This window comes from Lepus europaeus, chromosome 4 (assembly GCF_033115175.1).
Source record: "Lepus europaeus isolate LE1 chromosome 4, mLepTim1.pri, whole genome shotgun sequence".
NCBI classification, from domain to species: domain Eukaryota; kingdom Metazoa; phylum Chordata; class Mammalia; order Lagomorpha; family Leporidae; genus Lepus; species Lepus europaeus.
The window spans coordinates 149,503,878-149,648,056 of NC_084830.1; the positions used below are offsets into that span (position 1 = coordinate 149,503,878).

The window sequence follows — 144,179 nt, forward strand, 5'->3', positions numbered from 1 at the left end:
TTGGCAATACAAAAATAGAACTGCATTTTTGTTTGCTAAGCTCGGGTAGTCTAACAGGAATTTATTCATTAAGTTATTGCTTTCTTGGCATACACTGTTATGTATTAGCCTCAATATTCTTAGCTTGTTTGCACGAGAACATAATTTCTGATCTGAATACTGCAGCTTTTACTATATTGAGAATTTGCTTTCAATTATGTCTATTATAATTTTTAAAACCTGTGTCTATAGAACACGGCACTTTTGAGCTCAGATGTCTACTTACAAGGAATAATCCATTTAAGAAACAGCATAAACAAGTCACAGAGAAAAGAATATCAGATGAATTATCTCATCAGTCCCCTTCCCAACCTGGCAGCCCTGTGTCAGCATAACTCCACTGTATGACCCCCCAACTCACGGGTCTCGATCTCCACCTTGCATACAGAGGCCAGGATAATCTCTGGGTTGCTTTTTGTATTCCAGCACAAATGCACAAACAGAAAGAGACAAATATCAATGAATCCCAAGAGACCCACCTTGTGCATCCTACTAGAAGATTCCAAGCAGCACAATCCATGGGCCATTCCCCGGAAATCTTTCTGTAGAGTTGCATCTTTTGATTATTCTTGCATGCTAAGAATTTAAAGTCATCCTGTGGGGGATTTAAATTTCCTTTCTAACTGCAATTCATCTAATTTCCATCTGAAAGGCAGGGCAGCAGCATTTCAGATCATTTTGGCCTCTCCTGCCACTTTGGTGGACATTAGGTAGATGCCCTTCAGAGTGTGCTAGAGACACTGCGAGAACAGCAGGCTGTTGGAGTCCCTGCTGTGTAACTGTCTGGGAAACAGTCGCTGTTTGATCTGGTTTCCATCATGAATCCCTGTGGTTCATCACATAAACGCCCTTCATTTCCAGACACCTTTCTTCTTGAAGTCCAATTGCCTTCACACTAATATTCTGCCCGAACTGGTTTCATGCATTTGTCTGAAGCAGTCCCATTTCACGTACCGCTCTCCCCAAGGACAAGGAGCTTCTTCTCTAAGAGAATATTCTGCTGAGAACTTTAGTTTCTTGTTGTCTTTATCTGATGTCAGGAAGTGACCTTCTCCCTTGCTGTTCACCGTGGTGTATTGTATCTCGGAAGGAATTCCATGTCTCATAGTCTCATATCCCCTCACCCTCATGGCTCCTCTTCCCCACATCTACATTAAAGGAGCCTTTGAGGAAGACAATCAGCATTTCTTCCCCTTGCTGATCCCTCCCCCCAAGAGTTGCCTGCAACCCCGTTTTGACTGCAGAAGAACCAGAACCGAGTCCCCACAGGAAGCACCCAGCAAGACTTGAGCAATTATGTACAGTGCTAATTTCCCATTCCCCCATTCTGGCCATTCACCACACAAAAGGGAGCTGGGAACACTCAAAGCTTTCTGAGGTTGTTGGATGGAATGTCCTGGAGACCTATGGTAAATCATGGTCCACCACAGGGAACAGGAGTGAATAAGAATCTGGAGCCAAAGCAAGTATTTGCCCAAGTGCATTTCACAGTGGCTCAGCTGAGTTCACAGAAAGGCTCTGTGTCCTTTCTCCAATTCTAGAATGTAGGATAGAAATGGATATATGAAGCAAGTGGCAGGACCTACATGTTATTTTCTCAGCCTATAACATAATGCCACAAAGAGTAAGAAAATAGAAATGGGCCAGCGCCATGGCTCACTAGGCTAATCCTCCGCCTTGCGGCGCCGGCACACTGAGTTCTAGTCCCGGTCGGGGCACCGATCCTGTCCCGGTTACCCCTCTTCCAGGCCAGCTCTCTGCTGTGGCCCGGGAGTGCAGTGGAGGATGGCCCAAGTGCTTGGGCCCTGCACCCGCATGGGAGACCAGGAGAAGCACCTGGCTCCTGCCATCGGATCAGCACGGTGTGCCAGCCGCAGCGCGCCTACCGCGGCAGCCATTGGAGGGTGAACCAACGGCAAAAGGAAGACCTTTCTCTCTGTCTCTCTCTCACTGTCCACTCTGCCTGTCAAAAATAAAAAAAAAAAAAAGAAAGAAATGGAAGCTCTGGAATTCTGCTCACTCAGATTAAGCTAATCAGCAAAGTGAAAAAAAACAAAAACAAAAACAAAAACAATACATCCCCAGAGACATGGTAGAAGTTTGCCCATCCTCAAAACCTTCCAGGTTACAGGGGTAGTGCTCTCCATCAAAGGTCCAAGAAATTCACCAGTTCAGCCTTCGTATATACCACAGGTATCATTGTGGATGACAACGACTCACTGGAAACTTAGGTGAATTCATCAGGATGAGCACAAAAATGGCAAATGCAAGGGGTCTTCAAAAAGTTTATAGAAAATGAAAATTATATAAGTCGCTCTGTGGATTACAGAATTTTTAATACAAAAATAAACTTATTTCTTAATTATATCTTTCAATGAACTATTTAAAGTACTTTCATGGCCGGCGCCGTGGCTCACTAGGCTAATCCTCCGCCTGCGGCGCCGGCACACCGGGTTCTAGTCCCGGTCGGGGCGCCGGATTCTGTCCCAGTTGCTCCTCTTCCAGTCCAGCTCTCTGCTGTGGCCTGGAAGTGCAATGGAGGATGGCCCAAGTGCTTGGGCCCTGCACCTGCATGGGAGACCAGGAGGAAGCACCCGGCTCCTGGCTTCGGATCGGCACAGCGCGCCGGCTGCAATGCACTGGCCATAGCGGCCACTTGGGGGGTGAACCAACGGAAAAAGGACTTTTCTCTCTGTCTCTCTCTCTCTCTCTCTCACTGTCTAACTCTGCCTGTCAAAAAAAATTTTTTTAAATAAATAAATAAAGTACTTTCACATGTTAGAAGCCTTACTGGGGCTGGAGCTGTCACATAGCAGGTTAAAGCCCCAGCCTGCAGTGCTGGCATCCCATGTGGGTGCTGGTTTGAGTCCTGGCTGATCCACTTCTGATCTAGCGCCCCACTAATGTACCTGGGACAGCTGTGGAGGATGGCCCAGGTCCTTGGGCCCCTGCACCCACACGGGATACTCAAAGAAGCTCCTGGCCCCGGCTTTGGATCGGCATAGCTCTGACTGCTGTGGCCATTTGAGGGGTGAACTAGCAGATGGAAGACCTCTCCTTTTCTCTCTGTAACCATGTCTTTCAAATAAACAAAATAAATCTTAAAAAAAAGCTTTGCTACCATATGTCACACACTTTCACAGGTAGAAGATAAACTCTAGAAAGGTACAATGACCTGACATATCAATGAAGTTTTTAGAGGTACACTGGTGTACTTTTAACAAATAGCCACTTGGGATACCCTTTCCAAAGGCCAAGTTCCTGTCTCTTGCGACTCTTGACACTAAAAAGAAGCAAAATCTTCTTAGGATTTCAGAGCAACACACTTACGTATACCATGAATATTGCTGTGGCTGGTTTATAAGGTGATGCAAAAGGCTTCTGCTTTTCAAAGGGCCTACGGAAAAAAGAATTTGGAAGTATGAGCATCCATGATACTGGCACCACGTCTGACATAGTTTATAGTCCAAGCCATGTATTTAGTACCTAGAATTTTCCATTTAACAATACATATGTGAGGCCTTTCCAAATTGATATGCCTGATTTTTAGAGTAATTTTGGATGCATCATCATCATTCATTGAAGCAGCTTCCTACTAATGGACTCTTGAATTGTTTCCAACATTGTGCTATTATAGACAATGCTCAAATTAATTACCTTGTAAATATTTCTTCCTGTATGAGTTCAGGTGCATCTGCTGAATAAACTCCCAGAAATAAGATAACTAGTTCAAAATACTTGGTTTGAGAATGTTGGCATGTATTGCTAAACTGGACTTCCATAGTTATATAATTTTATGTTCCCCTGAACAACATATAATTCCCCTGAGTTATATAATTTTATGCTTCCTCATTCCCTTGCCAATTGTTGTGAAATTCTGAATTTTTGCCAATCTGATAAGCAACGAGTAGAGCCTAAGTGTACTTTCAATATGTGTTTGTTTTATTTTGAACACAGTTGGTTATTTTTTACAAACTTGGATTCTTTCAACTGTCTATGTCCATGCCTTTTGCCCATTTTTTTCCAATGCTGTTTATCATTTTGTTAACATCTAAGAAGAAATCATCCCTTATCTGTGATAGGAAGTGCAGATATCTCCCACAATTTCTCACTTGACTTTGTAGATGACATATTTGAGTGTGTTACTCACCCAGTTCAGGAGTGACGGGGAAGATGGCAATTCTGAGTAGGGCCGGAGTAAAAAGCAGGTTCTGCATCAGATCACAGCAGCCGCGCAGTCTCCCTTTCTACCCAAGCGCTAAGATACAGCACATGCAGCGGTGACCGAAGTATCGGTGGAGGTAGGGGTGCCAGGCCACCACGGGCGAGTCACAGCCAGGCTCACAGATAACTGCTCTCCTTTGGAGAGACAGCTCTTGGCTGCTATCGCCTTAGCACTTGACCACAGGCTACCAAGCCAGTACGCCGCCTGCACTGCCTATCAGGAACTGGGCTGCACCAAGCCATAACACTGGGCAGGCACAGCAGAGGAAGGGCAAATCTCCCTCCTTGAGCTGAGACATCTGTCCTCTCCTGCCCTTGAACAGAGGCATTTCTTATTCTTGGGTCTTCAAAACACTTGCAGGCAAGATTTATTTGAATATGCTTTCTATCTCTGTCTCCCTCTTCATCTAGAACTTCCATCACATCTAGTGGTTGACTTGATGGTGTCTGTATAAATCTCTAAAGCGACTTTTGCTCTCTTTAAGTCTTCTGGCTACTCTGGGTGGTTGTCAGTGACTTGTCTTTGCGGGGACTGATGGATCTGTCCTGATTAACCTTGTCTGCCTGGGACCTCCCACAGTACTGTATTCTTCAGCCCTAAGGGTTTGGTTTGGCACCTCTGAATTTTTCCCTTTATTGAAATCTCATCTTATTCAGGCATTGCTTTCCTGACCCTGCCAAGCACCTTTATGCCCATTCTCAAACACAAGGGAATAGGGGATTGGAAAAGCACAACAAATTCACAGTGCGGAAAAAAATGACATGGTTGGATTGAGATTGGTGTAGACTGGTGACATAAACCAAGGAGAGAAGAAACCTGTGAGCCCTTTGATAAATCTTCAGAAGAGTGAGATGACACATCAGAAGGTGAAGATGTTAAGGAAAAAAAAAAAAAAAAAACAGGGCAGGGGCCTCACAGGAGCAGGAAGCACAAAAGTCTAGAAGGAACCCTGAAGCACATAGAAGACACCAGCCCTTGGTAATAACATATGAGGTATAAGAGAACAAAAGCCTCCACTTCCATGAACCAAAATGAAAATGGTACCCTTCACAAAGAATGAGCTTTACAATAAAGCAACTAGTTGCAAGGATGGGTTGAAAAAGACACTGAGGATTTATAGGGAATTTGGTATGGGCTTCCAAGAGGGCTGAGAGCAAAGTCTGGCATACAGAACAGTTAGAGGATCAGAATAAAGAATTGGATATAATAGCCAGAGTTCAGAATCTGGAGGGTATTGTTAAAAGAAAAAATCTACGTTCTTAAGGTTACACACATAGTTTTCGATTTCATAGGTCTGGGTGACACCCAGGAATCTGCACTATAAAATGTGTACAATGATTGTTATGAACAGTAGCATTGAGAAGCATTTGTCTTTTGTTGGGAGCTGGGGACTAAGGTAATAAAGACTTCAGGCAGTGATGGGATAGGTAAGGAGAAGCCATCACGGTTCACAGGGTCAGATGTGTTGACTGAGAAACTCACTGACACTTCGCACCACTCCTCTGAGTTACAGAAATGAGACATGGTGCACAGATGGTAATGGCAAAGCCGGGCTCCTGTCTTGGGAGAGGTTAGAGTCAGAACGATTACACAGATCAAACGTCAGCTGCTTGGAAACAAGAAACCTGTATTCTGAACAAGGAAAAACTGCCAGACGCTCATAAAATAAACCCCATAGACAATTTTACTGCTGCATTTGAACTTTGACTTCTAGTCTCCTAAAGATTACCAGAATCTCTTTGTAGCAAAGCTGTAACTCCAGTACTAACCCCCCTCACCAGTGGTGGTGGTGATGGTGATGGTGATGGTGATGGTGGAGGAGGAGGTACAAATGTTTAAGGTGCCCTAAAATAAGATCATCTTGAGTGTGGTTCAAACGTGGCTTGTATTACACACATTAAAAGTTGTGCTTGCAGGCTGGGTGTTTAACACGGTGGTTAAGAGGCTCACATTCCACATGGGAAATGATTCAAGTCCTGGCTGTGGCTAATGCAGACCCTGTGAGGCAGTGGTCATGGCTCAAGCATCAGGTTCCCGTGGCCCACACGGAAACAAGGACTCTGTTCCAATCTGCTGGCTTCAGCCCAGCCTGGGTCCTTACAGACATCTGGGCACGTGAGCTGGCAGATGAAAGCTCTCTCTCACTGTCTCTTTCTTTCTGCCTTTTGAATAAATATAGAATAAATAAATATTCTCAATGTGCTTATAAATTTCCTGAAATTTGGAGAGAACATACAGCATGTTAAAACTTACATATAAGATTATAAAAAACTGAAATATTTCACTATTTTCTAGAGTGGACCTAAAACAATTCATCTAAAATAGATCAAGAAGTGGCATCTATAAGGAAGTGAATTATATTGGGAGAGAGAGAATGATAACCTACAAAAACTAAAAAACATTTGAGTATCTTAAATTTCCTCCTATAATGTCACTTACTCAATTTTTGTCCTTGTCTTGAGCTTTTCTTAAAAAAGGCAATGCACCAAACTCTTCTAATTATCTTAAGAGCATACATAATCAGGATAAAGCAATTTTAAAGTCCAAATAATGTAAAAGGTATACAGCAAAAAAAAAAAAAAAAAAAAAAAAACACCAAAAACCAAAAACCAAAAAAACAAAAACCAGCTGGCACTCATCCAACTACATACTTCTTAATTTAACTAATTAAAATTGCATAAAACTGTCCCTCCAAATATATCTACTTCTCAGTGTGTTTTTAACAAGTAGAGGATCAGTGCCACGGGTATTATTCCATGTCAGGACGTACTGTTTGTAATCATTGCAGAGTGTAACAAACCATGTATTCTACCAATGGTTAGCCAGTTTTCCTATTTTAGATTGTCTCCAATAATTCAATATTATTAATAATACTGAACTGAATACACCTTGACATATATTCTAGCTCATTATCAATAGTAATTTTTTTACTCCTAGAAATAGAATAGCTGAATCAAAGTCATATGCATTTTGTTTTCCAATAGATGCTATCCTGATAGTAACTCCCATCAACACTGCCTACGTCTTATTTTTTTTCATATATTGCCAGCTGTCGATAGATATTTCTTCCTTATTTAAAGTTTCAGTTTGCTGATTAGTAAGGAGTTTTAAGTTTTTTTCCCCAATGCTTAATAAGTATTTTCCACTGGAATTCTGATTCCTCATGCCACAGCTGTCTTCGTTATTTCATCCACATTGAGTATAAATCTACAAGACAGCACTCTAAGTTTTACTGTAAACAGACATATGCACATTTTAAATTCAGAGAAATAAAATAATTTTTATATTTGCTCAAATATATACCATTTTCAATAATCTTCATTTTTTCACTGAAGATAGATGTTTCAACTGGTATTATTTTCCTTTGTTCTTTAATGTCTCATTTAACATCTATTCTAGACCAGTCTCCTCAATATGAATTCTTTATATATTATAACTGTGGAAATTAATTTTTCCTAGTTTTTAGTTATTTTCTTTTGAGTTCCAAGTCTTTATAGACTTTGGTTCTTATTGTATTTTGGCTTAGAGGGTTTTTTTTTTTTTTCCCCACGTGATACTTCTTTGCATCCTTTTTTTCTATGCCATGAATTATTTTGCCTGCTGATGGGAGTTCTCTATAAGCATGGGAAAGGGAAGGAAACTCATGGCCTCAATTTTCTATAATTAAGTCCCCTAAAGGCTACAGAGAGGGGCCCATGTTGCTCTTTACTTGTGTTTGCTGTGTGGTTGGGGCTTCTCCCCTTTGAAGTCATTTCCAGCTGCATAAATTTGATGCCTTACTTCCCCCTCTTCCTCCACTGTTTCTTTGATAATCTGATTCCATCTGTTTTCTATTTTCACTAATTTCTCACAATGTTTCATCTACTTAGGATACACTGTCTCCCTTCCTCCATTATTTAAATGCATTGTTCTCTTGGTAACATTCAACCTAGGGGCCGGCCCTATGGTGTAGTGGGTATAGCTGCCATCTGCAGTGCCGGCATCCCATATGGGTACCAGTTTGAGTCCCAACTGTTTCACTTCCGAAATAGTGCTCTGCTATGGCCTGGGAAAGCGGTGGAAAATGGCTCAAGTCCTTGGGCCCCTGCACCTGCTTGGGAGATCCAGAGAAAGCTCCTAGCTCCTGGCTTCAGATCAGTGCAACTCTGGCCGTAGTGGGCATCTGGGAAGTGAACCATCAGATCGAAGACCTCTCTCTCTCTCTCCCTCTGCCTCTCCGTAACTCTGCCTTTCAAATAAAAACATTCAATCTTTCATTGTGATGCATTTGGCAGCAGTATTAATACATATGTATGTTATATCTACAATTTCTTTAGTTCACTATCATGATCCAAATTCCAAACTAAAAAAGCTAGAAATTAGCAGGAACAGATCCATTCTTTTATAGAACACAAAGCATATTACAAATGAAAGATATGCATACACATAAAAGCCAAACAATTTTTAAATGAGAAAGGCAAAGAAAAGTCAAATCACTACTATGAAAATTAAATGTCTATTCAGTTAATATTTTTTAAATATTTATTTATTTATTTATTTGAAAATAAGAGTTACACAGAGGGAGAAGGAGAGGCAGAAACAGAGAAAGATATCTTCCATCCACTGGTTCACTCCCCAAATGACTGCAACAACCAGAGGTGAGCTGATCCGAAGCCAGGAGCCAGGAGCTTCCTCTGGGTCTGTCCGCTAATGTACAGGGGCCCAAGGACTTGAGCCATCTTCTACTGCTTTCCCAGGCCATAGCAGAGAGCTGGATCAGAAGTGGAGCAGCCGGGACTTGAACCAATGCCCATATGGGATGCTGGCACTGCAGGTGGTAGCTTTACCCACTATGCCACAGCACCAGCCCCATCATTTAATACTTTACAAATAAAGGAAATTAATCCATTCTCATTTACATAGTAGGATATGGGTCTCCTTAGACTTACTTGCTATTTTACAAAGCTTGTTCTTTTAAGATTTCTGAGTTTTGTATGAGGTTATATTTCTCATTTTATATTCTAAAGTGTGACCTTTTATTTCTATGCTGTGTTGTTGGTATCCTTTATGTTTAAAATGTTTTAACTTTATAACATATATTTTCCTAACAACAAAAATCACCCACAACTTCAGTTCCAACCGGAACAAGCTCTTCAGCTTGTGGGAGACAACAGGCATTCTTGCTGGTTGTCCAGAGCGAGGTGTATGGTCACAGGGGCTTCCTGCAGGACACTGTTCTATTTCTTAGTCCAGTTCCACAATCCCTTGCTGCTAAGTTCATTTTCTTTTGCTTTAATAAAGTACTGAAAACTGCATACTTGTAAAGAAAAGAGGTTTACTAAACTCACAGTTTTGGAGGCTGACAGTCCGAGATCATGTGACGCCATCTGACTGGCCTCTGGCGAGGGCCCTCTTGATGCATCACACTTGCCAGGGCAGCAGGAAGTGCAGAAGACGCCATGCACGTGGTGGTGGCTTTATTCTGTAACAATCCACTCTCACAAGAACTAACGGGGACCCCAGGAGAACTACATTGATCCCTTCCAAGGTCAGTTCTTAGACTGACAACCTGCCATGAGGTCCCATCTCTTAAAGGTTCCACCACTTCAAATAGCCACTCTGGGGACTAAGATTCCAGCACATGGACACTTGGGGTGCACATGCAAACCATGTTCAAGCCACACCCCTCATCTCATTAAGAAAGTCACGTCTGTGGTTCTAGCTTAAAGGAAACACAGGGGGCTGGTACTTTCTGTCTGAGTTCAGTACAACAATGCTCATTACACTGTCTGTGTAATAAATTTCTCAGATACCTACTTACAAATTTGCTCAAACTTGCAGACCTTTCTGTCTATGACCTTGGTGATAATATGAGGGTTCTATTCTGGTGTATTCTGGCTCTGTCCTTGTATTACCAGTGGTTCCTATAGCTCTGTTTTTCATTAATTTGATCCATTTATGACTACCTTCCAAACTTGAATAAGTTCTCTGGGCTTACCCATTCTGCTTCTCTGCTGTTCATGATTCTTCCATCACCTTACTGTGAGTTTAAGATGAGGAAGATATAAGTGCATGGATTTAGTCATCTTCCTTTCACTGGAAATTTGCAATAAAAAACATCAGAACAAAAACTCAAAAGACATATTAATGAACATGGTTTTATTTATTTATACTACACAACCCATAAAAATAAAATATTTTAGTAAAATTTCACCAATTATTCAAAACTAGAAACTTTACATATTAGAAAGTACTTTTTAGATGATTATCTCAATTGTTAATCTCTTATTTATTATTTAAAATCTTTAATATTAAGACAAATATTATTAGATACTAAATTTCCCAAATAGACAAAAGAATAATCAACTAAAGTGTTGATTATTAAAGCAAATTAAATTCTTATAAAATTAAAGAAATTCTCTTGTATATTAAGGAAACATAACACATAATTAATGTTTAGTCCCTTTCCCAGTTTAATAGTAAAGAATCACATACATACCGTAATCACATACATACTTACGACAGTTGGACTTAATGATTTCAACTTTACTTTCAATAGAAACTCAGTAGAAATTTCATTGAATTTTCAGTGTGGGTCTTTTCCTGGGCCTTGGTAATGCCTTGTGATACTCTCTTTGGATGCTGGAAGACAGCAGGGCATCGCAGCACCCAGTCAGCCCAGCAACCACGAGGAGAACTGATTCGGCAGAAGTGAGCTGCGTTGCTCTGCAGTCATGTGTGGAAGGTTAGGTGTATTCAATGGAGTTTCAACTTACTACATTTGGTTTACAAGAATGCAACCCCATCAAAATTTGGGGAGCATCTGTGCTATCCTCTCACTCTGCCAACGAAAGCACATGATCTCAAATACACAAATTCTTAAAGTTTTATTTCTCCTAACATTACTTGATCATAAAGTTCTTTGGTCAATGGAACATAAGATTTTTTCAAGTTATCCATAAAGTAAAGTGGATCAGAAATTTTCAGTGGATTAAATCCTTCTTCCACCAGCTGAAACTTCTGTAGTTTGAATGTCCCTGTTGTTTCCATTTTTTCCTATAAAACAATTACAAGGATGAGTGGAATTGTCTAATACGTTCTATAAACAAAATATTTAATATCATGGTCTCTAAGACTTAATCCTAACAGTTTTATATCTAATGATCTTCTCCACTACTAACTTCACAGAAATAACAAAAGTATTATAGAATATTTAAACTTTTTTGATTTACCTGTAAACTTTCTTAAATATTAACTCCTCAGTATATAAAAATTATGAACATAATGAATAATCTGACTATAAGTATGTCTAAAACAGGTAAACCATCTCTTCAATTCGGTGTCAACAAAATATTATGTATAGAGAATACCATTAGATGCCAAAAAAACTCAAAGGTATAAAATAACGAAGTTTCTAATACAAGTACACAAGAATCTATGGCGCAGGCTGAATACTCTAAGAACCAGAGGGAGCACAAAAGGCTCTTAATCTGGGTTTCCAAACTTGGGGCTCCTAAGTAAAATTTCAGGATCTGCATAACATATCATAAGTTTTCCACAATAATACAATGACATGCATTGATCACCCTAAACTATTATGAGAGGAATTCAAAAGTTCAGGGAAATTGCATAGCATGAAAAAAATTATGCCAAATTTCAAAATTCTTCTCATCAAAATAAACTTCTCTTTTAATTTCATTTCCATGAAGTTTTTGAAGTATTCTTATAGCTTAATGCAGCTCATAGTCTTCACCAGTGGTTTGCGATACATCCAGTCAGTGATGGCATAACGTCACAAAACTGGGTTCCCAGAGTACATTCTCCTGCTAAGGAACTAGAGTCCTTTGAAAATGAAATATTTTTGTTTTGATTTATATGCATCATTTTTTCAAATGAATGCTAATTTCTTTATCTTAAATTCATATTAATTTATTTTTACTTAGCAAATGAATAAGTGAAAGTTTAGGTATTTGTTGTGACTCAAGAGCACCATGAAAAAAAGTTTGGACTGGGATGTTAAAGTTGCCACAAATCTAGAAACTTTCACAATCTTTGCCTCTGGGCCTGGTGCTGTGGCACAGTGGATAAAGTCATGGCCTGCAAGGCTGGCATCCCATATAGGTAGGTGCCAGTTGAAGTTCTGGCTGCTCCACTTCTGCTCCAGCTCCCTGCAAAAGCAGCAGAGAATGGTCCAAGCCTTTGGACCCCTGCAGCCACGTGATAGATCTGGAAGAAGCTCCTGGCTCCTGGCTTTGGCCTGACCCAGCCCTGGCTACTGCATCCATCCGGAGAGTGAACCACCCGATGGAAAATCTCTAATTCTCTCTCTCTCTCTCTCTCATTCTCTCATTCTCTCAATCTTTCTCTCTCTCTCTCTCTCTCTCTCTCTCTCTCTCTCTCTCTCTTTCTGCCTTTCAAATAAATAAAATAAATCATTTTTGATTTTTTAAAAAGAATCTTTGCTTCAAGGGTTTAAAGGAGATCAGGGGCGTCTCTCTTTTTGAAGTTGCAGCTGTGGAAACTCAACACATCAGCCCTTCCCGTCCTTGCTTCAGGGCTAATTCGGGATTCAGCTTCACCCTGATCCCATCCCGTGATCTCTCCTCTCTTCTCTCTCCACCGCCTCACAGAACTACAGACAAACGGGCAGTGTAGACACACACAGTGCTTCTTCTCTTTCACAAAATTAGAAGCCCGTTATATTTATAAGACTTAATGTTCTCCCTTTATAAAAATTAATATTATACAAAGTATATTTTCCTAAGTCAGGGAATTTTATTGAAAACACTTTTAAAAGTGGTTTTATAAGCCCTCATCTACTGTAGTTTAATTAACCTTGCCCCTTATTCTTAAACTTACAGAGAATTATAAAATGTTTAACACTATAACACTGAAAATATGTTCATATATACTATTTGTGCATCTCTGATTACTTCCCAAGGATAAATTTCTGGAACTGAAATTACTAATTCAAAATACATGCAAACTCCTAAGTCTTTTTTTTTTTTTTTTTTTTTTTGACAGGCAGAGCGGATAGTGAGAGAGAGAGAGACAGAGAGAAAGGTCTTCCTTTTTGCTGTTGGTTCACCCTCCAATGGCCGCTGTGGCCGGCGCATCGTGCTGATCCGAAGCCAGGAGCCAGGTGCTTCTCCTGGTCTCCCATGGGGTGCAGTGCCCAAGCACTTGGGTCATCCTCCACTGCCTTCCCGGGCCATAGCAGAGAGCTGGCCTGGAAGAGGGGCAACCGGGATAGAATCCAGCGCCCCAACCAGGACTGGAACCCGGTGTGCCGGCGCTGCAAGGCGGAGGATTAGCCTGTTAAGCCACGGCGCCGGCCACCTAAGTCTTACCCTGTTTCAACTCCCTGTTTTCTAGAGACCTAAAAACAATCTGCCCTCCCCCAAGAAGAACCAAAGGATCAGATTAATTTTATCCCAGTCATACGAGCATGAGCATATTTTAAAATTTTCTATAAAGCAATGGCAAAGGGGCCCTTTTTAATTACTTGTGCTAAATTGATTTTTTATAAGTAAGATATCTCAACTGTTTTATCTGAAAGAACTTTGACTTCTGCATGCTTTTATCAGATCACTTATTTTTATAATTTATTTGTTAAACAAATGCTTCCAGTGCTAAATGTCAGGGGTTGTGCTAATGACAGCAGACACTGTAGTAACCAAAACTAACAGTGATGACCCATCTCCTTTCTCGGGGTTTAATGAACCTAGGTCCTCAGTTTGTGCAAGGCCTACCTAGTATTCTAGGTGATGTTTTTTCATTTTAAGCTGCCTTGGGAGAAAAAAGTTTGAAACATTATGTGCTCTTTCAACTTTCTACCCCAGGAAAATATGTTACTTATGAGGTGGCCAGGAATAGGAGGAAGTTGTGTAGTGAGAGAAAGACAACATGAAGGTGACACGAAGTCACTCATGTCTGTACTGTGGTCATGTATGCATGAAGCTACAAGGACAATTAGGGCGTATAAACACATGCATATACATAAGCTTAAATAAAACAGGAGGCATTTTAATAAGATGAGTGGGTTATATCAATATCCTGATTGTGACAGATTTATAAAGTTTTAGGGGAAGCTAGATCAGCATAAACAGGATCTCTTAGCTATACAACAACTACATATGAATCTGCAACTATCTCAAAAACTCCATTAAGAAACTATTCTGTTTTATATTTACTTGATTTTAGTATTTCATAGGATTGTTATGAAAATCATCTGGAACAACATAAAAACTCCTAAAAATAAAAATGTGCAAATGAAATATGTATTTATTACAGTTCACATGACATGTCTCATTGGACAGGCAGTGACCTGGCTACAAGGATTGCCAGACACTTTATAAATGCATATGACTCCATGTACTGCTCTTTTAGAGATCTAATTATGATATAACAAATATATTCAGATAAAGTCTTTGTGATCAGATGGGATGAGATGAAAAATACAAACTTTGCAGAAAATATATTTGAGGCACAATATTAAACAATGTATTTGAGTGAAATTGACATTTTGAGATTCAATGATCCTTTACAAGATCACTGTTGAGGAATAGCGATTTTTCTTCATACTATTTGTGGAACTTTTACTTAGTGTAGGATTAATCTTATGAGTATAAAGTAAACTGAAAATAGATCTTTGTAAAAATTAAGAGTTGGGGGGCCAGCACTGTGGCATAGCGGGTAAAGCCGCCACCTGCAGTGCTGGCATACCCATATAGGAGCCAATTTGAGTCCCAGCTGCTCCACTTCCAATCCAGCTCTCTGCTATGACCTGGGAAAGCAACAGAAGATGACCTAAGTCCTTGGGCCCTTGCATCTGCATGGGAGTACAGGAAGAAGCTCCCAGCTCTTGGCTTTGGATCAGTGCAGCTCCAGCCACTGTGGCCAAATGGGGAGTGAATCAGCAGATGAAAGACCTCTCTCTCTCTCTGCCTTTCCTTCTCTCTCTTTCAAATAAATAAATACATCTTAAAAAAAAATTAAGAGTGGGAATAGGAGAGGTAGAAGGGGCGTAGGAGCGTGGGCAGGAGGGAGGGTAGGGTGGGAAATATCACTATGTTCCTAAATTTGTATATATGAAATACACGAAATGTGCATACCTTAAATAAAATGCTTAAAGAATCAATAGTTGAGTAAGTAAATAAGTAGTGATGAGGAAATTCTTTTTATTTTGACCGTATTTCATCCTAATTACCTTTCAAGATGGGTCCCTCATCCCAAAACAGATGAATCTTAGAATTCACCAAAGGCTGGCGCCGCGGCTCAATAGGCTAATCCTCCGCCTAGCAGCGCCGGCACACCAGGTTCTAGTCCCGGTCGGGGAACCGATCCTGTCCCGGTTGCCCCTCTTCCAGGCCAGCTCTCTGCTATGGCCCGGGAGTGTAGTGGAGGATGGCCCAAGTGCTTGGGCCCTGTACCCCATGGGAGACCAGGAGAAGCACCTGGCTCCTGCCATCGGATCAGCGCGGTGCGCCGGCCGCAACGCGCCTACCACGGCGGCCATTGGAGGGTGAACCAACGGCAAAAGGAAGACCTTTCTCTCTGTCTCTCTCTCACTGTCCACTCTGCCTGTCAAAAAAAAAAAAAAAGAATTCACCAAAATATATAGGCAAAGGGTTGGAGAGAACGGCAGTGACAAGCAAGAGCAGAATCTGAAAGCCAACTGCCTTTAGGCTCTGCACACACTCTACAGACACCTGGATGTCTGCTTGGGGTTAAGTCTAAGGACCTGGCTCCAGAGATCTCTACCAGATCCATGCAAGGTGAGGTTCTGGCTTGCACCATCATCGGGACCACCAGGATTGTCATATTTCTAAGAGGCCCTGACTACAGAGAAAGGAAGCCATTGTATCTCACACACACACACATACACACACACAATACGACCTAGCATTTCACCATGCGACCTTCCATACTTTTAGGCTTCAATTGTGAGAGTTAAACAGCATCAACTCAACATCATCAAGCTTTTCTCTAATCTTGGATTTTTCTAATATAATTAAAATATACATATGTGGATATAATATTATTTTGCAATAAAAGCCCATCTTGATTTCCAGGTCTTGAATTTTATAGTAAATTTGAACAGTAAAATTACCTGAATTCTTAAAAAGCGTGGGCACGCATAAGCTGGTAGAGATGTGACAACTTGCTCATAAACTTTTTCCAAGTCTAGAGACTTTTGTGGTTTTAAAATAATAGAAGCCATTCCTGCTTTTCCTTCATAGCCTGAAAAAAAAAAAGTGTGAAACAGAATCAGCTTTATAATTTCTTGATGAATTTTTAAAATGAATCTTGTTCCTAACTAATCATAGATCTAATGCAGTGACAACAATACAACAGTATCATAAAGGAGTCTGTGTCTTTGTCTAAATATGTGATTTACTGCCTCGAAATAATTCAAGAACAGGGAAAGACAGAGTCAATTCCTAATTGTCTACATTACAGAATGAAATAACTGCAATGTAAAACACCATAAATTACCCATAATTTGCATTCTACCACCTGTAACACAAATATTAAGAAAGAAAGGATGGGAGTGAGGGAGGATAGGGTAGGATATATAATCATACTGTTAAAACTGTATATATGAAATTTCCTTCCTTCTTATAAATAAAAAATTGAAAAAGAGAACACTTAAAGACAAACATATTTCAGCAGAGACATACATTTTGAATATTAATGCAAAAAATACATGGCTTTTTTTTTTCATTTAAGATGCTAGAAGCTGATTTTCATAAATAATTAGATCATTTACTGCATGTCGCACCAGCTACGGGTCTGGACAGGGATCAGAATGTCCTAGAGCATTTCACGAACACACAGATACTCTCACCCCCGGTACACCCTGTCCTACAAACATTAGCTGGACAACATCAGCATTTGTAAAAGCACTGAGCTGGGCGGGGATGGCTGTTGGGGACTTCCACTTGCTTGCTAATCTGTGCCATTTTCACCATCATGAGAGGATTTCTAAATGCTTCTCAATAAAGACAATGAGGCCACATAGATTTAAAAATAATTTCAAAAAGACCCACTATAAGGTCAAGTCAGTGTACTCGAACATTTAAATGAGAACATGGTCCTGTTTAGTTGTGTGAACAAATACTAATCATAAACAGAAAAATAATAGACTATTGAAATGCTCCAGCTATTTTCAAGCAGTGAGTCACCGACCAGAGTTTTTAAGAACTGCTTTGAAATTACAAATAGGCATTAAAATGCAGAAGTACTTCTGCCCTAATGCGACCAGGATGTTTGTTAGTTTGACCAAACGTAAGATAAGATATTAATTTTAACATGCAGAAATTAAAGTGTTGGACGGGTAAAACCACTGCAAGGCAAGAGAAAAGGGTGGTACATTCTATCCCGAAAATCTTCCCAAAATCTGAGATGCATTTATACCTGACACAGCCACACCATAGACGTTCGTTTCCTGGATGAAATCCAGCATTCCAATGACATCAGCGACCTCTGTGGTTGCAACGTTTTCTCCTTTCCATCTGCATAAGAGGGAAATTCCAGTTAGTGCGCCTCTATTTGAGAGTCCAGTGCTCAGTGTTAGTTTACTGCCTGGCATTTGCCTCTGTATAAGAACCCAGAGACCAAGAAACAGCCAGTTTTCATACAGAAGCCATTTCTAGGGAAGCACCTTATTGGTAATTCAACAAAGCTAGCATTTGATTTTTACTTAAAATTATCCATGTGTCAATAATGTCAATTGCTTACTTTAAAATTTTATATCATAAAATAATAAAATAATAAGGTATACAATCGCAAAATCCCTTAATCTGTAAAATAACCATTAAATGCCAAAAAATCCCCTCTCTGTGGCAATAGGAATAATTCAATGGAAAACTATGGTTGTCATTTAATGCACACGCCTGCTTCAATTTCTAGGTATTAACTGCTTTGGCCCCTTAATGTTTTTGAATGCACAAATTATTTAATGACAATAATTTTATATGAATGGGCTTATAACATGGCACATAAAAGGCAAGGAGGTGGGAAGTATAAGTTATTTCTTCATTCAAGAATTTGTTGAATGGTTACGCTCAGGGTTCTACTGTCATTGACTAGCAACACAAACTAATTTCATAGGCCTGAAATAATCTTAGGGAGTTAAAAAAGGAGATTAAGAAAGTGAAATTATACTGCTTCAATATTTTTATCATTAGCTCATGAATCAGACCAAAGCTGACCAAAGTGGTTTTATGGTATAACACCCTCATTTAGACCTGCCTTCTGTCTGACAGTTTTATATTCTACAAAAAGGAGCTTACCAATTTGGACTCAACTAATCGATTAAAATAATCATCAACTTTTGCACAAAAAAATTAACTTAGGGTTCAGCCTAGAAACAGATGGCCAATGGGTGTGGAGCTCAAAAGCATCCATCTGCCCTGAGGGCTAGAGGATACGGGTCCTGGCGTTTACACAGCAGCCTGGTTCTCATCAACCAGCTGTGTATCCCATGATGGTCCTTACCTGAAAGTGTCTCCAGTGCGGTCCCAAAAATACAGGAAATTCTCCTCGTCCTGGACCATTAAGTCCCCCGTGTTAAAGTAAACATCTCCTTTCTTAAAAACATCAAAAAGCAACTTGCTTTTTGTGTGCCTGTAAGACCCAGCGTAACCAAAGAAGGGATTCTTGGTGTTCACTCGTGAAATGAGAAGTCCAGGTTCTCCTAGGAGAGAGAAGGGCGTGATTGTAGCCACCTGATTAAAACTACCGTCACACACACCATGCATGTGTCCAAATTACGCTTCACACACACACACACACACACACAGACCTTACTGTCCCCTGAACTTGCTTCTATTCTATCTGACGTCACTTACTCTTGGTGCCTGCATCTGGCACATCCTTTCACAGGGTACCACAGACACGCATCCCTCCAGGAAAATCAACACCACGTGGAATGGGACGAAAAGGAAAGAAGTACTAAATGTCTTTTACTTCTTGAGTGAATAGACCACTGGCTATTTTTATTTTGAATTATGTAGACACACATACTGTTGATAGTTACATAACCACCCTAATAATAATTTTGATAAAATGACGATAGCAGTATTTACTGAGCACTTGCTATGGGCCTTTGCAACTGTCATCTTCCTTATTCTGCACAGAATTATTTGAAAGGCAGAGTTACAGAGAGGCAGAGGCAGAGAGAGAGGTCTTCTAGCCACTGGTTTACTTCCCAGGTGGCCACAACAGCCAGAGTTGCTCCAACGTGAAACCAGGAGCCAGGAGCTTCCTCTGGGTCTCTTCCACTCTTCCCAGGCCATAGCAGAGAGTTGGATAAGTAGAAGAGCAGCCAGGACATGAACTGGCACCCATATGAGATGCTGGCAGAGGCTTAGCCTACTACAACACAGCACCAGCCCCTAAACATAATTTCTTATTAAGATTTATTTTATTTATTTGAAAGACAGATTTACAGAGAGAGGGGTAGAGACAGAGAGAGAAAGGTCTTCCATCCTCTGGTTCACTACCCAGATGGCCACAACTGCCGGAGATGAGCTGATCCAAAGCCACGAGTCAGGAGCTTCCTCTGGGTCTCCCATGTGGGTACAGGAGCTCAAGGCCTTGGGCCATCTTCAATGCTCTCCCAGGCACATCAGCAGGGAGCTGGATTGGAAGTGGAGCAGACAGGACTCGAACTGGTGCCCATATGGGATGCCAGCACCACAGGCCAGGGCTTTAACCTGTTGCACCACAGCACCGGCCTCAAGGTGAGAGCTACTTGTAAGAGAAGATGAGAAGATAGAAGAGAGCAGTAGTCCCTGCTCTAGGAACCTTCAAGGCCGCTGTTTACTTGCCTTCCCTGCTGTGAAGAGACGTAGCGGCCATGTGGCTAATTAGATGGGTATAAAGCAATTCTGATCAGTTTAACATCCTCCATTCCTCCCACTCCTTTTGGGCATTCTGGCTACCAAGACACACATGGCCAAAACAAACCCACTGTGCCTGGAGAGGTCCATCTCACCCTCACACTCATTGCCATGGGTCATTATCACCACCAATGCCATCTTCCTCCTCCTCCTCCTCATCACTACTATGACATACACCTAGAGCTTCCTGGGTACCAACCCCTAGTCTGAGGGTTTGCATATGTGTCCCTTCTAAATATCATCAAAAACCTGTACAAAAGGTCCTGATAACACTTTCACTTTATTCATGAAGAAAATAAGGCAGAAAAAGTAATTTGCCCAATGTCACACAGTTGTCGGACACAGCAGCTGGCTTTTTACAATCAGGTCCACCTGACCCCAAAGCTTCACCGCCCCTCCCCCATCATACACTGGCAGCTAGACTCCTATTTTGGAATTTTCCAAGACTCTTCTATCGCCCTTAAAATTTATTTTTATTTCCTTCTTCCAGTTACAAGTTAATGAAATTAATCAAGGTAACAGCCTCTTCTCTGACAAATTAATCACTGCAAATACATAAATAGGTCATAGTGTATGGAAATCACTTCCATTGTTAAGACATAATTCCTTAATGGAAAAAGTATTGAGTAGCTCATAATGAGAATTCCAACGGCAAACAGCATTCTGGGGTCAATCGGCTTTTAAGGAAACTCTGAGGTTACATATGTACAATTCTGGGATTCAGTTCTATGTAGACATAGTATTATAATTGTAATTTAAAAAACCCACCAGGAAGGTGTGTTTAGTCCTTTACTCTCCCTGCCATTTGCTCTTATTTTGGATGGTGTCCATAGACTTGAATTAGAGAAATACACACACACACACACACACACACACATATATATATATATATATATATATATATATATATTTGACAGGCAGAGTTAGTGAGAGAGAGAGAGAGAGAGAGAGAAAGGTCTTGCTTCTGTTGGTTCACCCCCAAGTGGCTGCTATGGCCAGTGCGCTGCGCCGATCCAAAGCCAGGAGCCAGGTGCTTCCTCCTGGTCTCCCATGCGGGTGCAGGGCCCAAGGACTTGGGCCATCCTCCACTGCACTCCCGGGCCACAGCAGAGAGCTGGCTTGGAAGAGGGGCAACCGAGACAGAATCCGGCGCCCCAACCGGGACTAGAACCCGGGGTGCCGGCAGCGCAGGAGGAGGATTAGCCTAGTGAGCTGTGGCACTGTCCATAGAGAGACATATATTATTTAATGAAGACCCTTAGGCTTGAAACTCAAGAGATTGGTTTTGTAATAATGCTTTTTTTTTTAACCAGTCTTTCAGTTACCTGAAAATAAAAACATACTTGTAAACTTCCACATGCCAAGAAAAGATGTAATGAATCATTTCTCCAGTGTAGTTTAAACATATTCCAAGCTAGTAAAATGTAATTTTGGCCTGCTTTATGCAGAGTGGATCTCTAAGTAAATCTGAGTACACATATCCACATTTGATTTTCTACTTTGATATATACAGCAGCAGTTTAATTGGGCACTTGCTAATATTACAATTTCAAACCTAAAATTATAAGAAAGTCAATGTTGGTGGAGGAGGGGAGGGAGAAGGAGTAGGGAAGGGGTGGCAGGTAACAAGCCGCCCAGTAGGCCCTCCACAGGGCTTCACACTCAGCTCGGTGACACTCACTGACCAGTCAACACCGACCTCACAGTAAATACTGTCATATATTATGACAGTATATATAATCAATATATATATGTGACTCTCTCTATATAATCTATATATATATATATATATTGATGACTCAGACAAATTGATTAATCTGCCCAAAGTGGCACAGATTCTCAATGTCAGAGCCTATATTTAAGCCCAAGTTGGCCTGAAATGCCACGACACTTAGAATGACAAATTAGTTCTTTCATTTTATATTACGGTTTGGTGATACTGGGTAGCAGACATATGCCACTGTTACAAAGCAGAAGTAGTAGATTAAGAAGAAGCATGGCCAAACCAGAAACATTTTTCGGTTTCCACTATTTACCACCTGAGTGACGGAGCTGAGGCTCCAGCGTCGAATAACTAAACCATCCTCCCTGCAGGAAATTCTGAGTCAGATCACACATTAGAATCAGTCACACGATCACTCACGCAGCCAGTCATCACTACACAGAGGTTCAGAAACCCGGAGGAGGCAGCCTCAAAGAGGAAGTTTACCTTTTTTCACAGGACTACACCGCTCCTGCTCATTTCTCATGGGCTCATCTTTCTGAAAATCATACTTTACCAAGTCAAACGGGAAGAAAAGCTACACAAACAAAATCAGACAAAGAATATTTAGTCACTTGTCCAATGACATAGATTCAGAAGATTGCATTCTCAAATGAAATACATAAACCGTTCCATGCTTGGACTTACTGAATCAAATAACTTTTGCTGATTAAAAACAACTAAAGATAATAGTAAGCACCAAGCACTCACTGGCATTTCCCCTCACTTCCTCTGGGTTGGACTTTACCTGACAAGCCAGTACAATCCGCACCATGAGTGAGTGGTATGAAGATACAAAAGCAACTCCTGCACTCAGCTACACACTCTGCAAACTACAGGGAAGAGGGCCATTTTTGCAGTCATCCAAAACATCACCTGAAATGGAAAGTTTAACTGTACTAAACTGTAACTGAGGCGAATGCCAGGATGTTTTCTGAAGTTTATTCCTTGAAATCTCCAACAAAATGACCAAATACCTAACACATATGGTTTTCCTTAGAACCATTCACCTTCAGGCCGGTGAAGTGACAGTCAGTGCTTTGATATGAGATGACAAATTTCTCAGAATGTCTGCATCCCCCTGGGAATCGAGCTAACAGGATGGCCTCCCTCATCCCCAAAAGTCCTTAGGCCCCCTGCTCCTGTGATATCCACATTACCATGGCACGCAACCATAGAGGTCCACGGTGCTGGGAGACAACTCCGACGGCTGCAGTCCAACCTCTCGCTTTATATTTAAGAAATCCGAGGTTTTACTGCTCAATTCAACAAGTAATCTATGAAACTAAATTAAAATGCACTAGAATCATGTGCAGGTAGCAAAATAAGGTGCAAGAAAATACTCAGAGTTAACAGGCGAGCTGCACAGGAGCAGAGGAAAATCAGCAAATCTAGAGCGAGAGGCAAAAGGTGAAAAGAATAGTAATCACATTACCTAGGATCAAATATTAAACACAGATACCTCTGGTATGTAATCTTGGGGAAATCTTTAAATAACTACAATCACAATGCATCATCTGAATTAGAATACAAATGTGGGCAGCTGAAGTAGACTGAGCATTAACCGTCTGCCAGGTCCTTGCTCTCAGAGATAAGAGCTGTTTTAATCTAATCATCAACAGACTGCATGAGGAGGAAGTAAGCATACTGCCCTACTTTCAGAGCAGGGTCCATGAAATAGGAAGCCGAGCAGACATGCTTTTATTCTGCACATGAAGAGTCTGCATTAAAATGCAAGCTTTCGTCTTGCTGGTCTCCGAGCGTAAGATAACAGGACGCTGGCCACTCGCCTGATGGTGCTAGGAAGACTGCCGGAGACCTGGAATTGCCTTTTCATTCTGGCCACAGGAGCACACGGCCCTGTTCCTTAAGCCGGTCTTTACTCTCCTGTTTCAACAGGCTTTATGTTTTGGAAAATTTGCCAAGCAATTGTGGCGTCAGCTTTAGGGTTATTTCTTTTAGATTGACTTGGCAATCATGAGCATGGGTGTGATTTATTCCACACTAAAATCACACTTCAGTCTGTTACCAGCGTTAGGAGACCTGTCCAGAAACTGAATTATCTTATCATTCAAATGAATTCAAATACAGCACCATGTTTTCTAGACACAGCCTGAATCAGAGCATTAATATTTAGCTAGAAGAATTTCCATTCTTCTTCTTGGCTTAAAGAAATCCTCTGCGAGATTACAAAAATAGCTGCCTTACAAGACAAATTTAATTTGAAATTAAAATTTCCTAATATGTACAGTGTATGTATATGAATATGTCATGTGCATGTGTACATGTCTGGAACAAAGCCATTTGGGTCCCACTCGTAGCAGTCTAGGTTAATTCACCTCCAACCCCACAACTGCACAGCCTGCCCCTACATACACTGGGAGTTCCCGTGTATACCTGCATGCCTCTGTATATTTAGATTCATAAATTTATAGGATGGAAAAGAAATACAAAAATAACTTCTGTGTGAAACATTAAGCAGACTTTTGAGCCAAGGGAGAAGTAACATCAAAATCACAAAGTCAGGGGCCCAGTGCCGTGGCATAGCCGGTAAAGTGATCGCCTGCGGTGCTGGCATCCCATATGGGTGCTGGTTCGAGAACCAGCTGCTCCACTTCCCATCCAGCTCTCTGCTATGGCCTGGGAAAGCAATGGAAGATGGCCCAAGTGCTTGGGCCCCTGCACATGCGTGGGAGACCCAGAAGAAGCTCCTGGCTCCTGGCTTTGGATAGGTGCAGCTCAGGCCATTGAGGCCAACTGGGGAGTGTGCCAGCGGATAGAAGACCTCTCTCTCTCTCTATATATATATGTATATATATATATATCTCTCTTTCTGCCTCTCCTTCTTTCTGTATAACTCTGACTTTCAGATTAAAAAAACCCACAAAGTCAGTCAGAGCTGGGATAGCATTTTCTGTGTCCTAAAGAATTTAATCTTCACCGTCAGCATCTGAGAGGCACTCTCCCAGCCCCTCCAGAGCCCTTATTGATAGGACTGTGTTTGTCTAAGGGTTTGGGGATAACCAGATAGTAGCAATACAAACTGTGAATGCGGCTGCTGAGCCACACCACCAATATGATGCCGGGTAAGGGCGTGGCCTCCTGGAGGGCCAGGAGATGCAGGTCAGCCGTGTGGGCAGTCAACCAGATTTAAGGCTCAGTCGGCAACACTCCACACACATTGTCTCGTGTGTCTTCCAGCAGAGTAACACTGTTCCGACTCCACAAAAGGGGGCAGCTGGATTCTACCCTATGTCCCTCTTCCCTTGGCAGGCTGTCATCTGTATCCTTTTGTGCAATATGCTGTGACCACGAGTGTCACAATTTTCAGGTGAATTACCAAAACTGCAGGTGGTCAGAGGGACCGGCTGGTGGCAGAAGTGATGGCAACCTTGACCGGACCATCCCCTAACTTTGCAGCTAACTTTTTTTGTCCATGAAAGACTTCTACTTTGAAGGCTGTAAAAATAAAGCTTATAATTCTAATAATGGATATTGATAATTAAGAAAATTATTCTTCTCATTAATCACATTTTTATCTTTAAATTGTGTTTGTGGACGACCTATTCTTTCTCTTCTTCTCAGACCTAGCTGCAATTTTTGTTAGTGCTGCAAGTATTTTTATGTTGTCAGGCTTGATGACCCCGTTCCATCTGTAAACAGAGCTGTTCAATCTTCTATATTTAAATGATTCTGTGCTCACCATTGAACCTTTCACTGAAGGTTGACTCACCCACCCACCCTTCCTCCCTTCCTTTCTTTCTTCCTCCCTCCCTCCCTCCCTTTCTCTCTCTTTCTTCTTTCTTTCTTTGAAGATTTAGGGATTTCCATTGTATACATTAGACCACAATATGGCCCTTTTGTTTTTAATCACTTTTTAAAAAATATTTATTTTATTTACTAGAAAGAGTTATAGAAAGAGGTAGAGACAGAGAGAGAAAGAGAAGTCTTCCACCTGCTGGTTGACTCCCCAAATGGCTACACGGCCAGAACTGCACCCATCCAAAGCCAGGAGCCAGGAGCTTCTGCCAGGTCTGCCATGCCCAAGGACTTGGGCCATCTTCTACCGCCTTCCCAGGCCATAAGGAGAGAGCTGGATCGGAAGTGCAGCAGCAGGGTTTGAGGGGATGCCGGCACTGCACACGCAGGCTTTACCTTCTACACCACAGTGCCGGCCCCTGAAGGTGATTCTTCCATTTCTAAGTTCTGTATAATCTTCTTGTTGACTACAATTTTTCATTCAATTTTATAAGGAGATGTTGCCTTCTAGTAAATACATGGGCATTATATCCTGTGGTTTCTAAAAATTTTTGAGAAAACGTCATTGAAGGCTTTAGGCCTGAAGAACAAATCAGAAGTGAAATTCTTAGGTGAGACATTTCTCACTTCCTTTCTGGCCTGAGCATCTCCTTGCTGTCTTTGGAGGTGTCGGAACCACCTACCCCAGGACGCCGCACACCCCTGGCCTTTCTCTGCCTCAGCATATCTGTAGGGTTCTTCAGTTTGGGTTTTTCAGAAATAGCATCAGGAAATATCTTTCTGATGGTTTTCCCCTGGAATCAGCGTGTGCTTCTGCTACAGATTCAACTCTGTGCTTTGTAGTTGTCTTCCATTATGATTGAAATAATTATTTTTCTCTTTGATCTTTTCTGTAGGAACACCAATTATGCACATGTGAGATCACTGTCTCTGTTTCCAAAACCCATCTTTTTTCTTTATATTATTTGCGTGTTCCATTTACTGTGCTGTGGGACTCCTTAATCCCATCTTTTGTGTCCCCGACAAATGTTTATAGTCCTGTTTATTTGAAGTCCTTGGATGTGGCGGCCACTTCTGCAATGGTTTCATTTCTCTGCTTGTGCTTTGAGCTGAGCATGCTGACTTCCCATCTGCTTTTGCGGATTGATGTTTTCCCCAAGCCCTCCTCTCCTCTGAGCTCTAACATGTCCAGGGAACATTTCTGTAATGTTTTGAGCCTCTGGAAGTTGATTTTCTAAGCATAGATTCTTCACGGCTTACTGTTTTGATGTGCATTCACAGTCTTTCAGCTGTCTCTTACGTAGACTCACGGTCTTCCTTTCTTCAAGCTTTACGTCCTCTGTGGATTGCATGTTTGTCTCTTTTGAATTCTTTTCGCCTGTTGAAAATACTATAAGGGCCAATACTGTGGTGTAGTGGGTCAAGCAACTGCCTGCACTGCTGACATCCCATACGGGCGCCAGTTTGTGTCCTGGCTACATCACTTTTGGTCCAGCCTGGGGAAAGCAGCAGAACATGGCCCAAGTGTTTGAGCTCCTGCACCCACATGGGAGACCTGGATGAAGCTCTTTGCTCCTTTGGCCTAGCCCAGCCCTGACTACTGTAGTCATCTGGGGAGTGAACTGGCAAATGGAAGATCTGTGTGTATGTGTATGTGTGTGTGTGTGTGTGTTTCTCCTTCTCTTTGTAAAGCTCACTTCCAAATAAATGTTTAAAAAGAAAACACTACAGAAGAGAAGGCTGTCTGTAATTTACATGAGCTTTTCTCTCAAATGGAACACCTTGTGACCAGTTATTTATTTATTTTGCCTTGGGGACAATGATGGGGCTCTATCGTTTCAGCTGCATGTACTTTTTTTTAAAAAAAAGATTTCTTTATTTATTTGAAAGCCAGAGTTATAGAGAGAGGGAGAGAGGGAGGGACGGAGAAAGAAACAGACAGAATCTTCCACCCACTGATTCACAAACCAGACAGCTGCAGGTCTCCCACGTGGGTGGCAGGGGCCCAAACACTTGGGCCATCTTCTGCTGCTTTTCCCATGCCATTAGCAGAAAGCTGGAGCAGAAGTGGAGCAGCCGGGACAGGAACTGGGGCCCATGTGGAATGCCAACATCACAAGTGATGACTTTACCTGCTGTGCCACAGTGCCAGCCCCTGGCTGCATGCGTTTAAATGACAGGAACCACAGAGGAAGGGCTATGAGACTGCTGCACGGAGTATTTCTCCTTCACCTACAACATCCTGTCTCCTCCTGGAGGTTGATCCTCCTCAACTATAGTAAGCATGAACCCTCATTAGTTTAAATTTTTGAGGGATGCATTTATTAAATCTGCGCACTTATTTGTGAAATGATATTTTGCCAGATTTTTCTGACAGCTATGTTACAAAACAGCATGTGAATGCCATGACAGCAGAGAGAGCAGAATCCATATGGTATTAGACACAACTCTTCTTTTGCTAACTGAAAATAAAACTAAAATATATGGCAAATCAGAAGTTTTCGAAGCATACTAGAGACAACCATAACTTTTTACATTACTGACATTTTTACAGTCTGACAGGGGAACTGAAAAGAGAAGATTACAATGAAGGCAAGTCAGTTATATAAAACACAAATCATCTTCATTGTACTTTTGTTGGATGGCTACTCCGGAATGACTCAGCTTCACAAAGGGGACTTAATAAGAACACCAACTTAGCAATGGGTCTGGTGCAACGAGTGAGAAAATGACCTGCCCGCAGTGCAAGCCTCAGTCATATCTGCTCTTCCCTTCTCTGAAATCCTTTTGTTCAGAATACAAGAGCATTTGCGAAATGTCAACCAGACTTTCAGAATCCCAAAGAATGCATTATAAAAATAGCTGCACCTTCTTTAGATTTAAAAGAGAAGTGTGATTTATACCAGCCTGGCTAAGGAGGTGAGCTGCTGGGGATGAGAAACACATGTGTCAATTGCTTCCAGATAATGAAAAATCCCAGCCCAGGCCAGAAAGTCTAATTCTTTCTGTTATTGCTTGCAGGCACTATCTGATGTAGGGAAGTTCATTTACAGAAATATTTATTCTACAAAAGGAAAGAAGCTAGGGATGCAAGCAATACAGATGTGCCAAAGTTTGTGCTACAGCATTCCTGGAGGTCTTTCCAAAAACTGTTCCAGCAATGACCTGGTTAGGGTGCTCTGGAAGCTTCGACAGCAATGTCCGAGGGGAGAGCCACTCTCAGGGCACAGGTGAGATCACTGAGTGACACAGAGAGCGCAGATGGACCAAGACCCCCTCCTCCAATGGTCAGCTTTGACCTGGGCCTTTCACATGAGCCGGGAAACCTTTTGCTCCTTTTCTAATACCTAGAAGAGTTTGTAAGATTGGAATTATTTGCTCTTTGGTTACGCAGTCTGCTTCACAAGGAAGCTACCTGGGACTAAGATAAGATTCCTGTGTATGAATTCGTTTCATTTATTGTGGTAAGATAATTCTTGAGACACTACGAGCAAGTTGTATTTTTATAGAAACTTGTCAAATTCACTTAATAAGTTCACATTTGTAGACATGGATGCACTCAATACAGCCTTCTAAAGCTAAAGCATCTATAGCAATGTTTCCCTTTTCATTCCTGATATTGCTTATCGTGCCTTTTCTGTATCATTCAAAATCTGCTTCCTTTTTAAAACGTATGGCTGTATCATCAACAGAAGGAGTCACTGTGCACTTCCTCCCCATGTAGGATCTCTGTCCTTAATGTGTTATACTGTGAGAACTAATGGTAAAACAAGTATTCAAACAGTACTTTATACCTTGTGTGTCTGTATGGGTGCAATCTGTTGAAATCTTTACTTAATATATACTAAGTTGATCTTCTGTATATAAAGATAATTAAAAATGAATCTTAATGAAGAATGGGATGGGAGAGGGAGTAGGAGATGGGATGGTTTGGGGGTGGAGAGTGGTTATGGGGGGAAAAATTGCTATAATCCAAAAGTTGTGCTTTCAAAATTTATATTTATTAAGGTTTTCTAAAAACATGGAAAAATAAAAAATAAAAAGTATGGCTGTATTGCTTGTCAGCCTTTTGGCTAAGATCAAGTGTACAAGTATGCCTGTATTCCTTTCATATTCTTCACTAAATGTCTTTTCAATCTCATTCATTTCTGCTCTTTATTATTTTCTTCTGTTTTTTTTTTTTTTAGTTTATTTTAATTGGTTTATAGTTTTTTAAACTGAGAGATAGAGAGAAAGGGGAGAAACAGAGAGAGAGAGAAAGGGAGAAGTAGACACAGAGAGAGAGAGGTCTTCCATCTGCTGGATCACTCCCCAAATGGCCGCAGTGGCAGGAGCTGAGCCGATCTGAAGCCAGGAGCCAGGAGCTTCATCCAAGTCTCCCATGTGGGTTCAAGTGCCCAACGACTTGGGCCATCTTTTACTGCTTTCCCAGGAACATTAGCAGAGAGCTGGATTGTAAATGGAGTAGCCAGGACTCAAACCGGCACCCATATGAGATGCCAGTGCTGCAGGCCAGGGCTTTAACCCACTGCACCATAGTGCCGGCCCCTTAAGTTTTTAAATGTAACATTTTCATTAGGATTCAGCTCATATCTTCTAATTTCTATTATCTTTTTTATTTGATCCCTGGTGATTTAGAAATGTTTTTTTTCCAAATACATAGGAAAATATCTAGTAGTCTTCAAAAACATTATTTATACTCTATACTATTATCAGATAATACAACCCACATATATTCAAGCCTTTGAAATTTGTTAGAAATCTTAAAGTTGCCCAGTAATTTTTGTAAATGTTTCATATATATTTAAAAAAAAACCCAGAGATTATGCATATATTAGGTGCAAGGTCCTATATATGCTGATTAAAGTAGTTTATTACATTATTCAAATTATGCTAATTATATAATTCAAATTATCATTGAGTATGAATTCTAATTTCACACTTAGCTTCTCCAAATCAGTTGAAGATATTTGTCCACTGTTTTGGGTATTTTAATGTTGGTTTATTTGCTACTGAGCAGTCAGCTGTCAGTATTTTGCTCATTCCTGTAGTTCTTATTAAGGTTTTAGTGGTATCTTGATATAGTTTTTTTAATCCATAAATTATATGCCCACTCACATTACCCTGAAGCAATGTAAGTGATGAAAAACAGGTAGAAGGTATTGACATTAATTTTACTCTTTTCAGTTTTTATGAATAAAAGTAAAAGTAAAGAGTAAAATTAATGTTTAACTGGACCTATGCTTGCTGTTTACTTTCATATTATTCGAGTTCATATATTGAAATCTTTTTAAAAGGATTCATTCATTTGAAAAGCAGTATGGCAGTGGAGAAATGGAGAAAGAGGGAGAGACAGACAGTGGGAGAGAGAATCTTCCATCCACCGGTTCACTCCCCAAATGGCTAAAACAGCCAGATTTGGGCCAGGCTACAGCAAGGAGCCAGGAATTCCATCTGAGTCTCCCATGTGGTTGGCAGGGACCCTTGTACCTGGGCCATCTTTTGCTGTTTGTCCCAGGCATATTAGCAGGGAGCTGGCTTGGAAGTGGAGCAGCTGGGAATCAAACCAGTGTTCCAGTATGGGATGCTGGTGTTGCAGGCAGCGATTTAACCCACTGTGCCACGATGCCCATCCCCAGATTATTAAATTTTAAAACCAAACAGAAACAACCTGTCATTATCCCCATATTACAGAGGGAAAATATGTGAAATGACTGAGGCTTGCACAATCCATAACACCACAGTTCACCTGGAGTCTGCTACTTTATCCGTAGTTTTCAACTTAGAAAGTGACAAGATTCACTACAGTTTATAAGCATAAGGTCTGGAAGAGTTAGTGGATTGCAATGTATTTCTTTCGTTAAACAAGAATATTGTACTTACTTTGTAAAAGAAATTTGTTCTCCCGACAGATCCAATCTTCCCAGTGTGGTTCATGAAACAAATGTTTCCTTCAGTGGCCCCGTAAAACTCACACATCTTAATATGTCCAAATCGGTCTGAAAATTCTCTCCACACATCACTCCGTATGCCATTCCCAACTGCCAAGCGAACCCGATGCTCCTTTTCTCCTTCTCTCTGTTAGGAGACAAAGTCTACTTGTAACCAATTCCAGTTTCCAATTCTTCCTCTCATTCATCCTCACTGAAATGGACAGTGTCTTAGATGTGAACCACATGTTTGCAATGACCAAAGGGAACAATTGGAGGGAAAAAAACAAAAACACAAAAACCCCTGGGGTCAGTGCTATGGCATAGTGGGTAGAGCTGCTGCCGGCAATGCCAGCATCCCACAGAGGCAGTTCTGACTGCTCCACTTCCAGTCCAGCTCCCTGCCAATTGTCTGGGAAAGCAGCTGAAGACAGCTGAAGTGCTTGGCCCTTGCACCCACATGGGAGACCCAGAAGAAGCTCCTGGCTCCTGGCTTCTGGCATCTACCTGGCCCAGCCCCACCCACAGTGGCCATCTGGAGAGTGAACCAGTGGAAAAAAGATCTCTCTCTATCCCTGTCTCTCCCTCTCTCTTTGTGTTACTCTTTCAAATGAATAAATAAATCTTGAAAACCAATCCCTTATGTCAGTAGCAAAACCACTCCCAGCAGCTGGTGAACTTGCACTGCCAGGAAGAGTGGAGCTGGTGCCCCCACCTATCACATCTGGGAAAGCCCTTCCCAAATCCCAGATGACCGAGGCCTCTTTCTGGGTAACTAGAGGGTTAAGAGGAAATCATATTTCCCAAATAAAGCAGTACTGTTTAGATAGCATAAAACATGCCGAGCCTGCCTTCCCAGCTCCTCGTGTGTCAGTACATAATCTGAACACGAGGTGGATGCCCACTCTTGATTCTCAGTTTAGTCATCTATAAAAAATACTAATACCTGCCTTACTTAGATGCTGCATTGTTCATTTAACACTGAGAGTCCAGCGCAGAGCCAACAATAGATCAAGACCACAGAATCGATGGGATGCTTCACTCGCAAATATGACAAGTATATGACTATATGTAACTCTAATTTTAGGATGTGCAACAATCTCTCTTTGTGATTTTCAGTCCATATTTTAGAAATAGTGGGAAAACAGTAAATAGTATGTGGACTGGCATATATTATATGCTGACCTACAATTAGAGCAGCAATGTACATGCACAAATCATGGTAAACCCCTGATTTGCTACCTCCATCACCACCAAAAGTGATACAAGATAACCACAGGTGATAATAAAATACCAGTAACAATAAAATAGAGAAGTCAAGCTCACTGGTGCTTAGAATTAAAAATGATCAATTGCTCATATTATTTACTACAGTTTCTTCTATAAATACCACTAAAACAGTTTCAAAAAGAGACTTTAATATATGAACTCTCAAGAGCAAACATAAGAGAGTGAGTTAAATTTGGAAACTGAAAAGGGCATTCATAAAAGGAATGTGACCAAGCACAGTAAAGAAGGCTGGGGCGAGTGTTTGGTGCAGGGGATGAGACACTGCTTGGGATGTCAGCATCTCATATCACAGCACCTGGGTGGAGCCAGCTCCACCCAACTTCAGTTTGCTAACAGCGCAGACCCAGGGAGGCAGCAGGTTTGAGTAGCTGGGTTCCTGACACAGTCAGTGGACAACTGGGTCAAATAACTGGATCAAATTCCCTGCTTCTGGCTTTGGCCTGGACCAGTCCTGGCTCTTACAAACATATGAGGAGTGAGCCAGTCTGTCTCTTTCTGTTTCCCTCCCCCTCTCCCTCTCTGTGCCTCTACCTTTCAAATAAATAAAGTTCATTAATTAATTTTTAATAAAACAACGAACAAGGCTGAAATCCAAGCCTGTTGGTTAGTTTTCAACAAATGGTCCTGAAAGTGTCGATCAAGCAGCACAAAGAATGAGGAAGGCAGAAAACTTGATTAGAAATTTATTTAGGAAGCAGCTGTACCCCTGGAGACCCTGGTAGAGATACAGAGAGAGCATCTTATGGGTTACTCTGGAGATACCCAACAGGACAGACCCCAGCTTGAGTTAAGGAACCTGCGGAAAACCTAAGGGCTCAGTGACAGCCTGAATACCAGATGGTATTAGCAAATGCTTCTCCTGCACTTATCTTGGAACTCTGGGACCCAGAACTGTACACCAGAGCAGGAAACTCTACTGAGTTATTGTCAGGGAAATAGATCGTTGTGAGAGCAAAGATATCACTTTCTGAAAATACCTCGATAAATGTCTAGATTCCCACTTCATCCCTCTGGAATCTGACCCATTTGTTGACAAATCCCTATCATAAGCAGCCAGATTTTTAGAGCCTCGTTCTTAAATGTGATGAATGAAGAATAGACTCTTTTAAAAGGATGAAAAACACATTAAAGGAAGTAAAAGATATATAGGACACAGTGAAAATATAAAAAATACATGTAAGTGGGCTCTTATACAACAAAAAAAAAGGAGGACAGGAAAGAACCAGATCATTTTGAAGAGACAATAAGAATATTTTTGGTGGAACTTTTAATAATAACTATGGAACCCAGAAGAAAATAGAATGCTACCTTTAGGCTGAAACAAAAAAAAAAAATCAACCTCACATTCCATAATCAGTTAAAGTAATATTCAAAAGCAAAGGCAAAATATATGTTTTATATAATTAAAACCAAAAATTATGTTTTTAGTAGACTGGTACTAGATGGAATACTAAAGAAAGCTATTCACATAATGATGACACAATGGCAATTAGAAGCAAATAAAAAGCAGGCAGGAATAAGGGGACCAGAAGAGGCAAATACTTGATTCATGTAAATAAGTGCTGATTCTTTAAAATAATGTTAGTAATATTTTTAGAATTTAAAATGTGTAGACCTAGAATAGATAAAAAATAAAAACATGAAGGATTAATGGTAAGGAGATGGAATTAAAGTATTTAAAAGCCCTTGCCTTGTCAAAAAGTTGGAAAAATGGTATTTTAAGATGGAATCTAATGAGTTAAGAATGAAAATTGAATTCTCTAAGGCAATAATAATACTCAAAATTAGTTAAAGGAACTAAAGAAAAATGAAGATATATATCCAAAGAAGTAATCAATGAGAAAAATTAATAACATTTGATAAAAAATTTAATAAAATTAAATATTAAATTATTTCAAAAGGAAACAAGAAATAGGGCAAGGGGAACAAATAAAAAGTCAAACAGAAAAAATAGCAAGGAAAGACATAAGCCCAAATATATCAATAAATACATTCAATGTAAATGGATTCAATACTTCTGGAAAAGACTTTTATAATATATAGAAATATAAAGCTCAACCGTATATGGCTTTTAAATAACTCAATGACACAAAAATTGAGAATAACTGGATGGAAAATGTTACACTCTGTAATCAGGGAGAAGTCAGTCTAACTACACTAAGAGCAGACCAAGTATAGCTAAGTCAAGAAGCACCTCTGGGGTTAGAGGACCACAGAACAATTGATAGCCTAAATTTCTATCTGCCTAATCACACAGTCAAAATATATAAAGCAAAATCTGTCAGAGTTAAAAGGAGAAATAGCCAAGTCTATTTTTAATCTATCTCTGTAATCACTGATAGAATAAGCACAAAAAGAATCACATACAGATGTTTGAAAAAGTTAATGACATCACTTAATTTATGAACACAGAAAAACACAACAAATCACGAAACAAAACATACCCTTTCCCAACGTGCATGAGACATTACCAAAAGAGACTGATCCTACGTTCCACCTCATATATAACAACTCTCCAGCAAAGTATTGACATTTATTCAGGAGTAAGTGGTTAGCCCTGTAAGAAGCTTGCAAACTCTATCAGAGTGCCTGAGTTCAACTCCTGGTTCTGGCCCCAGCTCCTGAATCCATCTTCTCACTAATACAGAACCTGAGAGGCAGCAGGTAAGTAAGGCTCAAGTAGTTGGGTTCCTGGCACCCATAGGGGAGACCGGGATCGCCTGGCTTCCAGCTCTGGCCCCAGTCCAGCCCTTGCAAGTGAAAGCATCGGGGGAGTGGACAAGCAGAGGAGTGTTTCTCTCTCTCCCTCTCTCTCTCTCTCTCTCTCTCTCTCTCTCTCTCCCTCTCTCTCTCTCTCTCTCAGCTTCTCAAGTAAATAAAAAGTATTTCTTAACTTTTCAAAATATGTTCTTGGATAACAACACAATTAAAATTGCAAAAAGACAGCTAAAAACATCTCCAGATATTTGGATAATTATCAACACAATAGCAAACAACTTATGGGGAAAGGAAAAAAAGTATAACAGAAACTTGAAAATATTTTGAACTAAATGGTAACAAAAGACATTACAGTTGCAGGATGTGACACAAGCAATGCTTTCATGAAATTGTACAGCATTAAAGAAGGAATATTAGACAGCTATGAATCAGGCTGTCCCCTGGGTCTGTCTCTGTATTGCCTCCACTGGATGTGTGGAGATGGAAAACAAGTTGTGGACAGAAGCTATGATGCCTTCGTTGCTGGGAATTATGGGTTCATGGTTTCCTTACCAGCCAGCTTTCGGCAAGTGTGCTGAGCCAACCAAGTAGCTATGGTGCGGCTAAAGGACTGCTTGACAAAATGTTAGGCAGTTGATTCTCAAAGCAAATAGCCAAGCATCCAATGAGAATAGGAAAATATGCCAACGTCGTTAGTCATCTGAGAAATCAGAGTCAAAACACAAGATGACAATAAACACTTCAAAAACAGCTAGCAATTTCTTCTGTAGGACTATAAAATCTCCACCAAGAGCTAGCAAGGATCTGAAACTACTGGGATTGTCAACGGATTGTATAGGGCAGGGGGCATATATTAGTATCATTGCTTTGATAAAATGCTTTGTAATACAGGGGCAAGCATTTGGCCTAGCAGTTAAGACAACAGGTGGGAATCCACATCCCATAGTGGACTGCCTGCATTCAAGTCCTGGCTCTGCTCACAACTCCAGCTTCCTGCTAATGCACACCCTGGTAGCACAAGGTGACAGCTGAAGCAGATGGGGCCTGTCACTCACATGGGAGACGCAGATGGAGCTGAGTGAGTTTACGGCTCTTGGCTACTGCCTGTGTTCAGCCCAGCTCAGCTCTCATCACTGTGGACATTAGAGGAGTGAACTAGGAATTAGACTTGCTTGCTCTCTCTCTCTCTCTCTAATAAACATTTTAAAATTAAATTAAAATTTGAACAAATACTTGACATTATCTACTGATATTAGACACATGAATAAAATATGATCTACCAATTCCACTCTTGATATTATAATGAAAGAAATATGTGCATACGTTTCCAAGACATCCATGTAAGAATGTCCATACATTATGAAGTAGAAATCCAAATTCATCGATAGTAAAACAAATCTTTCCAAAACACTTCTGGATAGCGATGCAATGGAATAGTCTTCTTTGCTAGTGGTATAATACAAATTACCATGAATCCAGAGCTGTATGCGCTGTAAATTTATTATCTCACAGTTTCTGTGGGTCAGAAGTCCACACTGGCTCAACTGACTCATGACCCAGGGTCCTCAAAGCTAAAGTGATGCTGTTGACTGGCTGGGCTCTTACTTGGAGGTTCTTGGAAGCATCCAGTCCCAGGCTCATTCAGGTTCTTGGCAGATTCTACCTTCTTGATAGTGGAAGGACTAAGACTCTTGCCTTTGTTGATCATCAGGGGAGGGCTGCCCTCAGATCTTATAGGCTTCTCGCCAATCCTCGCCATGGGTCTCGATGTACCTGAACCAGAGGTGACACACTGACCCCCTCTCAGGCTGCAAAAGTCTCCCACGTCCACTTAGCTGAATCTCCCATGCTTGCCCACAGAGAAATCTCACGAGTTTGCTCTAAAACCTCAAGAGCTGAGATTGCATCTATCGGGCTTATCTTTTTACAGAGTCTGTACCTGTAAGGACAGCTGCAAAGTCCCTTCTTCCGAAGTCCCTAATGCACATATATTCACATAGTCCAGGAATTACGGTATGGACCCCTTTGTGGGCAGCAGTGCACATTTTTCTGCCTCCCACCTCTCTGGAGCGATGAGCGATAACTTATGGCTGCACACAAAAACCCAAGGCGAATCTCAGCATGCAATGGAAGAATCAAGGACAATAGAAGGCAGTCATATGGTTCTATTTAGATTCAGTTTTTAAAAAACATAGGCAAAACTAATTCATATCAGAAAGCTGTTCATGTTTGAGAGGACAATGACAGAGTACTCCAGGGAGATGTCTTCAAAGAAAAGAAATTTATTAAAAAATACTCATTGCTAAACTCTACTGAGGAAGTCCAGTTATGATGGAAAACTAAGTGAACAGGTGATCAGCATGAACAAGCTGAATCAGAAAAGGAAAAGGAGGCAACTATTATTTACAAAGAATGAAAAATGCAAAACACAAGTTATAAATAAATAACTGAATTTTAATAAGTACTACTTTGATTTTTTTTTTTTTTTTTACAAAACTTTCAGTTGCAAAAACAAGAATCATGCAGCATAACACTCTCACTTTGGTTTCCTTAGCCCATATCAATGGGGCTCAGGTCAGGATTCTGGAGACAGAATGAACTCCCCAGACCACAGCAGCCACTTCCAGGGCAGAGGGTCCTTTGCTGTCCCTACTGACAGCCCAGGGCAGTTCATTGCCTGGCTGCCAGCTCGTCTGCACACGGCAGGCACTGCTAACCTGGCACAGAACAAGCTCTCGGATTTTCCGCTGCCATTTTCTTCATAAAACAACAGCAGATCTTGGGATTTATTTGGCTTGAATGCAGAGAAACCTTTTATGTGGCTTACCTCCTGGATGCTCTTCAGGTCAGAGAGGAGGCTTAGCAAGCATCATTATTTGTAAAACGTGCTGGCATGTTCTGAAGGGCGGTTTATAAACCAAATGCCACAGAGACTGTAACTAGTTCAGGCTGTAGCTACACAGCTTCCTAAATAACAACAAATAACCAACCAAAATGGCTTCCTTGATGCAGAAAATGATCACGACTTCTATCCAGAACTATCAGCCTCACTTCTTTAACTCAAGAAACTGTGATTTCACTCAGCTTTCCTTTACGACGAAGTCCAGGAGTGGCTGTTTAGCCTAGTGGTTAAGATGCTGCTATGGATGCCCACATTCAGTGTCCCAGTGCCTGGGGTTCAGTCCAGCTCTGCTCCTGATCCCAGCTTCCTGCTAATACACACAGCCTGCAAGACTCCTCCAGGTGTTGTAAATAAGTCTTAGGAAACACAGCAATGCCCACTCATTTACAAATCATCTGTGAGTGCTTCCATGACCCAGAGAGAATTATGAGTTTCAAGAGAGACAAGCAGTATTACCAAGAAAGCCTAAAATATTTACTAATCTGGTGCTTTACAGAAAAAGTTGGTGATCCTTGCCCTAAATGCTAAGTGAAGTCCAAATAGCAAAAACTTGTAAATATTAACACAGGTTAGCTAACTGGACAACACGTGGGTGCTACAAATACCACTTCACTGAGTTTTCTCATGCAGAGACAACGGGGACAACTTGCAGAGGCAACTGGGAGTTGGTTTTGTGCCAAGTAGGGCCAACAGTCTGCTCCATGTCCTCAAACCCAAGGCTTCCTGTGCACATTGAAAATATCAGGTGAGCAAAATAAGGATCGGACAAGACTTTTCTTAAAAGCCACTGAGCTATTTCTATTGTGAAACTACTGCTGGGCTGACGCAGTGGCATAGCAGGTAAAGCTGCTGCCTGCAGTGCCGCCATTCCATATGGGTGCCAGTTCATGTCCCGGCTGTTCTACTTCCAATCCAGCTCTCTCCTATGGAAAGCAGTGGAAGAGAGCCCAAGTCCTTGGGCCCCTGCAACGGCATGGGAGACCTGGAAGAAGCTTCTGGCTCCTGGCTTCGGATCAGCACAGCTCTGGCCGTTGTGGCCAACTAGGGGGTGAACCAGCAGATGGAAGATCTCTCAATCTCTCTCTCTCTCTCTCTCTCTCTCTCTCTCTCTCTCTCTCTCTCTCTCTCTCTCTCTCTGTAACTCTTTCAAATAAATAAGCCAATCTTTAAAAAACAACAACAACAACAACTACTACTGTTGACCTCACACGATGACTGGAAGCCAGAGGAGGAAGGACAGAAAGTGGAGACTGGCATCATGATGTTCACTGGGATTGCCTGGCAGGACCGGCTGGGAGGCAGGCAGGCTACAGGACAGCAGCTGATGGGGTTCAGGTAAAAGATGGTGATCGTCAGAGCCCAAGCTGTGGTCACAGAAGAGAAAAACAGGATCAGCAGAATGAGAGATGACAGGATAGGCAGAGGGAGCCTGACAAAGTGGCCCTGGAATATCTGGACAGTGAGAGCAAAGGCTGAGAATGGCTTACGTTTGGTTTTGTGTCAGTTTGCAGATGCTGAGAAATTGCCGAACATCACCTAAAACACAACCAAATCTTGGCCACATCCATCTGTAATTTTTAAAAATCACCTTCTCTGTTCATAACCCCCCACAAGGCTTCTTTTGAATAAATTCCTATTCCTTTTTATTCTTCCTAAGATATGAAATTGCTACTAAATATCACTGAATATCTAAGCCACATTGGGGATGAATGAAGAAAGTGTGCATGAATATGATAAGCATAGTAAATGAATGAAATTCTAAAAACTACACAAATACGTAGACAAGTGAGAGGCATGGAGTAACAGGGACTAAAGAGAAAGACACACAGACAGAGTACATGAGGGACAGAGGCGAACAGAAATCAGGAAACATGGAGAACAATAGTTAAAGAAATTGAGAAAGACTGACAAAGAAAACAAGTGACACAGAGCAAGAGAGAAGGAGGGAGGGATAGGGAGAGAGAGGGAGATAAAGGGAGAGAGAGAGAGAGAGAGAGAGAGAGAGAGAGAGAGAGAGAGAGAGAGAGAGAAAAGGGAGAGAGAGAGAGGGAGAGAGAATGCACCAGGGAGCAGCGGTGATGAGGGAAACAGAAGGATGGAGAGAATGATCTGAAAAAGACAACTTAGAATAAAAAATGAAAGATGCTGAGAGAGGCACCAACAAATAAGGAGACATTTGTTGCACAGACAGATAAAGGCACAGAGACACACAGAAACAGACACAGCAAAATAAAGAGACAAACAGAAACCAGAGTAGAGAGAGCACTGGGTCAATGCTGGGCCTGCAGCCATAGCAGAAAAAAATGGAATGAAGCTGTTCAAACTCCATGGACAGCTACTTGTATCATTTCATCTTATCTACCACAGCAACCTGATAGAATAAAAAGCATTGCCCCCATCTTATACATGGGGGAACAAGGAAATTCAGGTCCAAGGACAGAAGGCAAATAGAGATAGAATTTGATCTCATTACTTAGGAGCTGTACGGGTCCAGGACGATGGCCTGCCCCACCCCCTGCTGCACCCCACTGCCTTGCACCATGTCTGGAGCTGCACCTGCAGTAGGGCCTGGTACACCAAAGGACTTCCCAGGGCATCTGAGGGAGGAAGCCGGCTCTGGAGAGCTTCAAAACAGGTGCTCTCCTTTACCAAACCTGCCCCCGTGACTACAGGAACTGGAAGTTTCTAACTCAGTCGTTCTGTCCTCTACTGAGTGAGGCTGAAACTCCATGCAGAAATCTTCAGAGCCATGGCTGTCAAGTGCTTACATCATGGCACACCTGAACAAAGCAGGCCACCTCCCAATATCCAGAAAATATCCATTTCCCCTTCAGCCTTTAAAACCCACTTTTAAAATACAGAAGAGAAATGTATTGACTGGGCCAGAGCTTTTAACACAGAGATCCCAAGGGCTTGGGTGTCGACAGACCTTTCCCTCTGGCTCCTAGTGCCCTAACATCAGCAAACGCTTTGAGACCCGGGAAGGAGTCACAGAATTTGAACCCAGGCTCTGGTTTCCTCCGAAGGTTCTTCGGGAGCTGCTTTCCCCGCAGTCCTCGAACTCGCTACCTCCTACCAGGCCCAGGACTCATTCAACCATTTGCTGAAATGCTCAGGCCTCCAACACTGCCTAGAAATAAAGTCTCCTTCTTCCAGTAAAACTGCTCATTCCTATTCAGGGTATCCCTTACATACCCAGACTGACTAGTTTCCCTCTGTGTCTAAGAAAAGTGAAGCTGTGGAGGTTGTGTTTACGTGCAGTAATTCTGTATCAAGCTGAAGTTTTTAGGGAATAAGAGAATGTTTGTTGATAGACGAACAGACAGAAAGAAGCAAAAATTCAAAGTAAAAACAGAGGGGCAAGTCATTTCTGCATAACTTATCTGCTTAATGCAAATGACACCAGTCTGGTCTAATTCCTAAAGGCTCAATTAAAATTTAAACAACACATGTTAGGAATTAGGATTCTTCCATATTGATTCTATTTAACAGAGGACATCCTTTTCCTAAAATCCACCAAAAACTACACGTGCGTCACTACAACATGTCCATGGAACAAGTACGGCTCAATGCCAACAGCTTTCTTTCTGCAGAGACACACTGTACACTTCACAGCACAAGCGGGTATTACAGAAAAGGCACAAAGAAGCACTAAATGCAAACAGGAAGTCAGAGAACCCTGGGGCACAAAAACAGGGGTACAGAGAGCAAACTGAGAGGTGGAACAGAGAAGCCCAGAGGAAGATCCTCCCGTGATGTGATCACCTCCTGGGAGAAACATCAACTCAAACAGCTTGTCCTACAGAAAAAACAAGCTCTGTCCAAGAGCCAGGAAACCAGGGGAGACACTACAGGGTCTGTCTTTAACATAACAACAAGACAGCATGCTTGGAAAAGGCCAGGTAGAAGAGACCCTCCCAGGTCCTGTCACCCCTTCCTCCAACCCCAAGCCCTACAGCTTGGAAAGAGGCAGTGCCTGCTGAGGGGAGGGTGAGGGAGCTAAGTGCAGGCCTTGGACTTGGAACCCAACACCAAGCTTCCCACGGTGCAAACCAAGTTCATGCAGAGTCTCGTAGCACCTGCCCCAATGCCAAAGCCCATGGAAGAAGTTTCTGGACTGTCCTGGTGCCAGGTAGAGACACACGGCCCCCAAGGGAGGACAGACATATATTCTGTCCAGTGTCACTTCCAGCCAGGTGCGGTGGCCTTAGACCAGAGGTATGACACATAGCGGGCAGGCCAAAGCACAGTGTGTCCTGGTCCTACCCCAGAGCCAGGCTGTGGGCTCTGGGTGCAAACACGTGTTGCAGTGTTGGAGGCCAAAGGAGTGCCCACCCCATTCCTCCACCAGTGCAGGCAGCAGAAAATTGAAAGTCATTGTTCCCGTTAGGAAAAGGGGCGCAGACTAGAGAGGAGGCGGTGTACGAATTTACAGCCAGACCGAATTTATTCAGGGAACAGAAATTCCCAGAGGTGGGTAGCCAACTGCCAGCATACACACGGATGGAACACAGGGCACAAGGCCCTGCCCCTGAGCGGGGGGGGGGGGGGGGGGAGGGGCAGAATCTTTTTCTATTTTAGGAGGGCTAGGGGGCTAGGGATGGGAGTGGGGGTGGGAGGCAGCAGGCAGAGGTGACTTCTTGGAACTGGGTGGGGGCCTTGGGAACCTGGAAAGAATGCAGGGTGGGGTATGAGGCCATAGGGTATGAGACCCCACTGAGACTTAAGGGCAAGGAATCTGATCCAGGGTTTATTGATCTTTCAGGCAATGAGCAAGAATGGCTGAGGCTTCCGTCTTTGTTCCATCAGCTCCCATGGGGGAAGGGGAGGGACACTCTGGAGGCTGGGTCATTCTCTCCGCAGTGAAGCAAAGAGCAGGTCACAGTGCTCGGGTGCCCAACTGTAGATCGGTCCCTAGAGGTCTACTCTAGCCTTCTGGGAACGCACTTCCCTTTTTAGGCACTGCCCCGGTCCACCCTGAACAACACACCAGCCGCATGTTTGCGACCAGCATGGGCCTGGCCTGCCCTCAGGTGCCGAAGCAGCGACAACACCTTAACAGCAGACTTTGGCGAGGCTGGGCCTAGGGCACTACCTAATGCTGGCACAGAAGCAGTGAGCACAGGGTCAGAGAGAAGTAGCAGGCTGCCCAGAATGTCTAGGACAGGGACACAAACAATCCACACTACAAACGCTGTAGTGCGTGCCCAGTCCTTCAATGCACAAGCAGCACTGCCTGCTAAGACGCAATAAGACATTCAGGGAACCATGACCTCACCTAACGGTCATAATGTCGTGCCACAAAACAACAAACTTAAACCACAGTGAGGTGCCTATCATCAAAAAGACACAGGAGGGGCCACCTTTGTAGCACAGCAGGTAAAGCTGCTGCCTGCCAAACTGGCTTCCCATATGGGCACCGCTTTGAGCCCTGGCTTCTCCTCTTCTGATCCAGCTCCCTACTAACATGTCTGGGAAAGCAGCAGACAATGGGCCAATTCCTTGGGCCCCTGCACCCACGTGGGAGACCCAGAAGAAGCTTCTGATCATGGCTCTGGTCTGAACCATTCTTGGCCATTTCGTCCACTTGGGAAGTGAACCAGCAGATAGAAGATCTCTCTTTCTCTCTCTCCTTTCTGTCTCTCTCTCTCTCTCTCTCTCTCTCTGTCTGTGTAACTCTTTCAAATAAATATTCTTTTTTTAAAAAAAGTGGAAGGCTAACAAATGTTGGTGAAGCTGTGGAGAACAGGGAGCACTCACACACTGCTGATGGAAATGCCAATTATTCTAGCCATCATGGAAATCAATATGGAACTATTTTATAAAATTAAAAATAGAACTACCATATGATCCAGCCACAGTAGCCGTGAGTTATAGCCAGAGCCTGCCAGAGACACATCTGCACTCTCATAACTGCTACAGCACTTTTCCCAAGAGCAAGAAGGGGAAACAACCCAGGTATTCACCAACGGGTGAATGGCTGAAGAAATCGTGGTGCACCTACACAATGAACACTACTCACCACAGAAAAGGGTGGAATCCTGTCACGTGCAGCAGCACGGGGAACCTGCAGAATGCTACGTGGGATAAGGCAGCTACAGAAAGATCCACTGATCTCACTCACACGTGGAATCGAAACGAGTTGATCTCACAGAGGTGTAGGTCAAAGAGAGGTTACCAGCGGATGGGGAGAGTACCAAGGAGAAAGGCCGGGAAAACGTTGGCTAAAAGGTGCTGAGATACAGTTACATAGGAGAAAGAAGTTCTGCTGCTCTATTGCAAGCAGGGTGACTACAGATCACAGTAATGCAGTTAATGTTTTTAAAAAGCTAAAAGAATGGATTTTGAATGCTTTGCCACAAAGAAATGATAAATGTTGGAGGAGCTAGGTATGCTTACTCAATCTGAACATTACAAAGAACACAAACATGTACCAACACATCACAGAGCACCCCAGAAATATTCGCAACGTTTACATGTCAATTAAAAAAGCAAATTCCTCTGTACTGAAACAGGAAAGGAGTGGGCAGGAGAGGAGGGGATAAAGAGGAGAGCTTTTTTTTTTTTTTTTTTTTTTTTTGACAGGCAGAGTGGACAGTGAGAGAGAGACAGAGAGAAAGGTCTTCCTTTAGCCGTTGGTTCACCCTCCAATGGCCGCCGCGGTAGCGCGCTGCAGCCGGCGCACCGCGCTGTTCCGATGGCAGGAGCCAGGTGCTTCTCCTGGTCTCCCATGGGGTGCAGGGCCCAAGCACTTGGGCCATCCTCCACTGCACTCCCTGGCCACAGCAGAGAGCTGGCCTGGAAGAGGGGCAACCGGGACAGGATCGGTTCCCCGACCGGGACTAGAACCCGGTGTGCCGGCGCCGCAAGGCGGAGGATTAGCCTGTTGAGCCACGGCGCCGGCCAAGAGGAGAGCCTTTTTAAAAAAAGGATTGGAAAGCAATTTATAAGGAAGGTCCGTCAAGGCTAAGCCTGCACAGGCTCCCGCTGCCCCTAAAACTCTCTCAAGCCTGGTTTCAGCAGGCCGAGGTGCCAAGTCACAGCCATCAGTTAACAATTTTGAGGCATAAGCAACAGTTTGGAAATACCTCAGTGATCTCACGTGTTAAGAGCAGAAAGAGCCCGTACTGGAGACGTCTGTGAAACCCCTCCTTTTCCACGGGCTCAGTAACAGGGAGCACCAGGTACAGATGGCTTGGTCTGCACAGGTGCCTTTGCTGCGGCAGCCCTTGGGAGAACAATGGAGGCAGCGCAAAACCTTCAGCCCCAGGACCTTCAAAGGCGTCTTGAGAGAAGGCCCAGCTCCCAGAGTATGCAAGACTCAACCCTCACACCGAGGACTGTGTTCACAAAAAAGCCTCTTCTCTGTAAATGTACCTGCTGGGGCCCAGGAATGCAACACCACGACAAGTGCAGCCCCATGAGCAAGGTGCCTTCCCTGTGGTTGATCTCTTCAAAGGCCTGACTCCCTCCATGCAGTGACACAAATCCTTGCTTTATCCAAATTCCCTTACTGGACTCTGTCCTTGCTGGGGTCCCAAACTTTTTGGCTAGAACGGGGCTTTCCTTGAAGGCCTAGAACGAGGGAAAGCTTACGCTGGGCATGAGTGCATCCAACCGGGCCAATTCTGTTGGCTGTGCTATTTTCGTTTAGCTATCAAAAAAATCATCACTGAGCATCTACTAAGTGCCAGGCACCATTTCCTAACAGACAAAACACAAAATCTCTCTGCTTTTCTTGAGCTACTGTTAAAGAACATGGAAGAAGATTAAGAGGGCATGAAAAGGGGCAGGCACTTGGCACAGTGGTTAAGAGTCTGCTTGGGATGCCCTCATCTCATATCAGATGCCCAAGGAGGAGTCCAAGCTCTTCTTCCAATTCCAGCTTCTTGCTGACGCGCACCCTGGGAGGAAGCAGGCAGCTCAAATATTTGGGAGACCTGGATGAAGATTCCACCTCTCCTCCTGGCTTCAGCCTGACCCAGTTACAGCTCCTGCAGGCATTTCTGGAGTGAATGCATCAGCAGATGACTGATGGATCTGTCTGTCTGTCTCTCTCTCTCTCTCTCTCTTCAACCAATACCTTTTTAAATGGCAGAATAAAGAACATATTATACATAAACATATAATCAGGTAGTAAGTTCCCCAAGGGAAAATAAAGCAAGGGGAGAAGACAAGGAGACGGACATTTGAATACAGAGCCCGACTCCATTCCTGATGTTTGTTTGCTCACAGCTTTCAGACCCCCCCCCCCCAGCCCTGTCCTGGGTGAGCTGATGAGAATGTCCCGTGCACTCAGACCCCCTCACCCCTGTCCTGGGTGACTTGGTGAGAATGTCCCGTGCACACAGACCCCCCCAGCCCTGTCCTGGGTGAGCTGGTGAGAATGTCCTGTGCACTCAGACCTCCTCACCCCCGTCCTGGGTGAGCTGATGAGAATGTCCCATGCACCCAGACCTCCCCACCCCTGTCCTGGGCGAGCTGGTGAGAATGTCCAGTGCACCCAGACCTCCCCACCCCTGACTGGGTGAGCTGGTGAGAATGTCCAGTGCACCCAGACCTCCCCACCCCTGACTGGGTGAGCTGATGAGAATGTCCAGTGCACCCAGACCTCCCCAGCCCTGTCCTGGGTGACCTGGTGAGAATGTCCAGTACACCCAGACCCCCCCCCCACCCCTGACTGGGTGACCTGGTGAGAATGTCCAGTGCACCCAGACCCCCCCCCAGCCCTGTCCTGGGTGAGTTGATGAGAATGTCCTGCACCCAGACCTCCCCAGCCCTGTCCTGGGTGACCTGAAGAGAATGTCCCGTGCACTCAGACCTCCTCACCCCTGTCCTGGGCGAGCTGATGAGAATGTCCCATGCACCCAGACCTCCCCACCCCTGTCCTGGGTGAGCCGATGAGAATGTCCAGTAAACCTTCCTTTGGCACCAAAAGGAAACTCAAGCAATGCAAGCAGGCCTGCATGCAGAAGGCGCCTTACCCTACTGCTGCCCCCTCATCCCAGTAAAAGCCAAGTGGCCTCTATTGCCCAGTTCTGGGGCCTCTTTAGACATGCTTGAGACCCTGTCTGGTCTCCCCAGGCAGCTCCATTATGTCACTAATAAGCATTTTCATATCCTCCTGGTGCCTATAGGACATCACTCATTTCCACCTCTGAGCCAAACTGTGGATAGAGGCTCCACAAACTGGTGGGCTGACCACAACAGACAGCAACAGAACTGTGGGCCGACATGCCTTCCCTGGAGAGGGAAGGGGTTAGAAGAGTGAGTTGTGCAAACATCTGGAGGGGGAACAGTCAGGGAGGAAAGTGAGGATCTGGTGCATGACAGAGACACAAAGAGGAGGTAAGGCTGGGGGTCGGGGAGAGCAGACAAGGGATGGAGAGGCAGGAGGTATCACAGCAGGGGAAGCAGGTCCCACACAGCAGGGCTGCCTATGCCAAAGGCATCTGGATTTTCTTCCAAGTAAAACCACAGGGGGTTTGAGTAATGAGGTCACGTAATCTCACTTACATTTTACCAGAACCATTTCAACTGCCATGCAAGGACAGAATTTCGAGGGCAGGAATGGAGTTCAGAAGAGGCTGCTGCAAACAGCTCTAGACTGACGTGGTGCTGACTTGGAGGACAGCAGCAGCAGAGGTGGCAACAGTGAGGCATCACCGTGGATATTTCTGAAGGTGGGATGTGCAGGATCTGCTCAGGGACTGGACCATCTTTAAGGGTGAGCGCAGAGAGAGCTGACTGCACACCTGGCAGAATGGGCGTATCGTTAGGTAGACAGTCAAGATCTAGGTAGGCAGCACGTTTTGGTTGGGGGAAGGTGCTTAAAAAGTTGGACTTTGTCCATTTTTGAGATAAGCGGTGAGTCCCATTTCTAAGTGGAGCTGTGAAGTAGGACTCCAGTTATATACAACGGAGAAGGCAGGGCTAGAGATACAGATTGGAAAGTTAAGTCGTGGATGGCATCTGTGGCAGGGAACAGGTCCAGGGAGTGAGAATACAAAGAGAAGAGATAAGAAAGTGAATCCTGGGCACTCCCATGTTCACAGGTAAGGTCCAGACACGGGGACCACTTAAAGCCATAAGAGGCATCCTTGAACCTGGTATGTGTTAGTGTATGATGCTACAGACACGCACTAACAAAGTAGGTTCTGAATCTGTAAGGGTGAAGGCTAGACCTTCGGGACAGGCACTTAGCCAGCAGCTGAGGACTGGAAGACACCTGTGTCTTGTATTGGAATGCTTCGGTTCAACTCCTGGCTCTGGCTCCTCATTCCGATGTCCTACCTAAGCAGAGCCGGGAAGGCTGCAGGTGATGGTTCATACTGCTGAGTTCCTGCCTAGCCACTGCCCAGATCATTCACTGCAAAAAATGGAGGAGTCAATCAGCGGGTGAGGATGCTCTCTCTGACTCTTGGTCCCTCTGCCTCTCAAGTTAAAAAAAAAAAAAAGACATGAAGACATACAAGAAAGAATGACTGCAAGGAAGAGAAGACAAGGACTACATGTTCAAGTTTGTCATATTCACTTGGGTAACAACAACTCTCCTGCAAGGCCACCTGGGAAAGCTCTATGCCCTCTTCCAGAGAGTTTCCCCCACTGTGGTCAAAGCCCATTTCTATTTGCATCTGCACATTTAACTCATTAACCCTATGTCAACTTGGGATGTAATTGATGTAAACTCATTTCATGGTTGACGGAGCTACTCTGATAAGCAGGAAACTGCCCCTAGTCCCAGCCTTTGTCAATCTGGGGGAGGTGAGGCTGGACTGTCAATCTTGATGACCTCAAAGGGCAGGAAATTCAATGACTTGCGCAGTATCACTTTGTGAATTAATGGAAAAGCTCAAATTAGATCTTTGATTTTTTTTTTTTTTTTTTTTTTTTTTTTTTTTTTTGGACAGGCAGAGAAGACAGTGAGAGAGAGAGACAGAGAGAAAGGTCTTCCTTTTGCCGTTGGTTCACCCTCCAATGGCCGGCACACCGCGCTGATCCGAAGCCAGGAGCCAGGTGCTTCTCCTGGTCTCCCATGGGGTGCAGAGCCCAAGCACTTGGGCCATTCTCCACTGCACTCCCAGGCCACAGCAGAGAGCTGGCCTAGAAGAGGGGCAACCGGGACAGAATCCGGCGCCCCAACCGGGACTAGAACCCGGGGTGCCAGTGCCACAGGCGGAAGATTAGCCTATTGAGCCGTGGTGCAGGCCATCTTTGATCTTTTTAATCTAAATCTTTTTACGCCTTTTCTCCCTTTTGGGGAAAATTTATCTTCAATGGGAAAATTCCAGCAGTTTATCAGTCCCTGAAGATTCTCATATTTCCTGGTAAGCCCTCACTGCAGAGCAAAGAACAACCATTTCTGGGCTTGACCCTGTGTCCATGGAGAAGCGGTCAGGAACAAACAATCTAACGAGTAGGCAATGTGAAGAAAGGCAAATACTGAACCAAATAAACAATCTCAGTTATAAAGTGTCAAGTTAATTTAATGTCAGCTGTGGAAAAACCTTACTAACACATCTAAAATAGTAACAGATAACTCAAGAGGAGACAGGTATAACATTTTCAGAGTTTCTTATATTCTTATTTTCAGTATTTCATGTGTGAGAAGACAGTTTAATAAAATTTTTATTATTATCAAATTTTTATTTTAAAAATGGCCATAATGTATTTGAATAGACTTTTACAATCATTGTTGAAGGATTTTTATCAATGAAAATGCCAACTGTTTTTCAACATCCACAATAGTTAACTTCTAATGGCATGCATAGAAAACACTACAATTTTTTTGTTTAACAATAAAACTCTATTTATATTGGGCTTCCTGCTTTGCATGTTTCCAGATATATTTCAAAATTAGGTTGTAAGAATCAAAGGCCAAGCCGGCGCCGTGGCTTAACAGACTAATCCTCCGCCTTGCGGCGCCGGCACACCGGGTTCTAGTCCCGGTCAGGGTGCTGGATTCTATCCCAGTTACCCCTCTTCCAGGCCAGCTCTCTGCTGTGGCCAGGGAGTGCAGTGGAGGATGGCCCAAGTGCTTGGGCCCTGCACCCGCATGGGAGACCAGGAGAAGCACCTGGCTCCTGGCTCCGGATCAGCGAGATGCGCTGGCCACAGTGGCCATTGGAGGGTGAACCAACAGCAAAAAGGAAGACCTTTCTCTCTGTCTCTCTCTCTCACTGTCCACTCTGCCTGTCAAAAAAAAAAAAAAAAAAGAATCAAGGGCCAATCAGAAGAATTAGGTATTGTACCCTATTTTATATGAAAACAGAAACTGTGGCTCGGAGAGGAGACATGCCCAGCTGAGATACAACAAGAAAGCTTAAACGGAACCTAGGCCTTTCACTTCATAGCTAACACACAATCTGATAGCTTCCACAGAAAGCTTTACTTCCTAGGAATCAATAAATAAGGGACATGGATATTCATAGAGGAAAGGATAGCTTGAATGGTTTTAAACAAACAGATTTGAAGACATGTATATATTTAGTACTTACTTATACCTTTGAAATGTAAATATTAAGTGCTAAAATTACCACTTATTTTTTTAATATGTTCACCTTGTTCTAAAACACTCCAAAATGTGTTACAAAACTTAGAAAATTCCCTTGGAATTCTGCTAGTATTTAGATTGCGAACAGTTACTTATCTTAGCGCCTCAGATCTCTACATTTCTAGTTTCTAAGCAGTATGAGGGCTCTGGTACCTTGCCAAATGCTTTTATATCCATTATGAGAATGCTAAGCATATCTTTGATTTATTTAAGGATAATTGAGTTTAAAAGAGAGGTGATTTTCTCAACAGTCTAATAGTATGCTTCAAATATTTCAGGGAAAGAAATCATAAAAATGTATAAATATCCAGATTACAGAGACAAAAATCACACATTCCACATTTTACAGAATATCTTAATGAAACTAAACCCTAACACCTTGATAATAAAGTTTATATTAATTTGAAAGCATCATTCTTTAAAGATTCCTACAGTGCAATGAGAACATTTTCCTAAAACATAATACTTTTATTTAAAAAACAACATTTTTATGCAAGATACAGAAAGGGAAAACATAATAATGAAATTTTTAAGGTTACACACAAATTAAGAAAATGATAACATCATTGAAGAGTAAATGTTCTTAATATTTCCATTTTCTATAGAAAAGAAAGAATAAACATTAATGTGCTCATCCAGGGACAAGGTAACATGAAATCTTCCAGCCTGTGACTCTCTTCTGACTCACCCAAAATAAGACCCGTAGGACATACAAATAGGTTCACGAAACCAAGAGCAGGTCAGCACCATCTGATCTCCCCACTATTAAAACTCCATTCTCTGGACTCTCATACTTTCCTTTTCCCCATTTCTTCCCTACAGATAGCAAAGAAAACTCTTAAAATGTTGATAGATTCTTTTGGAGAAAATAAAGCAGGCGTTCTTTATTTTAAAAAATCTCACAGTGCCATCATTTGTTGTCTTTTATCATTCATTTTATTACTTCCAAAAACAAAATGACTTGAATAAAATACAGTGAAGTATTTAGGGGGTCACTGTAGGATAGTCTTAACGTTACTAGTGAAACAGAAATGCAATTTATATGGCTTTAATGAACAATATTATCAAAAACCCAGGTGCTTTAAAATGCTTCTCTTTTGCTGGCGCCGCAGCTCACTAGGCTAATCCTCCGCCTAGCGGCGCCAGCACATCAGGTTCTAGTCCTGGTTGGGGCACCGATCCTGTCCCGGTTGCCCCTCTTCCAGGCCAGCTCTCTGCTGTGGCCCGGGAGTGCAGTGGAGGATGGCCCAAGTGCTTGGGCCCTGCACCCCATGGGAGACCAGGAGAAGCACCTGCCTCCTGCTATTGAATCAGCACGGAGTGCCGGCCGCGGTGGCCATTGGAGGGTGAACCAACGGCAAAGGAAGACCTTTCTCTCTGTCTCTCTCTCTCACTGTCCACTCTGCCTGTCAAAAAAAAAAAAAATGCTTCTCTTTTTGTAATGAGAGTTCACTAATACATTTTGTCAAAGTATTACTAAATGAACAGAAGTATCTAGATCATAAGGGTGCTTCCTAGCTTTCATGAATTTCTTAGCTTTTTTTGAGAAAAGAAGGAAGTATAATGTAAAAAAAATATTACAACAAATATATATTATGTCTTCAGGATGTCAAAATGTGGGCATTCTACATTGAAAGGTATACACAAAGGTTAGACCCACTTAATTTGAAAAACAGTCATCTTACAGTTGCACCATAACATACGTCTCTGCTTTGCTAAATGGTCCCATAGTCTTCAGAATTCTTGTGCACCAGATTCCTACATTCCAATATTCTTTACCTGAGCCTATTTAACATATCAAACTTAACAGGCCCAGAAGAAATTAAATTTCCATCGTTCAAGTCTTGTGTTTCCTCCTCTCAGCAAATGGTGTACAGTTTCCCCAGACATGTGAGCTCACATCCTGGGCCTCACCCTTGATCCCACCAGATCCTTCCTGCCCCTTTCCTAACCCAACAAGTCCTGGTGGCTTTCCTTCCCAGCGCAGCCCAAAGGAGTCTCATTTGTTTCAGTTCTTCCTTCATCTTTTGTCAAATGCTCTGATGAGAATAAAATTCAACTTTGTCTTTCAGGGTCTGCAAGGGCACAAGCCCCACAAGGTCTGGTCTGTGGATGGCCCGGCCACGCCCCCCTTCCCTGCAAGCAGGCAGGCTGTGTTCCCTGCCATGTCTCCTGTTCCAGTTCCTTCTGTCATGACTGAAATCCGCACCTTCCCTGGGCCTGGATCCTCAATGTCCCTGAGCTCAGAGGTCACCGTCTTGGTGATGTCCACCCCACAGGCACAGTCTGATCAGCAATACCCAACTCCCGCCCATTATTTCCATCACCTCGTCCTGTTCTGTCTTCATACTACTTGCCCTGTCTGTAATTACATTCTTCACAGATTTGTTGGCTTATTTTTTTTCTCTCTTCATCCCATAACGAGGGTGTGAGTTTTGTGACAGAAGAGAGAAGTCACCTGATGTGTCTTGGGTGGCCCTGTCTATCCAAACATACAGTGTTACTTGACTGAATGCGTGAGTGACATACACAATGCTCATGTCTAAAGTTCTACCACATCCCTCACTGAACCATGTTAAAGGCAGCAGTAATATTAACAAAATACACAGCAATCAGAAATTGTAAGCTGAGGCTTCTCTAATGTGGAAAACTAGGCAGAAGAGAAGTGGGGAAAAGATGCTTTTCTTTCCTGGTCTTGGGAGAAGAGGACCATTGCCCCACCCATCTCTAACAGGACCCAGGCCCACTGGCTTTTCCAAGGATACCTCTACTGCCAGCCGTTCTAAACAGGCATGTCTAACATTTATGCCCAAAGAACTTTTGGTAACTGGAGTTCTGAGAAAGAGAAGAAAGGAGAAAGGGTTAGAAGGAGGGGATGAATAAATACTGCTGGTCACAGAAGATCTACCTTAGGGAGCTTACAGGCAGCTACACAGCAACACTCAGCTCACCTAGGGAATGTGCCTGTAGGTAAATCTCCCTTGGAACACACTACGTACCGTGAGATGGACAGTGAGTCTGCATTTGCTTAGAGAACACATGATTCGGTTTTCTCCTATTTAAGGACTTCTTTCAAATGAATGTCTGCGGGGCTTCTGAACACAGCTTATGAGACACTCAGTGACCATTCCTCAAAGGGAGGGCTGCTGGTGTCACCTGTTCGGTCTCCAGCCCCACCTGCATCCACCACGACGCTGGCTGCCCTGAAGACACTGTCCCTTCCCGTCAAGAGAACATCACAGGAGGGAACACTGGAGGCCAAACAGCGAGATCCCTGAAGTCAGCAGGATGACTCTCTCCTTGTCCCAGTTCCTTGATGCCAAGAACTGTTTGTGCTCATTTTGTGCAAAATCAACAAAGGGGATTAGATAATCCCATGCTGTTTTGCTTTAAAAACTTGGTAAGTTTTCCTCTGGGCAAAGTAATTTTTATTCCCCTCTGTCTTCTCCTCAATTTTCACTTAAGTAAGAATTAGAGATTATTTCTTAAACATGATTTTTTTTCTTCTAAGAGACTTAATTAAGAATTAAAACTAAAATTAATTTAAAATGAAGTCAGAAATTCCATTTGTAATTCTAAGTCCTCTCAAGTTCTCTATAGCTACAGCATTTCCCCAAAATTAGTGTAATACAAATTCAGAGAAGTGGACAGGATATTTTATTTTATAAAAAAAATTCAAAGGAAAATACTCTGAGTAAAAGAATTCTAGCCAATATGACAAACTATTAATGCCTTTATTACATGAAGTAAGAGTTCAAACAGATAGAATAAAACATTATACACTGAAGAAAAATATGAAAAAAGGACTCAGAAGAGGTATTTTAGAAAGAAAATATATCTGGAAAATGTTCACAGCTTGGCAGTGACCTTGATAGAGAAAATCAACATATGTTTGTTTCTAGTTACTAAACTATGAATAATATTAAAAAATCATTTTTTTTTTAAAAAAAGGGTAGGTATCCTTATTAAAAAAAAAAAAAACACTATTGAGAAGCTCAACCAAATGGAGTTTCCTCCCCAATATTTGAAAGCATGGGGCATAGAAACTGGCCGGATCTTGGCAACTTCCCACATTTCCGATTTCTGAGGGGGCTTGAAGGAGCTTGTGTTTATAAAGCCCCAGTACAAGAACATTATCTGAGTAACATCGTGCACTAATAAAGGACTGTGAAATAGAGGTGATTCCACATTGCAAATGCAATTCTAGATCATCCTAAGCACTTGGAAAAGAATCTGGAAATACACCCCAAAAAAACCACAAAGGCATCCATCACTATGACCATATGCTTTCATTTCTGAGATCCCGGACTGGCTAAACGGAGAGAAGACACTCTTTGTAGCATGATGTGACTTGTTGAAATTTTTGAGAAAAATAAGTTCATGTATTCAATCATTCAAGAAATGCTGGGGAAAAAAGTGACCTTGGAAGAGCTGACGTTGCTGTTACAAGATGAGAGGAAGCAGGAATGGATATTAGCATCTTCATCCAGATAGCAAGAAGATAAAGAAATTCATTAGGTAACACCTGCTAGCTCCTGTACTATTTGTGGTCATGGGACCTCACTGAAAATGGCTTTAATCCTACTGGACATTAATTCTTACTGGCATTAATTCTGAGTTTAATCTTACTAGACATTAATTCTTACCGGCATTAATTCTCTAAATTAACCTAGTCCAGATATCAAATGATCAGAGACTATAATGAATACCAGAAGAGAGAATATGTAAGGTTGTGGCATGATGACTTTTACATTGGGGCTATTCTGGTAGGACCACATCCCTTACCTGAAGCAGGGTGTTCTTGAACAGAGAAGAGTTCAGGAAACCTACAACATTCCCCTGGAACTTTAGGTCTAGTCTGTGAATCCATGAAATCTATGGTTATGTTAAGCAATCCTGAAAAGATGCAATACGAATGGCTCCTGCCTCCAGGATGTGGATCTGCAGCAAGATTGGAGGTCTCATCACAGTAAACTCCAAGATCAAAATGATTAAAAGCATTTAAGAAATTGGGTTCTTTAATCTCACTTTTTATTTCAGTTTTCATGTCCTTTGTATAATCCCACATCAAGAGTAAAGTCTTATTTAACTGTCTCCAGCCTAGTCTCAGCTGTGCCTTGAGTAATTAGAGGAAGAATTCTACACGCCTCTTCTAGCCAGTGGGAATGAGAGACGCGACTCCAGGACCCCAACCCACGGCAGGCAGAGGTAATGAGCAAGACGACCCCTGGCCTAGGAAGGCGTGTCTCAGAGCACAAGGCTCTCTCACCCCAGGCCCCTGGCTTGGGAGGCATCCTCCATCGCATTTTCAAAGGGACTAGCACTGAATCGATTAAGGAGAGAGTCACTTCTTTGCAGACCCAAGAATGTTTACAAAATCAGAAAGTTAAAAAATAAGCATTTGGAAAGCTAAGACCAGGAAAAAGAAAATAACTTCTGAGTGCAAAAAAGCAAACAAACCAAGAAAGACAAACTTCAGACTCTTTCAATCCTCTCTATTTTTTGTTTTTTAAGTGATGCCAGTTGAACAAAACAACACAGAAATGACTCCTTTCGGTGGGGACACACATGCAAATCAAAGTACATTTCATTTTAAATTTAAAGAAAAACAAACGATGAATCATTACAAGAAAAAATCAGCTAAAAACAAGGATTATCAATTTTTCTAAAGAACAGTACTTTAGAAGACTATCTACTTTAACCCTGGAATCAGTGACTTGTGCAGACATCCCAGGCGTCTCCCGGAACGTGAAGCACACTCTGTTTGCGGGGACTGTGTTATGAGCCTGTCTGTCTGCGGCCACACAGCGCTCACCTCTGCTTCCCCAGGTTTCCGCTCCTTTTCTCTGACTTGTTTGAGGCTCACTTCCTCTTGGGGGACTGCACACATCTTTTACAGTCAGCTAAATTATGTTCTGGAAGAAGGTACACTATCACAGGAAATAAAATGTACATTTTCTCTCTCCGTGTTTATTCTTCCTGAAACACTTCTTTTTGTCTCGGGTAACGACGATGACTCTTACCTTAGGCTGTCTGCAAAGGTAGCGGCAAAGTTCTCCGATGTACTGAAACACCGTCACATTGTACTTCTTGCAGTCATTCCAAAACTGGCTTGCTGAGAATTTCTTCTTCAACACACAAGTGGCACCTATCAGAAAAGATAAAAGCAGACACCAGAGGAAAAAACTCTCAAGAGCAGAATTAGCATAAAACACAAAGGGCGCTGCTCTGTATAGAACAAGTCTGCTCACTTCTAAGGCTGTCATAATCCACCGTTGATCATTTACATCACGCTCACTTGAAAACATGAATTTTATGGTCCAATGACTCTTAAAATTATCCATGTTGTAATTCTGTTATTTCCACTGCAAATATGCTTTTAGCAACACAGCAGATAAAAGCAACAGTCAAAATAAATAGCAGAGTTGCATGTATCAGTGTGACCAGAAATCATGGTCTTCACAGAGGCCAAGAACATTCGTTTTTGACCTTGAATGTATGCATAGTATATTTTCATTTATGCATTTATTTCAAAGAGTTACAGGAAGAGGGAGAGGGAGAGGGAGGGAGGGGGGAGGGAGAGGGAGGGAGAGAGAGAGAGAGAGATCTTCCACCCTCTGGTTCACTTCCCATATGGCTGCAATGGCTGGGGCTCGGCCAGCTGGAAGCCAGGAGCCAGCAGCTTCATTCATCCCAGTCTCCCGCGAGGGTGCAGTGGCCCAAGAACTTGGGCCATCTTCCATTGCTTGCTCCAGATCATTCGGAGATCACAAGCGGAGCAACCAGGTCTTTTTGTTTGCTTGTTTTTGACAGGTAGAGTTAAACAGTGAGAGAGAGACAGAGAGAAAGGTCTTCCTTCCATTGGTTCACCCCCCAAATGGCCGCTATGGCTAGCATGCTGTGCCGATCCGAAGCCAGGAGCCAGGTGCCTCTTCCTGGTCTCCCATGGGGTGCAGGGCCCAAGCACTTGGGCCATCCTCCACTGCACTCCCAGGCCACAGCAGAGAGCTAGACTGGAAGAAGAGCAACCAGGACAGACTCCGGCACCCCAACGGGGACTAGAACCGGGGTGCCGGTGCCACAGGCAGAGGATTAGCCAAGTGAGCCGCGGGGCCGGCCGCAATCAGGTCTTGAACTGGTGCCCATATGGGATGCTGGTGCTACAGGCAGTGGCTTTACTCACTATGCCACAATGCCAGCCACTGTATATAATATTTTTAAACCCTAGGTCAGCCTCAACTTACCTTGAGGTGAAGAGTTTGTAAGGCAGAGTTGTAAGACAGCACCAATCAAATGCTCATCCCTGATGGTAGAACCTAACTTAAGCAACTCACTCCCCAGCCACCCTGAAACCTTTCATTTCAGGAGTACAAACCGCATGGATTTCAAAGTACAACTTTAGGAACATGGTGATTCCTCATGAGTGTGTGCTATATGAATAAACTCCACGGAACATTTTCATATCTTGAATCTCATCATTGTTTACTGTGGATATTGTTCATATTCTAAATGGAGTATTCTAAAAATTACTTCATAGCAAGTTAGTCGTGTGCAGGTAGTGGTAGATGATCTCCATGCATTATTTTAGGACTAGTAACTGGCACATCATCTCACACACCTGTGAATGGAATCCATCCAGTAGCCAGCTCTACCAACTGAGCTACTGAGTGTCTGGGGTCGACAGTTTGCAAAGATGGACTTCCTTCAATGCTGTTGCCTTTGCAAAGTCAACCTGCTTCTTCCCTCTTAAAGTGGGATCTATTTACTTCTCTCATTTTCAAATCTTGAATCTGGGCCAGCCTGGGGTGACTCGCTCTGATCAATGGAATATAATGAAACAATCTATATGACTTCCAAGATTAAGCCTTAAAAGCCATGCAGCTCCCACATTCACCCCCTTTGTATCCCCCCACCACTGATTAAGGCATCTGGGGTTTGAGCATAGAGGATGAGCTCCCTCCAGTCAACAGCTAGCTCCAACCTCAGGGCCAGTTCCCCAGGCCACTGCTCTTCCTTGCTCAGGACTGCACTGAGCAGGTCCTGAAACAGAGTCCCTTTAATAAACATTACAATTAAACAACATGCCTGCAATCACTCCAAATGTCGAAGACTGACAATCAAACTTCAACTAACACAAGTTCTAATTTTTAGGCATTTTGAAAACTTATCAAAAAGAAAACAAGATCTTACCCAGCTCAACACATCCACCAATTCCCAGGAGAGAGCCCGAGCTGTGGTACAGAGGAAGGGTTATGTAAACAATGTCATCTGCAGTGCAACCGAAAGCCCACAGTCCAGCGGAGCCCTTGAGAGTCTGCAGCTGACTGATCACAGCTGCTTTTGGCAGACCTGGAAGGTGAAAAGAAAAAGAAATATATATGTAGGAGGAAGGTTATGCTAGCATCAATTACAACAGCAACTGAGACAAAACACACCAAGTACTCTAGGTGCTTTAGAAGAGAGCCCACGTAAACGAGAGCTGCTTGTCTGCATCTATCCAGAAAGACCAAACCACAAAACTGAAGACACTTTTCAACTACTGCACATTTCGAAGAGTCAGAACTGCTGCAAGAATGACCACATCTGGGCCGGCGCCGCGGCTCAATAGGCTAATCCTCCGCCTTGCGGTGCCGGCACACCGGGTTCTAGTCCCAGTCAGGGCGCCGGATTCTGTCCCGGTTGCCCCTCTTCCAGGCCAGCTCTCTGCTATGGCCCAGGAGTGCAGTGGAGGATTGGCCAAGTGCTTGGGCCCTGCACCCGCATGGGAGACCAGGAGAAGCACCTGGCTCCTGGCTCCGGATCAGCGCGGCATGCCAGCCGCAGCGCACCTGCCGCGGCAGCCATTGGAGGATGAACCAACAGCAAAAAGGAAGACCTTTCTCTCTGTCTCTCTCTCTCACTGTCCACTCTGCCTGTCCAAAAAAAAAAAAAAAAAAAAAAGAAAGACCAAATCTGAAAAGGTAAACTCCAAATGAGGCAAGTCAGAGCATCAATACAGATTACATTTGAAGTAGGAATTTCCTAGTGAACACCCTCGAGAACGCAGCCACTCATGTCAGCCTGTTTGGCAAGTCTGGAATATGATCATTACAGAACATCAGATTCCATGATGTATGATATTGACACTGCTTCCTATAGGCTTGACTCAGAATCCTGACACAACCTGGAATGACACAATCCCAAATGTTGAAATCTTAAAACATCAAAACCCCTAAAGGTTAAAACCCTGAAACCTAAAAATTCCAAAAATATTGTTTTGTAAAAAAACAATTTAGGAAATCCTCTGTGGGGCTGGTGCTGTGGCGTAACGGGTTGCACCACCGCCTGCAGTGCCAGCATCCCATACGAGGGCCAGTTTGAGTCCTGGCTGTTCCATTTCCAATCCAGCTCTCTGCTATGGCCTGGGAAAGCAGCGGAAGATGACCCAAGTCCTTGGGCTCCTACACCCACAAGGGAGACCTGGAGGAAGCTCCTGGCTCTTCGCTTTGGGCAAAGCTCTGGCCACTGTGGCCAACTGGGGAGTGAACCAACGAATGGAAGATCTCTCTCTCTCTCTCTCTCTGTGTGTGTCCCCGTCTCTCTCTGTGTAACTCTGACTTTCAAATAAATTAATGAATCTTTAAAAAAATCTCCTAGAAGACATTTATTTTCATTTTTAAAATAGAATTTACTTGAGAAATATATAAAAACACAGCATAATATTTTGTGGCTACTTCACACAATAAAACAGGAAAAGTAATAAGGTTCTGCAAGCATAAACAGTTCTACTAAAAACTGTCACAAGAGCAAAACATTTATGAGCTGATGAACCACATCCATAAAGAGATAAGTCAAAAAGTAAAATGCATAAATCCATGTCACAGTTGCCGGTAACTGTACGCACCTGGTTTTACAGCTGCAGTCACCTGAAATACCATGACGGACAAACTCAGTCTGCGGTGAAATCCATCCAAACCCACAGTGGTCACCAGTGCATACCAAGCAGTCACCCCATAAGCCAAGACCTTGCAAAACTGTCCCTTTCACAAAAGCAGATGTATAACAAGAACAACCCTTTCATTTATTATAAATTATCAGTATTTTTTTTTTTGACAGGCAGAGTGGACAGTGAGAGAGAGACAGAGAGAAAGGTCTTCCTTTTGCTGTTGGTTCACCCTCCAATGGCCGCCGCGGTTGGCGCGCTGCGGCCGGCGCACCGCGCTGATCCGATGGCAGGAGCCAGGTGCTTCTCCTGGTCTCCCATGGCGTGCAGGGCCCAAGCACTTGGGCCATCCTCCACTGCACTCCCTGGCCACAGCAGAGAGCTGGCCTGGAAGAGGGGCATCCGGGACAGGACCGGTGCCCCGACCGGGACTAGAACCCGGTGTGCCGGCGCCGCAAGGCGGAGGATTAGCCTAGTGAGCCACGGCGCCGGCTAAATTATCAGTATTTTTATGTATATGCACAATGCTTATATACAAAGTCTAAGTGATGTGATAACGCCTTCCTACAGGGTCAAAACAGCAAAAAATCCATAAAGTAAATTAGAACCCTCTAGTATCCTTTGAAACAAGATTTATTTATTTATTCATCTGAAAGGCACGGTTACAGAGAGAGAAGGAGAGACAGAGAGAGAGATTTCCCATTTGCTGGTTCACTCTCCAACAAGCTGCAACAGCTAGGGCTGAGCCAGGCTGAAGTCAGGAGCTGGGGGCTTCATCTGGGTCTCTCACAGCACTGGGGCATCCTCTCTTGCATTCCCAGGTTCATTGCCAGGGAGCTACATTAGAAGAGCAGTATCTGGGACTCAAACTGGTGACCAAGCTGGTTGCCTGAATCACAGACAGCAGCTGGACTTGCTACACCACAACGCTGGCCCCTCTGATGTCTTTATACAATTTATACCTCCAGATTGGAAACAAGTTAGGATGAAACATACAGCATAATGAATTATAGAGAGTAATACTGAAACCTAAAACAGTAGGGAAATACAAGAAAATTCAACATAAGAAAAAGTGAACTACAAAGAAAGATTATGGGAGAAGCCATAGAATCAACCAATTTCCATAGTCACGGACTCCACTCTGATGAACAGCTGCTTTTTATTCTTTTAGGGCATGGTTCTCCTCAAAGCACATGTGGGTATTTATTTCTTATGTGGTTCTGTCCTTTTTAAAATGTCACAATTTGATGCACACTGACATGAGCATTCCTTATTAAACACTCTCATCTCCTGTGCCACGCTTTGCTGTTGTTTTAGGAATGGAGAAATTCATTCCACATGCATTTGTGCACACATCACAGATCTGTCAGGAACCTCAGCACTTCCGCCTGTTTGCCTTCTTATCCAACTGCGCACAAAATGGTTCTGGAGCCAGCCAGGAACTGCTGGCTTCTTCAGGCAAATGCAGCTTTAATTCATTAAAAGCTCCTAGAAATTTATAAGCCAAAAGGAATGTTAATGCAAACAAGTGATGCATTTTAAAATGTTTTCTTTATTGCCACATTACATGGCTAATCTATTCATTTGATTTTTCCACCACATGGTTTTGGCTGAATGGGAAAAAAAAAAACCACTTTACTAGCAACAGCTTGAAATCTACTTTTAGCCACTTTGCTTGCATCTAATTCTAAATCTATCATCGTGGAGGCCAGTGTGGCACAGAGTGTGAGACCACTGCTTGAGACACCAGCATCCCATATCAGAGGAAAGGCACCAGTTCAAGTCCTACCTTCACTTCTTTCTGAGTCAGCTTTCAAATAATGTTCCTGGGAGACAGCAGAAGATAAGCCAGGTACATGGACCCTGCCATCCACGTGGGAGCCCCCATGGAGCACTTGGCTCCTGCCTCAGACCTGGGTATTGTGGTCATTTGGGGAGTGAACCAGTGGATGACAGATCTTCTTCTGTCTGCCTCTCTCTCTCGCTTTATTGCTCTTTCAAATAAATAAAAGAATGAACAAATCTTTTCAAAAAAAATCTGTCATCATGGTTTGGGACTCAACTGAAATCCATTTTTTTTTCTGCAAAGTCCACCAAATTTTCAAATAAGCATTCAAAAAAATGGTTCACTTTTTCCAGTCATTAGTACATAAACAAATGAATATATTTTAGAATTTTCAGATCTAATGAGGGCATGAATATATATACATAAAAATATATATGAATAAATACATATACATATATATATGGCAAAAACAAGTGTCATCCAGTAGACAAAGTAGACATGAGTTCCTCTACCTTAGATTTAGTGGGAAATTTGTCTTCCTTCTTCAATACTCAAAGAATAGCTTGCATCCAATGTGTTTTGTGAAAGACCCTCTATATTAGCAAGTGTCTTCAGTTAAAACAATCACTGTGCTAACTGTATTCCTTTTACACTCTGAAGAGCAAGGATGACACGATGTCGAAAGGGACAGAGGGTACATGACTGAACCATCTGACAGTGGGGATTTCTCCTGTTGCTTGTCAGTGTTTTCACCTGTTCTATGATCTTCAAAACACCTGCTGCACTTGTATTTGGACAATGGTTGTAGTCTATACATTTTTGAAGTATAGACATCCCAATTGAAAAATCTACTTGGTTGGGCTGGCATTGTGGTACAGCAGGTTAAGCTACCAAATGTCATGTCAGAATCCCATATGGGTGCCAGTTCAAGTCCCGACTGCTCCACTTCCAGTCCAGCTCCCTGCTAATAATCCTGCAAAGGCAGCAGAAGACGGCCCAACATATTGAACGCCTGTACCCATGTAAGAAACCCAGATGGAGTTCCAGCATTCTGGCCTTGGCCTGGCCCTGGCCCCACCCCAGCTATTGCCAGGAGATAGAATCTCTCCAACTGTTCCTCTCTCTGGAACTCTATCTTTTAAGAAAGCAAATCTGCTTTTTCCCCCATCATTGCAATTGTGATTTTCTGTTTCCTCAGCACCAATAATACTCGGCTTTTAAAATTTGTTCTTTTACCATTCAGTCCCCATTGTCTTTAACACGATGCAAGTGTCCTGGGTGCAACTGTAAATGGACCAGTTGCTTCGCTCCAATCTGGTTTTCTACCTCTCTTACAGAGCTTCCTTTTTTCCCAGTGAGAATCATGGTTTTGGAAATTTCAGCTTTCAGGATTTCAATCATTTGGGGCATTTGGTGGGCACCATGATTTTAGCATTTTTGAATAGGGATTTTGATCTTCCAGGATTTCAATATTTGGGATTTTGCCATTCAAGATTGTATCAACAGGAAGCAGTTCCATACACTGATAAGCTAAACAAAAACTTCCCTTCCAGTTTTCTGTTGTAAACTACCAATGACTCATAAAAATTTACAGTTGCAATTAATGTATAAAATTTATAGTTGTAATTAATGTATAAAATTTATAGTTGTAATTTGTGTATAAAAAGATTGCATTCTTCTTGGCATTTCTAGTCCAAACGTTTTCCAAATTGTTACAAACTTTTTTCCATTCAGAAGTAAGTTTTAATAATTTCATCCAGTTAAGATAATCAATCACATATGAACTGCTATCATTAGCAGTTTTATATGTTCGAACCTGTATTTCCTTATCACCAAATTTGTTTTCACCATGTAATTATTATCCTGGTAATTAATTTGTTACATTTAGCTGTATTTTAATCATATCCATGTCCTCTATGTCAGTTCAAATGGTCCTGGTATTTCTAGAATGTCTTCATGCAGAGCACACCATCTCAAAACTACCTCATCAGTAATATTAATTCGCTTCATATAATGCTACTTTGACAAGATGTATCATTGGATTTCTTGGAAATCCAGAGACCAATGTCAGAGAAATGACAGGAAGCAAACACAGGGCAGGATCAGCAGTGACAAGTCACAGTCAAGCTGCTAGTGGGACCCTCTTCTGTACCCCACGGACTGATACAGTCGTCCTCTGCAACATGTCTGCAAACTTGGTGCACCTACTCTGAATTTATTTCCCTGTTCTAGGAATTAACTCCCAAGGCTGACAGCGTATCTCCCAGATTTGGATACTACTTTGCTCTTGTTTGCTTCTCTAGGACAAGAGTTCTACATTAAAATACACTCCCATGTGTAGCATCCCAACTTTTACAGTCCCCATTCCCTATGGATCACTACATGCCTCTGTGGGTTTGCTCTCCCTATCATGGCTCAATTTCCCTTATAAGAAGGTACTTAAAAAGTCCACAGAAAAGAGAATTAAAAGAAAAGATGATTTGGGTCCAAAAAAAAAGGAATTCATGCAGTTTTTCCACAATTCACACTTCCTCCATCTTCTTGAAGCCCACCTGTATGATTCTCTGTCCCCCAACTGATGTCTTCACCCACGCTTGCTGCTCTTGCTATCCCCTCACACAGGTCTCACTCACATAATCACTTCTGTCTGTTCCATGCAAACTCAACCCTGATTTGGCTCTTGCAGGCCTTCTCTGGTTTTATAAGATACTTGTTCTTCAGTATCAAAGGGGGTTGGTTCCAGAACCTCTCACAGATATTAAAATTCACAGATGTTCAAGTCCCTTAAATAAAATGGTGTAGCATTTACATATAATTTACATAAACCCTCTCATAATTTGAATCATTCCTAGATTACTCATGGTACCTAATATAACATAAATGCTATTTAAATAGTTGCTATACTCCATTGCTTAGAGAATAATGATAAGCAAAAAGAAACCCACACATATTCATTATAGATACAATTTTTCCCAAAATATTTTGAATCCATGGTTGGTTGGATCCGTGGATGCAGAACTCACAGAGAGGGAAGGTCAACCCCAGTCAGCCATAACCAGAGCTGCTTATGCAATGCGCACTCAGCGGGGCCACAGCCTTACTCAAAGCAGAGGTCATTCTCTGCAAGTTCACCTTATCTACTGACAAAAGCCAACGTTTTCATGGGATTTTGGTCACAGCAACACAGCCAGCCCTGGACCACAGTCTGTAGTGATGTACAGATACTCTCACCAGGCAGTTTCAAGTCCACATCATTGCAGCCCCTGTTCTGGTATTTTCTGACAGGCTCTGAGCCCCATTTCCATGAACTGGACTGGACTTGATCTTGTACATGAAACTGATGTTGTCTGACCTACCACCCTAACGAGATTCATTTATTAATATTCCCAAAAGATATCTCTGTAGCTATTCTAACAGCTTAGAACCTCACAGCCTATGGAGTTTATTTTCATCCACATTCATAGAGAATCTCTCCAAATTTCCTTCGCAAAACCATGTATACATATCTTGAGTAAGAGTAGTTCTAGACTTGATGGCTGAGAACGTAACGTCCTTTGATTTCTCATCCAAAGGAGCAAATGCATGAAAGTGGTCCCCTCTCACGCTTCTTCAGTCGCCATATCCTCTACTCCTCTCAGTGTCTCTGGATCTCATGGCAACTCAACTTGAAAAACTAACATTTCAGGGCCAGCATTGTGACACCGAAGTTAAGCTTCTGCCTGCAGTGCCAGCATCCCATATGGGCACAGATTTGAGTCCTGGTTGCTCCAGGACTTTTTTTCTTTTTATTAAAAACAAGAAGAAAACATAACATATCAATTTAAGCCTTGTCAAATACAGGAGGACCCAGCTAATTCTCCAATTTTATGTTCATGTTACCCTTTCAAATCCCTTCTTAGAATAATTAGCCATGTTTTACTTAATTTGGTTACATTTAAGTGAATTATTAATTCATTCTTATTAATTTATTAGAAACCACCCAAGGTACTCAATAGTTATTTTTTTTGACTCATTTTATTTATCTGAAAGACAATGTTAGAGAGGGAAAGACAGAGAGAGACAAAGAGAAAGGTCTTCCATCCACTGGCTCACTCCCCAAAGGGCCGCAATGGCTGGAGCTGAGCCAATCTGAAGCTAGGAGCTAAGAGCCAGGAGCCAGGAGTTTCTTCCAGGTCTCCCACGTGGGTGCAGGGGCCCAAGCACTTGGGGCCATCTTCTACTGCCCTCCCAGGGCATAGCAGAGAGCTGGATTGGAAGAGGAACAGCTGGGACTCCAGCAGGCACCCATATAGGATGCTGGCACTGCAGGCTGGGGCTTTAACCCACTGAGCCACAGCACCGGCCCCTCAATATAGTTTTGTTAATACATGAGACAAAACAGACACAAACTTGTCCAACAAACTTAGACGATCAAAGGTTGATGGGGCTTAGGGTTTGAAAGAAGGAAAGAAGAAGCAGAAGAACAAATGAAGTTTGAGAAAACATTTTAGAGCTCCCTGTTACAAGATTTTGAAGCACGCTGACACACGAAAGAGCCAAAGAAGCCAAGCGAGAAGGAAGCTAGATATTTCTGTCAATGGCCTGTCTCAGATTTATGTGGCCATGAAATTCCTTTGCAATTTTTATTTCATTTCTTTGAAGACAGTTCCTTGAGAAAGGCCACCTCGATGGTCTCTAATATCCTTGTCTTTTCTGACCTTTTACGATTCCCTGGCGCTGGAACTCTTCGACTGCTACTAGACAGAGCACACCACTGGGGTGGGGCCCAAGGAGAGGGGTGAGGATGTGTCCAGCGACTTGGGGATGAGGAGGAAGGAAGAGTGGATGATGCGAGGAGGAAGCAGAGATGAAATCTGCCCAGGGCAGTGGCTCCTGGCAGACAGCTCCTCCCACTCCTCGTGCTCCTTCCAGGAGCCCAGAGGGCACTGCAGCCCTGTGCAGGCTGCACGGTCTCCCCTGGACACTGCTGAGCCTACCTGAGCTAGGCCAGTACAATGAGAACCCTGCAGAGACAGCACACACATGGACCAGACTGGAGATGAGCGCATCAGCGTGTTACCAAGGTAACATGTGTGTGCTGAGTGCACAGACACCCAAGAAGCTAAAACATGAGGTGAGGCTTTGAGGAACATGGACTTGCCCCGTCCCCGCCCTGAGCTCCAGGGAGGCTCAGGAATTTAGGTACCAAGAATCCAAAAAAGGGGAAGATCAGCGTGGAACTGCATACAGGAAGTCTATGGGAAGTTCTGTTCAAGAAGCATTTCAAGGGCTGGTGCTGTGGTGTAGCAGGGTACGCCTCCGCCTGCCGGGCTGGCATTGCATAGCGGCTGCTCCTCCTCTGATCCAGCACCCTGCTCTCGCACCTGGGAAGCAGTGGAAGGTGGCCCAAGAGCTTGGGCCCCTGCACTCATGTGGGAGACCCGGAAGGAGCTCCTGGCTTCTGCTTGGTCCAATTCTGTCGATTTGGGGCACTCTGGGGAGTGAACCGGCAGATGGAAGACCTTTCTCTCTGTCTGTAATTCAACCTCTAAAATAAATAAACAAAAAAATCTTTAAAAAAAAAAAAAGCAGCAATTGTAACCCTGGATTGCTTCCTCAGAGGTTTATTCTCTGGAAAATTACCAACTTGTAGACACACCAGGAACAGGGGAGTTTGGAGAAATCAGGGGAGTAGGAAGAAGTCTGTATGCTTTCACTCCTCCAAATTCCCCTACAAAGTACTCTGGATAATGAACCCCGCTAGTAAGTAAGTCCCACCTAGGAACACAGGCCTTCCAGTCAGGATTTGGTTTGCTTTGTTTTCTTTTTTGCAGTCTGCATTTTTAAATATAAGGTGACAAAGATTACCAGATATTTGCGGGAATACTACAGGACAAAGGATAAAGACTAATATGGACTTGGAGTCAACAGAGCTAAGATAGAGGAGATATTGCCAAGCAAATTTTGTCATTATTCTGCATAATATGAGATAATGATTTATCAATAATAAATATATTATGGCCGGCGCCGCGGCTCAACAGGCTAATCCTCCGCCTAGCGGCGCCGGCACACCGGGTTCTAGTCCCAGTCGGGGCGTCGGATTCTGTCCTGGTTGCCACTCTTCCAGGCCAGCTCTCTGCTGTGGCCAGGGATTGCAGTGGAGGATGGCCCAAGTACTGGGTCCTGCACCCCATGGGAGACCAGGATAAGCACCTGGCTCCTGCCATCGGATTGGCGCGGTGCGCCGGCTGCAGCACGCCAGCTGCGGCGGCCATTGGAGGGTGAACCAACGGCAAAGGAAGACCTTTCTCTCGGTCTCTCTCACTATCCACTCTGCCTGTCAAAAAAAAAATAATAATAAATATATTGTAAGTATAGGAGCACAGGCATTCAAAGAACATAAAGTTTGGAAGTTAAAGTTAAGTTCTCAAAAAGTGAATTAAAAGGTAAGAAAAGAAAAATAGAAAAGATCTTCCAGAAGGGCTAATATTCACACAAACAGGAGTTCAAAAGATTGATGAACAAATAAGCAAATAGGATGTAAGGGAATCTGCAGAAAGAACAGAAATAATGAAGGAAAGAGAAGATGATGCAGACTTTCTTTCAAATTTAAAATACCTAGAGCATGAGATTCCAGACTGGAAAGGCCTATGAAATTCCCCCCAAAAATAATAAATCAGACCAGTCTCATGACAAATTATCATGGTGTTACAGGCTACTGCAGGCACATAAAAGATCCTAAAAATTCAACAACAGGGAAATAAAAGAAATTACTAGGTTACAGGCAAAGGATAAGAAATCAAATATTTATCAATATTATACTGAAAGTCACATGACATTAGAATAATGCCTTTGAGCCGGCGCTGTGGCTTAACAGGCTAATCCTCCGCCTTGCGGCGCCGGCAAACGGGGTTCTAGTCCCGGTCGGGGCACCAATCCTGTCCCGGCTGCCCCTCTTCCAGGCCAGCTCTCTGCTGTGGCCTGGGAGTGCAGTGGAGGATGGCCCAAGTGCTTGGGCCCTGCGCCCCATGGGTGACCAGGAGAAGCACCTGGCTCCTGCCATCAGAACAGTGCGGTGCGCAGGCCGCAGCGCACCTACCGCGGCGGCCATTGGAGGGTGAACCAACGGCAAAAAAAGGAAGACCTTTCTCTCTATCTCCCTCTACTGTCCACTCTGCCTGTCAAAAATTAAAAAAAAAAAAAGAATAATGCCTTTGGAACTATCATTCTAGTGTAAGGGTGGAAAGATATTTTCTGGGGTGAGCACTGGGTATTGTGGCTTCTTATTAATAAACACACCTGGGAGACGGCAGGTGATAAGTTAAGTACTGGGTCTCTGCCACCTATGTGTGAGACCTGGATTGAGTTCTGGGCTACTGGTTTCATCCTGGCCCAGTCCCGGCTGCTGTGGGCATTTCAGGAGTGAACGAGAGGGTGGGACAACTCTTCCTTACTCTCTCTCACTATTCTGCTCACTCTCTCTGTCTCTACCTGCAAGTAAAATACATATATGAAATATTTTTTTAAAAAAATAGAGGCCTGCATTGTGTAGTGGGTTAAGCCACTGCCTGCAATACTGGCATCCCAGACAGGTGTCAGTTCAAGTCCCGGCTGCTCCACTTCCAATCCAGCTCCTTGCAAATGCTCCTGGGGAAGCAGCAGAAATGGCCAAGTGCTTGCTCCCCTGTCACCCACGTGGGAGACCCAGAAGAAGCTCTTGGATCCTGGCTTTGCCTTGGCCCAGCCCCAGCAGTTGCAGCTATTTGGACAGTGAACCAGCAGATGGAAGATCTCTCTCTCTCTCCCTCTTTCTCTCTGAATTTCAGCCTTCCAAATAAATTAAAAAAAAAAAAACTTAAATAATTTTCAGACATCTGATGACTTTAAAAATCTTACCTCCTGACTATTCTTTTATCAGTTACTGAAAGCATACACTCAAAATAAAAAGCAAACCAAGGAAACAACTTTCAGATGTATGAAGAAGTGATCCAAAACGAAGGACTGAAGGAAATTCTCAGGATGATGGTGAAGAACGAGCCCAGGACAGCAAGGGGACAATCGGTCAGGACGGCCACTTCTGGCGGAAGCGTCTGGCAGAGAAGTGGTGTCTGCAGGTGAGCTGCCTTCCTGACAATGCAGGTGGGGTGGGCATTCGCCCACGTGTAGGCCTGCCGCGTGTCCTCTGACCCTCAGCTGTACCCCATCGCTTTAGCCCAGCTAACTTCCCTCCCTTTGTGACAGTGACACAGCGGGCTTGGTCCTCATCTCAACCACTGGAAACCCAACACAACCCACACTTGCTTACTATGCTGAAACCCGAAGAACAATGTCAGAGTCAGGCCCGGCGCTGTGGCATAGTGGGTAAAGCCGCCACCTGCAATGCTGTTATCCCTTGTGGGTGCTGGTTCAAGTCCCAGCTGCTCTACTTCCGATCCAGCTCTTTGCTATGGCCTGGGAAAACAGCGCAGGATGGCCCAACTCCTCGGCCCTCTGCAACCAAGTAGGAGACCTGGAAGAAGCTCCTGGCTCCTGGCTGGGCCAGGCCATTGTAGCCATTTGATGGGTGAACCAACAAATACAAATCTCGCTCTCTGTCTCTCCCTCCCTCTCTAGTAATTCTGCCTTTCAAACAAATAAGTAAATCTTAAAAAAAAAAAATCACTCATGCAAATAAGTTCCTCCATTCCTGGGTGCTTTCTTTAAAGGAGCCAATCATGGCCACCACAGGACCGCCTGAGGGGTAACTCCCACTGCCTGGATAGCTTGCAACAGGCAGGGTCCCATAGTGTCCCCCTCCCTCTCTCTCTAGTCCTTCTCTCTTCTCCATCCACTCGGGGACTCTGAACCTCCGAGTGGCACTCTGACCTCTCTCCAGCGACTAATAAATTTCTTCTGTTTCACACACGTTGGCTTCACGGCTTCATTACGTCTCTCCTTCCACAGACACACACAACACCCCCCACTCAGGGCTCTCCTAGAGAGTGACCATCGTGGCTTATGGCCAGTACCCACAGGAAGGCCCCAAGACCAAACCATGAAGACAGCACAACAATACAATCATTAACAGTGCCTATAAAGCAGTTACAGATGTGTGGAGAACTAAGTGAGCAAGCAAACAAATGAGAACAACAATTAAATCCAGATTGAGAACAGTTTTACATAAACGGCCACAAATACAATTCCTTTAGACTGTGCGGCTCAACTGGATGCCCAAACTGATAGAATCCTAGGATGACGCTGGGGATGGAAAGAGCCTGCAGCAGGGTGGTATGAACACAGAGGAATTCCCCTCTTCCACAGTAGGAAATCAGTAGATATTTGTTGGTATCCATTCAGTTCCCAGTTAAGATATTCATTCAATTTGGAAATCAGGAGGTAATTAAAAAAAAAAAAAAACATACTGAAAGTAGGTGTTTCAGGTAAACAAAACCAGAGAGATGAGCAGGATACTTTCCTCCAAAACTCCTAAAACGATCAGTTTTTTTTTTCAATTCTGTTCTTTTGTATATTTGTATAACTTTCATACAAATAAATATTGAACAAAAAATTAGGGGCAGTTATGTCCTACAATGCTTAGAATGCTACTTGGGACACTCTCATCCCATGTCAAAGTGCCTGTCCAATTCCAACTTTGCATTGTAGCATACCATGGGAGGCAGCAGACGATGGCTCCATACTTGGGTCACTGCTACCCACGTGGGAGACCCAGATTCAAGCCCAGGTGCCCAGCTTCGACCTGCTGACACTCCAGCCATCACAGGCACTTGGGGAGTGACATATCACATGGACGATTTCTCTCTCCCTCCTTCAAATAAAATGAAAATCGACCCTTTAAAAATGTTAGTCATGCTTTTACTTTTATCCTGTTGTGAAAATGCCCGAGACACCTGGTTTTCATCCTACAGAACAAAAAGCTGCTACGAATGTGCTCCTAGGATGGGTGTTAGGGGCACAGTGAGTTAAATTGCCATGGTGATGCCCACATCCCATCCTGGAAGGCCCGAGATCGAGTCCTGCCTCTTATTCCCTGTCCAGCTCCCTGCGTGCACAGACCTTGGGGTACAGAAAGTGATGGCCACGCAGCTGGGGCTGTGCCACCCATGTGGGGGACCTGGATGGAGTTCCTGACTCCCAGCCAGACTCTACCGAGCACTTGGGGAGTGAGCCAGCAGAAAAGATCTTTCTCGCTTGCTTGCTCTCAATCTTACAAAAAATAAAAAGAAACTTTTATTAAATTAGAAAGAAAAAAGAATGTGCCCTTCTTGTTCTGTTCGGATGGGGGAGGTGCAGCTGTGGAGACCAGAACCACTCTGTTCTCTCCTGAGAAAACAACTGTATAGAGAAGTGGGTCCAGTGTTTCTGGACATTTTCAAAGAATGTTTTCAAAAGTATTGTTTTCTTTCAGAGTTCAAAGTCAGAAGGAATTTATGCTGACAACGTGATAGAAATTAGCATTTTCCAGTTTATGTAACAAAGCTGTTTTAATCACAGTCAAAAAAAAAAAAAGGAAAAAAAACACCACATAACCTAGTTTCCAGTCTCATGGAGATCACAGACAGGTAAACATACAGTTTCTTTAAAGTAAGAAAAACTTTACTTATGTGATCATAATTTTGCTAACAATACCCCTCCCAAACAAGAAATTAGTAACAGAACATTTTAATGTACAAATCAAATCCCCAATCATGTTCAAACTAATTATAAACACCTATTTCTCCATCACTAAAACCATTCAATTTTTTCTAAAAATCAATCCTGATAAACTTTTCTTTTGAATTCTGAAGCAGTCTATTTTTTGTTGTTGCTATTTACCTATCACAAAGGGAGCTTGGTTATTTGAGATCATTTTCTGTCTCTTCCCAAATCTGCCAATGCCTTTGGACTTCCTGTTTGTCATATGATCCAGTTACCCTAGGAAAATCAGGAGAGTGGCCACTGCTGCTTAAACTGTGGGTATATATAAACAGATTATGCTTCAGGTTTTACAGTGTACACAGGAATATGGAGAAGTGTTTACCAGTTGAATAACAGAGTTTAAATACAGAAGTGTAGTTAGAAACATGTACACTAATCTCTTTATTTTGGATATGAGGAACAGGAGGATGAGAGAAACAAAGATCTTGCAAAGTAGCCAACAAAATATCATACACTACTCAATCGGCCTGGAAGGAGGTCTCTGACACTCCAGGGCTCTTTTGGCTACCAAACTTCAAGAAAATATTTTCAGTTGACAAGACAGCCAAGGGAACATGGTGACTTGCCAAGTTACAGTTAAACAATGAGCCGTTTCATCCACACTTGCAAGCTCCAGGCTGTGAGAACCTCTGCTATGTGGGCACGCATGCCTTCTCAGATGTCTCATCACCACATATGGCAGGGAGTTGCTTTGCAAATATCTTGAATGTGCTGCATTCTTTCCAGTCCTTAAGAAGAACTGGATCCTACCTGTGGTTCCAGAAGTAAAGATATAAAGACAAGTGGACTTGAGACTTGTGGCAACGTGGTAGCTGCGTGGCACGGGCTCATCCGACGACGTGCTGAGCTTTTCTTGGAGTGAAATCACGCCTTGTGGAACGGAGTCTTTCATCCCCCAAATGCTGATGTCTTTGGGGAGACTTGGAAGAATTTCTTCTAGAGTTCCAAGCAAATCTAGAAACCAAATGGTTAGGAACAGGTAAATAAACTTAAATCTTAAGCTATTCATCTAAGTTTGCTTTTGTGTGTTGCAGCAGAAATAAGATGTAAATAAAAGGCTGCTCTCCCCCTCACATTGGATATCATAGCTGTTCTACTGCTTGGTTTCAACGGGACTAAGTGATTACCTCCTGATGGAACAACGTTTGTAAGCCAATTCAGACTGATTTTTAGGATTGATTATCCAAATTATGTTTTCTTTCCAGTGTTTAAATGAAACAGTGTTGGCCGGCACCGCGGCTTAACAGGCTAATCCTCCGCCTTGCGGCACCGGCACACCAGGTTCTAGTCCTGGTTGGGGCGCCGGATTCTGTCCCGGTTACCCCTCTTCCAGGCCAGCTCTCTGCTATGGCCTGGGAAGGCAGTGGAGGATGGCCCAAGTGCTTGGGCCCTGCACCCGCATGGGAGACCAGGAGAAGCACCTGGCTCCTGGCTTTGGATCAGCGCGGCCGCAGCAGCCATTGGAGGGTGAACCAATGGCAAAAGGGAAGACCTTTCTCTCTCTCTCTCTCTATCACTCTGCCTGTCAAAATAAATAAATAAATGAAACAGTGTTTTATACTCTGGCTCTAAATCCAGAGTACTGCACTTAACCTTGTCCTTGAACTACAACTTGGTCAGTTGTTACTGCTTAGTTCTGCTACAGCACAAAACATTTGGGAAAACCCCCGGACTCCTCTGCCGGTACAAGATCACTGTGGCTTAGAGAACATTGCAGAGCCAATGTAATCAGAGACAAAAGTTTTCACAAGCATCAGGAGCAAAAGAACAGCCTCCAGGAAATGGGGTTCATCATTCAGAGGACATGATGATGGCAGCTGAAAGCCGGCTGATGAGAGCGCAACCCCTCCCTGGCCCTGGGCAGCACCTGCAGCCAAACAAGAGGAAGAGCGGTAGAAAACCAGGAAGAACTCCCAGCTTCAGACCTGAAGGGTCTGGGAGTCTCACCAGATCAAAGGCCTGGGTTGAAATATAAAGTTCAGAGAAGAAAAACCACACGTATCTCAGTAAAGGCCTGTTGCCAGGATCCCAAAAGAGCAGTTGTGGGGGAGGGGAGTGACATGGAGTTTATCTAGAAGATTAAACCAGACCTTCTTAATCTGCCTATAAAAGCAGGACACAGGTCATCCGCTAACAGGACAGTGTGGTGCAAAAGAAGGGAACAGAAGTGGGGAGTGGGTCCTGGAAGAGGAAATACAAGCGCCGAGGTAGCAGGTGCCTTGTGGGATAAAAAGGAAGCGAAAAGTCATCATTCCCATAGAGTCTTTCCTTCAAGCAGGGAAGCATAATCTTCCTCCAGAGTAGAAAATCATACTTACTGATGTTATCTAATTTCCTTTTAAATTTAAAATCCCTGACTGCAGCATGGATCTCCGCCAGTGAAGCTCAACCCCGATCCTGTGCACGCTGCCCCAGCCTTACGGCCACATTCCTGCTCTATGCCGTCCTTTCCTAACGTCTAAGCGATTTCCAGGTTCTCTGTTACTTATCTGAACTCTCCATTAGCGTCCTTGGGGACACTACACAACACCATCCACTGGCCTTTTGGGGTTAATGCAAGGAAAGCCAAGGATTCCTGCAACCACCAGAAACCATGAAGATGCAGGGCGACGTCTTCCTAGCCCCTTGGAGGGAGGGCAGCCCTGCTGACACCTTCACTTTGGTCTTTAACCCCCACAATGGAGAGAGAACAAATCTCTTGTTTTCAGCCAGCCACCCAGTTTGTGGTACCTCTGTGGAGCAGACGGAGGAAATCAGTACAACGCGTTCACAGCCCAAGCCTGATTAACCCTAAAACTGTGCATTACCTGATAAGAGAGATTAGTGGTTGAGAAGTATTAAAGGGACAATGCACTCGGACCAGAATGCCCAAGTACATGCAAACATGAACCTTTACATCTTAAGCATTTTGGGGGGAACTTTTAAATAAAGTGTCAGAAATACCAGGCTATATTCTGCTTGAATCTGAATACCATGGACTGCTCTAAGTATTTTTCTAGAAGTGTAAATCAGAACCCACTGACTTCAAAAAACATATGTCAATCACTGTTTGGTTCTACCATGATGCAAAATACTGGGGAAAAAACTCATGATTTACTTTCTCAGCATCCATAACACCAATAAATCACAAAGAAGCAGCAAGCAAAATATGACGAATGGAATGAGCCAATTCCCAAACAAAAGTGACAAGAAAATAGAAGGACATAAAGAAATGATAAGGAGTTGATATTTTGCAGGAAATTGGGCACTTAAAATGTTTTCATTAACTTTATATTCCTAGAACAAGTCCAAATAAAACGGAATGTAACAATACAGAGAAAATACCCAGTTCTACGTAACACAAGCACCTGCTGCATAAAGATCGCTTTGACAGAGAAAAGTGAAAAACACAGGGAATCCTGGAAGAAAGGCAAGTCACCAAAAAATGGGAAAACACAGATCCAGACTGCTTTATAAAAAATGTGAATTCCATATTCTGTTTGAACAACCCTTTCTGGTATGTTCAAACTACAACTACAAGTCTCTGCACTGACTCATTTGGTTATCTTAATTTCTAATCTCCTATCTGCAAGTATAAATTAACAGCACACATTTTTAAATATTCTTAAGGATATTTATGTCTGAACTGGGAAGACAGGCACACAGAAAATAACAACGTGATGAATTATGACCACAAATCTTTGTTGGACTTCTGGAGTCTAAGGAAACCATGAGTTTTGATAAAAAGAGCTAATTTTTACAAGCAAAAAGAAATTGAGCAGGTTCCTAGGAGTCAGCAGAGACAGAATCTGACTCCCTTCATACATGAAAGTCAAGTTGATCCAGTAGAAGCAAAGCTATGGAAGAGAATTTTATCTCACTGAGTTATTTCTTCAATAATGGTTAGAAATGTGAGTGGGCACAGTGAAAATAAGTAAACATTTGAAAAGTCATGTAGCACATAAAAATCATTAGTTATCACTGATAATCTTTTTTAATATTATTAAAACTTGATGCTGAGAATAATCCTGGGGGCTGGCATTTTGCTAGCACTTAAGATGCCAGGGTCAGATGTTCCTACCCCAAAGGCAATGCCTGGGTTTAAGAACTGCCTCCTGCTCCCACTAAAGAGCCTAGAACTCAGTGGTGATGGCTCTGTCACTGGTTCCTTGTCACCCACCTGGGAAACCTGGACTGAATTCCTGGCTCTCAGCTTCAGCCTGGCCCAGCCTGGGCCATCAAGAGTATTTGAGGAGTGAACCAGCAGATGGGAGTGTGATCACGCTGGTTTTTCTCTCTTCTTTCAAGAAGGAAAACAAATCCTGAATATTAAGTTCTGACACAAAATAGCATTTGTTTAAATACTTTAGTGGAACTTGACTTTATTTCATGTAGACTTACTCTTTAGTGAAATGTATTACCATGGATACCTGTATGGGACTGCATGTACCTTAAAAGATTGATGTATGTCCTACTCGGTCCTTGTGCTTGCTGCACCAGGCACATACACAGTAGGTGGTAGATAGATACCTGGTTAAAGACACTGAACTCTGCACCACAGGGACCACGCATGCAGGTCTTAATAAACTATAACACAAAGAGACATCTGGGTTTTCTATGACCTTGAACAAAGTCTATATTGCAGAAGACTCTTTTTTTTTTTTTTCAAAGAAACAAGCTCTTTAAAGAAATATGTATTTTTCTGGGGCTGATGTCATGGTGTAGTGGGTTAAGCCATTGCCTGTGACACCAGCATCCCATACGGGTGCTGGTTCAAGAACTGGCTGTTCTACTTCTGATCCAGCTCCCTGCTCATGTTCCTGGGAAAGCACTAGACAATGGCCCAACTGCTTGGGCCCCTGAACCCAGGTGGGAGACCTGGAGGAAGCTCCTGGCTCCTGGCTTTGGCCTGGCCCAGCCTCAGCTGTTGCAGCAATTTGAGGAGTGTACCAATAGATGGAAGCACTCTCTGTGACTCTCTCCCTCTCTCTGTGTAATTCTTTCAAATAAATAACTATATCTTTAAAAAGAAATATGCATTTTTTCTCCCATTTTCAAGACACAATATTAGATGGGGTTACAAGTACAAATGCAGATAAGTTATAAGCCTTGTCCATGATGCTTTACAAGGTTTTCTACAAATTGATTTGTTGTATTTACAGAATTATTATATATCTTATTTACATTCCTGAGACTATAAAATCAAATAGTAAAAGTTTTTTATATCCCTCTAATATGCCATATTGTGAGTGATGTTATGCATGCTGCATTACAAACTGTATGTTATTCAATATTACAAAAAACAAGCTATACTTGCAAAGGTGAAGAAAGGGAATCATTGCATAGTAGCTCTTAAACATGGGTAAACGTTTTAACTTCATTATTTGTGCACAACCAATCTGATGTGAAATTGCTATATATGGTGAATTGGAGCTCTCCAGACTGTAAGACAGTAGTCCTAGAGAATCCAGAGTGAAATTATAGATCTCACTCTATGCTGCGACTGCTGTCCCAGGATGCAGCATGGCTACACAGGCTGCTCTTAGGGTAGCCTGTGTTTCTAAGAAAATTTATGCTGACATAAGCGAAGTCCTAAAGCAATTCATATCAAGACACATATACCAATATTTCATATCAGGCCTAGAAATTCATTTTTCATCAATAATGTGCCATTTATTTTTACAAATATGAGCTTATTGCAGATTGAACATAAGGAATTCGAAGGCAACTGAAGGTAAGAAAAACTGATAGACCTAATTAAATTAATAAGTTATTTTTTTTTCTTTTGGGGTATGTGTGTGTGTGTGTGTCATAATTCAGATGTAAAATCTACTCCCCCAAATTTAACACCTATACTCCACTTTCATTCAGTATAATTATTTCTTCTTTTTCAACTTATTCATTATATTTATTTGAAATGCAGAGACAGAGATCTTCTGGTTCACTCTGGAAACACCTGCAATAGCAGGGGCTGGGCCAGGCTGAAGCTAGGATTCCAGAATTGAATCCAGGTCTCCTACATGGGGGGCACGGACCTGAGTACTTGAGCCACCAGCTGCTGCCTCCCAGGGTACATGTTGGCATTAAACTGGGTCAGAAGCGGATCGAGGACTTGAACCCAGGGATTACGGTTTAGTATGAGGGCATCCCGAGAAGTAACTCACTCATAGAAACAAAGCCCAGCCCCACTAACACTGCTTTCAAAATTAGTTCTTTTACTGTGACTTATTGCATAATTCTTCCTTTTCCACCGACAGGAGGCAGCTCTGCGTCTTTCTGTCCCACTCAATTCTTTGTCTAGTTTTGTGATGATCATATTTGTTATTTATGATATCATATTTGTTGATTAGTGTAGATTTACAGTATATTTATAGAGCTGGTTGTGCTACTAATTTCTCATTAATAATTATTATTTCAAAACTAATTTTTGCTATGAACATTTTCACCCATGCTTCAAAATAAAGCTTACAATGAGAATGCCAAAAGTGCATTGTTCTGATACAGTTTGGAAATTAAGGTGTTTGATTTGTTTTCCCTCTTACATGACCTTTAACAACCAAGGAACATGAGAGAAAATGGTTCACTTTCTGAACTGAGTTACTGATGAACTAACAAAATTTCACATTGCTTTTGCTATCGTGTATCTTCTTTGTGGATACAAAATAAATGCTAATAATATTCTCATAAAAACATACAATAAAATATAAGGCCGACATTGTGCACTAGCAGGTGCTGTCTGAGACACTGGCATTCCATATGGGCACTGGTTGGAGTCCTGGCTTCTCCACTTCCAATCCAGCTCCCTAATAATGGCTTTAGAAAGCAGTGGAAGATGGGCCCAGTACTTGCACCCCTGTACCCACGTGGGAGACCTAGATAAGGCTCCTGGCTGCTGGCTTCAGCCTGGCCCAGTCCCGGCCACTGCAGCCATTTGGGGAGTGAACCAGCAGATGGAAGAGCTCTCTCTGTAACTCTGCCTTTCAAACAAATAAATGTTTAAAAAATCTAAAATATGTATTATATGTATGCAATAAAGTAAAGGCATCCAAAAGTTCCTCCCACCTGACAAACATCAAATGCTTCACCTTAAAAAGAAAAAGCTGATTAAACTCACTTCTGCTCCTCCTATATTGTTCATGTGCCATTTACCAAGATAAAGATTTATGAATTTTTTCATGCACCTGTCAGATCATATTAAGTTGTGGCAAAAATCCATTTCCTCTTCATTAAAAAAAGAAGATTCAACATAAAGTTCTAGCTTTATTCTGTTACTTGGAGCAAAAATTAGAGTCTATTAGAAGGAAGTGAAGACTGAGAAAAGTTAATACCTGGGAAACAGAGAAGTTGTCCAAGAATGGGCTCCAGCTTACATTGTGGATTCTACCCTTAAAAAAAAGTGTGTATATATATATATATATATATGTGTGTGTGTGTGTGTGTATACGTATATATATGTATATATATACATACTTTTTTTAAACTCATTGGAATTCTAGGTTGAATCTTCATAGCGTAGGATTTTTTTTTTTTTTTTTTTTTTTGGACAGGCAGAGTGGACAGTGAGAGAGAGACAGAGAGAAAGGTCTTCCTTTTTGCCGTTGGTTCACCCTCCAATGGCCACCGTGGCTGGCGTGCTGTGGCCGGCGCACCGCGCTGATCCGAAGCCAGGAGCCAGGTGCTTCTCCTGGTCTCCCATGGGATGCAGGGCCCAAGCACTTGGGCCATCCTCCACTGCACTCCTGGGCCATAGCAGAGAGCTGGCCTGGAAGAGGGGCAACTGGGACAGAATCCGGTGCCCCGACCGGGACTAGAACCTGGTGTGCCGGCACCGCAAGGTGGAGGATTAGCCTATTGAGCCGCGGCACTGGCCCATAGTGTAGGATTTTCAACCAGAGCGTCTGGATTCAAACATTGCTTTTGTACTTGCTAGTTGCGTCACCTTGGAAAAGTCATTTCACTTCTCTTGCCTCAGGCTTTTTATCTTAAAAGTGGCTCCATGCAGCTCATGTAGGTGTTCAGAGAATTAAACTGTAAGTGAGAACTCAGCAGAAAGCTCATGGAAAACACATATTATGGAAAATGGTATGGATTTCAAGATACTTTGCATCAAAATGAATTTTTCTTTGATTTCCTTTTTTCCACGAAGCGCTCTCTTATGTACACCCTTCATGGGGGCATCTGGCACAGAATCAGTCCTGAGTAACGGTGGTCACCACGGCTTGTGGTGAGGATCCCAGCAATGCTGACTGCGAGATGACCTTGGTCTCAGAAGGGGAGGGCTGAAGGCTTAAAGGAGGCAGCAGACCCGGGGAGGGAGACGGGTGCAAACACGAGAAAGGGCTTCCAGGTTTGTCCTCCGTGGTTTTCTCCAAGTCGGATCACTGCTCCTCCTCTTCCTACTGAAGATTGTGTAACTAGGCAGGGGCGAGTTGGGACTTCATTCCTCACTTAATCCATCAAGTTCTCAAGGGATGGGATACAGAGCTGAGACAGGACAGAGGGCAGAAGCACAACTCTTTCAATGATGATGACATATCCAGACACGTCTGTAAATGGGTTTTTGTGTTTTCACTCTAAGCTGTTCCCAGATCTTTTGAGAGAGCAGATAGTATATTTATGATAAGCAAAACTAGGCAAGAAAAGAAAAAAAAAATAACCTCACTGAATATTATTTCAACATACCCTGACTTGCCAATGAATAATTATTACATAAATTGGACAAAACAGACTTCTTAGTTTTCAATGATAAACAGTAAAATTTACAAGTGAAGATGTAAAGCCCTTCATGCACACTTAGATTCAACATTAAGTAAATTATATATCTTTAGAAGTGCAATTCATTCCTAGGTAGTATTCCTGCAAGATTCAGATCTCATGGATCTATTTTCCTGCCTCCTAAGTGTAACCAGTGGAATTCTCTTTGTTTTGGCCACAGAGAGCGAAGGATCCTGCTCTAAACTCATGTCTGGCAGCACTCTGTGCCTGACCTCTGAGAGCTGGCCAGCAGCTACTGCCACACTGCTATCAAAGCCCATGCACTTTGCTTGTGAAACTCATTGTCCGCCTCCCCCTCCAAACAGCCCTAGGTTCTCAACAAATCCCATAGAGGGCTGGGCAAAGACCAACCTCTCTCTATGCGTGTCATCTCTGCCACCGTGTCATCACAAGTGATGATGGTAGCTGCTACCTGCACGGATCCCATTGTCCAGGCATTCTATCCGGGCCCTCTCCATTTCATTCACACAAGTCCCTGTGCCAGTCATTTAAGGACAGGGTTAGAATTCAAGTCCGCAGTTTCCTGACTCCAAGATGTGCGTTTCTCCCGTTCAGCCTTGACAACTCTCAGAGCAGGCGCAGCTTCCCTTTATATTGCTTTTGCTTCTGCCAGCGTTCAAATATCCTTCTCTGTCAGCAGAGCTTATAAATAAGAACTCCAGGCCCAGTGTCTCCACCATCACTAAAGAGAAAATCATGCACGCATCACGGTTGAGAGCATAGCCTTTGTCAGCAACAGAACCAAGGAAGCCACTTAAACTTCTTACACGCATCACTTGCTTTCTTTGGGACTGGAGGAAATCCTTAACATTGCACAAAGTAAATGGAACATCACAAAACAGCCATTCTACTAAATACAAGTAAAAATGTCCCAGTGCCCTGAACACTGAACAAAAATCATGTGAGGACATCATGATGCATAGATAAGCTAATAGAGGCACACACGGCCCATGTGTTTTTTATATCTGACCACACATGATCTCCTATAAACCTTCAGGGGTCTTTATTTTTTTCTCTGACTCTTCCTCTTGATCTTTAAGAAGCAGTTCCTTTTATGGCTGGAAGTCACTTGGAGAATTACAATGGTTCTTCTATTAACCAGAACATTTGCCCTGCACAATCTGAATGCAACAGTTCTTGAAGACTAACAGGGCAAAGCTGTGTGCTTTCTTGTGTGTTTATGGCGAGGACAGAGGATTTTGCTTTTCCTGAAGAAGAACCCAAAATTCTTCAGAACAGATGGAAACCTAAAACATATACCATCAAATCTAAAGTAAAAAGAGTCTGGGGTAATATGAACAGCTCTTTTAGTTATTTATTATAGTATATTTAGTTATTTATTATAGTATATTTAGTTATTGATGATAGTGTATTGATAAAGTAGAAAGAACAAAATTTAGGCATGCAAGAAGTTTGAAACACTTTGTGCCTTTTGGAGCGATGATTCCAAAATTTAGCAACACAAATATCAAGCAACATAACAAAGAAGTCCAATCATGTCTTTTCCTTCAAAACAAGTTTCCAAATGAAGAGCAGAGGGTAGACAATTAGAAAAAAAAAGTGAGGGAGCAGGTGCCATAGCACAGTAGGTTAATCCTCCACTGTGGTGCCAACATCCCATATGGGTGCTGGTTCTAGTCCCAGTTGCTCCTCTTCCAATCCAGCTCTCTTCTATGGTCTGGGAAAGCAGTAGAAGATGGCCCAAGTCCTTGGACCCCAACACCTGCATGGGAGACCCAGAAGAAGCTCCTGGGTCCTGGCTTCAGATTGGCACAGCTCCGGCCTTTGTGGCCATTTCGGGGGTGAACCAATGGAAGGATGACCTTTCTCTTAGTCTCTCCCTCTCAATGTCTGTGACTCTGTCTCTCAAACAAATAAATGAAATCTTAAAAAAAAAAAAAAGGAAGAAAACTAAAAGTCACCAGCTGCTCAAATGAACCTCACGGTTTTCACTCAAATGCATGGATACTCATTTACCAGGCAATAAATATTGATGGAATATGCCCTTTGTGCTAAGTGCTGAGAATCTGGTGGTGGAGGAGAAAACTTCCTCACCTCCAAGACCTTGCAAGCCACTTCGTGACGTGCTCCCCAAGGCTGTGGCAGTATCTGCAAAGCAGCTAAGAGAGCTTTATGATTCCGTTGGATAAAAAGCCACAGCTCACTTGACGGAGGAATGGTGAGTGGAAAAGGTGCTGGGAGAGGGTGGATGGACAAGACACCAGGTGAGACGGGGTGGACGGCGTCTGGTTCCACCCCAGAGCACATGGCTTCGACGCCCAGCTCTGCTCCCGACTCCAGCTGCCCAGTCCTGTGCACCCTGGAAGGCAGCAGGTGTGGGCTCAAGTAACTGGGTTCCTGCCACCCATGGAGGATACCTGGTTTAAGTTTCTGGCTCCTGGCTTTAGCCTTGGCCAAGCCCAGGGCATTCAGGGATTTCCCCCCACCCACTCTCTCAGTTAATGTGGAAATTGGCAGGAAGGTAGAGAGGGAACAAAGGGGCGCTCTGGTAATGCGAGAAATTTTCTCAGCTGACCTGGGAAGCAGGCCTGAGCAAGTAAATGAGCCTGAGAATGGAAGAGGCAGAGAAGCCTCACCTGTTAGGAAGAACGAATTCTGGAACTAAGGCCACACAAATGGTCAGGTGGCTAATTTATGCTGACCAGCTGTCTGTAACCAGCTTTGGGAGTATGGTAAAAACAGCTTCCTCTCTGGTGTCAAGATAGAGTTTTCCTTGGTCCTATGGAAAAGTGTTTGATGATTATATATATAAACCTCCAGTTCTAGAAGGTAGTGGAACTCTTTCCCCTCCGGGTTGTATTAACGAGAGTTCTTGTCTTCCCTTCTCAACAAAACTCTGCTAAATCACCTTCGAATTTGTTCATCTGCCTTATACTTCAATGCTGATGGAGCAAGTTCCCAGGGCTCATATCAATTGTGCCAAAATTACAAAGTTAAATAAATGAATCTTTTTTTAAAAATGGGGTTGGTGTTGCGGCACAGCAGGGTAAGCCACAGCCGGCAATGCCAGCATCCCATATATATGGTCATTGGTTAGAGTCTTAGCTGCTCCACTTTCAATCCAGCTCCCTGCTAATGCACCTGGGGAAGCAGGGGACGATGGCCCAAGTGCTGGAGTCCCGGCACCCATCTTGCACATCTGGATGGAGTTCCGGACTCCTGGCTCCAGGGAGCTCAGCTGCATTTGTTGTAACCATATGGAGAGTGAACCAGCAGATAGAAGACCTCTCTCGGTCTCTCCCTCTCTCTGCAACCATGCCTTTCAAATAAATAAATATATCTTTTAAAGTAAATAAATAGAAGTTAAGAGAAGAAAGAGTTAGGGTAACAAAGGAGAAAAGGAGGGCAGGGGTGAGAAGAGATAAGGTAATGAAACAAAATACAAAGGTGGCGTCAGCAAAGCTTCATGACCCAGCGGCAGGAAATCCACTCCAGCCCCCTTGCTACCTGGTTGACAGGTAGTAGCCAAAGCAGATTGCTTGCCCACTGCAGCCATGCTTTCGTCATTCTAATACCCACCTCTTATGTTATGGTGAGGATCGCAAAAGACAATGTACTAAAAATACCTTGTAATCTCATAACATACTTTAAAATGGAATGGATTATTATTATCATCATCGCTGTTATTATTACGACCAAATAAACCAAAGCTATAGAAGTAATTACATATAATTTTGTAAGTGATAAACAAGCATATCCCAACATTTTTCTATTTAAGGAAGAGAAAATATAGATCAGTAGATGACAGCCTTGGCAGCTGACACCACCACAAATATCAGAGGTGGAAAACTGGGCAAGGACTAGGTTTGATCTAAAACAGCTTAATTTTCAGCAAGTGCTCAAATTTCATCCAGAAATTTGGGATGCTACTCAACACATCTTTTGATCCAAATACAGATCAAGTATTTCTTCCCAAGTATTTTTTTAAGATTTATTTATTTATTTGAAAGTCAAGATTTCAGAGAAGGAGGGGCAGAGAGAGAGAGAGAGAGAGAGAGAGAGAGAGAGAGAGAGACCTTCTATCTGCTGGATCACTCCCCCAAATGACTGCAATGAACAGAGCTGGGCTAATCCGAAGCCAGGAGCGAACCTCTTCCAGGTCTCCCACATGGGTTCAGGGTCCCAAGCACCTGGGCTATCTTTCATCGCCCTCCCAGGTGCATTAGCAGGAAGCTGGATCAGAAGTAGAGCAGTTAGGACTCGAACCATCACCCATAAGGGATGCTGTTACTGCAAGTGGTGGCTTTATCCACTACACCATGGCACTGGCCCCTTTCCAAGTATTTTTGAGACTTCTGGCTATGTGGAAAAGGAATAACAGTTGAATAAACACTTTGATTTTTCTAAATATCTGGGCACTAAACACCTGATTTCTTGGCGCAAGGGCTGTGGCTTCCTTAGTAGGTTAAGCCTCTGCCTGCAGTGCTGGCATACCATAGAGGCACCGGTTCGAGTCCTGGCTCCCTGCTAATGGCCTTGGAGAGTAGCGGATGACTGCTTGGGCCCTTGTACACACAGGGGAAACCTGGAAAGAAGCTCCTGGCTCTGGGTTTCAGATCATCCCAGCTATGGCCGTTGCAGCCATTGGGGGAGTGAACCAGCAGATGGAAGACCTTTATGTCTCTCCTTCTCTCTGTCTATAACTCTGCCTCTCAAATAAATAAACAAATCTTAAAAAAATGATGTCTTAATATTTTCAACTTTTAGTATTTCTACATAATCTGAATGCATGTTCCATTGGTAACTGTACCAAAATGCAATAGCCATTCTCAGAAACAATGAAACCATATAGCAGAGCAGAGTCCTGGGTCAAAGACCAGGGTTTGAATCTTTGCTCTTCAGCCCTCTAAGCTGTGTGGCCTTAAGAAAACAGTAACAGAGAGAGAAGAGAAAGAGGGAGGGAAGTATCATTTTATTCTTAGAATTGTACCAATGACCTACACTGAAGCCATTTCTTTGTAGATTACATTAACATGAGAATTGTGTTGTAGTAACCACCATGCACTTGCTGTAACCCTGATAATCTAACATATTAAGTTCCTTAAAACAATGAATAAAATACTAAAATAAGTCAATTACATCCTTTCCACTTCAGTTTCCATAGCGCCTTCTATGGAGTCAGCCTTGAGTAAAGGGTAACTGGTGACATTTTTGTCAACAATAACAAACTTGTTTGAAATTGGCTCTGTATAATCCATGGAAAAGAACTTTTCCAGAATGTACCAAAACAATGTGCTCAAGGTCCTATTTCGGTCTACATACTTGTGTTTCTCTTGTACCTAACAGCACATTAGATGGTAGCAGTGAAATCCAAATGAGATTCCATATTAGAAGCTCTGGGATGACTCTATAATCATAATAGCAATTATCTGAATTCACTAAGAGTCTGGTTATCACATACCAGCCTCAGCTACTTTACAAGACCTGTGCCCTTTAATTCTGAATTATCAGCATTTTACAGCTAAGTAAAGTAAGACTCCGGGGAGCTGATGATGCCATCTTTCATCACACAGTGAGCAGGTGGCAAGATCTACATGAAAGCCAGGTGTGTCTGGCTCATCCCTCTCTAAGCCACTTGACTTATCCTTCTACCACAACATTTTCTCCCTGGGGATATACAATTTAATAGTAATCTCCACCAGACACACTCAGCAAGAATCTGAAAAGGCTGAAAGTTTAAAAAACTGCATGTACTCTACATATTGTCCACACATGAGGCTCAAGATGCCAAGAACACAGTATTTCAGTGTAAGAGCATCAAATCCAGAAAAGTGACTGATAAACTACTCCTCCCTCTCCCTCTCCCTCTCTCTCACACACACACATACATACATACACACACACACATACACAAATTCATTAATCAAAGCAGAATTGTCCTATTTTTGAAAAACATTATATTTTCGAGGTGGCCAAACAGAAATGGATAGACTAGTTCAAGGTTGACTTCTCCAGCTACTTACTTACAGAGTGAATCAAATAAATAAAGGGTACTTCAAAAGGTTCATGAAAAAAAAATTATGAAAAAGTACATGTAAGTTCAAAACAAATTTTGCACTAAAATAAACACCTTTTAATTACTTTTTTATGAACTCTTTGAAGTAACCTCGTAGTCTTGGCATAAAACTCTAGTACTCCAAAGTGGATTTTTTAAATAAAAAGAAAATTGCTGTTGGTGTTAAAAACAAACACAAGGAAATGATTCAATTAGTTATTGGCAGTCAAAGCAGAAACTGGCGCAAATAAAACTGCAACATTAATTGGTCCTAACTAAGCACCAACTTGGTCAGCAACAAAGCTTAAATGCTCTATTTTGAGAGGTAACCAGCTCTGTGTAACTAAGTGCCACTCTCGAGGGCAAGAGTGACTGGTGCCACTCGAACTGGCCTCAACATCACGGCTCTACTAATTCGCAGCGTAATCTGGAGTTTCCATTTACTCCAGAAACTCAGCCACTAGTTTGAGTCATATTGTAGGCAGTGGGCTAAAACTGCCAAGTATGCCCATAGATGAACTTCGATAATTTCTCCTTGGGCATTCACTGGCTCCCATGTGAGCAGCAAACACAATTCCACCACCTTGTCTAAATTTGGAATGACTCATTTATTTTACTTCTTGTCATGGCTCAGTGAAACTCAAGCACACTAGTGATCCTCCTTCCAAAGTGAGAGATTCAACTGTGGAAGAAATAGCTTAGTGGACATAAGTGGAGGGGGAGGGGGAAATGAACGAGCAACACACAGGGGCTTGTTCAGGCTCCTCTACCCGTGCAGCCCAAACAAAATAAGGTTTTGCCACTTACTGGGCTGCAAGGACAAACAGGAACCAGACAGACAGACAGGCTTGAAGGAAGCCCAGCCCTTTTTTCTGTTCATTGCCAGATCTCTTTTTATGAGCCTTGTGAATATCATGTGAAAGAAGTGATCTGGAAAGTTCAATGCTTTAGACCTCACTAGGGTACACGTGTAGATTTCTTTTCCATATCGCTCTGACATCAGGGCATACCTACAAATCTAAAGACTTGTTTACTAAGGGTTGTGTCGGGAATACTCACCCTCCCATATGAGAATACCCAGAAACCATTTAGCCTACGCCAAGTCAGTCACATTTCTCATACCTCAACTTCATGTTGCTAAGCAACCCAGATTCCTGGGTTCTCGGTTAAGTAGCCGCTGAACCAAAGTCTTCTCTTTGCTCTTCAGTGAACATATGTGCGTCCAACACCGTCCTAACTCCGAGGTGGTGGGAAAGGGAGGGGTAGAACAGGCCGAAAAAAAATTAAAAACGGTGAGCGCGCAAGTCAGGGGAAGACAGAGGCCTCACGGAGGCTGCCCGCCGCCAGAAAGATGGGAGCCCGACTTTGCTGGGCAAATCCCAGCTTGCAGAGAGTGTACAAGAACAGACGTAAAGCAAGGAACGCGTGCCCTGCAGATTAAACCTATCTATTTTGCAAATGCAATCACGCAGGACCAAGTTACTATTAGAGGCAAACAGGCATTCCATAATGACGTCGCGATAAGTTTCCTACTCCTCCAACGTTATGTCTGAGCTGATGAAAAGCAGAACTAACAGGCTGTGTGTGCATTCCTGAAGGTACCAGGAGCAGTACCCGCCCTCTTCCCACAATGGTACGAAGCAGTGCACACCCCAGACCCTGCGGACAATCACTCAGCTGTCGCAGGGAAAGTGACTGAAGAGGAAGATGTGTCAAAGCACCACCGGCCACAGGGCACCGCCTTTGCACCCTGGCCACGCGCGCCTCATCACACTTTCCAGGACCACCCTGGAGAACAAACAGGCGGGGGCCGCCCACAGCCCGTCCCCTACCTGCGCCCACCACGAGGGCGGTGGGCTCGCAGGTGCGGAGGCAGTGCAGCAGGCAGTGCGCGCGGATGTTGGAGTTGAGGAAGGCCACCACGCAGCCCAGCTTGGCCAGGCCGAACCACACGTGCACGAAGTCGGGCTCGTTGGTCATCAGCAGCGCCACCGTGTCGCCGGGCTTGAGCGAGGCCTGGCTCAGGAAGACGCGGGCCACCCGGTTACTCCTCCGGTCCACGTCGCAGTAGGTGTGCACGTCTCCCTCGTAGATGATGAAGGGTTTGTGGGGCTGCCTGGCGGCCTGGCTCAGGAACTTGTCCAGCACAGTGACCAGCTCCCCTCTCCGCTTGTACACCTCCATCCGAACGCCATAGCGCACCACCTTCAGCAGGAACCAGAAGTCGTCCCAGAAGTAAGGGAAGAGGAGCTTCTGCACCACGTGCAGGCCGAGCAGCCCGGCCCCCAGGCCCGCTAGCCACGACACGAGCATGGGGACCACGAGGCCAGGGCTCCCGCGGCTCCCGGCGCAGCCCTGGGCAGAGACAGCTGCGCTCGCTGCCCGCACCTGCCGCTGGCGAATCCCGCCAAGTCTGCTCGGAGAAGCCGGCCCGAGGCGTGCTGTGGATGCGACTGGGGACCCGGGCGGCTGGAGGGCTGACAGCGCCGGCTTCCTAGGAACCCCGACGGCCTCGCCTCGCTCCCTCTTCGACGGCGGCGGGCGGCTCGGCGCGCGCTCCTGCACCAGGGCTCCTTCCTCCCCGCCCGGAGCAGCTCTTTGAGCTCTTAGACTGGGAAGCTGAGCTGCAGCCGGCAGAGGCTGGAGTGACTGAGAAAGGTAGAAGCGTCCCGTCTCCACCCGCCCCGAACCACGCAGGGCCGCGGGGCCACGCCTCGGGGCCCACGGGCTCCAGGCTGCTCGGCGCCGCCCCCTCCACGCCCCGGCCCCGGCGGGCGCTTCCAGCCCGGCCCTGCGCGCGCCGCCGCTCCCCCTCCCAGTGTCCTTGGGGTTGCACTGCCCGAGTCTCCTCCGGACGTGGTGGGGGAGTAGCCCGCCTCCTCCGGGCTCCTCCGGGCTCCGCCGGGCTCCGGGCCAGCCCAGCCTCGACCGCCGGGACAGCCCGGGCCCTCGGCCGGCTCCTCCCCGGGCGCGTCCGGCGCGGCCAGGCTTTCGCGCCGGCAAGAGCCGGAGGTCTCCAGGGCAGGGCAGGGGGTCCCACAGGGCTGGCCTGGCGGCCTCGGCGTGCCCCCGAGGTCATTCACTGAATCAGCTGGAAAGAAAGGAAATGGACCGGGACAGAAAATTGCCCGCGGCGGGGGAGGCGGTGAAAAGTCCGCACTTAGAATCGGACCCATTCGGGAGTGCGAGCTTGTAAGACAGGAGAGAATACTTGAAGTCTGTTCACAGAACGTCACGAAATTAGCTGCTGCTTAATTTTCTTACACACGTATCTTTGAAAACCTCTATGGATAGGTAGGTATTGACATTTGCATTGGAACGTTTTACAGTATTTTCCAAAAGCAGTGATTTGAGATTATCAGCATTTACATATAAGTCCGGCCCCTCCTCCCCATCAGTTGGGTTCCTGAAATAATTGAGGACACCTAAAACTCTGATTCTACATGGGGGCTTGGAACTCAGAGTAAACCGGCAGATGGAAATAATAATAGTTTGTGCAGAGATAAGGTTTTACTAACGATGAGACACGGCAGAGTATTTCCTTTTACACATTTTTTTCTCTAGTGGACACCACCGTCCCACCACTCTGCTCTGAAGCCTGTATCCAGGGCTAACTACAGCGCTGAAGTGCCTGAACACTGCCTCCAATCGCCAGGCTTTCTCCCTTGTGTCTTATGTTTTGCAGCTGGGTTCTAGCTAACCTAGGATTTCCTAATACAAGAAGCAAAAGCGGATAATTCCAAAGACATACTACTTTGTTCATCTGAAAATGAGTACTTTGAAGTCATACATGGCAAAAATCCCCCAAAATAACAAAGGCTTTTAAAACCCTTTCATGTAGAGAAAGCACATGCTTCAGAATTTAATCAGAAGCTCAAGTCTTCAATTCAAAAGCACATTTTTAGTTTAAAAACAATTGGTATTCATACTAGTATTAATGCTGGTATCAAATAGTTTACAATTTGAAAAGTTAGTTTGTAATTTGAAAAGCATCTTTGAAAATTGTTTAACTTTCTCTGCCAGCTCTAGTGTGGTTCAGTCACTTCCTAGAAAACAACATTTCAAGCAGGGAATTGAATATGGAGCAGCTGGTCTGGAATTCTGGTTTCCAACACCAGCAGAACCCATCCACCCACAGTGGGAAAACCATGGGTAAGGAAAAAGAGCCTTGCCATCTTTCTTTTTCCCTGAATTAAAAACATTAAGCACATAGTACAATAATTACCATCACCTGTTACCACTGTTTCATAAAGAGAAGGCTTTATTCCAACACTAAGAAGGGAACACAGCACTGTTATCACAAAGAACAGTCTCAGAATGAATCATAACAGTCTCAGGATGAATCAATGTAACTCCATAAAACACACGTGATGCTACACTGATTTTTTTTTTTATTATGGACCTTCTAATACTGGGATGATACATGGAATTAAATTTTTAGGAACTGCTAATATAAATGGCCCTAGAATATATTTGGAATCATAAATGCAAGAATGATTTATTAGGAAGAATTACAAACATATGCTGGCAAATGTTATACTACCCCAAACTAATTTTTTACTTGAAATTTTGCCATGGCAGAGGGAATCAATGAAAATCTTGGGGCAGTTCATGGTACTTTGTGGATTCCTACACCAGCCCATGTTTCTCTTCCCATTTGGTCCAGAAATTTCACCTTCGTTTTCAAATCCTGCCAAAGAAAACTAAGTAGAATGGCTACACTTTTTAGTTCCTATAGTTAATAATTAACTGGGAAGGCAGTAAGAATTAACTGTAAATGAGTAAGTCGATAATTTAACCTCTATAAAGAGAAACACATACAAATAGTCTACACATTTGTGTTAACATTACTGTTGGTCAGGGACAATAAAATCTTTCTCAGGTTCCCCTTAGAAAATACAGAAATGGGCCGGCGCCGTGGCTCAACAGGCTAATCCTCCGCCTTGCGGCGCCGGCACACCGGGTTCTAGTCCCGGTTGGGGCACCGATCCTGTCCCGGTTGCCCCTCTTCCAGGCCAGCTCTCTGCTGTGGCCAGGGAGTGCAGTGGAGGATGGCCCAAGTGTTTGGGCTCTGCACCCCATGGGAGACCAGGATAAGCACTTGGCTCCTGCCATCGGAACAGCGTGGTGCGCCGGCCGCAGCGCGCTACCGCGGCGGCCATTAGAGGGTGAACCAACGGCAAAGGAAGACCTTTCTCTCTGTCTCTCTCTCTCTCTCACTGTCCACTCTGCCTGTCAAAAATAAAAAAAAAAAAAAAAAAAAAAAAGAAAATACAGAAATGTTGTTTTTATATTATTTAAAAATGAACACATGAGGATTAAACACAAATCTCTGCAAAAAGATAAAAATCTTTTTCCGATCTATGTATGCTCACCCATTTCTGAGTTGGCCTCCCCTCTACCCTACTCCCAGTGCACCCTCAGCTCTGTTGAGGACGAGTTGTTCAGTGAGCGGATCAAAGTGAGAGTGAACAATACCATCATAAGGTGCACAAGGAGTCACCAAACATCCACAGGAGTTTGTCACTGTCACCTAAGAGTCCAGGTTTGTGCTGCAACATCACTGGTTTCCAACAGTCTCCTATTGGGACTGTATAGCAATCACCATGTGGATTATGGGACGCTCGGGTGAGCAGTTTCATAAAGAACGCAAATACTGTTGATACCAAAACATCATGAAGGGTGTTGGCATGGGCCAGGATGCTCCGAGTACCCAGAGTGACTCTGTGGCTTGGGAAGGGAACTGGGTGCCTCTCAAAGAGAGGCGGAGAATACTTAACGCAGGGCCTTTCTACTTCCAATTCCACCACGCAACAGGGTTCTGTGCAGGTCTCAGCCACTGCTCTAGGGGCTGACACTAACTTGGGTTTTGATGGGAAACTTACCCTTCCTATAATATAATGCTTATTTGTATTAGTGAATAATAATTGCCCTAAACATTATTCCACATAGGGACTCATGAAACAAACAACATTAAAGAGGAGGAGTGCTGTGAGGAAGTTGGGAGCTATTAATATTTAATATTACCACATGTCTTACATCAAACATGTCTCATAACAACATTTTTTATAGCGCCAAATAAATGATCCCATAATGACAGGCTCTGGAATAATTACCAAACAAATTAAATATTTAAGCATCATTATTACCACTCATTGCAAACTACAAATTTATGTCAACCAGGATCCTGCTAAGAGGTTATTCTACACATGCATTTTATTCATGGTTTTTGGAAACAGCTTTCTTTTATCTAGATACTTTGGGTTATGACAATTTGTCTCTCCTCAATGTTGGAGACAGTTAGTGTTTGTAAAAGGTATTTAAGAAAAGTTTGATCACCAACTCAGAGACCTGAGGTCAGCTTCATTTCTATTTAATAAGCCACACGCATGGAGACAGATCATTTGGAAATTAGTGAGATAAATCAAAGGAATTCTTTGGCAAATTTATAGAGAATGAGACATGCTCCAAATATTACAGTGAATTGTCCTATGGGTCCCCCACTCTTGCATGTCCAATAGGTCTCTGATTTAGTCTTGAAGGTCTAGGAGTGGAGCATGAGACTTGTGACTGGAGTATAAATTCTAATACAAAACATTGTGCAAATTTACAATGCTTCAAGTTTAACAGTTGGGTTTCCAGAGACTTAATTATAATTAGTTTTTCCCTGTAGGTAGGTGGTCCAGAGCTAATAAGCAGGCGTTGCTGGGCTGGTCCAGCTTTGCCAACTTCAACTTGTGGTTTCAATTCTTGGATTCAAGGCAGTTGCACCTGTTTCTGTCCTCTTCCAGTCATCAGCAAGGGAAAAGGGTACGAAGGAAATCACCACAAGTGGCATTTCTTTGCTGGATTTTATTCTTTCGCTTTTTAGTAAATGAAAAATTTGCAGTGTAAGAAGTGTCTTCAAAAATTTCATGTCAGTGTGGATTATGAAAAAACTATGCATGGATTTCAAAAACATTGCAGCAAAATAAACCTAGTTTTCCACATTTTGAAGTGCCTTTGCACATAATGGCAGAAATAGTAAAATATTGTTCCACCACCATTGTGTATATTCTCACCACCTAGATTTAATGATTAACAGTAAATTAAAAAATTTTTTTGTGATAGCATATTTTTAATTTACATTATGGTCAAAGGCTTAATACTCCATTAAACAGTTTAACAAGTAAAAAGACTAGTTCAACAGGAATATAGGCAGGGATATTAACAAAAATCAAATGAAAAGATGTCAATTTCAGGCCTATAAAATTAAATAATCACAGGTCATAAAAACAACAGTACTAGGATGTCATTCTTGACAATTTGCTTGACAAAGGTACAAAACTTAATTTGACAATTATAAACAAACAACAAACCTGATGGTATTTCTCCTCTAAACCTCTCAGAGTACATCTCTGAAAAAGGCTATTTCCATAGCCAATCATATTTCCATGATCACACCTGATAAATTTAATAATTTTTTTTTAATTTTTTGAGAGGCAGAGTGGACAGTGAGAGAGAGAGACAGAGAGAAAGGTCTTCCTTTGCCATTGGTTCACCCTCCAATGGCCGCCGCGGCAGGCGTGCTGCGGCTAGCGCATCGCGCTGATCCAAAGCCGGGAGCCAGGTGCTTCTCCTGGTCTCCCATGGGGTGCAGGGCCCAAGCATTTGGGCCATAGCAGAGAGCTGGCCTGGAAGAGGGGCAACCGGGACAGAATCCGGCGCCCCGACCGGGACTAGAACCCGGTGTGCCGGCGCCGCAGGTGGAGGATTAGCCTATTGAGCTGCAGCGCCAGCCAAATTTAATAATTCTTAAATATCATCTAATACTTAGTCCACATTTATTTCCTTAAATGTATTTTAGACATTGGTTGACGGGACCAGAATCGACTGAAGCTCTAAACTCTGAGTTCTTCCTTAACCTACAACGCTCCCCTCTCACAACCACTTCGTCTTTTTCCAAGATGTCCTTGTTAAAAGAGAAGCAGCTGCTGGCTGTGTACCATTCCCCACCTTCTGCATTGGCCAGGCTGCTCCTTTCTGTTCTCTCAACATCTTCCTTTGAGCATCGTATTTCACAGATGGTAATTAGACTTCAAGACTTGGGAAATAATGGTAACCATAAAATTTGTGAAAAATGGAATTAAAATGTACGTTTATATTGGTGGAAAAAACTGGAAATCCATGCAGAGCGTTTTCCACAATATGTGTTTTCCATGAATGTTTTCCCCTCATTATTTCACAGCTAATGCTATGTCCTTTATTTTTTGCATTATATCTGGATAAACAGGTTCTGGTTGTGGTGAGTCAGAGAACACATCACTACTGGTGATGCTAAATTGACTCCAGGTTTCTGGTGGTATTATCCAGTTATGTTTTTTCCCTTTGCAATGTGCTACTTCATAAGTACAGAAAATAGCGCTTTGCTCCTCTGTGATTGCAGTTTTCTATCAATGTTTCATGCAGTTATTTTTAGGGACACATACTTTGACTTTTTTTCATTTAATATATCTATGTACCTATCATTAGACAGAGATCCTCTTCATTTTCTTCAGTGCCTGTATATATTTGGTTGTATGTCTACATCATAATAAAGCTAACTCACTTCTTGGTGGTAAGCATTTAAGATTGATTGCAGTCTTTTTCATTACAAGCAGTACCACAATTGAAGAGTATGTGCACATGTTAAATATTTTTGGGAAAGCATCCCAGAAATGGGGCTGTTGAGCCAAAGAGTAAATTTAATCTATAATTTTTATGGATTTTGTTCATTTCTCCTAAATATTGGTTATACCCTTGGTATTCTCATCATCAATGCCTGAGTCTATTGGGGAAGTACAGAAGAAGTCTCTGATAAGGCTGTTCATTATTGGAAAATCTAGGGACGACATAAAATGCTCCCATAACTATGTGCAGGCGTACCTTGTTTCACTGCTCCTCATCTTACTGCACATCCTACATGCTGCGCTGTTTACAAACGGAACGTCTGTGACAACTTTGCATCAGGCAAATTTGTGGATGTCACAACAACAAGTGTCCACTTGGCGTGTCTGTCATATTTTGGTAATTCTTGCAGTGTTTCACACTTTTCCACTACCACCACATCTTGCTTGGTGCTCTGTGGTCAGTGATCTCTGATGTTTCTATTGATGCTGGTTTAGGGTGCCATGAACCATGCTCTTTAAGGTGGCACAGCTGATAAATGTGTGTGTGTTTGAGTGCTCCAGCAACTGGCTGCTCGCTCGCTCACTCTATCTCTCAGCCTTCCTTTTCACATCAGACACAGTAATTACACATCAGTAATACTGATGTTAGAATCATCAATAACCCTACAAGAGCCTGTAAGTGTTCAAGGCAAAATAAAAGTCACATGTCTCTGACTCTACTCAGATGCTAGAAATGATTAAACTTAGTGAGGAAGGCAGGTTAGCAACCAAGATAAGCACAATGTAGACATCTTGAGCCAAATGGCCAAGTTTTGAATGCATAGGAAAAGTTCTTGAAGGGAATCTTGAAGTGCCACTCCCACAAACACGTGAGTGCTAAAAAATTGAAACAGCCTTCTTGCTGATATGGAGAGAGTTTTAGTGTTCTGATTAAGCCAAAGCATTCTCTTTACACAAAGTCTAATTCAGAACCAGGCTCTAACTCTTTCTATTCAGCAAAGGCTAAGAGAGAAAAGTTTGAAGCTGGCAGAGGTTGGTTCATGGGATATATGGAAAGAGACTATCTCCGTAACACAGAAGTACCAGATGAAGCAGCAGGTGTTGATACAGAAGCTGCAGCAAGTTATCCGGATGATGGAGCTAAGAAAATTGATGAAGGTGGCTATGCTCAACAGAAGATTTTCAGTGTAAAGGAAACAGCCTTCTATTGGAAGAAGGTGCCATCTGGGACTTTCATAGCCAGAGGGGAGAAGTCAGCTACCTGGCTTCAGGGCTGCAAAGTGTCAGCTGACTCTCTGGTTAGGGGCTAACACAGCTGGTGATGTTATCTTGAAGCCAATGCCAAATTACCATTATGGAAATCCTAGGGCCCCAAAGAATTACATGAAATCAATTCTGCCTGCTCTGTATCAGTGGAACAACATAATCCCGGACAACAGCACATCTGTTCTACAACATGATTTATCGAGTATTTCAAGCCCGCTGTTGAGAACTACCACTAAGAACAAATGACCCCTTTCCAAATGTTATTTCTCATACACAACAAACCTAGTCAGCTAAGAGGTCTGATTGGAGATGGTCAGTGAGATTAATATTATTTTCACACCTGATAACACAACACCCATTCAGCAGCCCATAGAGCAAGGATTAATTTTGAGTTTTAAGTCTTATTACTTAAGAAATACATTCCATAAGGCTGTAGCTGCACCCATGATTCCTCTGATGGATAAAGGGAAATCAAACCGAAAAACTTGTAGAAAGAACTCTCCACTCTAGATGCTATTAAGGACTTTCATGTTCATGAGAGGAGGTTAAAATATAACATTAACAGACGTTTGGAAGAAATGGATTCCCTCGTACATGCCTTTGAGGGCTTTGGGACTTCCATGTGGTGTAAATAGAGAGAAAACTAGAATTACAAGTGGAGTCTGGAGAACGTGACTGAAGAGCTGCGCTTCCAGTCCAGCTCTCTGCTGTGGCCCAGGAAGGCAGTGGAGGATGGCCCAAGTGCTTGGGCCCTACACCCCATGGGAGACCAGGATAAGGACCTGGTTCCTGCCTCCTTTCTCTCTGTCTCTCTCTCTCTCTCTCACTGTCCACTCTGCCTGTCAAAAAAAATTATAAAAGATAAAACTTTAAGAGATAAGCAATTGCTTCTAGTGGATGAGCAAAGAAAGTGGTTTCTTGACATGGAATCCACTCCCACTGGAGATGCTAAGAAAGCTGTTGAATGGCAACACACATCCCAGCCATTATACAACCTCGTTGATAAAGCTGTGGTGGAGTTTGAGAGTAGGCTCCAGGGATGTGAGCTGTAGTGCATGGGGTTAGACAGCTGCTTTGGAGGCCGGCCTTCCAGATCAGAACGCTGGTTCAAGTCCCAGCACCTCCACTGCTGACTCAACTTCCTGCTAATGCATTCTGGGAGGAAGTGCATGACAGCTCAAGTGCTTGGGCCCCTGTCACCCATATGGGAGGCCTGGTTGGAATTCCAGGCTCCTGGTTTCGGTCTGGCTCAGCCCTGGCTTCTGTGGGCACTTGAGTGAATCAGCAAATGGAAGATCTCTCTCTGTCTCCCTCTCTCTCAGTCATACTGCCTTTCAAGTAAATGAAAATAACCTTTTTTTTTTAAAGAAAGGAATGACTCCAATTTTGAAAGAAGTTTTACTGTAGATTAATTATCAAATAGCATCACATGCTACAGAGAACTCTTGTAAAAGGAAGCCTAAGTCAATGCAGTAAATTTCAATGTCTTATTTTTTTTAAATTCTCACACCTCTCATTATTCATTAATTACCACTCTGCTCAGTGAGCAGCTGCCAATACTGGGGCAAGACCCTCCACCAGCAAGAAGATTAAAACTTGATGGATGCTCAGATGATTGTTGGCAATTTTTAGCAATAAACTAGAGCTTCACTTTTTTTTTTTGACATAGTGATATCACATAATTCATAGTCTACAATCTAGCGTAATCATAACCTTTATATGCACTGGGAGACCAAAAAACTCACATGACTTGCTTTATTGTGATATATGCTTTCTTGAGAGATCTGGAAAATGAGCACACAATAATTCTGGATTTGCCTGTCCAAATTGCTTCACAGTGTCTTTTGTAAATGTTTTGGTTCTATATTCTAACACCATTGTTAAAATGTTTCATACCTATCGAATATAAATTTTGATTTTTGTGAATTGAGACTATAATTAAAAACCATATCAGCTTTGCTGTATGCTACACTAAATTTCCTGTATATATTATGTAGCACATTAGAAAAACGCATTCAAGACAAAAACCAAACAAACAGATCTTGCAGAGATGAAAAGTAGGCCATGAACATGGCTCAGAACCCTACCCATGTACGTCAGAGGGTTACTGTTGTCCAGACCATGATGGAATGTGTGTCCTGACACGGTACAGGAGGCACAGAACACACTTCAGCTCATTGAATCAGTGATGTCTCTAAACTCAAATACAACATCAAATGAAAATCTGAAGGTTGCAAATGAGGAATGTCTGATGTTTGCCAGCAGGAAAGATTTGCCAACTCAGAGAGAGATTCCAAAACGACTATGGGTCTATTTCAGTGTGGAAATGTCATGAATGGAACTACACATTTCACAATGCATCTTTTCACCAGTGAAAACTACATCTGGAAACAGATGCAGAAAGCCCAACATTCCTTCAGTTATGGGTCTCCAAGAAACAGAGCCAACACCAGAGCCTGTAGCCCTGTTCCCAGCGATGACAAACACTGGCATCCTCCTCTAAATCAGATAAGGAGACAGGTGCCTTCCAGCAACACCGTGCAGAAAGAACCTGAGGTTAGAAGACTCACCTGGGAAGCAAAGAAGCACAGGTAGACTTTGCTGCTGTCAACTGCTCAAAGCTTAGGCACAAGACAACCTAATGAAACTCAGGACTGTCTTTGGCTAGGCCCTAGAGGGAAAGTTAATTGTCCTGTATCACCTGGTAGGTTTTGTTCAGCACTCTACCTATGCCCTAGCATAATACTGGCAATATTAGGCATACAGAACTGGTGCTTTAAGATCCTCTGGTTATGCCCAACTGAAATAATGACCCAGACTGAATAGAACATACACATCCAGACAAGATGGACAAAAGAGTTTTTTGTACCTGCTCCTGATACCCAAACACCCTGCGTTCTGGTCTCAGTGGATGTGCATATTGATCTTCATGTGCAAAATAGCCAAAGTTGCCCGTTCAACAACCCTTCCCCTGAGTCATCGTCAACAGTGCACACTCAGACATTCCTGTTCTTGGGCTTCCAAGATCACACGAAATAAGAGTAAAGAATCTTGGGGCGGGGTGGGGGGGGGTGGGAGAGTGCAGCGTCGTGGCATAGTGTGTTAAACCACAGCCATATGGGTACTGGTTCAAGTCTTAGCTATTCCACTTCTGATCCAGCTCCCTGCTAATGTGCCTAGGAAAGCAGTGAAAGATTCTTGGGCACCTGCACCCACATAGGAGACCCAGAAGAAACTCCTGGAACCTGGTATAGGCCTGGCCCAGCCCTGGCCTTTGCAGCCATTTGGGGCATGAACCAGAGGATGGAATCTTGAACTCTTGCTCTCTCTCTCTCTGTCTCTGCTCCTCTCTCTGTAACTCTGACTTTCAAATAAATAAAATAAATCTTTAAAAAAATAATCTTGGGGCCAGTTCGTGGTATAGGGGGTAAAGCTACCGCCCATGATGCTGGTATCCCATGTGGGCACCAGTTCATGTTCTGACTGCTCCACTTCTAATCCAGCTCCCTGCTAATGAGCCTGACAAAGAGAAACTGGGTGTTTCGGCCCTGCCACCCACATGGGAGACTCAGATGAAGATCCTGGCTCCTGGCCTGGCCCTGCAGGCCATCTGGAGAGTGAACCAGTAGATGGAAGATCTCTTTCCCATCCCGCTCTCTACACCCTCATAATTCTGAATTTCAAAATGAATAAATAAATCTTATAAAAAAAAGAGTAAAGAATCTCAATTCATATTCTCTTGGTGTACCTTTAAATTTTTTCAGTTATTTGTATAGTTAAGCACAATTTCCACTTCCAAACCTACAGTAAATGCAGAAAACAACATAAGCTGAGGTGAATATTCCAGAGCTCATACCTAGCCTGTATTCACTTCTTTAAGACAAAATTGTGACGCTCTAATTCTCTCCAGGCTGTTAATAGTATACACTTCCAGCACACTAACTTTCCATTCACTTTACTGTCACTGTGGCTATGCCAGCAGTAGGCCAGGGTTTGGGGTACAGGCAAGACAAGGACTCAAAGCAGGTAGATCAAAGATACAAAGCCACAGCCAAGAGTTACATACGCTACTAATGCATACGTGTTGCAGAGCCTAGGCAGGCAGAAGCTACAGTTCTCTAATCTCCTTAATTGGACCATCCACCAAATGGAAGTGAGTTCTTTGACTAATGCTCAGAGCTCAAGCTAAAATACCAGCAAGACACCTGCCTGAAACTTCTTTCTCCTTCTGCCAAGATGTAACTCCTGCCATCATCATTCCCTCCCATCATCAGCCCACAAATTCATACCTAGTTGCACATCTGTATTGTAAACCTCAGCACTCAGAGCAAAAGACCAGGATATGTGGCCTGATGTTCTCATAGAACCAGCAAGACCAGTTGCAGTATGAGGGAGAATGGGAGGGAAGTGGGTTTCCCTCAAATCTAAAATAGCTCCTGGATTCTGTCATCAGCGGGATACATACCAGTGGGCCTATCCTATCCCTCCTCCCATCAGAAGATTAATGGGCACAGTTGCTTGCCCCTTTAAGTACCCTCACCCTACGTGTGGAAGCAATGTCATCACAAGCACCTGTTCTTGGGCTGAGCCATGAGACTTGCCATTGCCCCAACACCTATAGGTTGCCGTATCCCAGTCTTTCAATGTCTGCATCTTATCATCCCACTCACTCTCACGCCTGATTGACCCTTAAATTCACCAACCTGCCAAAAATCAGTGTGATGAGTGATAAAATCATCAACAATTAGTGCCCTGAAAAAATAATTTGCAGAACCATTACAAATTTCTTTAGTGTCTTAGTTGTACTTTAGTATCTTCCTATAATTGCCACCAAAGACTCCAGAGGCACTCAAATATTAAAATCAGCATAGGACAATTAACCAGGCAGCACCAGGAAAGGTGGGGAAGGCACAGAGCTAACTACAAGGGCAAGATCCTGTGAACAGAGTTGAACAGGCACTTTATAGTGGGGATACAAAGCAGGAGGGACAGGGACAAGTGGACAGAGTGCACCAGGAAAAGATGTTGGAGGCAGGGACCATATTTAGCAAAGCAGAAACTTTCCAACTATCCCAGCAGCTTTCTTCCCAGACCACACTGCTTGGTGGACTGTGTTAGGAGAAGGGTGAGGTAAAAGCTCAGTTTACTGAGATTCATTACAGAGCTGCAATGAGCAAGGGATTGACAAATCATCATGAGTTTTTTCTTTCCTGAAAGCCTCTTATTTATTGTAAAATGCATTTGAGAGGTGGTGAACTCAACAGGTTTGGAAGGGGGGTGTATTTTAGATGGGTTGAAATACACAAGTTACTTCTTTATATTTTATTCCTATGATTTCTTTTAAAGGTGCCTTTAAAAAATAAGAATGAGATGAATCCACTCACTCTGCCAATTGCTTCAGCAACTGCTTTTCTGCTTTTAGCAGAGGTAGAAGATTCTTGGTGTTGCTCTCAGGAACTGTGAGTCTCCTGGGCAGAACTGCACTGCAGATTTTGCAGATTCAAAGGACTCAAAGTAGAAACTCTCGAACACTGAACTACTGGTGGAGCTGGGCATTGACAGTAGCATGTGGATTCTTTCACTCTCATGACAAGGTGAGCCATTCAGATTTACCTAAACAGACATTCAAAGGGGCTTCAAAAAGTTCATGGGATGTGGAACTAAAAGATAAGATCATTTGGGTACAAAAAAATTGAAATCCATGCAAAGGTTTTTCACAATACTCGTTTTCTAAGAAGTTTTAAAAGAGTCTTCACATGCATAGATTTCAAAATATTTCGCATTAGAGTAAACTTATGTTTTAGTTCCAATTTCCATGATCTTTTTGAGGTACTCCTATGTATACATGTTCAGGTATGTATATTTTTAATATCTCATAAGAAATAGTAATGACATGTAGTATTCTTTGGGCTACTGAGTTTTCATTTCTTGTTCTTTCCAAAACAACTTCATTGAGAGGTACTGTGTATATAATATGAAAAACAACACATAATAACTTAGTAAGTTTTGATATACGTATTTTACCTGTGACATTATCACCCCAATCCAGATGACGAATGTCTCCAGCACACACAGAGTTTCCCCTTTTTGTAATCTCCCTTCCTGCCATTCCTGCCACATCTGCCCCCTATCTTCCTGAAAATCCCGACACCTCCAGCTGCTACAGAGATCAGTTGGCATTTTCTAAAATTTCATATGAATGGCTCATCCACTCTGCACTGCTTTTTGTGTTGTTTTAACCTGGCCAATTTTGCTCAGCATAATTATATTTCAATGCATCTACGCTGTCGCATGTAGAATTTATTTATTTTAATGAATAATATTTTGTTGAATGATTATGCCAAGATTTGTTAATCTGTTCACCATCCAAAGGACATTTAGACTGATTGAGGTTTTGCCTATTACAAAGAAAGTCGCTATGACTGTAATTTCACAAATCTTTGCCTTAGCACGTTTTCGATTCTCTTGAAGTCAGTTGTCCAAAGGAGTAGAATGGCTAGGACATAGGGGAAAGAAATATTTACCTTTTGAGGAAACTACTGACATGTTTCCCAAAAGGGTCAAATGCTTTTCATGCCCACCAGCACTGAATGAGAGTTCTAATTGCTCCACAGTTTCACCAATATTTGGTCTTTCAATTTTTTCAGTGTAGACATTCTAATTTTGAGGAATATTCACAGAGTTCATGGAAAATGAATTTTTTGAAAACTCTATGCATGGGTTTCAAAACTTTCAAACCCAAACAAACTTACCTTTTAATGCAACTTTTCCGCATTTTGATGTGCCCTCATATCTGTGCAGTGATATGCCATTGTGGCTTTAAATTTTCATTTTCCTTCCAAGTAATGATGTGGAGCAACTTTTCAAGAGCTTGTTTGCCATCATATAACCTCCTTGGCGAATGTCTGTTTAATTCATTTGCCTGTCATTGTACTGGCTTCTTGTTGTTTTCCTGTTGTGTTTCAATAAATATTTCCATATATTTTAGAGAAAAGTCCTTTATCCATATGTGATTTGCAAATATTTTCTCTTACTCTATGGCTTTTCTGTATGTTATTCTATTTTTTTAAAAGATTTTATTTACTTATTAACAGGCAGAGTTATAGACAATGAGAGGGAAAGAGAGAGAAAGGTCTTCCTTCCATTGGTTCACTCCCCAAGTGGCCACAATGGCCAGAGCTGTGCCAATCCAAAGCCAGGAACCAGGTGCTTCCTCCCAGTCTCCCATGCGGGTGCAGGGGCCCAAGCACTTGGGCCATCCTCCACTGTTTTCCCAGACCACAGCAGACAGCTGGACTGGAAGAGGAGCAACTGGGACTAGAACCGGTACCCACATGGGATACCGGTGCCGCAGGCGGAGGATTAACCTAATGCCGGCGCCGGCCCCAGTATGTTACTCTCTTAAAAAATGTCTTTAAAAGAACAGAAGTCCTTTATCTTAATACATTTTTAGTTTTTTCTTCTATGGTTCATGCCTGTTGTATCCTATGTAAGAGACTACGCCTAATCTAAAACTACAGTTTTTCTCCTTTGTTTCTTCTAGAGCACTAAAATTTTGGGTTTTACATTTATAGGCAAAATTTATTTTGAGTTATTTTTATATGGCATGGGTTATGAATATTAAAAAATCAATTGTCCATATGCATAAGGCTCCATTTTTGTGCTCTCTATTCTGTTTCATTGATGTAATTGCGTGCCTGTGCACCAGTGCTTCAGTGTCTGTATTACTCTAACTTTAAATATTCAGTGTTGAGGCCGGCGCCGCGGCTCACTAGGCTAATCCTCCGCCTTGCGGCGCCGGCACACCGGGTTCTAGTCCCGGTCGGGGCACCGATCCTGTCCCGGTTGCCCTTCTTCCAGGCCAGCTCTCTGCTGTGGCCCGGGAGTGCAGTGGAGGATGGCCCAAGTGCTTGGGCCCTGCACTCCATGGGAGACCAGGAGAAGCACCTGGCTCCTGCCATTGGATCAGCGCAGTGCGCCGGCCGCAACGCGCCTACCGCGGCGGCCATTGGAGGGTGAACCAACGGCAAAAGGAAGACCTTTCTCTCTGTCTCTCTCTCACTGTCCACTCTGCCTGTCAAAAAAAAAAAAAAAAAAAAACAGTGTTGAAGTAAGATATGATTCGTCCTCCTACTTTAATTTTCTTTTTCAAGGTTCTATTGACTTTTTCTTGAATCTCCTTTGCATTTTAGTTTGAATTTTAGAATCATTTTGTCAATTTCTACAGAAAAAGAGTCTGGGATAATTTTTATTCAGAATGCATTGGATCTCTTGATTAATTTGAGAGAATTGACATCTTTCCCAATAATCATCTTTTCCTTGAACAACACAGTATCTGTCTCTTCTTGTTCAATCTTCTTTAACTTTTGTACTTTTAAACATATAGGAATTCTGCCTAGATTTTTATCAGATTTATACATAAGTATTTCATAGTCTTGATACTACTGTAAATAGTATTTTAATACTCAATATCTGCCTTTTCATTATTGGTATAAAGACATAAAATTGATTTTTGTGTGTTGCTCTTGTACCCTGGAACTGTTTCTTAACTCACATTAATGATAGCAACTTTTTGGGGGGCACATTCTATATGAATATTTTTAATCGATGATTAAGCTATTGGTGAATCAAGACACGTTTATTTCTTGGTTTTAAATTTGGGTGCCTTTATTGATTCTTTGATTTTGCCTTAATGTTTTAGCAAGAACCTTTATTACAGTGTTAGACAGACGTGAGGACACTGGACTTCCTGGTCTTATTCCTGATATTGGAGGACAGCATTTGATTTGTCACCAATAAGTGTACTGTTATATGAAGATTTTTGATAGATACCCTTAACCAAGTTGGGGAAATTCTCCATATCTAGTTTGGTGAGATATATTGAATTTTTGTCGAACAACTCTTGCCCATGTATTGAGGTGCTCATATGACATTCCTTTCACTCTAAAAATATTGTGAATAAAATTAATTTCCAAATGTAAAAACCAGTCATCCATTTCTTCCTGGAATAAACCTCGTTTGATCATGATCTATTAGCCTTCATACCTACAATCCTTAGAGAGTAAAAGGGACTGTGCAGATGTGATTAAGTAAAGGATCTTGATGGGGCCGGCGTCGTGGCACACTAGGTTGATCCTCCGCCTGTGGCACCGGCATCCCATGTGGGCACCAGTTCTAGTCAATGTTGCTCCTCTTCCAGTCCAGCTCTCTGCTGTGGCCCGGGAAGGCAAAGGAGGATGGCCCAGGTGCTTGGGCGCCTGCACCCACGTGGGAGACCTGGAGGAGGCATCTGGCTCCTGGCTTCGGATCGGCATAGCTCTGGCCATGGTGGCCATTTCGGGGGTGAACCAACAAAAGGAAGACCTTTCTCTCTGTCTCTCTTCCTCACTGTCTGTCAAATAGAAAAAAAAAAATAAGTAAAGGATCTTGAGACAGGGAGAGGACCCTAGAGTTTTCAGGTGGGCCCACTATAATCAATCAACCACACTGAAGGTCACAGGAGAGGCAGAGTCAGAGAGATTTAAGATGCTTGACTGCTTGTTTGGAAGATAGACAGAGAGTGCCCACGAATAAATTGAAATGGAAACAGCCAGGGAAGGCATTCTCCTCTGGAGCCTCTAGAAAGAATTCAGTCCTGTCTACACCTCACTTTTAGCATGGGGAGCTCCATCTCCACCTCGCACCTCCACGACTATAAAACAAGAAATTTGTACTCTTTTAAACTCTAAGCTTCTAGTAATTTATTAGAGACAATACCAGACTAATATACTCATCAGACTTTTTAATATTTCTAGATTCTGTATTAATGTCTCTTCTGGTGGGTATTATTAATATTTTTTCTGATTAGCCTATCTAGAGATTTATCAATTTTACTGATATTAAGAACCAATTTTTAGTATCATGATTAAACTTTGCTGGTGTCTGTTTCACTGAATTGCTGTCCCAGGCTTATTTCCTTTTACTCTGCTTATTTTGGGGTGTACTTTAATCTCTATTTTCCAGTTTCTTAAAGTGGAACTAAGTACTGCTCTACTTGCATCTTCCAAATTTTGAAATGTCATGTTCTTAATTTCATTCAGCGCAAGTACTTCACGGTCACTTTTGAGTCTTGACTCATGGGCTATTTATAAAAACGTTGTTTGTTTCTAAATGCTGGCAAATTTTCCAGATATCTTTCAAGTTAATTCTACTGTGGTCAGAGAAGGCTCTTCATATGATTTGAATCATTTGAAATTTATTGAATCTTGGTTTGTGGCCCAGAAAATGGTCTATGAATGTCCCAAGGGCACCCGAAACAGTATATCTTCTTCCATCAGTAGTTTTCCATAAATGTCAATTAGCTCCATTTGATTGATAGTGTCACTCAAATTTTCTATAGTATAGCTAATTTTATTATAATTGTTCTATTATTTATTGAGAGTTGGGTATGGACATTTTTAACTATATTTGTGTACTTATATATCCTTGCAATCCATTGTTGCTTTATGTATGTTAAATATATCTTATTATATACAAACATTGAGATTGTTATGTCCTCTTACTGAATTTATACTTTTAGCATTACTAGATGACTGTGAAAATATTCTTTCCCATTAAATATACTTTATCTGATTAGAATATAAATAGTAATAATACTTATGTGCATATTTTACTTGATATTATCAGTCTTTTATTATACTTAATATTTTACTCTCCTTTATTAATTCTATCACATGGATTTATTTTTCCTCTCAAAATGTAGCATACTTTTTTCTTTGCATAGTTGTACCTAGTAATTTTTTATTAGACTCTAGATATGGTCAATGTAACCAGGGTTAACTGTGTTTGCATTCCCCTAAGTAGTGAGCTATCTTCTAGGATGCAGTTAAGAAGCATGGATATGGTCGGACCGATTTGAGACTGGATTTTAAGCTTTATTGGTCAGAACGAGAGAGATAGGTTGTTTATAACTAAGTTTTACCTAATATTGAGTTACAATTTTTCTGATTATTCCACTCAGTGCCTTGGAAACGAGGATCTTTCCTACTCCGGGAGGTTGGAGCAGGACACATTCCTGGCCCTGTGTGAGCCTCAGTATTTTTCACTGCTAATGCTTCTGGTTGGCTCTTCTCTTAGCCTTGGGCTCTTTACTCACATGCAGGCACTGAGGTGACACAGCTGAAATTTTACTTTTCACAGATTTAATTTCCTCCGGATAGTGCTTACTCTCTGATCCTATGCCTGGCAGCCTCTAGCTATGTTGTACTCCCTGGATCCCAACGTCCTCCTCAGCTCAGCAGGAAGAACGGCCAGATTCCAAGCAGCTCTCCTTCCCTGCGCTGTGCCTCAGTAAGCAGAGAAGACTGTAAGACTTGCCGCATTGATGCGTATCTCCCAGGTGTCCAATCAACTTGAAAACTACTCTATCAAATATATTGTTATTTTTTAAGTGATTTAAGGCATCGGATTTAGTCCAACCCTGTTGATCTTTCTCAACTAAAGCAGCAGCAGTTGTTGTACTAATGATGTCCTTATCACTATGAATCAGATAGAATCTTATCTTTCCTTCTAAAACACCTTTTTTTTTTTTTTTTTTTTTTTTTTTTTGACAGGCAGAGTGGACAGTGAGAGAGAGAAACAGAGAGAAAGGTCTTCCTTTACTATTGGTTCACCCTCCAATGGCTGCTGCGGCCGGCGCACCGCACTGATCCAAAGCCAGGATCCAGGTGCTTCTCCTGGTCTCCCATGTGGGTACAGAGCCCAAGGACCTGGGCCATCCTCCACTGCACTCCCGGGCTACAGCAGAGAGCTGGCCTGGAAGAGGAGCAACTGGAACAGAATCCGGCACCCTGACCGGGACTAGAACCCGGTGTGCCGGCACCGCAAGGTGGAGGATTAGCCTATTGAGCCTCGGCGCTGGCCCTAAAACACCATTTTTATCGGTTTCAAACAATACCCACAGCTCTGTGCTCAATAGACAAATCCTAAGACAAACAACAAATGTACAGCTGACTAATTAATTCATGATCTATAGAGAGAACAGCATTTGTACTATAATTCTAAAATACGATGGTACTCTTTTCTTCCAGAATAAATGGAATAATTAGGAACACAATTCTTAACTAACAGATCTAGTAAAATAAAAATGCCAAGAAACTATACGGTGAAAATGTTACTACTGTGTACTATTGAGTGCAATATGATAAGATGATTTTCATAACTACCTACACTTGGTTGGGATCCTTTTGAAATAAATTTACTTGGCAAATTATTTTTTCTGATTGTCACTTTTCTGAAATGTTATGAACCGTTTTACATTCATATGTTATGTTTTGAAGAGTATCAACATGATAGTGTAGCATCTACGCTACGTCCATTGTTCAGCAGACACAGATGCATTAGAAACCACAATTCAGTGGATTTCTATGTTCTTTTCCAATAAATGAGAAAAGCCCCTACACGACAAGGCTGTAAAGATCTAAGGAGTATATGTATAACCATGTGCTTTGTAAAATCTGAAACATACAGTGAAGGAGCAGAAATGTTATTAATGAACCTAAGTGCCTATAAGATTTTATACCACTTACACTAATATTTAGTGCTTATGACTCTCTTGAATCAATGAGCACTTTAAGCTTATCATCAGTTTATCTTATTTCTCTTTCCTTCATAGATCCAAATATAGTGATAAGCGACATTATTTAGCATGCTATCGAAAAATGTGTTTTTGTACATTAACTTCTACCTAAATGATTGTTATTTATAAATATGTTATCATGATAAATTAATCTAACATTATTATTTTGTAAGTTCTAATCATAAATCTATGAGTACCAGCAACTTTAGCTACCACAGGCATATTGTGTTTTTCACTGAGATACAACTTTCCATAAACAGGAAGCTTTGCTCTTCTTAGGAAGACAACGTGTACAAGGGGGGTGACTTCTAAGAGCATTCATGAGACCTTGCCATCGGTAGACCGTTTTGTTTACCAAGGGGAGAAATTTCCAAACAAGCCTTTCACCTGTTGGAGAAAGGAGCTCACACCTCTCAGGCTGTGGATACTGGAAGAATCAAGTTGGCAACGTCTCCCTGCACCAGGTAGCTCTCTAGGACACAGCTGCACTGTTGCCAAACAACATGGCAGATTCATCCACATACGGTTTACACTGGCCAAGCTGCACCACATAGCAACACTGCTGATCCCTGTGTTCAACCCAGTTCCTGTTTACACGGTCCTTACTGAAGCAGAGCCAGCGTGTTAGAATCAGGTGACGGAAAGTGTTGTTTTATTCTTGTTGATGATGCTGGATTTCAGTTCCATGGAAATAGACTAAACACACCACCCTCTTATTTGCCTATTGTGTATCATATATGTACAGATGGCAAGAAATAGTACAGCCCCTTGCTCAGGAAAGAGGGTGGACTTGGGGCGACCAGTATGCTAATTTATGTAATAAGCCCATGAACAAAGAACACTGCAAAACAAAAAGAAAGCATTCTTGAGCATGGGACTAAGATTTTTTAAAGGAAGTGATATTTGAAATGATTTTGTATTTACTCAGAACTAGAAATATAAGAACTACTCTCAGGACCCCATAAAAAATGGAATTAGAGGGGCCAACACTGAAGCATAGTGGGTAAAGCCATAGCCTGTGGTGCCGGCATCCAATATGGGTGCCGGTTTGAGTCCAAGCTGCTCCACTTCTGATCCAACTCTCTACTATGGCCTGGGAAACCAGTAGAGGATGGCCCAAGTGCTTGGACCCATGTACCCACATGGGAGACCCAGAAGAAGTTCCTGGCTCCTGGCTTCTACCTCTCTCCCTCTCTGCAACTCTGTCTTTCAAAATAAATAAAATAAATTAAAACACAAGAAATTTAATTGAAAAGTGATGTGGAACCAAAAGCCTCTGAGATGCCTTCTCTTCCTGTTGTCCTTGTCTAAGCCCCAGATGGCTGCCACGCTGCAGCCAGGTCCATGCAGGTTTTCCCGGTGACCGAGCAGAACGTGTGGGAAGAGGCAGTGGTTGTGGAGCGATGCTCTCCTCTCAAGACAGAAGCCATCATGGAGATCTGACAGCGCCTACAGCCTTGTGCTGCAGCTGCCAGTGTTTTCACTGCTATTTTTAGGCATCCCGTGACTCAGTAAGGCAGCATGCGTGATGTTTCTACACAAAACATATTGAAGTTCTAAACAACTGATTCATCAAAATTTGGCAACTTCCCCTAAACATTCTAAGTAGCGCAGGGGTTGGGGAACAGCCACATGGGCAACAGAGGAAGTATCTCACAGTATCGACCTCTGAAGGGACAGGAGAAGCTGTGTATAAATGGCTTTGTCACTTTTTTTCATGTTGCATAGGTTTGTTTTTAAAAGCTTGTAAAACTTAAGCTTACCTTTTTACAAACTTCAATATCAGACCTTTTTTTTTCATCATATTTTGCCATTACTCATTTTTAGGTCTCCCTAAAACTGGGTCTGATTCATTTGAAGACACTGGGAGTCCCTCTGTTTTTTCCTTCTGAGGGGGCAGATACTCCTTGGTAGTATCTCACAGAGCTTCTGTGTATCATGTCAGAGCACTGCTTCTTCGCATGGGAGGGGGCTGAAATTGCTGAATGTATCCTCTGATTAAGCACTGTTCTGTAGCTAGACTGGCATGGACCGGTGTGGCTCAGAGCACACGAAACTACAAGGAAATAGCCACTAGAAACAGAGACACTATTTCGTACACAGCACTACATTGTGAATTTCATGAAGGTAAGACATGTGATTTATTGAATTCTGTGTTTTCATGTTAAATAGCACAATACACACACGATGCTCAGGCAGCAATTCCTGAACGGGCAGTCACACTCCTCACAATTACTGGGTCTGTTCCTGTGAGTTCTTAGCCTCTGCTAACTCAGTCTTCACGGACACCCACGAGTGGAGTTTGACTGTTGTCTACATTTTGCGAATGAAGAACTGAGAAAGGTGAAGTAGCTGCTCACCCAGCTCACGAGAGCCCAGCCAGGATTGGAACATACATAGCCTGACCCGAGAACCCATCTATTGGATCACTGATCTCAACTGATCAACAACCCATTGTTGTTGAAGAAGAGAGGACCACAAGGAACGTTACCAGAGACTTTTCAGAAATTACCTAAATGGGAATAAAGAAAAACCAGTGAAGGCCCCCACTGGAGTACCATAGACTTTGCTAGAGTGATCCCCGGTTGCCTCCCTCCAGTACAACTGCCCACAACCGTGTGTGAGAATGTGTTTGGACTGTGCAGACAGGATATTCCTAAACAAAAGACATTTATGCATTGTAGAAGCTCATTTCATTCTCATGCAAACTAACTTTTGAGATAGGAAACCCATTCCATGCTTTCATCAAAATCCATCTCCTGTCTTTCGGATCTGCCACAGAGGAGCAAGGTTTGCACCCTCAAGTCACCTCCTGCCCTTGCCTACCTGTGCAATCCAGTCACTGTATCTGCCTTGGTCTGTGTTCTGTGGCCAGTGCAGTCCAGTCACTGTATCCGCCTTGGTCTGTGTTCTGTGGCCAGTGCAGTCCAGTCACTGTATCCGCCTTGGTCTGTGTTCTGTGGCCATAACCGACTCCCATGGACTGGGTAATGTGTAAAGCTTAGAGGCTCGCTCAGCTCACGGTCCTGAAGACTGGGAAGTCCAGACGCAGGGCTCCAGCACCTGGCGGGGGCCTTCCTCCCGCATCACCACGTGGCATGGCACAGCACGCCACTCCCAGAGGGTTTCCCCATAAGCTTTCAAAGAAGCTGTATAGTTTTTCATCTCTCACGTTTCTGTCCCTGACCAATTCTGAGGGCTCCTCGGTGCGTGTGTGTTGTGAGCTGCACTCACACCTTCATTTTTCCAGCACCTTTGCTGAAAATTGATTAATCAGAAAACTGAGGGTAGGGATCACAAGCAACCGTGCGCCGACTCAGAGAATAACCCCGTTTTCACAGTATTATCTTCCAATCCATAAATATAGAATATCTAATTTCTTCATAACTTTCACCGAATAAGTTTTATACTTGTTTAAAGTACTTGGAAGGACTTTCTTCTTTTTGATGCTACTATAAATGGAGTTATTTTCTTAATTTTGTTCTATTCATTCCTTATGCAGCTGTAGTAAGCATACGACATTTTATAAATGAATTTTTAACTAGTTCTAACTGACTTCATTTCACATTCCTGGGGTTCTGTTTCAATTTTTTTTTCTAATTTTACTTAGTGTTTGAGCAATCTTGCTATATATTATGTAAACTCATTTATTTGGAATCAAAGCAGGGTATAAAGAAATAGTTAATCCAAGTACTACACTGATGTAGTTTACAAGTCGCTTAGAAAGAACTGAGAATATTTTGACCTTTCTCATGATTACATCACAAATCTCCCTCACCCCCTTTAAATTTTTCTCACCTTCAGGAAGACAAAATAATTTAAAATACAAGCTACATACCTGATACATACTAAATTACTAAATGGTACATTTTGAAAATTTGGTTTCAGTTTACAATTCACTGTAATAAGCTTAATACGCTTTATTTCTTAAAACTGTTAAGTTTATTTATGTAATACATAATACTTCCTTAAAAGCAAAGGTAGTAAAATAAAAACAATTATTTGTCTGGGAAAGCAAGTATATTATATAACAACAAACCTTTTTGATTCTTCCGCACCATGTATAGTAAACACTTCTCAAAAACACAGTTGTGAATGCATAAGTCTTAAGTGTTTTGTGACCCCAGATACATATTTTACTTTTAGGTTATCCTTGAATTTTAGACATGGAACAAACGTTTGGAGACCTGCGTTAAATGAGGGTAACTGTTTTGTATGGACTATTTGTGTGAAATGATCCTTTCTTTTCAAGTGTACATGGAATTTACTGAGCCCACATAAATATGTATCACTTCATTTTTTATATTCCTGATGCTTCATTCCAATTTAAGAACACCGCATGATGAAGAAACTTTTCTCCAGTAAGTTCTAGAATAAGTGACAAAAATACATAGTGACTAAGCTCCTCTACGGTAGGGGAGTCCTGCCATTAATAGTGTGACTGCTCCAGAGTGACTCTGAGGGACAGAGACTTGGGGCCAGGTCCAAGCTACTGCAATGGATGCTGCTCTTCAGCAGGCCAGTGATTCTCAGGGAGTCTTGCCCTGTTCAAGGAGTACTGGCAATGCCTGCGCCCATTGCTTATTGTCACAACTACAGTAACAGAGTGGATGAAAGGTGAGTGAAGAAACCATAGGGGGGTGACCACCAGCACCTGGTGGGCAAGGGCCAGGCACCGTGCTGCAATGCACAGAATGGTGTCTCTCGGCAATGAACCACGCAGCCCAGAATGGCAACAGCACCCAAGCCGAGACTGTGGGGCAGGAAAGAAACCTTCGGCCTTCTCTGGCTTCTAATCAAAGTTCCTTCCCACTGAATTCCAGATAGCATCCTAGCGCATGATATTGCATCCTTCTCTCGTTTAACCTCATATACGAAAGGACTTCAAAAAGTTCATGGGAAGGTAGAATTGAAAGGTAAATTTACTTTGATAAGAAAATAGTTTGAAATCCACACATATGGCCCTTCAGAAGTTCATGAAAATACATATGTCGAAAAGATTATTTATTTATTACTTGAGGGAAGGAGAGAGAGAGAGAGCACATGCAAACGAGAGAGAGAGAGAGATCCGATCCATCTTCTACTCACTGGTTCACTTTGGCAATGGCAGAGCTGGTCCAGACTGAACCAGGAGCCTGGAACTCCACCCACATCTCCCACATGGGTAGCAGGAGCCCAAACACTGGGGCTATCTTCTGTTGCTCTCCCAGGTGCGTTCACAGGGAGCTGGATTGGAAGTGGAACAGTCAGGACTCGCACTGGCACTCTGACATGGGATACTGGCATTGTAGTGGCAGCTTGGCTTGCCGCACGAACCACCCCCCACCCCTAACAACGCATATATTTTAAGAAAAGTATAGGCCGGCGCCGCGGCTCACTAGGCTAATCCTCCGCCTTGCGGCGCCGGCACACCGGGTTCTAGTCCCGGTGGGGGCACTGATCCTGTCCCGGTTGCCCTTCTTCCAGGCCAGCTCTCTGCTGTGGCCAGGGAGTGCAGTGGAGGATGGCCCAAGTCCTTGGGCCCTGCACCCCATGGGAGACCAGGAGAAGCACCTGGCTCCTGCCATCGGATCAGCGCGGTGCGCCAGCCGCAGCGCGCCAACCGCGGCGGCCATTGGAGGGTGAACCAACGGCAAAAGGAAGACCTTTCTCTCTGTCTTTCTCTCTCTCTCTCACTGTCCACTCTGCCTGTCAAAAAAAAAAAAAAAAAAAAGTATGAACGAACTTCAAAATTTCTTTGCACTGAAATAAGGTTTCCAAGAAGAGTATTTCCTCTAACTTTCTGAGATACCCTCCTGTAGTATCTCAGGTCACCTTTATAATATTTACATAAGTGAGGTATTTTTACAGTAATTAAAATAATTTGCCCAAATTAATAGAACCAGACAACTACCAGGCCTGCATTTGGACTTAAATCCAAACTGGCTCTCAACATCCATGCTTGTTTGTTGTGCTCTACTACCTCCCTCCTAGCACAGGGCCACACTGTATGAATGATTCATCCACATGTTTGTGGATACACAATATAGAACATTAGAAATAGGGGCCAGAGGGGCTGGCACTGTGGCACAGTGGGTAAAGGGGCTGCCTGCAGTGCTGGCATCCCGTATAGGCCTCAGTTCAAGTCCTGGCTACTCCACTTCTGATCCACCTCCAAACTAATGTGTCTAGGAAAGCAGTAAAGGATACCCCAAGTCCTTGGGCCCCTGCACCCATGTGGGAAACCGAGAAAAAGCTCCTGGCTTTGGATTGGTCCAGCCCCAGCCGCTGCAGACATTTAGGGAGTGAACCAGCAGATGGAAGACCTCTCCCTCTGTCTCTCCCTCTGTCTCTCTGTAAACTCTGCCTTTCCAATAAACTATAAAAAAGAAAAAGAAAAAAAAGAAATAGGGGCCACAGCTCTGCCAAGCAGCCATTTGGGGAGTGAACCAGCTGATAGAAGATTGCTCTCTCTTACTCTCCCTCTCTATCATTCCCTCTATTTCTCTATAACTCTGCCTTTCAAAAAACAAATAAATCTTAAAAAAAAAAAATAGGTTCAGCATTGTGGCATAGTAGGTTAAGTCATTGCTCGGAACATTCCATGTCAGAGCACCAGGTTTGGTTTTTTTTTTTCCCCAGCTGCTTATTAATGCACCTGGGAAAACAGAGGAAGATGGTCCAAGTACTTGGGCTCCTGAAACCCATGTTAGAGACCAAGCAGGAGTTCTGGGTTCCTGGCTTTGGCCTGGTCCAGCCCCAGCTGTAGTAGCCATTTGGGGGAGTAAACCAGCATATGGAAGACTTTTTCTGTCTCTTCCTCTCTCCCTCTCCGTTACTCTGCCTTTCAAAATAAATAAATAAATAAATAAATAAATAAATAAATAAGATGTATGTATTTACTCGGAAGGCAGAGTGAGAGAGAGATTTTCCATACACTGGTTCATTCCTCAAAAAGGCGCAATGGCCAGGGCTAGACTGGGCTGAAGCCAGGAGCCAGAAGCTTTTGTGGGGTCTCCCACGTGGGTGCCAGGGGCTCAAGTGCGCTGGTTTTCTTCTGCCACTTTCCCAAGTGCATTAGCAGGAAGCTGGATTGGAAATGAAGCAGCTGGGACATGAACCGATGCCCATATGGGATGCTGGTATTGCAACTGGCAGATTAACATGCTATGCCACAATGCAGGCCCCAAATAAATCATAACTCTTTTTTAAGAAAATGAACATTAAAAATAAACAGATTGTTAATTATAATTTAATGATGAATAGGAAATGTCTCTGACTCCTCAAGCCATTGCCATCACAAGCTTTTCATTTTACATTAGAAATAAGAGAATGTACAAATATATGAAAGATTAATATTCCTTTCTTCAATTTTCTCTGCTAAAAGAACTTCAATAATTCATGAATTTCTCTGTTCTCAAAGTTATTCAGCTGTGTCACATTGACATATGCTTTTAGAACTTTCAGGCCTTCAAAGAAATTTTTTGCAGTGTAAGATATTCAACACCTAAGATAAGTTTTCATTTCATCTGTAACTACCAAGTTATAGATTCACTCAGGATAATGCCTTCAACAGCTTGGATTTTACAAAAGGTTTTCCCATGAGTCTCAGAAGTTGCAGGTGGCTTTCCCATATGTATGTATGCAGTCCACTGAAAGTGACATACATCTGTTCTACGGCCCAGCGGTAGCAGCTGCTAGTGAGGGCTTTTCTGATGTGGTTAATCAGCACTGCACAGTCAGTCCTAGGGATGGTCCAAGTCATCCCAGAAATGGTTTTCTTCCTTGTTTATTGACTCCTGGTGGCGATTAGGAAGCCCATTATCAGAGTTAGAAGACTTAAAACAAGTTCAGAAAGGAGTAGGGTTGGAGCTGAGACAAATTACAGGCAAGTTAGTTTCTGGAGGATTTTGGCCAGAATGTGCTATTAACATGTCATTAAAATTAATTAAGAGTCCAGATGTGCCTAATGTTTGGAACATGCCTGAAATAAAACCAAGTAATCTCAGTCCGATTTTATGATAAATAATGGTCAATTATTATTTAAAATCACAAAGGTACAGAGAAAATATACCATTTTTAATCCTCCAGTTGAACATTTTTCAACCCGAATTCAAAGGGATATCCCTTCTTTAACCTATCCATTTTGAGTCGAGGGAAAGATGTTCACTGAGGGCCTTCAGTTGATCTGGATGCCATGGAAAACACATTTCTTCTGATCATCTGATGCATTAATGTTCAAAATCATTATGACTGACAGAACAATTTAACTTCAATGATAGTTAAACAGAATAAAAGAGTTGTCATAAAAACAATTAGATATCTTTGCTATTATGTTCTTATTCCCTCTCCACTACAGCTGTATAAAGAGTTTCTTTCAATTTCCTGCATAATGTAATCAGTTTTGCTATAAGGCAAATCAGAAATTTAGTGCAACATTTAGGGGAAACTTCTATTGACATTTGATCACATATTTACATATTTTGAATGAAAACTACAAACCCACCATGAAAAAAAAAAGCATTTTGAGTTAATCTTCCAGGGGCTGGCTCTGTGGCACAGTTAAGCTGCTGCTTGGGATGCCAGAATCCTAGATCCAAGAGCCAGTTTGAGCCCCTGCTGCCCTGCTCTGACTCAGCCCTCTGCTGATGGATTTGGGAAAGCAGCTGAAGATGGCCCAAGCACTTGGGTCCCTGCCACTCATGTCGGAGACCCAGAAGCAGTTCCAGTTTCCTGGCTTTGGCCTGGCCCATCCCTAGCCATCGCAGCCATTTAAGGAGTGAACCAGAAGAAAGTTCTTTCCCCTTCCATCATCAGTCTGGCTTTCAAATAAATAAATAAATAAATAAGTCTTCTTTAAAAATTTGTCTTATGCTAATCCTCCGCCTGTGGCGCCAGCATCCCGGGTTCTAGTCCCGGTCAGATTCTGTCCTGGTTGCTCCTCTTCCAGTCCAGCTCTCTGCTGTGGCCCGGGAGTGCAGTGGAGGATGGTCCAAGTGCTTGGGCCCTGCACCTGCATGGGAGACCAGGAGGAAGCACCTGGCTCCTGGCTTCAGATTGGTGCAGCACACTGGGTGCAGCACGCCGGCCGCAACGCGCTGGCTATAGTGGCCACTTGTGGGGTGATCCAATGGAAAAAGAAAGACCTTTCTCTCTGTCTCTCTCTCTCACTGTCTAACTCTGCCTGTCAAAAAAAAATTTAATTAATTTTTAAAAATTTGTCTTATGAATAGCATTCAGCTTATCTTGATTTAGGGTAGACGTGCATATTCTGTTGCCTAAATGCCCCTCTTTCTGACTCATGCAGACTTCTATGTATTGAGAATAAATTCTAATTATATAAAAACCATTTACTTTCTTATCACCCTTTCAGTGTAATTATCCACAATATTTTTTCATATATGTCATAAAAACTGATATCTTTATTTTTTTTAAAAATTTATTTCATTTATTTGAAAGGCAGAGTTACAGAGAGAGGGGAGAGAGAGAGAAAAAGAGAGATTTTCCATCTGCTGGTTCATTACCCAAATATCCACAATGGCCAGTGCTGGGCCAGGCTGAAGCCAGGAGCCTGGAATTCCATCTGGGTCTCCCATGTAGGTGGAAGGGGCCCAGGCATTTGAGTCACTTTCCTCTGCTTTCCCATACGCATTAGCTGGGAGCTGAATTGGAAGGGGAGCAGCTGAGACTTAAATTGGCAGTTCATTCAAGATGCCAGCATCACAGATGGTTGTTTAATCCACTGAGGCACAACACCATAGCCCAAAACTACTATCTTCATTAAAAACATACTTCCATTTCCATCATGGAACAAAATCTATTTATGAAAAAATACACATCATAAGCAGGACAATCAAAATAAGAGAACTGCCCATGGATTGAGTAGAATTTGTCTCCCCAAACTCAAGCAGTTGTTTAAAGTCAGGCTTCATGTTGATAGTTGATTGACTAACGGAGGATACTTGATCTGAGGAAAGGCAGGGTCAATGGGAGACTTTTGAGTCATTAGGGCTGAGCCTTAGCAGGGTGGTTCTTGGAAAGGCCTGAATATTTCAGTTCAAGTTCAGGCTAGGTTCTCTCCCTCTCTCCTCCTCCTCCCCCTCCCTTCTCCCTTCCCCCACTCCCACTCTTCCCCTCTCTCTGCCTCTCTCTCTCTCTCCCTCTCTCCTCCCTCTTCCTCTCCTTCTGAGCTCATGATGTGGTCATTGCCGCCGCAACTGCCATAACCAGCTCCCACCAGATGCAAGACTATGCGAACTCCCAGTCCTATAACCTCCAATTGTGAGCCCAAATCAAACTTTTCTTTCCCAAAGGAACTCTTCTCAAGTATTTCAGGTACAATAACAAAAAGCAAATTAATACAAGAAAGTTGCTAGTGATTTGCTAAAAGGAAGATCAGGTCACAAAACCACCCCAGAGAAAGAAATACAAGTGGAAATTTTCTGAGGCGATAGATGAGAAGGGCTCCCATCAGCACCTGCAGGCACGTGGGAAACCGAGGACCATTTCAATCCTGTGGCTATATAACTGGCATTGTGTTCAAACAGCAGGCCACAACAAAAGAATTATGCTCTATCCCCATTTTTATCTGTCAATGAGAGATGTTTTATAATTGTTCTAAATAAAAGTTCTTACAAGATGGATGCACTGTGGTAGGCATTGTGGCACAATGGGCTAAGTTTCTGCCTGGGACATCCATATCCTATATGAGAGTGCCCAGGATCCAGCCTTGCCTCCACCTCCTCTTCTGACCCAGCTCCCTGCTAATGTTCCTGGGAGATAGGAGGAAATGGCCCGAATACTTGGGTCCCTGCCATCTGTTGGGAAGACGTGGGTAGAGTTCCTGGACCCTGATTTGACTCTGGCCAAGTGTTAGTTGTTATGGGCATTTGGGGACTGGACAAGCAGATGGAAGATCTTTCTTTCTCTTTATCAGTCTGCCTTTGAAATAACAAAAGCTTAAAAGAAGAAGGGTGCATTCAATATCACAGTTATGGCAAGCTCATACATGTTTCCTTGCTAATTATAAGAGTAAATGTAGCCAGTTACCCAACAGGGGCCACAGACTATTGGAGAATATTGGAGAACAGCAGATTCTATCTTCAGGACATTTGACCTACTTCTAGGATCTTCATTTCAAAGTGTGAGGATAACCCTGAGCCATCCAAAGGCACAGATCACAAGGCAATCCTCAAGCTGTCCTCCCTCCCATTATCACAAAGGAACAGGGCTCGCTACACAATGGTAGCCAATAAGAAATGAAGCACTGTGGTTACCAAAGCCAAGTGCAGGCTAAGTAAAAACTCACTCTAAGACTAGTATCATTGTAAGATATGAGTATCTTTGAAAGACTAGAGTGAATGTAAATTATTTTTAATACCCAGAGAAGAAAAATAACAATACAAAACTAGAAACAAACCATCTTTCTGTAGTGGGCTGAACAGTGGCTCCTAGAAAGAGGTGTCCAGGACCTCAAATCTGTGAACATTATTACCTTATTTGGAAAAAAAAATATTTTTTTCATGGGTTTTTATATAAAGAGGTCATCTTGGATTATCTGAATGAAAGCTAAATCTAGTGACAAGTATCTTTATAAGAGATCCACAGAGGAGGAGGCAACAAGATATTGGAGGGACAGCCAGGCCACAGAACGATTCTCCCTACCCTCCAGGGGCAATGCACTGAGGAAGGCCCTGCCAGCACCTTGATTGGACTTTGGATTCTGCCTTCTAAAACTGTAAAGGAAAATATTTCTATGTTTTAAGCCCCTAGGAAACTGATACACTTTCCAAACTCCCCCAGCTACATACAGTTAACCATGATGAGTACATTCACTATGTAGATTCCACTACACAAATCTTAATAATTTGAAAGGTTCTATAGCATCTGGCAAAATCTCTGTGTCCTCCAAGTTCTGGCCACCATTTTTTCCCTAGAGGGTGCTCTGATGAAGAAGAGGCTCATGGAGTGAGTGAGCTTCTGTCATCCTTCAGAATGTTTTCTGCCTCTAAGCCGGATTCGCTGTGGGAGCTGCATGTTAAGAAATGACCCATAGCTTTCCACGATGATCAGCCTATTCCTAACGGATTATGTGGCGTTGCGCTGAAGGTGTGCAACACGTGAACCAATTGGTGTTCTGTCTATGGAGCTCTCATTAAATAACTTGGGGTCTAGTAGCAATCTTGAACTTTAGCACACTTTAAACAAGTAACACTTCCTGATTCCTTTAAGAGTAATGAGAGAAATGCATTTCCACACTGCCACTATGTGACTGCATGTGTCAGAAGAGAATAAGAGGGCAAATACCATTTTCTGTTGCATTTCATCTCTCGGGAGATGTTATCTTTTTATTTCCCCAAGTGATCACAAACAATTCATTCTCAGGCTATGATAGAACACTCACTCCCTTTGAAAGTTACATTTAACATGGAAAGCCAAAGTCTAATATAAAAACGAGACCTTTCCACGTGCCAGGAATCTGAGACCCCAACCACATTGCTACATCTTCCAGTTGTAGTCACCACGTAATCAACATCATTGGGATTTCAGAATCAATCTCTTTCTGATGAGTGGTATTCAGACCTTCTTCATACCAATAACCGCCTCCTGATGAATATCCTTATAAAAAGGAGCTACACATACGTAATATTTCTAGTAGGATGGCTTTTACGAAGAAGCTGTGGCAGGTGTTTGACTTAACAGATAAGATGCTACTGGGACTCCCACATCCCACAAAGGAACACCTGGCCTGAGTTGTGACTCCAATTCCGGCTTCCTGCTAATTCACACCCTGGGAGGCAGCAGTTGATGCTTCAAGTAGTTGGGGCAGTGCTAGCCATATGGGAGACCCAACTGAGTTCCCAGCTCATGGCTCCACTCTTCTGGCATTTGGGGAAGTGAACTTAAATAACTCTGTTTCTCTGCCTTTCAAATAAAGTTAAAAAGAAGTACAGAGAACAGCCAACTAATTTCTGTCTTAAAATGTGCATTGCAAACTGGATTTTCAAAATGGATTTCATATTTTGTATGAAAAACTTTTTTTAATACAAAACTCACAAAGTACTTTATAAGAAAGCACTTTCAGGTATTACTTTCTCTATTAGCTGATAAGATTTGCTTCTTAATCTATGCCTTTCACTATCTGGAAGCCGCCAGGTCTCTTCCTGACTCTTGCCGATATTGCTAGTTTTTTCTTCTTCGGTTTAGATCTTAGATAACCAGATTACATCTTCATTGGGAATGTGTGCATTTTCTAAAACAGTTTCAATAAAAACTGAATTTGTTTCTCCCTTTTGTGATATGTTTCCCAAGGAAAAAAATCATATGAGTAATAACACCAGGCTAAAGGAAAACTTGGTTGAGGTTAGAGTTGTTTTCATTTTTTGAAAAACTAATATGTTGTTAAATTTTAACATATAGTATATTGGTATTTATAAGCAAAATAAACTAATTTAAAAGAGAAAAAAAGAAACTTCTGTGCCTAATGTTTTATTAGATGAAAAAAAAGTATGCCAACCATGGAAGTTTCTGAGGTCATCAACACACTGGGCTTTTTTCAGAGAGGCCAATGTATATGGAGTGAGACTAAAAGATGGGATGCCCCCTTGGTCTTAAAATTGGGTTACTTTTAAAACTATGTGAATTTTTCATAGGGAAACAAATTAAAAAACCCTCCGAAGGAGATAGTATGGAGGAGAGGGGTCTTCAAATTGTTAGCAAAAATGCTCACTGTAAAAAAACTATGCATGAATTTTAAAAATTTTTCCATCAAAATTTATCGTTTCATTCCATTTTCCATAAACTTTTTTGAGGTATCCTGACATTATTCTAGCTAGGAATCAGAAGTCCTCTAGACGAGGAATTAGAACTCCCTCCTTAGTATTTGTGATCTCACAGATGTTATTCAATAACTACTTTCTGTATTCATTATGCTGATAATCTGATAATAAATTTTGCAAAGGTACGGGCAAGTTTGTCTAAAAACTTCAGTGCATGGGCTCAGTGGCAATGTTCTCACTTGGCCCACACTCCACAGGATCTAACACAGTATAATAAACACAGGTGCACTTAATACCAACTGTCTGGATTGGCTTTTTCAGCTTACTGTTACAAAAGCAATAAACCATAAAATTCCCATTGCATAAGATTTAAAGCAGTATAAATATTTCATTCCATTGGCAATTTTAAAATACATTTTAAACTGTGTTAGATATCATGCAACAATTATAATGATCGCCTGTTTATTTTAGGACAGGTGGAAATTGTCCTTAATGTCAGAGAGTGGGTAGGATAGGATTTCAGGAGCAGGGTGGGATCTTCCTCGGCTGAGCTGTGTGACCACAGCCAAGGAGCTGTGCTTCCTTTTTGTTAAATGGCTCCTGCCTCCCGTTCCTCTCAATGGAGCCTGAAAACACTGCAGAATTAGGAGCTTGCTTGGCGAGACTTGTGAGCTGGTGTGAGGAGTGGGGAGGCAGTCATATCCTGGCCACGGATGCAGAAGTAAGCAGGGTTGGGAATAAAGCACTGAGCTCTAACCTTGCTTTTATTTATTAATTCATTTATTTATTTTTACCTCGTTGCCTAGGAAAAATGATTGCCTACCCCATCACTGAAGAAAATCAAAGCAATGAGCAGACTGTTGGAGCTGGTGGGATACCCAGGGGGCATAGCTCCAATGTGTTTTCCAGAGGTTTACACAAGGACATGCGTAAGGATATCACCCTAGGCAGATGTCATTAGGAGTACAGTGGAGGCACCTAAGAGTGTGCTACTGTAGGAGTTCACGTTTGCTTTTTACCAAAACAGGAAGCTTCTTAAGAAGGTCTAATCTTGGACTAGCAAGTGGTTGGAAAAGGAGCTGTCAATGTGTCATTAATGCTACAGTCACAAGTTACAGGTATTGACATGTAATAGCAAATGTGTAAGTCTGACATTGGAGACATTTCTGTGTACTTTCAGGACAAAGCTTTCTGAAGCAGGTGAAATCATCCAGGGAATGACATAAGTCAGTATAAATCACTGGTACCATAATTTCAGGGCTTGTCTTCTTCATCTCACCCACCTGGTGAGCATTGCCAGTTACTGTCAGGCTTGCCTTATGGTCATTAACTTTGTGCTTAGAAAGTCACCTTAGTTGGCAAGCAGGCCAAAAATGGTTGTCCTGGGGTCTGATCCCACAGACAACTAAACTGGATAGATCAAGGGTTTAAGACAAGATGGACCCAAGGATGCTTAAACATCATAATTCATCTCCAGGTTTGTAAAGAAAGTCTGGTAATTCAGTTTCAGCCACAGAGGTCCTCTACACTCCTACACCTCTCCCTGGGACGCAGGCAACCTTTCTGTCCTATGTGGAGTAACTTAGCCTAACTTCTCCAGTTCTTAGTTTGGTAAGAAAGAAGCTAAAAAATATATTGGCTAAGCTAGAAAAGCAATGTTGAAACAAAGAGTGAATAATTCTTACATCTACCAACTGCAATTTTTACAAACTTCTAAAGATAATACCAGCTTTGGAGCCCTAATTATCAAAAGATTTCATTTCGATATCATCTTGGCCACTCTACTATTTGGATGCTTCTAAGAAACCTAGCTTTCCTTCAATAAAGGAGGCCTACAAGAAAATTACTTCTGACCAATTCCAATTACAGCCATTATGAGGATATTTTTCAAAGAAAATGAGAGTAATTCTGAGAATTAAAAAAACACTATGATCTGAATGAAATATTTTCTTATCAATATTGCTGTACCTTTTTGTTGCTTAGCAAACTTATCATTTCTAAATGACATAAATTGCAAGTTATACAATTCTTGATCATGTCTAATGAATACATTTTGCATCAAAAAGTCAATAGTTAAGTTGAAGGGTTTTAGAAGATATTAAAATGAGTTTATTAATTTCATTGGAGATATACATATATCATTATGAGATCATTATAAAAATTGAGATTAATCTTTTAAGTTTTTACATTTTTAATAATTAAAATATACAGTTGACAGAGTCAGGTTTTAACACAGAATCCATCCACTAATTAGTCCCAGGTGCTGCCCAATCCACTAGCCATTGTCAGAAATTTCCAGTTCTACTGACATATCATGTGGGTCTGGGGCAAAGGCCATAAGTGCGTCACGCTTCAGGGGAGGATGAGACAGAACCGAAGCAGGTACAGTTCTGGGTGTGGAAGCTACAAGGGCTAGCTCAATCACACAAGAGCCTTTCCGTTTTCAGCAACAGCCTCTCAATGGAATACTGTTTCTATAATTTCCCTCTGCTCTCATCAACTTCTTATTCTGCAACCACATTAACATTTTTTAAAACAATTCTACACCTTTTCCTTCTTCAAATATGCTTAGCCCCATGCACATGTTGTAAGTCAGCGCTCTCACCTCCTATCTGGCTACATTAAGCTCTGTGACTGTTCAACCACCCTGCCCACGAGTTTCCAGGATTGCTGCTTGCCCCGAACGGCACATTTCCAACTACAAATCTGACCCTTTTCCTTAGCACTTCCTCTTCCCAGACTAACATCTAGTTATCTTGAGCCCAGTATCTTTTTAAAAAATGATTCTGGATTACCTAAGCACTCGTGTCTCTGCATTCTTTAAGGATTTGTTTTCTCATCTGCTGATTTTTATAGCAGCTAATTATATACTTTGATATCTTGTTGGTTATTTCAAAAATTTAATCAAGCTTTATAATTAGGTATTTAGATGATAATTACTTCTGTATATGAGACCCTACTGTTTCCCAGCTGGAGAAGTGTTTTGCTTAAAGAAGCCCTTTTTATCTGTTAAATAAAAGTGTTGAGAGAGAAAGTTCAAATACAGTGATCTGAGAAAAATCAAAAACTAACAACATGACTTAATTAGAAAGCAAAATAGCTACTGATTTCTCATTCATGACATTAGACCATGCATAATAGTAGGAAATGACGTAGCTATATGGTGAAGACAAGTAGTTTTAACAAAATTACTTTTTCCAGTCTGTATTATTTTCAATATGCCTTTCCTTGGTATTGTGGAATATATAATGGTGACTGCTATTAATTTTACCTCTTTGGAAAAAAATAACTTTGTATTTATACTGTCACTAACTTGCCAATAATAAATAATACATTTTATATTCCCAAGTAATACTGGATTTTTTTATTGGTTTGCAAAATGATTTCTGTGAAAGACAATAACTACCAATAATTACTGAAATACCTTTTTGAAATTTATTATTAAAGCCAGATTACAAATTCCATGGCAGAAAATAAAGCTTACATTAACATCACAATTCATTTTGGATTTCAAATAATACCTATCTTATTTACTAAATCTAGCTACAAGCTAAATTCCCCCCCCCCAAAAGAGTCTATTTTCAATGAATGATTTAACATTAATGAAAATAGTTTTTAAAATCAGTTCAGGGACTGATATCGTTATACAGTGAGTTAAGCTACTGCTTCAAATGCCAGCATCCCACATGGAAACACCAGTTTTGGCTACTTTGCTTTCAATCCAGCTCCCTGATAATGCCCCTGGGAAAGCAGCAGAAGTGCTTGGATCTCTGCCACCCACGCAGGACCCTGGTGGAATTCTGGGCTCCTGGTGTCAGCCTGCTACAGCTCCAGTCATTTCAAGCATTTGTGGAGTGAACCAGAGGATGGAAGATCTCTTCGTCACCATCCCTTTCTTTCTCTCATTCTGCCTTTCAAATAAATAAAAAACCCAATCTTTAAAAAAAAATGAATTGATTCAAGCCTTGAAGGCAATTACAAAGGAGAGGAGAAGGAGTGGGGGGAAGGAGAGGGAGAGGAGGAGGAGGAGGAAGATGACAGGAAGAGGAGGAAGAAGAAAGCAAATCATGAGATTATTTCTGGTTTCCAAGGGAGATTTTTGTGAAGATTAGCAAAGAACACCACCTTAGATGTTTAAGTTATGTTGTGTTTGTTAATATCACTTTCATATTCTAGCACACTATGAATGTGCATGTTTTTATAAAGTATTTTTAGTTAAAATATTTTCTAAATATCACTCTATTTAGGCACCATGCTGGGAATAAAAGCAGAATGTAAAAACAATATTTCAAATAGCTCACATCTAGTAAGGAACACATATACATTCAAGGAAACTGCATAAAGTTAACAGAAAAAAAGAAATTAAAAAATAAACTCTGCAGAATTCAAGATGGCTGAATAGGGAAAAGACACACTGATTTTAACCAGAAAATATACAGGAGACAGTTGGAGAGAAATTTCCAGTGGAAAACAAAGAAAAGAACGGAGACTCCATGGAGCAGAAAGACATGTAAAAGCACACAGCAGCTAACAGGATGCTACCAATGACTCCCATAGCCAGCAGCTGGTGGGGAGAAGCCATCTTCCCAGGGCAAGGTGAGAGGAAACTTGCAGTGGCCCACACACCACTGGTGAAATGTCTCATGGAGAACCCTACAGCCTCCACTGACCTTCAGTCTGGCCTGGAGAGCTTGCAGAAGATAGGGTGTCCACTTAGCCCCATTAAGGAAGGCCATGTTGCTTCTTCTCCCCACCAAAGCACTCTGTAGCCAACAGGAAAAAAAAGTCACCATCCTAGAGCAAGGTGAGTGATGACTACAGCAGATTGCAAGCCACTGGTGATTTCGCCTAAGGAAGAACTCTGCAGACCCCAATGACTTTGAACTGAAGAACTGGTAGGGGTGGGGGGATCCAGCTAGCTCTGTGAAGGGAGGTGACATTGCTTCCCTTTCTTCCCCAACCACAGCACCAGATATAGCTTGCTAAGGTGGAGCCCCAAACAACCTGTCAGGAGGGCAGCTCACTGCAGGAGCAGAGCATCTCACAAGGCAGAGAATGGATCCTTTGTACTCTGTGACTGTCGGAATTCTGTGACTGTGGGTGTTCTGCATGGCCAGGAAACAGAAGGGCATGGGCTGAGTCTATGGGCATTCATTAGGTCCAACTCTGGAAGCTCAGAGATACCTGAGTGCCAGAAAGGGACCCTGCAGAGAGCTGAGCACTCACACTATTCACACTACATAGTGCATGGATGCTATGTGTGCTACGTGCACCTGAGTGTGTGGGGTGCAGAGCCAATGTGAGCTCATCCTAGGCAGTTGGTGCATCTTGGCTCAGAGAAGGGCTGCGACTGTGAACATGCCATCCAGCCTGCTGACAACAGAGCAGATCTACCATGCCCAAGTGGGGGTGTCATACTGGACTCTTGCTCCACCCACAGACACAGGACAAAATTCCCTGGCCATAACCAGCACCACTTCTGGATATCTGCTGCAAGCCACAAGTAGGCCAATAAACCACAGAAGCACATTTTCAAGAAAAAAGCATTCAGAGGTGATATCCACAAGTGATTTCCCAGATGCATTAAAATAAACAAAGAAATACAAAAAATATGGACAAGGAAAGCAATAGGACTCCCCAAAAGGAACACAATTAATACAAGAACATTAGACTGTGAAGATGAGGAGACTGATGAAATGCTTAAAAAAAGGAGGATTATAAGATTACTCAAAAACACAGAAAAGTAGCTGTATGAAATAAGAAAATCTGTACATGAATTTGATGAGAAATTATACAGGGAGATACTAAAGAAAATAAAAAGGAAGCATTAGAAATGAAGGATTCAATATGCCAAATAAACAATACAGTGAAAACATTAATGACAAACTTGGTGAGGACATGAACGAATATCAGAACTAGAAGACAAATCCTTTGTAATAGCTCATTCAGACAGAAAAAAAGGAAAAAAATTGAAGACCTGAAAACAGAGTTCAGAATGTATGGAATAGCATCAAAAGACCAAAAAATGTGTCTTAGGAGTTCCTGAACAAAAGTAAAAAGAGAATGGCTTAGGAAACTTAGTGAAATAACAGAAAATTTTCCCAATTTGGAGAAAGCTATAGAAAGCCAAATAAAGGAAGTACATAAAACACAAGGTAGGCCAGCGCCGTGGCTCAACAGGCTAATCCTCCGCCTTGCAGCACCGGCACACCGGGTTCTAGTCCCGATCAGGGCACCGATCCTGTCCCGGTTGCCCCTCTTCCAGGCCAGCTCTCTGCTGTGGCCAGGAAGTGCAGTGGAGGACAGCCCAAGTGTTTGGGCTCTGCACCCCATGGGAGACCAGGAGAAGCACCTGGCTCCTGCCATCGGAACAGCGCGGTGCGCCGGCCGCAACGCGCTACCGCGGCGGCCATTGGAGGGTAAACCAACGGCAAAAGGAAGACCTTTCTCTCTGTCTCTCTCTCACTGTCCACTCTGCCTGTCAAAAAAAAAAAAAAAAAAAAAACACAAGGTAGGCATTATCAGAAAAGCTCTTCATCATGGCACCTTATAGTCAAACTTCCAAATGTAAAACATAATGAAAAATCCTAACGTGTATAAAAACAAAATTCTGGACTACCTTTAAAGTATCTCCAGTTAGATTGATAGCACATTTGTCATCAGAAACCCTACATGCTAGGAGACAAAGGAGAAATACAGACAAATCCAAAAAAAAAAGAAAGAAAGAAAAGGAAAACCTGTCAACTCAGAACACTGTACCCAGAAAAGCACTCATTTATAAATGAGGGGAAATATTGACCTTCCAAGATGAACAAAGGTTGAATTTGTCACCAGCCAGCCATCTTTACAAATGATACTTAAGATGCACTACACACAGAAACAGAGAAACACAATCAGCATAATGAAATAACATGAAGACAGAAAACCTCCTAGTACAAGTATGGAGGAGATCCAAAACAAACAAAAGGAATATTTATAAGAAAATGGCAAGACAAAGTCATTACTTATCAATAATAATCTTGAATGTAAATTCACTAGATAATCCAATTAAAAGAGAATGGATTTTTAAAAAATGCTATATAAAATAAACACACCTCACCAACAAAGATACACAAAGACTGAAAGTCAAAGGATGGAAAAGATATTCCATGCAAACAGAAATCCAAAATGAACAGGAGTAGCTATCTTCAAGTCAGAGAAAATAGACTTTAAGACAAGAATTGTTAAAAGAAACAAAGAGGGGCCTTTGCTGTGACATAGCAGGCAAAGCTGCCACCTGTGTTTGTGTCCCAGCTGCTCCACTTCCAATCTAGCTCTCTCCTATGGCCTGGGAGAGCAGTAGAGGATGGCCCAAGTCCTTGGCCCCTGAACCCACATGGGAGACTGGGAAGAGTCCCTGGCTTCAGATTGGCACAGCTCCAGCCATTTTGGCCATCTGGAGAGTGAACCAGCAGATGGACGACCTCTCTCTCTCTCTCTCTCTCTCTCTCTCTCTCTCTCTCTCTCTCTCTTCTTCTGCCTCTGCCTCTCTGTAACTCTGCCTTTCAAATAAATAAATAAATCTTTAAAAACAGAGAGAGAGAGACAAAAAAGAACACTATGTAATGATTAAGGGATCACTTTAACAGAAAGATGTGATTATAATACATGTATATACACACAAATCTAGAGCAACCAGCTCTTTAAAACAATGTTAATGGATCTAAAAGAAGATGTATGCTCCGATAAAATAGTAAAGGGGGGGATTCAACACCCCATTTTCATCACTGGGCAATTGGACCAGACAAAACATCAATAAAGAAACAACAGCGCTAACCTATTAACCAAACAGATCCACAGCTGCAGAATACACACCCTTTTCATCGGCACATGCAGCATTCTCTGGGATAGATCACATAGTGGAAGCAAGCCCCAACAAATGTTAAAAACTAAAATCATGTCACGTATCCTTTATGACCAGAATGGAATGAAGCTGGGAATTTCTCAGAAAGTTACAATGAGATCTGCCCTATGACCCAGTTATCCCAGTCCTGGAAACACACCCAAAAGAAACGTAATCAGCAAATGAAAGAATCATCTGTGTCCCTATGTTTACAGCAGCTCAATTTACAAAGCTAAGGTACGGAATCATCCCAGATGTCCATTAACTAACCAACTGCTAAAGAAAATGTGGCATATATACCACATTTTTGAGATAAAATGGATGCAACTGGAGGCCATCATGCCTTGTGAAATAAGCCAGACAAATATCACAGTTTCTCTGATTTGTGATAGCTAACATATAGAGTACAAAAACCCCACAATGGATATGAGTGAAACTGACATTGTGGGGTTTCATTATTGTTTATACCGTTATCTGTATTCCTGCAGAATCCTGTTCTTTCTGCTTTTTACTTGTTGAGCTCTTTATTAAGTGGAGGACTAAGACTGTGATTATAAAGTAAATTAAAAATATCAGAAAAGTTAAAGAAAAAATAAAGGAGGGAAAGAGGAAGTATTTCTATATTCCTAGAATTTTATCTATCAAGTACATAAAATTGGACAAAAGAAAAAAAAGGCTTTTTTCTCATAAGCCACAAGTTCAAGGCTCTTTTGCAGACAGTGACATCAGCCATTTAGCCATATCTGTAGAACGGATGGTCCTGCACACTTAGCCATGTCAATACAGTCTTTCTTAAATTAACTAAAGAAATGAGTCCATTTAAAGATGTTTTTTAAGATTAGGAAACAATCTTTCCTGAAAGAAAAGCCAATCAGGTCTGTAACTAGATGCCTACTTATTTCCATTGAAATCCCTGCAAAATTGCAGGGGCATCGTCTCGAAGGATTCCCCAGGAAGTCCTTCCTGGTCATCACTCTGCTGTAGCGCTAATTCCTCAGAGCACTTGCACAGAAAGATGTTTTTTCCTTTGGCCTACAGAAAGTCAGCAAGCAAGACGCCTTGGGCGTCCAAAAGAAATGGTTGTATGCTTTCTGCTCGTCACTGATCCTCTGCTGCTTTGACTGGCCACTTATACCTCTTGCAGCCACGCTTTGATTGTACTTTGTCTTAGGATAGTAACGGAAAAGCCGTGTGTCATCCCCGTTCTAATTACCCGAAGTAACAGTTCAAGATCTTGATCCTGTTTGTTGAAAATTTCTGCTCTTCTCTACAGCTGATTCGGGAGCAACAGTTACAGCGCTTGTTCATTTTCAGTCAGAATTATGTAACTTGAACCAATTGAGATACTTATGGTATGGGCTATTGTTGCTATTGTTAATTTTTTTCCTTGCAAATTGATGTTGATTGTCTGCCTCTTTGGGCTTCATCTTCAACATTGCCTGTTCCCTTGTGTTGTTTTTTTTTTTTTTTAAAGATTTATTTATTTGGGGCTGTCGTCGTGGCTCACTTGGTTAATCCTCTGCCTGCGGTGCCGGCATCCCATATGGGTGCTGGGTTCTAGCTCCAGTTTCTCCTTTTCCAGTCCAGCTCTCTGCTGTGGCCCGGGAGGGCAGTGGAGGATGGCCAAAGTGCTTGGGCCCCTGCACCTGCATGGGAGACCAGGAAGAAGCACCTGGCTCCTGGCTTTGGATCAGCACAGCACTGGCCGTAGCAGCCATTTGGGGAGTGACCCAAGGGAAGGAAGACCTTTCTCTCTCTCTCTCACTGTCTGTAACTCTACCTGTCAAATTAAAAAAAAAGATTTATTTATTTATTTGAAAGTCAGAGTTACACAGAGAGAGGAGAGGCACAGAGAGAGAGAGAGAGAGAGAGAGAAATGTCTTCCATCTGATAGTTCACTCCCCAATTGGCCACAATGGCCAGAGCTGCACCTATCTGAAGCCAGGAGCCAGGAACTTCTTCCGAGTCTCCCACGCAGGTTCAGGGGCCCAAAGGCTTGGGCCATCCTCCACTGCTGTCCCAGGCCATAACAGAGAGCCGGATTGGAAGTGAAGCGGCCGGGTCTTGAACTGGCACCCATATGGGATGCCAGCGTTTCAGGCCAGGGTGTTAACCCTCTGCGCCACAGCACCGGCTCCTGTTCTCTTCTTTTTTTAAAAACAAACAAAAAAAAAAAAAAAAAAAACACCTCCCTTCCTCTCTTGTGGAGCTTGGATCTTATTAAAGGAAAAATAATCAACTAATAGACAAATAAATATATAGTTGACCAGTTAATATCAAATGTTGCAAATAGTAAGCCGAGTTGGTGGGAGGGGAATACCAGAGGTGCAAAGGACACTATTGTTCATTATTTTTCACAGAAGCGACTCACTTCCAGGCTTCACTGAGAAGAACTGAGGAGAGACCTCATGGAAACAACAGAGCTGTGTGCTGTTTCGGGGAAGCACTGGCCAGAAGCAATAACAATTTGCAATTGCTGAATTTCCCTTGTGATTCAGCAACTCAGAAGAGAGGATGTTTTCTCCTATTGGCTAAAAGGAAACCGTTTTTTACCAGGTAGCATAATTTGTAAAGGCACGCACGGATTTAGATCAGATGCAATGGGTTAACAATACGGGATGTAACAGGTTAACAATATGTATTGCTCTTGAACTTAAGAACATGAACAATAAACTAAACAATAGTGAAAACTGCCTGCATTCTAGAAGGTGGAATTATAGTCTTTGAATCACCTTTTTGGGTGTCCAAATCAAAAGACACATTAACTAGTACCAATAGGTTGACTACTCATAGGCACCCTTGCATGTGCTGCCATCTTGTGGCACAGCTGAAACATGTTATTTAACGACCACATCAACACAACCAGATCTCTAGGTTTATCAAACCATGTCCGGGGTGAGAAAAACATGCTTTATAACTGATCCTTGAGATGAAATATTGCTCTGACTTACACGGACATAGTGCAAAACAACTGAAAAGTGAAATTTACAGAAATAAAGACCTGACCTTGACTAAAATAATAAGTCCACTAAAAGTTATTTCACAATACATAATTCTTGCACAATGGAAATGCATGAGTTTAAGACTGTTACTTTGTAACATCCAAATTGATTCCTTTCTGAAATTAAGGAGCTCTTGTCTATCAATTCTGACTCAATTGCATGCTGTATTTGTCAAACAATATGTGCACATTCAAGGGTAATTTTCATTCCTCCCTTGTCCATGAATTGTGTTCGTTTTGGCTGTAAGTAACTTAAGCAGACAGGTTGCCTGGGTAATTCTGAGCACTGAGCTTGGAGAAACAGGATTCTGGTGCGGAAGCTGTTTGAAGAGGTGATCCAGAGGAGACATTCATGGGAGTTAAAGGACACGGTTCATCACCAGTGGTTTGTTATTTTGACTTGTCTGCCTTGAGAGTAAAAGTGTTTGAGAGATCACTATACTGTAACCAAGTCAACCTTTGCCCCCATCTAAAAGAAAACTTGGGGTGGGTGTTGAGTCACAATAAAGCTATCACTTGAGACACGTGCATCCCTTACAAAAGGACTTGTCCAAGTCTTGGTTCTTCCGCTTCTGATCCAGCTTCTACTGTGCACCACAGTAGAAGCAGAAGATGGCCGAAATGCTTGTCTCCTGCCACCCACATGGGCGACCCATATGGAGTTCCTAACTCCTGGACTTGGCCTTGCCCAGCAGTAGCTATGGCAAGCATTTGGGTAGTAAACCAGCACACAGAAGCTCGCTCTCTCTCTCTCTCTCTCTCTCTCTCTCTCTCTTGCTCACTCTCCCTGTCACTTTGCATTCCAAATAAACAAGTAAATCTTTAAAAAATAAATAACAGAAAACCCAGCTCACAAACCTAGAGTTGTGGTTCAAGGCCATCAGGGGGAGGAATGCACACTGAGGCCAGTGTGGCACAGAACATCTGGCTTATCTGAAACCTGCTGAGTGGCTCCTACAGGCTCGCAGTTTCACTGTAGTTCCACATAAAAAGCACAACATGTAAACACGTTAGTTGAGGCTACTCATCCCCACAGTGGGCCATGGCCCTGCTCATGTCAGGGTGCTGCTTTGTGAGTCTTAAGGACCCAACCCTCCTGTCCTACTATCAGTACTTTTAGACTGTTAGAACATATTACATATCCACTTGGTGCTGCACCACCCCCACCCCCCAGCTGTTTACGTCAGTTCCCTGTTTAGACAGACTCCATGTTAACGGAGGAAGGACAAGTGGTCCTCCTATCTACTCTACACTTTGCCTATTGGATGTAACAGAAATTCTTATTTTCACCTGCACCCTTGGTTGCCAAGAATGAACAGTTAATTTCCCAACTTGGTGGACATGACAGTATGACAGTGTTCTAGCCCATGAGAAGGAAGCAGGAGTCTTGAGTAACTCCTTCCAGGGAACTTTAAGAAAAAGAAGGACTGCCAGTTTGAATCCCAGCTACTCCACTTCCAATCCAACTTCCCACTAATGCAACATGGCAGGCAGCAGATGTAGCCACTTACGTGAGAGACCAGGATGCAGTGGCCTGACCCAGTCCTGGCATTGAGGACTGAACCAGCAGGTGGAAGATCGCTAAGTCTCTCTCCACTCCTGCCTTCCTTTCAAGTAGATGAAAACAAACACTAAATAAACACTTTTCACAAGACAGGGTCCTAGCACTGGCAATCTGGCCCAGTGAGTTAATCCACTCACTTGTAATGTGAGCATCCCCTATGAGCACAAGTTCGAGTACCAGCTGTTTTACCTCTGATCCAGTTTCCTCCTAAAGTGGTGGGAAAGCAGCAGAAGATGGACAGATTATTTGTGACTCTGTCACCCACAGGGGAGACCAGGATGGGGTTCCAGGATCCTGACTTCAGCCTGACCCAGTCCTGACCATTGTGGCCATTTGTGGGGTAAAACAAAAGATAAAAGATAAAAGATCCCTCCCTCCCCCCCGTGTGTGTGTGTATGTGTGTGTGTGTCTCACTCTTTCTGTGTAACTCTGCTTTTCAAACAAATCTTTTTTTAAAAAAAAGATAGTGTCCTGCACATTGATTTTTTACTTATTTTTCAATTTTTAAAATTTTACTGATATAAAGAGAACAGATTTCATGTATTTAATACATATAATTCTAAGAAAATAACCATGCTTTCTTTTCTCCCTCCCTCAATCCCACCTCTTTCCTTCTTTTTATTTCCTTCAACTTTTGCAATAACATTCCAATTTACTTTATAATGACAGGCTTAATGCACCACTAGCCATAATGTCCAACAAGCAAAAAGCAGAAAGACTACTGTTCCACAGGGGTATAGCTAAGGGATGAAAACAATAATCAAATCACAGGATGTCAGTTCATTCTTATACATGGTTTCTTGTATTCTCTATTAACTACCACATATCACAGGACACGTAAGACATTTGTCTTTTTGAGACTGGCTTATTTCACTAACATAATGGTCTCCAGTTGCATCCATTTGGTTGCAAAAGTCAGTTTCAAGGAGTACGATGTACCTTGGAGAACTCTAAATGTACTCTATACATGGGAAATAAACCCTACAAAATTTCAGGAAGACATTTCATCACTGGCTACTTTAGGAATCAATGGTACAGTGCATATCAAGATACCAACTCCAAAACAAAAGACAATGATTCCTTTTCAAAGTCAGGCCTTGTGGGTGACTGAAGACCTGTCTAGCTCTCAACTCCTCACCTGATCCACTGGAACTTGTTGCACCTGCTTCTCAGTCCGCCTTTCCTGCCTGCCCAATATAGCTGTCTCCATTTCCTTTTAGGTTAAAGTGGAAGAGCAGCGCATCCACCATCTCCCAGTACATGCCTGCACACAAATCTCCATTGGGGGAGTCTTCCCCAGGAAACCCAGCCCACTGTGAAGTGTCCACATCATCTGCACTCAGGCCTGTCTCGTGCATATACTCTCTCGGACCCTCCAGGGTCAGATGGTAAGTGTGCTTAATGTTGAACTCAAAACCTCTCCTGTTCATTTATGTCTAGAACATAATCACATACAGTGCACATACGATCCTACACATGCGTATGTAAGACGGGTGAAGAAGTCTCAAAAGGTGTACAGAATAGTCTATAGATGGCATGTCTTTGAACTTTTATTTTTTACTAACAGGAAAATTCATTATACTTATAACAATAAAATAATTTTCAAATAAAACAAGGGCAGGCTTAGGCTGCCACTTGGGATCCCCATCTCACATGTTGGAGTGCCTGGTTTGAGTCCTGGCTACTCCATTTCCAATGAGCTTCCTGCTCATGCCATTCTGGGAGGCAGTAGGTGATGCCTCAGGAGTTTGGGTCCCTGCCACCCATGAGGTAGACCCAGATGGAGTCCCTGGCCCCTGGCTTTGGCCTGGCTGAGCCCTGGCTGTTGTAGGCATTTGGAGAGTGAACTAGTGAATGGAAGATCTCTCTGTCTCTCAGCTCTTCAAATAAAAAAAATTAAGTAAAATTAAATGGAGCAAAAGACTACCATCTAAATAATGATAACAGTGTCTATGAAGCAGGAATATCAAATAGACAAAATAAATCATATTGGTTTCTAAACAAGTTCCATTTATATTAACTGATAAACACTTAAATTATCCCAAGTCTCTCTTTTTCTGCATTCCAAGTAGAGTATGGGATAAATTTTATAGTTCTGGCTAAGGACATTTCAACATTCGAAAAGAGAAAAACTGGGCTACGTCTGCAACCTCTGTCAAATGATATTTCTGCTGTAATCTGCTTGTAGTCAAGCAAAAGAGAAATACAGTAGAAAATAAGTGAGCACCACACTAGAACTAATTCACTTGGCATTGCTTCAAGTTCATCAGCACGGATGGCCTTGGAAAACTTACCAGGGGAAACTTACAGAATTCTTATTCAAAGCTCAAGAATTAATTGCCAATTCACCTTTTGCTAACACTTGAGATCCTAGTTGTTAACTTTTGACTTTCCTAGCATAGAATTCATTTAGCAGTGTCTCTCTTCTTCCTTCTAGTCCTACCCTATAGTGCTTTTCAATTTGTGTTATATTTCTTGGACAAAACGATTCTCATACTTAACAGCAAGACCACTACATGCTGGACTTAAAAAGAAAATGTTGGCTTTCTTAAATCCAAGTGTATCAAGATCAAAGTGGTCTGGCTGATAAAGTCATGTTTGTGGGACACAAAGCAGCAGGAAATAGGCAACTCCTGGTAGTGGTAGTGCAGTGATGAGTATTGTATATCACTGGGCCTGCTTGGTTCTAGAAAGTAAAAAAATCTGCCAGGCTACTAGTCCTGCTCATAAAGACATGGAAATAAGGATTCTAGAGGGAGAACGTGGAAATAGTAAGTTAAGTGGGTGTGACAAAGGTATGGAAACAGAATCAGGGCTAGCTTTTTATAGGGTACATAGAAAGTAGCCTGTACTTTCAATATAAATCTCTAATGTTGGTCACTCAATTTCTTAAATATTACAATGAGTTTTCAGTCACCATGGATGAGCTAAAAATGAAAGTGCATATTCAATGGAAATTAATGAATTTTCATGACTCAAGGAAGCAGATAACACAAAAGTAATTTGTACAAAATTGTCATCCTTTGCCATCTATCTTGAGTTCTGTACTATATCACTAACACATGAAATCTAAAAAACACAAATATGCGGGGCGGAGCCAAGATGGCGGATAGTGAGGACGTGCGCCGTAGTTTGGGAAAATAAAGTTTCATAAAAGTGGAATTACTGTAGCCTCAGGAAAAGATTCAAGAAAAAAACTGCAGAGGAAACGCTTCCGGATCTAGTGGATGTGACACAGAGAACCTACAGGGAGCCCACCACGTGGAAACCCAACCGCAGGAGACCAGCCGCAGAATTTCGCCAGCGCGGGAAGGAGCGGAAGATAAGACAAAGGCATCAGAAACCCGAGACATTGGGGGGAAAAGCAGAGGCCTCTCTATTCACTCACAGAGCAAAACAAAGAGCAGGTGCCATTTCACATATCTAAAGCGCCACCAAGGAGTTCACAAATTCAGTAACTTGGAACTTTGGTGAAACTTGAGAACACATTGAGGGCTGATAAACTCTTTGTGTGGTCCCAGGGTAGATCAAACAAATACTGACAGAGGCCAGATTTCAACTACACTCAATTCCACTCACCTGAACCAAATAACTTCCCAACTGAGTCCAAAAAAAAAGAGAGAGAGAGAGAGAGAGAGAGAGAGAGCAATCCAGCAAGGAGCAAGGGAGAGAACAATCTGGGTGAGTCGCTTTTTGCACAGCCTTAAACCCAAAGAATCAAGCGGAGCTCTCTGGCCACACCCATCACAGCCTCTAAGGATCCATCAAAGCAGACAGCCCACTTAGAGGCATAGTATAACGAGAAAAAAAACACCACAGCAAAAAAAAAAAAAAAAAAAAAAAAAAAAAAAAAAAAAAAAAAAACATAAATTATCTCCAACATGCCAAACAACAAACATAGAAACCGAGGTAACAAGAGCAAGGAAGACACTATGATGCCCCCAAATGAACAAGACACCCCAATCCAAGATTATGAAGATGAAGAGATAGGGGAAATGCAAGAAGCAGATCTCAAAAAATTGATAAGAACATTAAGAAGTTCTCAAAAACAAATTCTTGAACTACAGAAATCCTTAATGGACAAGATAGAAAATCTCTCCCATGAAAATGAAATATTAAGGAGGAATCAAAAAGAAATGAAACAACTAGTAGAACATGAAACTGTGATAGTGACAAAAAACCACAATGAAATGAAGAACTCAATAGATCAAATGGCAAACACATTAGAGAGCCTTAAAAACAGAATGGGTGAAGCAGAAGAGAGAATATCGGAATTAGAAGACAGAGAACAGGAAAGGAAACAGGCAAATCAAAGAAAAGAAGAAGAAATCAGAAATCTAAAAAATACTGTCAGGAATCTACAGGATACTATTAAAAAACCCAACATTCGGGTTCTAGGAGTTCCTGAAGGCATGGAGAGGGAGAAAGGATTAGAAGGCCTTTTTAGTGAGATACTAGCAGAAAATTTCACCGGTTTGGAGAAGGACAGAGACATCCTAGTACAAGAAGCTCATAGAACCCCTAATAAACATGATCAAAAGAGATCTTCACCACGACACGTCGTAATCAAACTCACCACAGTGAAACACAAAGAAAAGATCCTAAAATGTGCAAGAGAGAAATGCCAGATTACTCTCAGAGGATCTCCAATTAGACTCACAGCTGACTTCTCTTCAGAAACCCTACAAGCTAGGAGACAATGGCGAGATATAGCCCAGGTACTAAGAGAGAAAAACTGCCAGCCCAGAATATTATATCCTGCAAAGATCTCATTTGTGAATGAAGGTGAAATAAAGACCTTTCACAGCAAACAGAAACTGAAAGAATTTGTCGCCACTTGTCCAGCCCTGCAAAAGATGCTTAAAGATGTGTTACATACAGAAACACAGAAACACGGTAACCAATAGGAAAGAAGGTAAAGGAAGGAAACCTCACAGCAAAAGATCACAGGAATCTCAAACCATATATTAGAAAAAATCTTTGGCAAATGACAGGGCAAAGTTACTCCTTCTCAATAGTCACATTGAATATTAATGGCTTGAACTGTCCAGTTAAAAGACACCGATTGGCTGATTGGGTTAAGGAACAAAACCCATCTTTTTGCTGCTTACAAGAAACTCATCTTTCCAACAATGAAGCATACAGACTGAAAGTGAAAGGCTAGAAAAATATATACCATGCCAACAGAAATGAAAAAAGAGCGGGCGTAGCCATCTTAATATCGGACAACATAAATTTTACCATAAAAACTGTTAGGAGAGACAAAGAGGGGCACTATTTAATGATTAAGGGATCCATTCAACAGGAAGATATAACGATTATCAATGTATATGCACCTAATTACAGGGCACCAGCTTATTTAAAAGACTTGTTAAGGGACTTAAAGGCAGACTTAGACCCCAATACAATAGTACTGGGGGACTTCAATACTCCACTCTCAGAGATAGACAGATCAACAGGACAGAAGATCAACAAGGAGACAGTAGATTTAAATGACACTACAGCCCAAATGGATCTAACAGATATCTACAGAACATTTCACCCTACATCTAAGGACTTTACATTCTTCTCAGCAGTACATGGAACCTTCTCTAGGATTGACCACATACTAGGCCATAAAGCAAGTCTCAGCAAATTCAAAAGAATTAGAATCATACCATGCAGCTTCTCAGACCACAAAGGAATGAAATTGGAAATTAGCAACTCGGGAATCCCTAGAGCACGTGCAAACACATGGAGATTGAACAACATGCTCCTGAATGAACAATGGGTCATAGAAGAAATTAAAAGAGAAATCAAAAATTTTCTGGAAGTAAATGAGGATAACAGCACAACATACCAAAACCTATGGGATACAGCAAAAGCAGTGTTAAGAGGAAAGTTTATATCAATAGGTGCCTACATCAAGAAATTGGAAAGGCACCAAATAGATGAGCTTTCAAGTCATCTCAAGGATCTAGAAAATCTGCAGCAAACCAAACCCAAACCCAGTAGGAGAAGAGAAATAATTAAAATCAAAGACGAAATCAACAGGATTGAATGCAACAAGATGGAGGGATCTGGAAAACATCATGCTGAATGAATTAATCCAGTCCCAAAGAGACAAATATCATTTGTTTTCCCTGATCGGCGACAACTGAGCACCAAAGGGGAAACCTGTTGAAGTGAAATGGACACTATAAGAAACAATGAACTGATCAGCTCTTGTCCTGACTCTAGATGTACAATGTAATACTTTATCCTTTTTAGTATTTGTTGTTGTTGTTCTAGTACTAGTGGTTGAACTCTGTAATTAACACACAATTATTCTTAGGTATTTAAATTTTAACTGAAAAGTGATCCTTGTTAAATTTAAGAGTGGAAAAAGAGAGGGAGGAGATGTACAATTTGGGACATGCACAATCAGACTTGCCGCAAATGATGGAGTTAGAAATGTGTCAGGGGATTCCAACACAATCCCATCAAGGTGGCATGTACCAATGCCATCTCACTAGTCCAAGTGATCAATTTCAGTTCACATTCGATGGCTCTGATAGGTCTAAGAATCAAAGGGATCACACAAACAAGACAAGTGTCTGCTAATACTAACTGATAGAATCAAAAAGGGAGAGAAAGATCCAACATGGGAAGTGGGATACACAGCAGACTCATAGAATGGCAGATGTCCTAAACAATACTCTGGCCTCAGAATCAGCCCTCAAGGCATTCGGATCTGGCGGAAGAGCCCATGAGAGTATTGTAGGCATGGAAAGCCAAGATACCATGGAAAAGAAAAAAAAAAAATACCTAAATGAAAGATCTCTGCGAGTGAGATCCCAGTGGAAAGAACGGGGCCATCAAAGAAGGAGGTACCCTTCTCTGAAGGGAGGAGAGAACTTCCACTTTGACTATGACCCTATCAGAATAAGATTAAAGTCAGCGAACTCTAAAGGCTTCCATAGCCCTGGCAACTCATGACTAGAGCCTAGGGAGATTATTGACGCCATGAACAGGAGTGTCAAATTGTTAAGTCAGCAACAGAAGTCACTGTGTACTTACATCCCATGTGGGATATGTCCTTAATGTGCTGTCTAATGTGCAGTGATGCTATAACTAGTACTGAAACAGTATTTTTACACTTTGTGTTTCTGCGTGGGTACAAACTGATTATATAATAATTATGTACTGAATCGATCTTCTGTATATAAAGATAATTGGAAATGAAAAAAAAACCTAGTGTTAAATTGGA

At 42.5% G+C, this 144,179-nt stretch overlaps 1 protein-coding gene and 1 pseudogene across 1 annotated transcript; one reads left to right on the forward strand and one right to left on the reverse strand.

Moving 5' to 3' along the window:
• Positions 1–10,667: 10,667 nt before the first annotated feature.
• Positions 10,668–90,925, reverse strand: SLC27A6 (solute carrier family 27 member 6). The gene is made up of 10 exons (XM_062189227.1): positions 90,050–90,925; positions 74,198–74,401; positions 59,256–59,414; positions 57,089–57,213; positions 31,556–31,750; positions 22,361–22,451; positions 18,746–18,944; positions 17,663–17,760; positions 16,356–16,486; positions 10,668–11,299 (listed from the first exon to the last, which is right to left on the reverse strand). The coding sequence occupies exons 1-10, from the start codon at positions 90,528–90,530 to the stop codon at positions 11,123–11,125; spliced, it is 1,860 nt and encodes a 619-aa protein (XP_062045211.1). The 5' UTR covers positions 90,531–90,925; the 3' UTR covers positions 10,668–11,122.
• A 578-nt stretch (positions 90,926–91,503) lies between these two features.
• On the forward strand, positions 91,504–98,766 carry LOC133758814 (tigger transposable element-derived protein 1-like; annotated as a pseudogene).
• The last annotated feature ends 45,413 nt before the right edge of the window (positions 98,767–144,179 follow it).

Excerpts from the sequence above, each read along its gene's own strand:
- SLC27A6 (XM_062189227.1), bottom strand. The coding sequence starts at position 90,530 with ATGCTCGTGTCGTGGCTAGCGGGCCTGGGGGCCGGGCTGCTCGGCCTG. Across the intron at positions 16,487-17,662 it reads CTATGGTGTGGCTGTGTCAG|GCTATGAAGGAAAAGCAGGA; the intron begins GTATAAATGCAT and ends TTTTTTTTTCAG. Across the intron at positions 11,300-16,355 it reads CACGCTTTTTAAGAATTCAG|GAAAAAATGGAAACAACAGG; the intron begins GTAATTTTACTG and ends ATTGTTTTATAG.